Genomic DNA, 144179 nt, shown 5'->3' on the forward strand with positions numbered 1-144179 from the left:
TGATTATTCAAAAGAGGTAAACCGTACTACATACAAATCTATGATTGGAAAAATTTAGTGTGTTGTTCACACAAGACCTGATATTGTATTAGAAGTTGGTCTAGTTGCAAGGTTATCTACAAATCGCAAAGAAAGTTATATTATGGTAGTCAAAAGAATTATGAGGTATCTATAAGGTACTCAAGACTATGGTATATGGTAAAATAAAGGAGGAAACCTTGAGTTGAAAGTATATTGATGCAAATTTGGTTAGAAGCATTAATAATAGAAAAATCACTACTAGAGAAGAATTCTTTCCTAGAAAGAGGCTAGTGCCATGGACTAGTAAGAAGAAGAATTGCATCTCTCAGTCTACAATAGAGGTAAAATATGTTGTTGTATTCGTTAATTGTTCCAACACAATCTAGATCAAGCAACTATTGTCAAGAATAAAGGAAGAAATCAAGGACCCAATGGTTATCTACTATGATAACACAAGTGCAATCAACATATCCAAAAATCTAGTGATGCACTCTAAGACAAAATACATTGCAAGAAAGTATCATTATCAGAGAGAATTAGTTTAAGATAAAGAGGTTAGATTGGAATATGTGAACACGAAGGAGGAAGTTGTTGACATATTTACCAAACCATTACCTAAGGATGAATTTTTGTATCTTAGAGGGAAGTTCACTAGTTAGAACTGGACATTAGACTAAAGGTAATGATGCTCACTAGAGTACAGAATAATGATGTATCTGTTGGCCTAGTTTTTTCATCCTTTATAAAAAATTTCCACCCTATACTAAAAAACCGTAGCTCTATTTTTTTTTAAATGTGAAATTTGTTAAAACCCTAGATGAAATCTTTCAAATTTCATAAACCCTTCTTTTTGTGCCCTAGTTTTTCAAATTTTTGGGAAGTAAGTTTTATAAAAATTTTGTGGGAAGACTGTAACCCTAAGGTTTTATTTTTACCCTTTTTCTCATCTTTATTTTGGTCACCTTTTTCTAGAATTCAAAACCCTTTATTATAAATCTAGCCTTAACTATGGTTTCATACTTGATATTGCCTTAATAGTTTGCAAAATATTTGAATCATTGTAGTTAACATTTGTCCACTATTGATCTTTGGAAGATCAATAATGAGAACATGCCCATAAGATGAAGTTGTTCAAAGTTTATGGAATGCGGGGCACCTTTGTGCCATGGAGCATTTCATGACATTAACTCATTTACTATGCCGCAAAGGCCTAAAGTTGTTAGAACTTTTTAGAGCTATCAGTGATTGTCAAAGCATGTTCAAATATCTGGCAATTTCATTGGTAGGGTTGAGCAGTGGGGTTTCTTTTGTTGTTATATTGGTGACCTTTTTATATTTGCAAGATCAGTAGTGGGCGTATAACTGCTATATGAAGCTGCTCAAAGTTTAAGAGAAGTGGTAAAGCACCCTAGTGATACGTGTCTTTAGTAATGTCATGAAGGATGTTAATATAGTTCAAAAGACATAAGATATGTGCATTGTTGATCTTGGGAAGATCAATGGAGGGTGCTTTAGTACAATAGAAACATGATGTAAAGAAGGTAAAGTGTATAAAAACATTGATCTTTGGAAGATCAATGAAGGGAACTTCACCATAATATGAAAGTAAAGGAACTTTAACCAAAGTAGTAAAGTGTCTGCTCACCATCTAGACAAGTAGGACTAGTTGCTAAGAAATTTGCTTCGTTGCACTAGCATTGACAAGTGTGGTGATATGGAGAATGTTAAATGGTGGGACATTTCATGTGTTGCTAAGCTAGAAAATGATTGAGCCATGGGCCCATAGTTTTTTTGATAGCCTTGATTATAAAGTTGTAAGGATTTTTTGTGATAGTTGATCTTCTTAAGATCGATGATTTGTGCTTCATCACTTCATGAAAGTGCTCAGACTTTACAAAATGTGGGAATGTGCCTGCTTGACATGTGGTGAATCTTTGAAAATGTTAATTCAGCTTTTCTAATTTCAAATCAAGTTGTTTGATGCTTTGTGATCAATAGTGGAAATTTAAAATTCATGGTACAATGTAAGATTTGACTATTAAAGCATTAAACCTTATCAATGTCAACTCATGTAAGACTTAATGCTATAATAAGATCCTAAATTCTCCATTGTTGAGTAAAAAAAACCTCAAAATTCCTACAAAATGAAGAGTTCTAGAGTTAGGGAAATAATTTTCAAGGTTACCATCAAGTTGCAAAGTGATTCATAGAGGTTGAAAAGGAAGAAAAGGTGGGTAGGTTGTTTGAACTTCTGAGAATTGAGAAATTGTGATCGTATTAGAGTAAATTGCAAAAAATGCCTCCTCATTAGGACTTTTTTGGCAAGGTAGATTACTTGAAAAGGGCAGTTCATGATGAATTTTTGGAACAAATGCCACTATCAAAGAATAAATTGGCCAGGGGAGAGAATTGATTCCGAAGAACCCTAGGTTACTAGTTAGCAAGGGTTTTTATGACAAAGCAATTTGGTTGAGGGATGTGGAAGGATCTACAGGAGGTTTATAAATTTTTAGGAAATGGTTTGTACAAGAGAAACTAGATACTCCAATAAGCAATGTTTGGGAATTCAACATAGGTAAATTTATTATTCCTAGAGTCTTCTTTGATGATGACCTACTCGTAGATATGGCCAAGAAATATGATCCAATTACTAGGATTGTAAAGAACCATGTAGGGCATAACCTTTTTAGGGTTTCACCTGAACTAATTAGGGAAGTATTCAAGCTGAACCCCAATCATGTTGTTCATGAAAAGATTGACATGGAAGACCTCCAAGCTAGATATGATGTATAAAGGGTATATCTAAAGGGAGGGCCATTGCAGAAACACTTTGTTAAGATTGGATCATTTCCTTTAGTCACACAAAACACCCCTAGCACTTATTTAAAATGTATTTTAATCCTAGGGCATAGGTCTTATATTTCTCTCTTTGCAAAATATTTGGTATGGATGAGCAAGATAACATCCCAAGCTCTATTGTCCTTATCATTACTTAAATTCTTCAATATGGAATGAGCTAAATTCTTGACTTTGCTACCTTCTTGGCTAAAGAAATTCATAATGGAATGATTGGAATAGCTCAGGCTAAATTTTACAAGCATTTCTACTAGTACTCAATGTTAATGTATATCTATTTATATAAAGGAGTTACCTTCTTCTCTAAAGAAATGAAATTGGAATTGGAAAGAGATGGAGAAAGACTCCTAGTTTAGTGATGGAGTCTAGATATGACATGGGAGGTCATTGATAAGACCTAAAGAATATGCCAAAGGGTTGTTGGTTAGTCATAATTGGGGATATATCATCCCATATGTTGTCTCTATTATCTTTAGAATTTATGGTTTTCTTGGAAAACCCCATGTGTTTCCATACTAGGTGCCTTTGAAGGTAGGAAGTGTAAAGTTGTTGTGGAAAATTGAATCAATTAAGGAGAGAGATTTACTTGGTAAATTTAAAGGTACTTTGTTTCCAATGATTACACTCATTCATCATTTTGTGTTCATTAAAAAGGGATGGAGAAACCTAGGGAAATTCTTTGATAAATATTAGATGACCTAGTCCCATGCTCATTGTTTTAATTTAGAGGGATTCTATGACCTCCTCGAAGAATGGAGTAAGGCTAAGGTTTAGATACAACTTGTATATTTTTCTGAGGACATAATCAAAAATTAGTTCTCATTGCAAGAACAAGAGGTTAGAAAAGAATAATGGATAGTCTATATTAAAGTCTTAGATTCTAAAAATGATTTTGAGCCAAAATATGATCCCTTGGTTGATAACAAATATTGGGGGATGAAAATAGATATGTTGATGAATAATTTTTCTATACTCATGTAAACTTTGAATGAGAAATAGGAGATCATAACAAAGGCATACCTAGACAAGGATCTTGAAGTGGAAAGGAGGTTAGCTAGCAGGATGGTTATGACCCCAGACCAATATATGCTACAAAGAAAGGTAGAGTATGTAGTGGCTTAGAACATACAATATTGTAAGAATTTGGTATAGATCTGATACCATGTAAGAATTTTCCTTAGGGAAAAATTCACCCAAGATCAAGGAGCACAAGCACAAGCACATAGTCGACCAAGAGTATGATCAATATGAAAATGCTTTCTATTATCAGAAGCATGTAAGCATATAAGCATGTGCATACACACTAAGAGAGCCTTTACATAAAGACCTCTAAGATGCATCTAGAATGTGTCTAGAAAGAACTAGGAGATAAGCATAAAAACTAAGCACATATCCTCCACAATAAGATGATAAGCACGATGAGGTGTCTAGAATGTTGTAGACACCATGTGCTACAATAATGTGCTAACTCCTAAGTGTAGAAAACATGTGCATAATTAGAGTGCAAACTCTTGTTCTGTCAACATGACAACTCACAAGAGTATGCATACTCCTAGGTGAGTAATAAATAAATAATAAAATATATGCATTAACCTAGGTAAACTTAGTAAGTGTAAGTAGTAAATAATTATTTACACCAACACCCCCCCTTAAGTGAAACTTAGGAGAATGTCATTAAGCTTACATAATCTAGGATGAAATTCAAGATGGGTCCCAGCTACTAGGCCATGTTAGGTACCCATGTACATAATGAAAATGCAATCTCTCATAAAGTGGAGAAAGAGGAAAAACCACATGGGAAAAACCCTTCCCCAAAAAGAGAGATTAAAAACACACACAATGTATCAATGGATGGAGTAATCAAGACCCCCCTATTATGAAATATATCAAATATATACAATAGAGAAATGGGAGAAGGACAAAACCCCGAAGAGGAAAAAATACCTCCCAAAAAGGGAGAAGAAGGAGACAAGGTAGTCCCCCCCCAAAGGTAGTGTGTTGATCAATGAGAAATGCTCCAATGTAGAAGCTGATCCATGACCATTGTATAATGTTCCTCCCCTTTGGAAGAAACAATGGCAAAGGTATAGGTGAGATGCTTCCCGTATGTGTGGAAAGAATCTTGATGATGAAAGGTGTCTCTGAAACCTGTTCAAGTGTCCCTATGTCAATGTTGATGGTTGTTCCCTCCAAGACTGCTAAAAAAAACATGTACACATTAAGAAAGGATCCATGTAGAACCTATATCAAAGAACCAACAGTCTCCTAAAATGATAAAGAGATGTCCTACAACTACTGTACATAAGTATCCATAATCATATCAGGCTATAAAGATTGAACATGTAGAGAATGGACATGAGGGTTAGAGTGGGCCCTCACAACAACTATAGAAGGATTGTCCTTATCAAAGAGAAGCTAAATATCATCAAAGAAGTCCTCTAAATTTTTTGTGTGCGACTTGAAAAACAAACCTAAACTGTTAGTTAAGAAGTCATCACTTGAGGCTAGAATTGGAAGACTAGTGTACCTTATTGTGTTGAAGTACGTGAATCTGTCACTATGACAATACATGAAGAATTCACCTCAAAGAGAAGATGAATATCATCAATAGTGTCTTCCACATCTTCAATGTGAGACTCTACAAATAGGCCTGCAAGGGTGGGAAGGAAGGAAGTCGCATGAAGGTAATTTAGGAAGACATAGAATTTCCTACTGCACTAAATCCAAAGCATCTGTGGTTGGAACTAAATTAGTAGAATCAATAGGATAATCAAGAGGTGAGATCTCAACTATAGTTGAAGGTACCATAACTGGAGTGATTGGATGTAGAATGTCCTTTGGAAATGGAGGAACACATGGATCTCCATATGCTTCCCAAAGAGCCATCCCATTATCATGAGGAAAACTTTCCATAAGAAGAGGAGCAAAGGATTCCTTACTCATATTGTTATACATAAAGTCAAGAAGTTTAGAAAGATATTTGAACAAAGGTGGTATCTTTGAGCAAAGAGAATGAATCACTTCTTGATGTTCCCTTAGATGATCAAGCATCAAAGCTCTCCATTTCTAATAGTTCCTTGGTGTCAACTTTGGTCTTATACTAGACTGATATATGTGACAAGCCTCCATGAGATCAATGAATGTATGCACCCCCCAAAATATAGAAATAATCAATCAACCCCCCTAATGTATGATTTGGTACTTAGTGCAATAGCCACATGCCAATTTAGGGCCTATTTTTGAAAGCAATATTTTTGACCATAGAAACTATAATCTAATTGTAGATCTAGAAACTAGAAAAAAAAAATGCACTTTTCAAAAAAAATAGAACCTGTTTTGGAGTCTAGATGAGCCCATACCAAGAATTTGAAGTGGCAAAAATCAAGATTTGTGACTTGCTGAAAAATTCAAAAATAGAGATATCAAACCACCTACACCAATGTGTAGATCACAAAATTCTCCCCCAAAATAAAATAAATTTCTCACAAAAAGGAGTCCATATGAGGAAGATATTGCTATTTGAAAATCACTACTGTAATTATTTTTCTTGAATCATCATCGCACCTCCAAAAATCAAAAGGCTCTAAATTTTGCCTCAGATGTCTGATTTGGATGAAACAAAATCTGATTTGGGGGTTTTTTGACCTTCTGAATATGATGCAAATATTTAGTGTGCACTAGCAAGCTTTAATCTTGACCTAAAAAATATCTCTCTTATAGGCATGATGGCCAATTTTTCTAGGAAAATAATGCAAATTTGAAAAAAATTGTAGAGAGGCAGATATAAAAATTAAATGTATAGATCTGAAATGATCATACCAATTTAACAAATTGAGCCTTGGGGTTGCCAGTTTTCTGGTTTGAAAAAAACAAATTTGCCTTAATTTTGACTATTTCCCAACATAGGAGAATTTATAGTCAATTCACCAAATCAATGCACCAAAAATGGTGGTGAGCTCCACTTTGGCTCTAGATGCTCCCAATTTCTAAAAATTCTCTTGATCTTTGGATCGAAGGTGTTGAAGCAAAAATGGTCTTGAACAACTATGTGTAAAGAATCTCCCTAAGCTTTGAGACCATTTAAGAATTTGGTATAGCTCTGATACCATGTAAGAGTTTTCCTTAGGGAAAAAGTCACCCAGGATCAAGGAGCACAAGCACAAGCACATAGTAGACTAAGAGTATGATCAATATGAAAATACTTTCTATTATCATAAGCATATAAGCATATAAGCATGTACATACACACTAGGAGATCCTGTATATAAAGGCCTTTAAGATGCATCTAGAATGTGTCTAGAAAGAACTAGGAGATAAGCATGACAGCTAAGCACATATCCTCCACAATAAGAGGATAAGTACGATGAGGTGTATAGAATGTTGTAGACATCATGTGCTCAAATAATGTGCTAACTCCTAAGTGTAGACAACATGTGCATAATTAGAGTGCAAACTCATGTATTGTCAACATGACAACTCACACGAGTATGCATACTCCTAGGTGAGTAATAAATAAATAATAAAATATATGCATTAACCTAAGTAAACTTAAGTAAGTGTAAATAGTAAATACTTATTTACACCAAAAAATATGTTCCTCCATATAAGAGGCCAAGATCTAAAAGCCCTCTTGATGACAATGCCCCTAAAATGAAGAGAATAGAACAAAGATTGTCTTCTCATGTAGAAGAATATTCACCCACCCAAACTTCACTCAAAATAGATGATGAAGCATCTCTGAGGGAATGGCCAATGCAAATTGGAGGGGAAGGGGACATTATGATTATGACTGTTGATATTGAAGGAGTACTTGAAGAGCCTCTTGTGCCATCTTTTCATCTTACTATTGCCAACTATAGAGGTAAGAAAATAGACCTTGTGATTACACATTCTTCCAAGAAATTCATTTATGATGAAAACTTTGTAAATTCTAGAGCCTTTGTACAATTTTTGTGGACATGAAATATTGATAATTTTGAGGCTAAGTTTAAATCAATAAATGAAAATAAACCAAATAGGTTGGATTCTAAAATGGAAGATGAAGTTATAGCTAACTTCATGGAAGAGTTTACACAACTAACCCCTAAAGGGGGAAGGCAACTTTTGAAGGTCTTGGGGGTTTTAATTTTACCTAAGTGGGACATAGCTAATGCTATGATTTTTATTATGTCAAGAAGGAAAATGATATTAAGTTTAAAACTAAGGAGGAAATCATACAGGCGCATAAAGGTTTAAAGTACGAAAATGATCACCAAGCATTGGTGATATGGTCTATTAAGAAGAGAGACAAAACAAGGCTACAAGAAGTCTTAAGTTCTAAGAAAACTGGTAGCCTCATTATTTATAGAGTAGATGATGTAGATAGTGAAAAGGTATCTAAGATGACTAGGTAGGTGATGGACTTTGGGGTTGTAGTGGCTAAAAAGAATAAAGGTAAATTCATTGAATTAAATACCAAGTTTGAAGAAATATTAAAGGCATATCAAGAGAGAGGGAAAAGGATACATTAGCTACAAACTCAAGTGGCTCAGATGGACAAACAATTAGGAAAGAGAAAAGTGGATGAGTCAAGTAGGCCTTGAGTTACCTATCCTTGCCCCCCAGTTGTACCATTCAAGTCAACTCCTATCATAGAGCTACCTAATACCCCAAAGAGGCTAGAGTTTTATACTATTGAGGAATTTGAAGAAGAAAAGAATAAACTTTGGAACCTACATATAGAATTCAATGATTTATATGAAGATAAAATCAGGAAAACAATCTTATATCTAGTAGATAAGATTGAATGGCCAACATTTTATGATCAATTGATGAAAATAATAAACATGTGGGAAGAAATAAAAGGTGGTGAAGAGGCTTTAAGCCCATAATGAATAAATGGAGTGGTAGGGATAAAGATATCACCCTTTTGTCTATCTCAATTATTAGTCTATCCTATGAACAAATAGAAAAAAAAACTTTTAATATGACCAATGATTTCTCTAATTTTGATGAAAAGAGTTCTAGTACAAAAAAGGATAATAATTTGTCTCTCCAAATATTTAAATGATAAATTTGAGCTCTTTCCCTATGCACTTAAAAAGATAGATAAAATAAAAGAAAAGGAAGAATGGGGAAAAGAATTAGATGATCTATTGTGTCAAAGAATGAATGGAGTCATATGTGAAAAGGGACATTTGTTATGGGCAATAACAAATGAGGAATTTTTTTAAATTCAATTATTCTATAATTCCATCAGGGAATAATTTTTTGAAATCAATAAATAGGGGATCAGGTGATAAAAAAGAAATGAGAGGTTTTAAGTTTTGATTGGCCTAATGACACAATTTTCAATAAATGGATGGAGGATTTTGTGCACTCTAAATAGATAGTGATCGGAGAAACTAATGAAGAAGAAATGGACCAAGATGTGATGTAAATAACTAACACATTAGTTCAAATAGAAGAAGACAAAAAAGAACAATCATCTGTAGTGGTAAGCATAATGGTTCAAAATGATGACATGGTAACTGAAGAATGCTATATAACTATTATTTTAACAACACATGATGATGTGGATGGGGAGCCTAAAGTAGAAGTGAAATTATGAAAATTGAAGCTAAATCCATCTCAATCAGTTCCATTGGCTATATCCTCTGAGGAGTTGCAAGAACAATAAATCCAATCATCAACATCTTATCAACAAAGAAATGCAATAAAGATGAAACAAAAGTGGTCCCTACAAAAGAATATTCATGATGTAAACCATTCTATTCCACCAAAAAAATTGTCTTTTATGACAGTAACAACATAAATATCTTTCTACCTCAAGGATAGTTGTCAATATCTTCCATGTCTGAAGCTTGTTGCATCTCACAATATAAAAGTGAGATTCCAGGGCTAGAAGAGGGGTCTAACTGATAGTATAATTTGAGTTTTATCAAGCTTTGTTTGGTCCAATTTTCCTTATATCAACTCTTTGATGTATTTATCTACAAAAATTTTGAGAATACATTGATGGTACAGGATTATAGTGTCTTTTCTTGAATTATTTTTAGTTCTATTACAATGTCATATTACTTTCAAAGAAAATTAATATAGAGATGAACTATTCCCACATTTTCTCTCTAAATCTTGTCTCCATTTTTTTTTAGGCAAAAAGTGGCAAGCCATTGTAATATTTTATTAATCTAATTCAAGAGGTCAACTAGGAAAGAATCAATGAAGAAAACCTAGCATCATCCCTTATATATACATAGTTTTTACATAATATTGAAAAAGAACATAATTACAAATGGGTGTATCAACTACTGCCCAAAGGTATTCCCTCAGTGATCAAAAATTGATTAATAGCACATCCAAATTTTCTATCAAAATTTGATAATTAGCACATGTCAAGTTGTCGATAACATTTTGAACCAATAAAAAATTAACATTCAAAATCATACTCCCAAGTTCATTCTTCAATATCATCATACCCATGAAGAAACTTACTATCAAAATTAGGCAACCCATCCCAAACAACACCACTATCACATGTTGAAGCAACTTGCAGACCACCTCGATTGACAATTGAATCATTCTAGCCCCTACTACAATTAGTAACAGGTCCCCAACTCGAACACACCACCTTAGATAGATTAGGAGACCAAATCGAATCAGCACGAGGAGTCATATGTGAGGTGAAAATTGGTTCAAACATTGAATTTCAAGCATTTATTTCACCAAGTTGGAGATTGACATTACCCAAATTCGGCACCTAAGGATGAACCAAATTTGAAACCCTCTGCAAATCTATGAGAGCATATCCCACCTTCTTTATTTTCTCTTCAAATTGAAAACCTAGAACCTAGGAAGCAACTTGCAATACATTTTTCATATGAATGAAGCTATGATTTTCTATTGATTTCTTAATGTCTTCAAACAAAACATAACATTCATGCTTGACCAATAACTGAGAATAGGAAAATAAACCACCCACTAATGCCAAACTACTCCAAAGATCATATTGTTGCATAGCAATAGACAATTTATTATTAGCAATTAAAATGCCCCAAATTACCTTTTGAGCCAATGATTAAATTAGTAGAGGGGATTTGATAAGGTCCATTGCATTTGACAAGAATATGGAGACAAGATGTGATGGATAGAAGAATTGAAGTGTTGTAGGAAACAAAGTTTCTTCACCTATAACATGTCGAATGGATCACCTCATAGTAGGAGAATGAACTATGAACATTAGATCTAGAACTGCATCACTAATCTCGACTGGCAAAACACCTTCATCTGGGCTCGGTGGGATCAAAATCCAAAAAAAAATCAGTAGGATAGCATGGTGTTGTTTATGACATAATTCATAGGGTGTAGTGATATCCATCCCCCTCAACATCATACTATAAAGGTTGTGAAAATAGAGAATGTTGGAATAAATGTTGCAAAATGAAGCCAAAGGGAGAATCAAATATGCAAACCATGAAAACTCTATTTGAAGAAACTAGATAAGAAAATATTTTCCATAAAACAACATGTGAATTACCAAGCAAACCATCCTTCAATATTGCTAAACTATGTACTATCCAAACTCTTCCATACTTACTCAAATTTGTTGCACTAAGTAGGGATGATTCGCAACACATAACATAAATACATAGTGTACAACCTAAATGAAGGCACTAATGCAAATGCAAGCCAACAATCTTATCAACCTGATTTAATATTTTGAGGACATCATATTTTTTTACCAAAGATGTAGGATGAAGTGATGAAATTAATAGCCCATCACACCCCATATTAGATAGATAATCAGCAATTTGATTCCCTTCTCTAAATGTATGTGAAATGCAAACATCTTGACATTCATCTAATAGTCTCCAAATTTGATTAAGAATATACTTTAATTTCCATGAGAAAGTTCTCCTATGTATACAAGCTTCTATAATGACAAAAGAATCTCCTTCAATACATAGAGAATGAAAATTTCCTTGTTTGGCTAGTATGAGACCAGCTAGGAGAGCTTGGGCCTCTGCTATATTGTTTGTACCAATGAGCAAAGAGGAGGCTATAATTGCCACAATATCTCCATTAGAATCTCTGATGCACACACCCAAACCAGAATTACCAGGATTTCCTCTAGATGCACCATCAAAATTTTGTTTCCAATAACCTATATCTAGAGGTCTCCAAAATATTTTCTTATGGGATAAGGAAGAAGAAGATGCATAATTAATTTTCCAACCATCCAGAATGAATAGTTGTTTCCAATTTTGAATCACTTGAGAGTCCCAAGAAGTAACAACAAGATTGAATTTTGAATTTCTCAAGTCTGTGTTTGTCACCTCTGAGATTGTTCTTTCAATTCCCTTCTTAACATTTCATAAAGTGCAACACTCTTTTCTAAAAATGTGTCATACTCCTCCCATCAAATAGTCTAGACAACCAATGCCAGAATACATATCCAAAGATTTGCAAATAGAGATTTAGGATAAATAACTAGCCAAGTTTGAAAAAGATCCCAAAGGTTATTCTGGAGAGGAGTGTTGTAATTTAATTTGTTGAGAACAAAACTCCAGAATTGATAGGAAAATGAACATGAAACAAAGAGATGATCCACTAATTCTTCACACTCATTACAAAAAATGTAGTTGAAAGAAGAGGCAATGTGTATTCTATTCAATCTATCACTAGTCAAGATCCTATGTTTTAGTGCAAGCAAAGAAAATAAGCATGCCTTTGGAAGCACAATATTGTTCCAACAAAATGAGAATGTTGTACTAGAAACTTTATGTGAATCATTTTGTTGCAAGATTTTATAGCCCTATTTTACTGAGTACTGACCATCCTTAGCTAGAGCTCAAAAAATCTTATCATTAGATCTAGAGAAGAAGACTTGCCTGGAGGCCAAAATATCTTTGAATTGAGCAATCTCCAAAGATGACAAAGGTAATACATCCAGGTTCTTCCAAGACACCGCCCCTAAAAATTTACAAACATTTGCAACAAACTAATTGAGTTGAGTACCCCAATGAAATTCTAACACCTCAATAATAATGGGAGAGACTGAGCTATTTAAAAGAGGGTTATGACCATTCCAAGAGTCCCTCCAAAAATTAACTCTACAACCATTGTTAACTTCCCAAGAAACATATTTAACCACAATATCTCATGAAGCTATCATGAAATCCCAAATAACTGAGGCCTTTGCTGGATCTAAAATAGATAAAATTTTGGATGGATCATTATTGTCCAAATATTTTTGTTGCATAATTTTGCACCAAGTGGATTGAGGCTTGTTATACATTTTCCAAATTAATTTCCCACAAAAAGTTTCATTTCATTTGGTTAAATCATGCACAGTTCCCCCCCCCCCCCCCCAACTTGTTGCTGTTGGCATTAAGTTACTATTGCCATTAGTAAAAAAACTTATCCATATCAGTATAACTATCAAGCTAAGCACTTAATTCTCTACTCTCACCCAGCATTCCAATGTTAACCAAGCTTTGAAGAGTTTAGCAGTTTACACCGAGTAGATAGTGGCTACCAAGAAAATATAGGCAATATAAAGATCAACAATGTTTATCAAGCTTCAAAATGTCTATCGAGCAGTAAGCTTGTGTCATGCAGATTTTGTGTAAATCGAGCATTGGAAGAATTATTTTTTTTTGATTGAAGCAAGGTAAACTTAGTATCTACCAAGTGACACTACATCTACCAAGTCACCAGTGGTCACTAAGTTCAAAACTACATCGATTGATTAGTATGGATCGAGCCTTCACTTCTACCAAGTGCATGATGATGCCAAGCAATGCAGTGAATGCCATGTATTAGAACGTCACCAAGTCAATTGTGAACTCGAGTTATTTTCTATATGGCCGACTTTGTAATGTATTTGTTCACTTATATTTTGGCCAACCTTGTAGTTTTTTAAATTTGAAAGGTATATATGTAAGGTGTATTGTAAGATATCACATGTATGAAGAAATAGCAAAGTAATGAGAAGTATATGCAAAAGATTATCAGCAGTAGTTCAAGGAACACATCAAGGTCAATACAGAGGTAGAAAAGTTATATCTATCACATAAGGTGATTAGTGCATGAAGGATCTTATCAAAAATCAATTGTAAGTAGATCCACTACTTCATCTTAATAGGTGAATCAGTTTTATAAATCCTCTAACAAGGTAGACTTAACAGTCTTTGTACAAATCTCTTAACTGAGTGCATACTTTATTGTATGTTTGTAAATCCTCTAACAAGGTGGACCTAGAAATCCTTTGTGCTCCTAACTATGTAGATCACCAGAAGTGGTCAATGTAGGCCTTAACAAGCCAACTTTATGCTGTAGTATTGAAGTTTTGTGGGTATCATCCCCACCCCAGTTTTACTTTCTATTTGGAAGGTTTCTGGGTCACCAAAATATTGTGTTCTTTTGTGTGATGAATTTTTTAACTTTTAGTATTAAGGCATATAGTAGCATAGATTGGTTTGTGACAAATTCTAAAGAAGAATTTAAAGTTACTGATTCACCCCTCCCCTCTCAGTAAATTATCATATATTGAATATTTCCAACAATTGTTATCAGAACTTTGTGGTTCTTAGGATAAAATTTTGACAACTTGAGCAAAGATCTAAGGATAAATGGAGATATTCAGACTTGATAAGGAAATTGAAAATGAAAAGCTCGATCTAGAGGTGGCCATAGCTCAACTCAAAGAAGTAAAGGAGCATCTTTCCCAATCCTTGAAAAGAAGGAAGGAACTTGTAAGACAAATGGATGGCCATCAGTATGTTGAAGAGAAGATTGAAGAATTTTTCCCATCAAGTAGTTCAGATGAAGCTAATGAAGAAATCAAAGAACTCCTAGCAAAGAAGCTCTATGCAAGAAGAAGTAAGGAAACTTAAAAGAGACCTAAAATCAAATCAATTAGGCTATGTGAAATTTTAGAACAAAGGAATACAGCAAATGAAGACTTGGGGGCAAGGAAAAATGAAGAATAGAATCATACCAATCAGCATGAAGACCTCATTGATCAAATCACTGAAGCAAATGAAGAAATTAGGATTCTCAAAACACAGAATGAAAGAATAAGAAGTGATCTAAATTATGAAAGGGAAATTAATGAAAGAAAACTAAGATGTGAAAAGTAAATCATTGAAAAATTGAAGAATGACCTAAATGTTGAAAAACAAATCAATGAAAGAATGTTGAAATCACAAAAGACATGAATCAATTGAATCAGCAAAATGAGCACAATCTTCATAGGCAAAAAGGTAAAGTAGGACTAGGATACAATGAAGAACAAGGTGAATCTTCCAAGAAAGTTACAAAAAGGAATCTAAAACCCTCATGCAATCATTGTGGGAAAATAGGTCATACATCAAACAAAAGTTGGAGCAATGGAAAAGGAAAATTCAATGGAAAGTGCTATAACTACAATCAGCATGGTCACAAAGCCAATGAATTCAAGGAGAAAACAAAATTTGAAGGTAAATGTCACAAATGCAAAAATCATGGTCACAAGGCATCTCAATACAGATCCAAATCATTCAATCCAGCTTAACAATTAGTAAAGGCAATATTTGGATGGGACTAAAATATCTGGCGTAGATGTCATTATTGTGGAGAATATGGACACACTAGCATAAATTGTGCAAGGTATCACATAAGAAAGAAAGATACTACTATAAGGTGTCACACATGCATTGAACTCGGTCATATGGCTAAAAACTGCATGAATATAGGCAAAGTTGAAGATGAAAAGAAAGCAAGGGTTGACAATATAAGGAAACAAATGAGGCAGCAATGGATTCCTAAATCTACTAAGGATACAAGCTCGAATCATGGTATTGAAGTCACTCCAGAAGTGGGTGACTCCATCCCCTCAAACTAAATTCCTAAGAATGAGTTGGAGTTGTACTCAGCAAGAAAATCATAAGTAGTTCCAAGAAATATGAGGGATGCAAATGATCCAATTAGTATTCCAGATACACTAGGAATCATAGAAAGGTTGTCCTTCATCGACCTACATCAGACTCCATTGAGGTAAGTTGGTTGTAGACCTTACCAAGCAAGGTCAGGAGTAAAGGAAATATGGTTTGTTTTTCAAGTCGATACTCTTGCTGAGTTAGGTCAGTGGATGATAGTCTTTCATGCGCTAGGTCATAATGGCGCCGAGCATTTATGAAAATTTCTCAACAAAAGGGGCAATTTCAACTTCATTTTTCATCACGTCCATAGCATTCGTAGAGCAGAGCGATTTGAAAGAGCATTATAGTGTTTTTGAGCAATTCAGTAGCAAGATCTTCATGAATTTCATCATCTACTGAGTAGCAATGGTGTCTACCAATGGAAGCAACAGTAAACCAAAGAAGGGTTTTTAAATGTTGGTTAAGGGTGTCGAATGGAAAGCACCAAACTTCAAAATCATTTTGGCCATTGCTGGGTCACTTGATCCATATGGAGCCCAGTCACAAATCCCACCCAAAGTACTCCTAATTAATGACATACAAACTCACTTTAAATGTTTTGTTCAAGAATTAGGGACACTTGAAATGGATACTTCCCTAGCTGAAATGTGTGTTGACAAAGTTTTGAAACCCAAGCATAAACATTTGGAAGTTAAAGGATTAACTCATATCCCTCACATGCCTCAAAATTTCCAAGTGAAGTTGATAAGATACATATTGAGTCAATTTCATAATGGTCAATTATGGTTGGAGCAACCCATTCTAATTACAAAGAAGATGATACACAAGGTTACGAGTCTACCAATACTAAGCAAAGCCAAATCAACAAAAAACCTAGGTCAAGAGGAACTACAGAAGAAAACCCTAGCTGAATGGGATGGTAGAGGTTTGAAACTAAACAATGTCACTAACATAGAGCTTAGGCTTGGCATCCATATCATTGCACATAAAATCTATAGCTCAAGTTAGTCAAAAAACATTCCTTGTGAGGTAGTTGACCTAGCATACGAGGTTATAAAGAAGAGACCTTGAATTTGATTTGTCAGATGTACTTCTGGAGCAATTGAACAAAAACATTGAAAGTGTGAAGACTTCCAAGAATAGTTCCTTCAAGTTTAGTTCATTGCTTACCTGTTTATTCTTTTATGTTCAAAAATTCTTTCCATCTAAGGGCATAGTCATATGGAGAAAAGAAACCCCTATTCTTTATCAAATAAATGAATTTATTGAAGAAATGGGTGAAAATTTTGAAAGGGTGTTGGATAATTATTTTGAGGCATTCAAAGAGAAAATGAATAATAGATTTTTTAATCCCACCCAAGCTTGTGGAAGGCTACAAGGATGACATATGCTTCATGGAAGACTATGATAGAGTGTACATTCAAGTAGCCATACCAAGAGTGGCATGGGTAAAACCATTGCCTTATGGAATTAACATTAATGAAGCTAGAGACATCATTGAGGCTTTAGTAATGAGCTAGCCAATCCAAATCTTCTTGCATTTGGAACTTATGAGGAAGCCAAAAAGAGGATAGAACTCAGTATCAAGATTCCTCAAGCTATCAATAGAGGCAAGAAGAGGATTGAAAAATTGAAGAAAGATGAAGGTCCTCTAATGCTTACTGAGGGAAAGGGTGAGGATGAAGAAGAGGAATATGATGAAGGTGAAGAAGAAGAATTAGAGAAAGAGGAACCAGCAAGGAAGAAAGGTAGAATGATTATCACTAAACCTCAGAAGAAACCTACTACAGTATTCTCTAGGAGAGGTAGGAAAGGTAAAAGTGAACCAGTACTCATTCACTCTCCACCTACATTTGAGGAGAGGATGAAATAGCTAAGATTTGGAGCAGGAATATGTAAAATAGCTAAGAGTTGGAGCAGGAATATGTAACTTCAAAGTTCTCAAATATGAGACTCAGACTCCAACTGAGTAGAAAGAGATTGAGGACTTAGTAATGGAGAAGATGGGCATTTGGAAATACTCCCCTACTTAGATGCAACCTCAAATCCTTGTAGATCTTTTTGCCAAAATTCAAGTCATATGGGAGAACACGATGCAAACTGTAAAAGACATCTTTGAACAACATATAAGACAATTAGTACCCAATCTGACTAATGTTGAAGTAAAGAAGGTAATGAAATAGCATGAAGATAGAATGATTCTAAAGCTTAACTCATGTTTTATATTAATGAATAATATAGAATTAGTGGTTAAGCATGTCTCAAACATTTGGAGAGATGTATATCATCTCAACAAGCCATCAAAAGAAATTGTTATAATTAAAGATGATGATAATGATGATGATGACAACACTTCTTCCATCACAGTTACTGAAGGTGAATTGCATGCTCTAATGGACGAGAAAGAAGAAGATGAGAAGGAAGAAGAGTAGGAGGAAGTAGAAGAAATGGATGAAGAAGCAGAAGAAGAAGAAGAAGAAAAGGATGAAGATGATCCAGTTAGAATTGTAGTAGAAGCTATTGCATCTCTTCCTCACACTCCACCACATACTGTTACATCTATGGAGATAGCTTCTACTAGTGAAATTGTGAGCACAATAGTAACATCAATTTCTCAATATTCACTAGTCACCTCCCAACTCCAAGTCTCTGCAATGGAAGTATCAAGCACTTCATCTACTAAGTTGACTGCTACCTATTTAGCTACTGAACTAGCTCCCTTTGCTTTTGCATCTTTACTTTTTGCATCAGTAAGTTTTAAAATTTTGTCTTCATCAATTCTAGTAAGCTCTATAGTTTTGTTTTCATCTAAATTGTCTACATCTACTTCAATTCTAGTTAGTTTAGACACTTCTATGAGTATTCTACCAAGTGTGGCACCATTTTTGGGAAGTGTTCCAATATTTGGTCTAGTTAGTACTTCTATTGGCATTCAATCCTTAAGCCCTATTCCATTTTTCACTACTAGCCCTTCTATCTCTACTATTGTGTCTGCTCCAAAAGTCAAACCAGTCATCATTAAAGTAAAACCAAGGCAACCATTGAAACTTCAGATCGCTAGAAAGGAAATTGAAGAAGACATTGACTTAGACATAGAGATAATAATACCTAAGATTGACAATGAGACTACTACTATTGAAGAAATGAGATTAGCTAGTCATCTCATAGAGAAGAAAGCTATGCAGAAGTAGCTAAGGTCTGAAAGGGATAAGGAGTACAGATAATTGAAAATGCCAAGAATATAATTACAGATGCTATAGGTATTGAAGTGGATTCCACTCAACATATTTTGATTTAGTTAGAAGAGGTTGTACAAAAATATAATGAATCCTTTGCACAAGAGAAGCTAATTGAAAAGGCTGAAAGGAAGTTTGATACCAAGGTGCTAGAGCATATTTCTCAACAAATCACAATCAAACAAGTGGAATTATCCACATTTTTGGGAAATTTTGAAAATTCCTTTAATAATGCAACATCACCTCTTGCAAAACGTTGTGATATGTCTAGTTTTACCAATGAAATAAAGGAGAAGCTAAATAAGATTGATGCTGACATGAAATCTAGTGCATCAAAGTTGCAGGCTGACCTCACTTCCAGCTCCTTTCATCACACCAAGGTGAAATATCTAGCAGAAGTGCAAGCAGAACTTGTAAAAGAAGAAGCAAGAATAAGAGAAACCTTGATTGATATTCAGAACATGATCTTGCCAATAATGGATACAATGTAGAAACATATTGCTCATTGCAAGAAATTGGTTCAAGACATTGGTTCACCCTCATTATTAAGGTACATCAATAATTTCTCTCTCATTTTGGTGTAACTATATAGATTGTACATGTAGCCCTTTGGCATTATTGTCTAAAAGGGGGAGAGATATCAATATAAACAAAAAGGAAATTATGTATATAAGGAGAGATATCAATATAAGTGAAAAGGGGAGATAGTACTCAATAGAGTTAGCATGTATATGTGTATAGCTATGTACATAAGTATCTTTGTATATACATTATAATTCATCAAGGAGATATATGTAGAAATGTATATGTAGCAGCTTTACAAAGATCAATTTTGAAAAACCAAAACTTAGTGAGTCAGTTTATGTACATATGTTTTGTCTTATAAGTGTTTTGTCACTAATGCCAAAGGGGGAGATTTTTGGCATTAAGTTAATATTTCCATTAGTGACAACACTTATCCATATCAGTATAACTATCAAGCTCAACGGATGAAGGGCCACACCACCTGTAGCAACTCACAACCAAGATCACAACAAGATGGAGACAAAGAGATGACAAAATGCTTCATAAAGCATCCATTAATACTTGAAATTCATTGTACTATTCTCCAAATGAAAGGACTCCAAATTCTTACAATATAAGAGAGATTGCTCACTAAGAGCTTCTACAAGAAATTACATTCAAAGAGCTTCTACAAGAAGAGCCTATCCTTTAAGAGGTTATACTCGAAGAGCTTCTACAAGAAATTACATTCAAAGAGCTTCTACTTCCCCAAATTCTACTATTCAAAGAGCTTGATTACAAATGAACATAAGCCTTCCTTAAATAGGCACTTACCACCCAATGCATGATTTATCCACAACATTCTAGAATATCCACAACCTTCTACAATATCCACAACCTTCTAGAATTTCCACCTAAATACAACTAAGCACCACCATGTGGCCCAATTAGAAAATTATATTTGCTTTATGGATCACAACAAATATTAAATTCATGATTTAAGGAACTTTCCACAAACTTCTTAAGATGCCACCTACACACCTCGATTAATGGAATAACAAATATTTTTATTATTTTTCTTTTTATGCGACCTATGCACCTTGAAAATAAAAATTCCTCTTTTCTCCTTTTTTCCTATTTTTCAATTTTTTATTATTTTCTTTCTATTTTCATCACTTTCTCTCTCCTCCACAATTTTTTTTTATCTCTTTTTTTTTTTTTAAATAATAAATTTTTGCAAGATGCTCTTGCATCAGACTCCCCTAGTAGATAGAAAAGTGTGTCCCACACTTTGACGCCAAAAGAAAGATATACAACTATCTTCATCTTCACCACAAGCTTCCACCTCAACAGGGACAAGAAAACCAACATGTAAATCTTCCACATTTATTTTTTCTAATGCATGATGCTCTTTCATCCGACTCCCATGGTAGGAAAAATTTTGTGAATATGGATTCACAAAATGAAGTAGCCAATGTTGACATTTTTTTTTTCTCTTCCTCCAACACATAGCTGCAACAAGTATCCGATGCCAATATATTTCCTTCCTTATTCTTGTCCAACACCTAGTTGGAACAACTATCTGTTGCTCAAATTTCTCTTTTGCAATGAACTTTGTCCAAGTATAAATCTCATCCTCATTCAATCTTGTTGAATTAATCACACCTGTAATAAACCTAGCAACACCATACCAATCTTCCTTTGCATGCCACACATGACTAACAAGATCCTCATGCAAACCACTATCAATATCTTTCAAACTCACCCCAAATTCAGCATCATATAATTCATAAAAATTTACCTCTTTGACATAGTCATCTTTGCTTGCCTATTTCATGTCATCAAAAATGCATGTAACTACTTCACTTACTTGATCTCCAACTAAGGTAGTATATGTTTCTTCCATTGCTGCAATCTTCAAATCATCTTGATCTACTTCAGGTTCTTAAATCTTTTCATCTTCATGCTCTTCCTCTTCTTGTTCATCTTCTTCAACTTTAGGTTGACAAATAATTTCCTCTTCCTCCTCTTGCTCTTCTTTTGGACCACATGTCTGATACTCCACTAGATCTTCTTTCCTTTCTGCATCCAAGGAATTATCAACATCCCTTTTTTGGTGATGTGCTCTTTGTTTTTGCAACTTGGCTTCTAATTCATTCACCTGCTTCTGCAAATCACCTATCAATGCCTCTTGATTCTTGCCCTAATTTTCTCTAGTCGAGGAATCCTCAGAATCCATCCAATCACAAAATTCATCTTCTTCTTTCTCTTCTCCATACCTAAGTCTTTAGAAGACAAATCTAGTGCAACACAAGAACCTTTTTCAAACTACCTCACAGTCGGAAATCTGTCTACACAATCAAGAACTTCTTGACAAACTTCACTGATGCAGGAGCATCCAGAGGTATAAGGGAAATCCTATGTTACCCAAAAAAATGTACTTAGACTTAGTTTTTATTTCATGTGTTTTCATTTCTAGATACCCATTTGGGTCAAATAAAGGTTCCAACTCTCACAGTTCCACTATTAGTGTTCTGGGCTAGAGTTTTTAATCACCTTGGGATACATGTAAATGCCAAAAAAAATAGGAGTATGTAATTGAGCCATCATTTTGGTGAACTATAAGGTTTAAATTGGTCAGATGATTGTAATTATAATTTAGAGCATTCCAAAAAAAGAATCAGGTCAAAAGGCCCTACGGTTTGAAAGTTATTGTAGTTTTTCAATTTCTGGAGACCTCCTAAGAATGCTTCAAAGTCAAGTTAGGGGCATTAAATGACCTCAACCAAGGCCAAAAAATGGGGGATGAGAAAATATGGTCCATAGGGCTATAGAGTGCTTTGAGATCTTTCCAAAAATGTAAACGGTTCGTCAATCGAAGCTATGGTTCAAAAGTTATGCCTCCCAGAAGTTTGGTTACCATTTCTCAATTTTTCTAGATTTGCACTGACTTCTAATGCAGCTTCTGGAGCCTTCTACTTGGTCAGTGGATGCCAACTAGCACTTTCTAGAATGTATTCATAATCCTTAACCCTCCAGGGTCTATTTAAGAACATTTCTGGCATTGCAAAAGGCAGTTCGAAGTGGAGTTTGAGAGAAGGTACTGGGAGAAGAAATTATCTCCAGTTTTATGCTATTGTAAGCCCATAGGGCCTATTTTGGAGTCTATTCCTCTGCACTAAGTGTACTAGCATATTTTTACAGTTAATAAATTTTCCCTTTCCCGTTGTGTCCATTATGTGCTTGGATTGTGTCCCCATTATTCACCCAACTCAAGGTCCTGGTGCAAACTGCCTCATGTTCGGCAATCTTTTTGCAAACTCAGGAACTCCTGCTCTGAAACCACTGATGAAGGTACACACTCTACTACCAATAACAAAGGTATGCTCTAATACCACTGATGAAGGGAAACATGACTCGTACGAACTCACAACCAAGATCACAACAAGATGGAGACAAAGAGATGACAAAATGCTTCATAAAGTATCGATTAATACTTGAAATTCATTACACTACTCTCCAAATGAAAGGACTCCAAATTATTACAATATCAACACTTAATTCTCTACTCTCACTGAGCATTCTAGTATTAACCAAGCTTTGAATAGTTCAATAGTTTACACCGAGAAAATAGTGGCTACCAAGTAAATATAGCAATATGAAGATCAATAATGTCTACCAAGCTTCACAATGTCTACCAAGAACTAAGCTTGTGTCATGCAAATTCTGTGTAAACTGAGCATTGGAAGAATTAGTGTTTACCCAGTGAAGCAAGGTAAACTCAATATCTACTAAGTGACACTACATCTACCAAGTCACCAGTGGTCACTGAGTTCAGAACTACATCGAGTGATTAGTATGGACTAAGCCTTCACTTCTACCAAGTGCATGACGATGCTGAGTAATTTAGTGAACATCATGTATCAAAAGGTCACCAAGTCAGTTCAGTGAACCCGAGTTATTTACTGTTGGGCTGACTTTATAATGTATTTGTTCACTTATATTTTGATTGACCTTGCAATTTTGTAAATTTGAAAGGTATATATGTAAGGTGTATTTTTAGATATCACATGTATGAAGAAATAGAAAAGTAATGAGAAGTATATGTGAAAGATTATCAATAGCAATTCAAGGAACACAACAAGGTCAATACAGAGGCAAAAAAGTTATATTTATCACATAAGGTGATCAGTGCATAAAGGATCTTATCAGCAATCAGTTGTAAGTAGATCCACTACTTCATCTTAACAGGTGAATCAATTTTCTAAATCCTCTAACAAGGTAGACTTAACAGTCTTTGTACAAATCTCTTAACTAAGTGCATACTTGATTGTATTTTTTTAAATCCTCTGGCAAGGTGGACCTAGCTGTCCTTTGTGCTCCTAACAAGGTAGATCACCAAAAGTTGTCAATGTAAGCCTTAACAGGCCAACTTTATGCTATAGTATTGAAGTTTTGTGGGTATCATCCCAACCCTAGTTTTACTTTCTATTTGGAAGGTTTTTGGGTCACCAAAATATTATGTTCTTTTTGTGTGATGAATGTTTTAACTTTTAGTATTAATGCATACAGTAGCATAGATTGGTTTGTGACTAATTCAAAAGAAGAATTTAAAGTTATTGATTCACCACTCCCCTATCAGAAACTTATCATATATTGAATATTTCTAACAATTGGATATTTGACATATCTTGTAAGGAAAAAAGTGGAATTTTTCTAGAATTATCCATATTGCTTGTCTAAAGGAATCCCTTAATCATTTTTTGAATTTGAAGTAAAAATTTGGGGGGAGTTTTAAGAACCACAATATAATAATTGGGAATTGCTGCTAGGACTGATTTAATCAACAAGAATCTACCAGCCAAAGACAACCATCGAACTTTCCAAGCCACAATTCTGCTCTGAATACGCTGAATGGCTGAGGACCAATATGAAGATTTGTTTGAGCCCATAAAAAAAGGAATTCCAAAATATATGGAAGGTAAGAAATCCATTGTAAAATGCAAAAATTTATTGATGTTATCAACAATCATTTTCTTTGTGTTGAAGAAATAGATTTTTGATTTATGTGCATTAATTGCTTGACCTGACACAGCTAAATAAATGCTGAGAACATGTTTAATTTGTCAAGCCTCTTGAACATTTGACAATCCAAATAAAAGTGTTTCATCCACAAATAATGAATGAGTGGTAGAAATATTTGTACCCAAAATATGAACACCTTACCACTTTTTGATCTCATGTCAATGTGTAATGGTCCTACTAAACACTTAAGCCATAGTGATGAACATAATTGGAGATAATGGATCTCCCTTATTGACCCCACATGTAGAGGAGAAAAAACCTACTACCTTACCATTTATTAACACTAAGAACCAAGCACCTAAGATACAAGACTTAATTCACTTGCACCAATGTTTAGAAAAGCTCATTTTATAAAGCACTTGAAGCAAAAAATTCCAACAAACCTTATCTTAAGCTTTCATCACATCAAGTTTTATTACAAAATTTGACACCTAGTTTAAATTTATTGAGTGTATAACCTCATGTGCAACCAAAGATCCTTTCATAGTTTCTCTGTCTAGAATAAATCCACCTTGTTCCAATGAAATGATGTGAGGAATAAGATGCTACAAATGCAAATATATAGCCTTAGTTATAATCTTATAGGATAGATTACAGAGTGAGATTGGCCTTAAATCCAAATGTTTGAGGATATTTGATCTTGTGAATAATTGAGATTTTTGTAGTCTTAAAATACTTGAGCATGCTCTTACTCTTCTTAGATTCTTCAACGACTGCTAGTAAATCCCATCCAGTGATATCCCAACAGCTTTGGTAAAATAGGGTAGAGAAACCATCCAGGCAAGGAGCCTTATCTGGAGGGAAGTAAAATACCACCTTATGAATTTCTTAGATGGTGAAAGGTGCCATCAACATGTAATTATCTTGAGATGAGATCATTTTTGGTATAGAATCAAGAATCTTGTTAACTTGTAAGGCAAAAGGAGAAGGTGAAATGTCAGGTGCAAGGAGATTCTTAAAATATTTAACCTCTTCATGCCTAATGAGATTTTTAGTTTTAATAGGGTTTCTTGAAATAACATCTTTGATTTGAAAAATCAAGTTTTTGACTCTCTTTTGTTTAGCTGATACATGAAAAAAATTGTGTTTCTATCACCATCTTGGAGCCATAATTCTCTAGACTTTTGTCCCCAATAATTTTCCTCTCTCACACACAATTCATCCCATTCTCATTGGAGATTCTTTTCTAATATATATGTATCTTTGTTCATATCATTTTGAATGATATGATTATATACTTCTTCTAGCTGTTGTTTGACTACTACTTTTGAGAAAACACATTTTTGAACACCTACTAATTCCAAATTTTGATTTGAGACTTCACATATTTCAATTTCATGGAAAATTGATGCATTCTAAATCCATCCACAAAAGGGGCCTCATTACACCAATGCTGAACATTTTTCAAAAATTGTGGATGTTGAAGCCACATTCTTTCAAACTTAAAGGAAGAATGAAAATGGCTCTCTATGTGTTTATCTAATTGAATAATATTTAAAGATATAAGAAAATGATCCAAACCTGGAAGTGAAAGAATATCTAAAGGAATATCCAAGCAGATCAATTTCTAGTCATGAGATAGAAGAAACCTGTCAAGACGAGCAGCAATATGAGCAAACCTAGATCTTTTGTTTGTCCATGTAAAAGATCTATTTCTTGGATGAATATCCATGAGATTATTGTTATCAACAAAGCAATTAAAATCTTGTAGAGTTTTAGGAGGTGGAATGATACCCTTAATTTTCTCTTCCTGAGATAACAAAGCATTGAAGTCACCTCCAATAATAACTTTTTGAGGATCTTGAACCTGGACAGAATGAGTAATATTTTCTCATAAATTTTCTTTGTCCTATGAAGAAGAAGGCCCATAAACTAGGATGAAAGAGATATCAAATGTGGAAACATACAACATCTAACAATTGTTATCTTTCTCAATGAGTTGTACAATAATTATAAGAGGATTCCATAGAATTGCAAGCCCCCTTGAAGCTCCTATTCCAGGAACATGAAAAGACATCCATTTTTTCCATTTTGCTATAGTTTTGTCAAAATTATCCTGAGATAATTTAGTCTCCTAAAGCATAATAATGTTAGCTTGCATAGAATCAATCACTTTTTTAATTCTATACCTTTTATCAAAGGCATTGATGGCTCTGAAATTCCATGAGTTAATTTTCATTGTGGACAAGGAGAACACCTTGTTCTCCTTATCGATCTTTTAGAAACTATAAAACTATTATCCAATGTGGTATGTATTCCTACTACAATTTTAGTCCTTGTCTTAGAACCCTTTGGCATGCCTCTAGTCTTAGGAGTTTTGGGGTTGAAGGATGCTTTTGATGGAGCTTGCAAGATTGATAAGGGTTGAATCTTAAAAGTATCTTGACATCCACTAAAAGATACACAATCTTGTGAAATTTGTAATTGGTCCTACTAACAATAGAAGCCTTGAGGAATCAAATCAACATATTTTTGAACTTGCTAATAGATACTTGATTCCAATCCCAAAGAGTCTTCCAGAGTTAAGACTTCACCCTCAAACAAACTATTGACTTGAGCCCCTTGAAGAGAATTTCTTTTATTGATAGAGGTATGACCCAGAATCAATCTATTCCAAAATTGAAATTCTTTAAGAAGATTATCAATCATAGGAGAAATATATTCCTCATCTAGCATACCTTCTTCTCTAGAAATTCCAAAAATAATTGATGTGGCAATTTCTAATATAATTTTATCTCCAAAATGACTCAATATTGCAGAAGAGGGATGAAAAGATAAAAGTTGAAAATGCCATTTAGATAAGGAAAAACTCTTATTTTGAAAGATAATAGATTGTGATGAATTTGGAACCAAAAATTGATAATGCTTAGGTGAGACAGTGAATCTTGGAATCACATCTGGAACAAAATCCAAGGCAGGAACTAGTGCATCCAACATAGGTAATTTTGAACAATTAAAATTTTGTTGTAAAATTGCCATAATCCAATAAATAAAATGCACAAAGTTAATCATCTTACAATTTTTCTTATCCAAATCTCTATGCAAAAAATTATTCTTTTGAGTAAATGTAGAAAGGTCTTGCTTGTCCATTTTACTTGTAAATCCTTGATCAAATTTTTTGAAGTAAATTGCACATTTTGTTTATAAAATTTCCTCCAAGAATAATTCTTTGGATCAGAACAATGATCTAAGCATATTGCTATATCATCCATATCACCTATTTGGTACATGGTATTGAAATGACCAGATTATCTTGGAACTTATTAATTACACTTGCATCCTGAAGCTTAACTGATTGAGACCAATTACCCCATTGAGACATGAGATTTATAGAAGTAAGAAAATATTTGTACATATCAATCAAAAAAAAGCCTCTGACTTCCAATTGTAGGTATTCAAAGGGAATGAGGTCATGTTTTAGGAAAATGCCCAATTTATTAGCTATAATTTCTTTTATCTTTGGATCACAATATTCAAATGAAAAATGAGGGAAAGAGGCCCAATGTGGGAACAACTAGATAAATGTATCAAAAGGTTTAAATTTTGGTACCCACATCATAGTAAATAAACCAACTCCTTGAAAAAACCAACATTTTCGTTTATGAACAACATCTCTCTCTTCCTTAGTTGCAAATAGGGCAATAAGAAACTTAGATTCCAAACCAGTGTAGAAAATATCCTTAAGGCCATACCAAGAAGAAAACTGCAACATGAAGATGAAGAGAACTTACCAATGAGAGTTGATTGACAAAGAATATCAATTGAATACTGCAACATATGATAGGGGAAACTGACATGCAATTGATTTGAATCATGCTTAAAATTTTGTGGCAACTGGGTAGCACTACTATGATCTTTTTCCACCAAACCTATTTTGAAATGAAGGGGGCTTGTGTGGAAACATTTGGTAGAGCCTTAGGCCCACTTTTAACCATCTATTTTTGAGTATGTAATGGTCAAGCAAAAGGAGCCACCCCACAAATATTAAAAATGGGTTGTTTATGAATAGGCTTATGAGTAATTTTTCTCTTTACCCTAGTTCGATTCTTGCTTTTGGATTTAAGCTCCCTATCAACTGGCTTCAGTGAATCACAACATAATTTTTGATAAGTCATAGTTTCCCGCACAGGCATATTTTGAACTGCATTTTCCTACCCAAATTTTTTTGATTCTAAGATCAATGTAGATTAGTAGCTTGAGAAGAAAACTCACCTTTTTTATATGTAGATGATTCCTTCTAGTAATTTGGTGCTACAGAATGTTTAGTACTTTGAGATTTAAATTTCAAATCCAACCTTTTGTCATGAAAATGTGGATTGAGGAAGAAAGGTTTTGTTGGTTGAACAATTGCCTTACCTTTAAAAATTGATTTATCATTGCCATTCTCTAACCCTCCAAAATTCACATTGTGAAACAGGGATATTTGGAAAGGGAAATCTTGGGCAGATTTGACTAACTGAACAATTGGTGTTGAGGAAAAGATATAGGTTAGATCATGATCTTGAGCTAGCTGCACTATTGGTGTGCTAGAAAAAATAGAGGAAATGTCAGGAAAGTCACTTTCTTGTTGCTTGCCCTTGTTATGTTGATGAAATTTTTCCCTATGCAGTCTAGGATCCTGATGGAAACCTAACAAGTTACACTTATCTTGATGATCTGGCTATTGGTTAGAGAAACCCATACCTAGTATCGATTCTAGCTTTGCCCCTCTCATAGAAAAACCTGTACCTAATATTGATTATGGCTTCACTATTCTCATTGTGCGTCTTTGTTGCATCCCCATCCTCCTTGTAAATTAATACATATCTTTTCTCCATTATTATCATATGGTTATCTTGAAATTGTATGAGCAAAGCTTGTCCAATTGAATGTGGCTAAGGTAGGTTGTATATTAGCTCATTATTGATTTTAATTCAATGAATTAATTAAATGCTTCAATGAATATGATATGATCTGTAGGGAGTAAAAGGATATGTGTAAGAACAAGTTTTTAGTGAGAATTGTTGATAAAGTTGATTGTAATGCAGTCAATTAGGTCAAAGAATTAGATCGACTCTAGATCCTAATGGATGAGGCACTAATCAACTACTTTTGTTAGAATATGGAAAGATCATAGATAGATGTCAAGGAAACACCTAAAAATCAATATCAATTTTACTTTTAATGTTTGAAGAATGTCAAAGCTGGTCAACACTTGTTTACATTTAACCTATGAGTCTTAGTTAGCTGCTATTGCCTAAAATTATCTATAGATCTAAGATGAATTGTGACCAATCTACTACTAGGGATGAATATTGTTAAAATTTCATGGAATGAGTGAAATATGAATGTATTATCAGCTTGTGAATCTTTTATCTCTCAAGTGCACCCGCCTTGGTTTTGTAGAGCCAAAAGAGTAGAAAATCTTTCATGATCTTGTTGAAGTTAGCTCTAGATTTGAAGAACATATAGTTGTTTATAGGAAGTAGCTAATCCTTAGGTTATTGTGATTTTCATCATCTTGGTATTAAGTATTTTGTTTCTTAGTAGTGTAAAAACACCAACAGTATCAACCAAATTGCATTGAAGATGTATCAAGTTGATGCAAAGAAGTTAGAGCTCACTACATATGAATCAATACATAAGGTACATTATAAACTCATTTTTTCAATTCTTTGGCATTTAATTTCAAAGAGGGAGAGATTGAATATGTCATATTCATATCAAAAGAAAAGAGGGAGAGCTTGATCAAATGGGGTCTGAAGTTAAGATATCAGAGGGAGAATCTCAAAGAGAGTTCTCATGATGAAGAATTAGAATGTGACTAAGGATATTATTAAATATTATAAATAATTTTGATTGCTCTAAGTTTCATTTTCTTATTACATTTTATGTTGCCATCAATGCCAAAGAGGGAGAGTGTTGAAAATAATATTGAATTGTATATTGTCATTGATGTTACACTCTAATCAAGCATTGCCAATAGAAACCAAGATCAAAAGACTCTAGCATCAATCAAGAAAATTTTTAGAAGAAGCCAAGTTTAGTGATCAAGTGCAAGAAAATTTAGTGTGATAATTGAAGGATTCGTGTGTAAACTATGTCAGGTCAATTACCAAAGGGGTTCAGTGTAAGCCAAGTAATGTCAATTACCAAGGAACTTGGTGGTAACCAAGTTACCTAGTTTCAGTATCAACCAACTTACAATAGAATGTTTTTGTTTATTATTTTCTTTATGTAAGCTAACTTTGTAGATGTTAATTATTTATTTGTAAGGGTATTCAATCCAACTTGACATTAGGATATCTGATTAGGAGTAGAACATTCAAAGAGCTAGAAAGATTATTCTCATTAGGGAGGATATAGAGGATAAGCCAAAAGATCAATCTAATTCTACAAATCAATTGCTTCATTAATCAAGTCAATCATTGTTACTCTCTTAAAACTATAGTAGTGAAGAAATATCTTTAAAAAGTTAACTTAACAGTCATTTCTTATAAATCCTCTTGTTGGCTCTTGATTTAATAGATTTAAAAATAACCAAGAAATCTGACCAATACATCTTAGGCTAGAAAATTCCTATGATGGATGCACTTGATTGCAAAACTTGGTCCAACTATAAGGCATAACTCCTTCTTCACTTCAAGATTTGCAACACCTAGGTGGGTTAAACTTGAGGTTCTAATATATGGTACCAATGCAAATAAACATAAAATCTAAACCTATTAATAGAAAATGAAACCCTTATATCTTCTAATACTTATGCAATATCATAGGAATGAAATAGCTACAAATCATAACCTATGAACCCATAAGCTAAGTGAGGGTTAATTCCTTTTAGCCCACTACAAAACATGAAAAACTAAATTGATTTGATTAAAATGATTTGTACAAATGACCTCCATCTCGGCCTAGATCTAATTTAGTGATTAGTGCCTTATCCATTGCAACATAGAGTCACTACCAGTAGGATGACCTAACTTGATTTCATTACAATTAAGTTTATCAACTAAAATCCCTAACTCCATTCTTACAAGCATTCCTCCATACACCTAAAAATTCTATCAAATCATTGAAGTGTATACTTAACTCATTGAATTAAAAGCAACAATAGATCTGATACACAACTCATCCAAGTTGTCTTAAATTAAATGAACCATATTTATTCAATCACAAAGTTAACAACATATGAAGAATTAGGAGACAAAATAACAGAACACAGATAATTCATTGTAAATCTCCTTTTGTATTTATCCTTGGAAAGATTGAACACATTAACTAGTAACACTAAATGAAACCTAGGATATATTACATGATCTATCATCAACTTTCATTATCTCAGAGAAATAGTACATGAAAACCTAGAAAATTGCACAAGAATGGATGTGTGGCCTTTACAGCTAGAGCTCTAGTCAATAGATAGAAAATAAAACTAACCCACAACCTAGTCTCACAATAAAAACTAGAACCCCTTTATTGGTCCCTCAAATAGTGAGAAAATTTCAAAAATTTAGACCCTTACAAATGAGAGGAGGAGAGAATATATAAACAAGAAGAAGTTTTTTATCAGATTTGATGATGCCATGTGTCCACTTGAAACTCTTCCTACTACTACTGTTGAAATGTATCTCTTCTTTCTTGGTGGTTGAGAATCAAATCTCATCACAGCCAAATAATTATTTTACAAAAATATCTCCTTAGAGTGATGAGAAAAACTACTTTATTAGAAAATATCAAATAATTAGGAGCCTTTAATTTAGTTCTATTTTTCTTTGTCTTCTCATGATCATGAAATTCTCAACTACCTCTACAATTTCCTTCAAGATATTTTCTTTTTCTTTGGTAGTCATTTAGAATCTAATTTTATATTATTTTTCACCATATTCCCTCTCAACTGGAAAATCTGATCCTTACTCAAATACTGCACTTGCAAATCAAATTATTCACTCATTCTATTCGATGCCACATGAAACCATGCCCAATTCTTGCATTTTTTATCAAATATATCTGTCACCCTAGGTAAAAAACCAGTTGACTTTCCACATGGCACAAAGGTTCTTGCCCACATTAAATAAACTTTGAGCAAATTTATCTTGTGGGCATGCACTCATCATTGATATGACCTAGATTAGATGATGAACATTTTATGATTATTTAATTCTAACTATGGTGGGTCCTCCTATCTTTTCTTTGGTCATCATGTCACATGCACTAAAAGTTGAGCAAGTTCCTATAGTGACATGACACCTACCATTGATCTAGGGGAGATCTAACAGTACCAATTTCTCAACATCTTTTCTGAGTGTGAATCCACGTGGCTTATGACACAATACCAACTTTGACATGTTAGTAGGGCTCTTTATGATAAGTGGTCTCTATAACATTATTTTTTAATTAGGTCCCACCACATTATAATTTCATGGGGGTCTCCATGTTGCTACCAGTGAAGTTCTCACAAGTTCTGGTGGTGACATAGCAACCACCATGACTCTATAGATATCTAGTGTCATGAAAAGAAAAAATAACATATTCTTTCTCTAGCACCTCCTTTATTGCTCCTACCACTTTTGACATCCCATCATGTTAACATGGCTCAAAATTTATAGTGCTAGTATTTACTTTTGGACCCACCATGTTTCTCTTTTGTGGGAGGTTGCAATGTCGTGACCAGTTAAAATTTTGCAATTCTCAGTGGCAACATATCAACCACCATTTATCTAAAAAGATTTGATAGCATAGGAAAAGCACATTAAAACCATAATAAATATCAACTATGTCCTACAGGTAGTACTTTCTTGGTCACCATGTCACGTGCTATAAAATGAATGCAACTTTCTATATTGACAAAGTGACCACCATAGATCTTAGAAAGATCTAAAGGTAAAAAAAAATTTGGGATATTATGAGGCAAAAAGGAAAACTCTTTAAAAGGTTCCCAAAAAATATACATTTTCAAAAATGATTTTTCCCGCTCATTTTATAAGATAAAGGCATATGACCAAAAAGGGCTTTCTTAGGCCATAGATTTTTTTTTGATTAGGGTTTTTCTTAGGGTTAACCAATTTTGATAAGAAAAAACCCTAACTTGCATATAAGAACCATGAACTCATAGAAAGACATACTTAGAAAAATGTGACCAACACCTCTAACAAGGTAGCACTTCTAGATTGAAGTGTGTTAAGACCTTTGACAATGCCACTCCTAACAAGGTGATTTAAATCCTTTAAGAGGGTACACCTAATAGTGTGTTTTGTAACCTTTAATAGGGTTGGCTCCTAACCAAGCTCATTTCATAAGAGTGAAAAGTTATAACTAGTTGTTGTTGGAATTCTTTTAGATTAACTAAGAGGGGGGTGAATCAGTTAATCAAGGTCCAAGTGTCAAATAAAACTTTTCTCAATTTAGTGAACCCATATAACATTCTTAACCATGCATGCATTTATTGTGTGTTAACCAAAAATGATATGTTACTATTAAACTAACATGCAAAAATGTAAAGCATAAAACATAACACATCCATCAATACACTTGACATAATGGTTTAACATGGAAACCCAATTTGGGAAAAACCACAAGTAACATGCTACTCATTTTTCACTCTTCTGAAGTGATGCCCTGTTAAAGGCTAACCTTATTAAAGGTTACAACACATGCTATTAAATGTGACCCAGTTAAGGGATTTCAATCACCCTATTAAAAGTCAGCCTTATTAGAGGACTTTAGATCATTCACTTGGAATGCCACCCTATTAAAGGATTTTCCAATTACTATTAATTCAACCCTTCTCCAAAGGATTTACCCTAATCTGATACAATTGTTAGAGAGTAGCAGTAGAGTTTGATCTGATACAACTTACAATCTTACTTCTAGATTACAGATCAGTATTTAGTCCTCAACTCTGCTTGGCTTCCAATCTTTACAATTCTGACAACTTGTTCATCCTTCAAGAATTTATCCTCTTTAAAGCCTTCATGTTTGGTTCGCCATTGTAGACTTCTCCTCTTATGTCACTTGATGAAGCAAACCCTTCTTGCTTTTCCTTTGTCATATTTTTGCATCCAAAAACTCTCTGACCTCTCACCAACCTTCCTTCATGACCAGGCATCCCTAGATATAAGGAATTAGAAATCTTTTTCCCACTCATTATCCATCTCAAAAATTATGTTTTTCAATGGATTAGGTAGGATATAATGTATCTACCCCATATCTTGTCTTCTCTAGAAACTTCTCCTAGAGTCCATTTGAATTTGCCTCCAAAACATTTTAAATAAGATTCTATGCCTCCAACTCATCAATCTATCTTCCTCCTGATTCACAAGTTCCAAGAAAACAAATTTTTTGGTTTTCATTTGGTGAATCTTCAATCTTATTCATAATGTAGTAGCTCAGCATTAACAATTTACTAATGCTCAACACATATTGTGTTACTCGACATCTACTATAAAATCACTCAACATCAACTAGATTTTATTGGTGCTCGACACATAGTGAAAATCACTCAACATGTACTAACTTTCTTGACACCTATTAGTTTGTTCGGCATCCACTAAAAATTGCTTTCACTTGGCTCCAACTAAATTTTCACTTGGCTTGCACTATCTTTACTCGGCACCTTTTATCAACTTGGTCAAGCTTGGCAATTGAACTTTGTCCAACCTTTTTCTTCTAAACTTTCTAAGTGTAGCCAAAAATTTTGTAACCCCAAGTAGATCATCAATACATCATGTTGTCACTATCTTAACTGATTCTTGCAATTCAATACATAATCATAACTCAACCTTTCCTCTAGGTACTTTTGTTACATCTTCTTCATCAATCAACTAAGTGATAGTGCTTGAAACATATAAGAAATTATCTTACCAACATATAGTAGGTTTCACATCAGTGACAAAACAATGATTGAAAAGACTTTTTACAACAATTTTCTAACTCAAATGATCTTTTTAATCATATATCAATAGTTGCATTGGTGGTTTTCCCAATTTGGGTTTCAACATTAAATCTTGGTGTCTCATGTGTTCATGTTATTTTCTTAGCACTTTATCTTTCTACAACTAAGTTACTTAGGTTAATACACATTAATATCTCAAGATTTCTTTGTTAACCAAGTTACAGTGAATATCTATTTCTAACTGAGTTGTGCAAGGATTTGAGTTAATAAGAAGTTTGTATTGACATCTAAGGGATTTGGAATTGTTTTAGTGGTAACTGATTCACCTCTCCCCTCTTAGTTACTCCTCTTATATTTCCAACACATAGTGGAGATGAATCCTCCTAAGATAGAGAAGAAGAAAAAAGACATGATGGAAAGTCTAGAGAGAATATTTGTTGAAGATGTTGAACAAGAACTACCATTGCAGATCAACAAGGGTGAATGTGGAGATATGTCTAGTAATGAAGAAGAAGGCAATGAAGAAGAAGAATTTAAGGAAAAGGAAAAGATATAGTGTTTTTCAAGTGATGCAAAGTGTTAGAAATAAAATATGGTTTTACCTAAAGTTGGGATGTTGAAAAAATGTTTGAGGAAATTACTTGAGATACCTATACACAGTGTAAACACATATGCATGAAACTTTAGTGTAGAGTGCAAATAGACTAATGACGAACTAGACTACACCCAAGATATCATCATCAGAATGTAATTTGTACGAGTGTCTTGTGTTTCCCTAACTACAAGTGCTAAAATAGCTCTTAGACCAGCATCTTAGTGATAGTTCTAGAATGGGAGTATGATAAAAATGTAGATCTACAAGAATACATGCAAGATCTATGACTATAATGCAGATTATATACTATCAAAATGGATATGCAACAAGCTAACATGAAATAAATGATGCTAAATAACATAATAGCAACACTAAAATGCTATGAACTTGCTAAAATTATAATGCTAAAATGATGAATCAAAATGTGCCTATAGTGTGGATGCCTAAAACTTGGGTCCCTTGCCTCTTGGGTTTCCCTCCTATTTATAGGATTTCAAAAGGGGTTGGGGTAAGAATAAATATTTTCACCTTTGATTGATGGGTGAAAGTGAAACTAAAAATATCTCATAAGAGACTAGGAGGAAGAGTCCAATAGACTTGATTTTTAGGATAATTGAGGATATTTTTAATTCTTTTAAAATGAAAAAGTGAGATTTTTGATTTTGTGAGGATAAATGATTTCTTTGATTTAATAAATGTCTTATTTATTCTCAACACTTTTTCCTTTTCTTCCTCCTTTTTGAATTTCATTTTATTAATTTGAATTATTTTTCTCTTCTTTTAAAGTTGATTTAGGTCTTGTCGATTTGGTAGATGATTAATGACCTGATGTGATTTTTTATTTGAAATTTTTTTGTGTTTCTTCTGATCTTCTCTTTAATTTGCACTAATTGATTGGAATTGTGTGATTTGGGTCTTTGCCAATTTTTGGGTGTCTACAAATGCCCCTCTTTGAGCTAATATGTGAAGCATATTAGTTCAAAGACTGTCTTAGTTTTCTGATTTTAGGTCAACTTCTTTTGATTGGATGTCTTGTTCAATGATATTGTGACATTTCACCATTGTCATGGTGTCTGTCTGTTGATGGTTTGATGTTTGAAATTTGATGATTTAATTATTTTATTGTTGTTAATTTGATTGCGGTGTTGATTTGGTATTGTGATATTTGCTTGGATACCCTAGTTTTGGTAGACTTGATGTTTATATTTTTTGGCTAGGGTAGGACATTTTTTATTTTTGAAAAATAATTAATGCCCTAGTTTGAATGCCCTAGTTTGATATGGATATATTGCCCCCTCAGAAATGAAATTGGAAAAAAAAAATGAAAGTGCGAAAATTAAAGAGGTTCCAATTTTATTTCTAAAATATTGGATATTTGACAAAAAAATGATTAGATTGGTTTGATACAATACCCAATTCATGAGAGTGAGAAAAAAGAGTCCAATGATGAGTAAATGGGGTGAAAAGGTGATAAATGCTCCTTAGGGGGGTTAAATAGGTCAAAAAGACCTTTTACCCTTATCATTTTCACTCTCCCCTTTTGCATTTGGTGACTTGGAGCTTTGATTCAATGAGGATGGTGGTCCCTTTATGAGAATATAAATTTGAGAGAGGTCATTGGTATGAGCATCCAACAGACTACGGTGCCCTGGTAAATCATCAAGATCCACCTTTTTTTTGAGATTTTTGCATTTGTACCTATGTCTTTAGATTTTTGTGTGAATTTTCATGATAAATGTGGTATTTTTAGCCTTTTAGCACATTTACCTTATCATTTAGCACATTTGAATTCCTTTAGTGCATTTGAGTAATATTTTAGCACATGCATAGGGTGAATCAGCACATATAAAACCCTAGGTATTTGGAAAATTAGTACACATAGTAAACAAATAGTGCATATAAGTAGTTTCATGGCACATTTAAATGTTTGAGTGTATCTACCCTATCTTGTAGCGCATATGCCTAAGTTTGTCATGCTTATGAGGTGAAAAGTGCCTATGCACTATTAAATAATGCATATGCTCATTTAATTAGTGCTTAGGCAGGTTGTAGTGCTTCCGATGTGGGAAATAATGCTTTTGAAAGTTATAATAGCACATATGCCTATTTTAACACATTTGATTGATTAGGTAGTGCATATGTCTTATGAAATAGTGCATATGATTGTTGAAGTGTGAAAACTGAGTGTAAGACCTTCGTTGAGCATAGGATAACACAAAAAAATGAGTAAACAATAGTGATTAGGTAGTCGTCAAGTGATATTGTAGGATCAATCTAATGATAGATAGGTGATGCCCTAGCTTAGGATACAAAGTAGGGAAACAAAACAAGTTTGACTCAAGATAGAACCAGTAGCTAAGTAGCTAGATATAAATATGAGACTAATGTCTAATGATCACTTTGTGATGAAAACTGACAGTTTTCTTTGTCTGATGAAAAATAGGTGTGTGGGCGAAAGCTCATGGCATGAGGACTATATCTGTGGCCCTTAGAGGTAGTAGGCCACTTGATAGGCACATACCACTAGGTAATAGAAAGATGTGGGTTGACATATTTGTTATAGATCCCCTAGTTCTGAGTGAATAGGGGATTGTTGATAGTTATGGTTGAGAGATGGCACTCGAACCACAACACATTTCATTTGCCAATGGGGGAGATGATAGTGACTCTCGAGGATGTATATAGGATATTTCAAATCTTGATAGTAGGGGATTTGGTTTATTATGATTAGAATACTAATGGTGCTACTTTTTTAGATTTTTTTGGGGATGACAGTATAAGTGATGATAGTGTGTCATGGTTTTAGATGTTGTAGTATGAGGCATTGTTGGTAGTTTTAGCTAGTTTGATAGGGGGATTTTTGTTACCTGACCACCAAGGGAAAGGGTGTCTAGTTGGATGGGGCTGAATAATATAGGATATGATCAATGATCCATGAAGATTTGCATGGGACAATTACATTTTGGCCCACTTATATCATGATTTACATCAGGTTGTGTATTCTAATGTGTCATCGTTGTCAATAGGGATTATTTTGTTACAGATGTGGACATGGGAGCATTTTCCTATTACTCATCTAGTGAGTGTGTGATAGCAATCTCAGGGTATGCCATTCATGTATACCTACTCCGGTATGATCATGTAGCCCCATTTGGGCAAGACAAAGTATTGGTGATGGATTTCAGATGACATTGATGAGGTCATGTGGAGACCTTATAGGTTCACAGGGCCATTGGAAGAGGATGAAAATGAGATGGTGTATTTCTTTAGTCTAAGGTATTTTCTTGGTCAGGTTCCATCCATGATAGAGCAGTTTTGTTTCAGGAGGGTGGTGAGATAGTTTGCTCGATGACAGGGCATGTTATAGGGGACAACACATTATGCTTGGGTATAGTCATAGAGGGAAGTGTAGGGGCTGACATTAGAATATGAGGTCTATCTAGAGGTCTTCTTGTATATGATAGACACATCACAACCATGGGCCTTGCGAGATGGGGTGGTAGATGTATGGATGGAGGGAGATTATGCATGGTAGTTTCAGAGGCATTCCTTCCCTAGATATACAGATCTGGCTGAGCCTATTCTGGGGATTGATGAGCCATTGAGAGGGGGAATGGATGATGATGATGAGGGTGGTCTAGGGAGAGGCAAATGGAGATGGCAGGCTAGAGGCAGGGTGAGAGGTGTGGTTAGACCATGGGGGAGGTGAGGTTGAGTAGCCATGGAACTACCACAGAAGGGAGTGGCACGAGGCCTAGTGCAAGGACTAGTAGGTGTAGGGAGGGTTGGAGGGATCTAAGGCTGAGGTGGGGTGTGGGTGAGAGGAGGGATGGTTGGTTAGCAGGACAGAGGGGTAGAATTGGCTAGAGCAGAGAATGTGAGGGATAAGTTGCTAGAGGATGTGTAATTTGTCTGGTGATAGAGGCCATAGGTGCAGGCTCCAATCAAAGATCCACCAGGTGCATAGCCATAGGGATAGCAGAAAGTGTTACTAGAGGCACAACCATAGGTATAGTAGTCACTAATACTAGAGGCATAGCTGCCACTAAAGAGGCCAGGGGGTGTGACAAATTTGGAGACTCAGATGGGTGAATTGTTGAGAACCCTACAAAAATTTATAGTTATGATGACACTAGGGCTGCCACCACCACCAAGGATAGATGGGGCATTAATGAGTCAGATTGTTGTGATTGGATAGGTTGCAACATTGACAGATGTGATAGAGTAGGTTCCCTGAGAGGGGATAAGGGCCCTTAGTGAGCAAGGACCATCAGATTAGGCACCTACTCACGGTTGAGTATATATTATGTGGTGTGATTGTATCCCTCATTATGTATGATTATTCTTTTGATGTGCATTTGAAATTTACGTTGATGTACTTGTGGATGTTCATATGGATAGATATTTGTGACTTATTGATGTTCATGTTATGTGATCATTTGGATTTTCTTTTTGGTGCAGTTTATCTGATATTCATGCGGATTTTGGCCTTTAGATGTATTATTTGATTGTTATTTTTTTCTTTATGAGATATTCAAGCTTATTTGATGTTTAGATGTGTGCACTTGTTATATCATGGGCTTATGTATGCATGTGATGGTTTGAATTGATGACTATGGCAGTAGTGGATGCAGATGTGTATATATATGTGAATGATTAATGTAGCATGGTGTAGGGATAATGATTTTAGAATAGATGATATGTCCCTAATGATGTAATGAAAAGGTGATTTGATACTATGAATGTAATGACATTAAATGATATGTGGTAAAAATAAAATGTGATGTAATGAAATTGGTCATAATGGAATGAAATAGAATGGAATATAATAAAACATAACATGATGTAATGTGATGTAATAAAATATAATATAATAATGCATAACACAATGTAATGTGATGTAATAAAATGGTTTGTAATGTAATGGAATGGAATGAATTGTGAAAAATGAATCTTAATAAGATGAATGGGGTGGTAATGTAATGAAAATGTGATAAAAATGTGATGAAATGTGGAAAAGAAACTATATGTGATGAAACATAATGAGAGGCAATGGAATGAAATGGAATGAAATGGAATGAAATGAAATGAAATGAAATAGGTAATGAAATGAAGTAAAACAAAATAGGTAATAAAATTTATAATGAAGGAAATGATATGTAATGACATGATAGGTAATGAAATGAAATGAAATGTAATAGATAATGAAATGGAATGAAATGTCTAATGAATGAAATGATATGTGATGACATGAAATGAAATGTAGTAGGTAATGGAATGGAACGAAATGTAATAGGCAATGAAATGGGTAATGAAATGAAATGAAATATCTAATGCAGGAAATGCTATGTAAGCTATGTAATGAAATGATAGGTAATGAAATGATTAGGTCTAATGTAATGAAATGAAATGGACTTGGTAAGTGACTGAGAAATGTGATGAAAGGGCGAGGAAATGAAAATAATACAATATAATGAGAGGAAATATGATATGAGATATGATAAAATAGGATTGTATGGAATGGAATAAAATGTAATGTAATGTAATGATAGTAAATGAAGTGAAATTTGTCGTGATGTAATGCAATGTAATGTAATGGTATGAAAATGGAATGAATATGGAAATAAAAAATGTAAATGAATGAATGTGTGGCAAAGTGTCATGGAATGGAACATGATGAAATGAGAAATATGAAAAAACTAAAAATGTGAAGATGGGATGAAATGATATGATATGATATGATAAATGAAAAATAGCATAAAAGGTATCATGACCAATAAATGTGAATGAAAGTGAAAAATGGAAGGAAATGAAACTGGATGAGATTCAAAAGTGATGAGATGGGACATCAACTTTTGAGATTCAAAAGCCACAAGATGAAAGAGATGAAATGCATGAAATAAAGGTAATGTGATGATGAACATCAAATGCAAGTCACAGATGTAGGAAAATAGGGGAAGCTAAATAAAATAAAATGAACTATGGTATGGGATGAAATGAAATGGAAGGGAATGGTATCTGAGATAGTGAATAATGATAGACGAAAAAGAAAGGAAATGGGATATGATGAAATGAGATTCAAAAAGACATGTAATGCAAGAGAGGGTGAGGTGTGATGAGGAATTAAATTTGATACAAGGAAATAGTGACTAGAACTGTTTGAGATTCAAAAGCCACGTAATGCAATAGGTGGGATGAAAATAAGATGGTGATGTGAGATAATGAAATGTAATGCATGGTGGAAATATTGTGAGGAGACAAAGTCCATGATAGTTGAGCACTAAAAGCTTGTCTGGATATTGATGTTGGTGACTGTTATTGGATAACTAGTTATGATTTTGTTGGGTGATATCATGAAGGTCATCTAGTGTAGTCCTGACTTATGTGCCAACCATTTGTTTTCAAGGAACCCAAGATGAAAATGCAAACTAGATGAATGCAACTAATTTTCATCATAGAGCATGTGATAAAAAGTGAATAAATACAACTACCAATAGCTCAGCTATAGTGATATGAATATGATGTCACACCAAGACATACTAGTAGAGATGAATAGTGTACATGAAAATATGATAACTACTAGAAAATAGAAACTATAGCTGTAGAAGAATAAAACTAGTTACACAAATAATCACATGTCAAATAAAAGTCCTCACCTAAGATAGCACACAAAATTGGTTGAGGTACACATGGCTTTCCAAATGAGAGGAGGCACTTATAAGTGGACACCAATAAAGAGTGAAACCCAAGGATCACTGGAGTTAAACAGTGAAAGACCAATAAAAATATCATGACTTCACCCTAGTACCTCTAGTCAAGCACATCATCAAGGTACTAAAATCACATGATAGCATAGAAAACCATTATTTGTAGACCAGATGTGCTTCTAGTTGTGCATAATAGTATCAAGTTTGTTTAGTTCCACCAGGGAGAAACTCTTGTACTAGGCAGATAAGAAAACATGGGATGTGTCAATGGTGATTTAGTAGTAGATTCTGTTGGGCAATGCATGTCAACAGGAATTAGGGTGGCTAAATGTTAAATCCAAGGGTCAAGTGTATCGAGTACTAGTGTGGTAAGCTGTAGAGAGAAAATACATGGAAGGCTAGTAAAGAACCAGTCTCAAGTGAGTGATGGCTCTAAGTAAGCAAATAATAAGGGAATATAGAACAAGGTGAGGTGAATTATGGAATGCAATTTTGGATATGTTGAGAAGTTATAGGAATCATACAAGTGAAAGTATGTTAGGCTCACCAAATCAGTTACAACAAGAGGGTAATGCTAGCTAGGGAGGGTGGATGAGGCAGGGGTGAAGAGTAAAGCATGTTCAAAGAACCTCTAAGGAGCTAGTGGATTAGACAAAACTCCAAGTGTTAATTTTGGGGCTTCGTGAGGTGAGTCAGGTAGGGCAAGGGTCACTGCAACCCAAAGAGGTGGGGATTAGGGTAGAGGAAATGCACTTGTCATCTTTAATGATGTTGTCAGGGACTACAGTGCAATAGGCATTGTAAGTGATATTGGATGATGAGCTGATGATGTAGGTGGAGAATATTCCCCCTAGGATGACGAAGAGTGTGTCAAGAGTGGAGGAGGAGGTGGGGGAGATAAAATCTCCTAAAAATTCCATGGGAGAAGCTTCAAAGGATGTGGGAGGCATTGGTGGGGGTGAAGTAGTGAGTGAACCATGTTAGTTAATTAATCTCGGGACACTTGGACAAGGGACAACAAAAGGGGGAATGAGTGGTGCAAATGTGGATGAGCCATGACTAGAGGTGGGAGGTGGAGGTTAATCAGTACCTGGCATGGAGGAATAATGGAAATTTTTAGCTCTAGAGAGGGTTTAAGTAGAGAATTGAGAATAGGAGGTTACATTTTTGTTGGGATTAATGGAGAAGGTGCAGGAAGATGGGGCACAAATGGAGGCGAGATGTCTACAAGTGGTGGTGTAGGCAAAGTGGACATAGATGCAGTCACTAGAAATGGAACTACACATGGAACATGCATTAGTGGAGGGAAGTGATGTAGGAATGCAAGTGGAGTGGTCACAGGCTCAGCAGTTGTAGGAGTCACTAAAGATGGTGGAAGTGGGTTTAGAGAGTGTGCAAAATAAATTGGTATTACTATAGTCATAGTTAGAGTCATTTAGGGAGGAGATTGGAAAAGAAAACTCCCTAGCATTGAAGTTGTAAGAGTAGTTAGCATTAAGTGAGGGGAAGGTGAGACAATTGCAGCAACATTTGGGCGAGGAAAAAGTAGATATAGAGCACTAGTGAATGGTGACTGATCAAATGTAGTAGGAGCAAGATGTGGCCCAACAAGAGATCACTACACTGGGAGTGAACAAGTTGGTGGAGAATGTGTTCATGGAAATGCACTAGATAGAAAAGGTACTTAGGGAAACCACTTATTGCATGGGACGTTATTATCAAGCATTCCTGAATAAAGACAGGTGAGAGACACAGTTCATAGATAGGAGATTTACATAGCTATTGAAAGCACAATTATGTAGGGAGATTTCCAATTCCCATGGATGTGGTGTGGGTATGTAGGGGGTTGACACCATGGGCTTCTTCATCTAGAGCTAGGTTAGAAGAGACACCATTGATTGGACACCCTATTTTTTCACCTCCTCCAGGAGGCTAGAATGATTAATCTACTAGACACTATTTGAATGTAATGTTGTCATTATATATTTGTTTCTGGATTTGATTGTGTAGAGATTTTTACCATCAACGTTTCGAATCACACTACATGATCCATCATCAAGATGAAAATAGAGCAAGAGATTTCATTTTGTTTTACATCTCTTGCTCTATTTTCATCCTAATGATGGATCATGTAGTGTGATTCGAAAGGTTGATGGTAAAAATCTCTACACAATCAAATCCAGAAACAAATATATTATGCAATGGATTGTGGAAATCTGATCTCTTTAATTAATGTTGTCATTGCCATTGGAGGAGAATAAAAAGCTTTTGCTTGTTGTTGTGGCAATCAAAGGGACAACAGATGTTGACTGTAATGCAATATCATGTCTATTTTTGGTATTTTTCAGAATATATTTGGATGTTTTTGCATTTTGTGGAATATATAAATTTTTTTGGATTTTAGATAGGTATTTGAAAGTTTTTGCATTTTTTGAAAAATATTCGAATGATTTTAATCTCTATAAAAGTAGGAAGAATATGATGTGTCGAGTAAGGACAACTATTACTGGTGGGCGTGAATGACTGTGTAGGCTCATAATGGAGGAGGAATACAAATTTATGCAATATATGGGGATCTAAAATGTGTAAGGCATAATTCTACATATAGTAATAGCCATTACAGAAAATTATAAGGCCAATGTTGGGATATTCCTCTAGGTATGTGTTGAGACAGAGATTCGTGAGGCCTATAAAAAGGAGTTTGGTCCTAAAAAGGTGCTAGGGGGGTCTAAAAAGGACACTTGGGCCTTGAAGAGGGCACTTTAAGAGCCTAAAAAAGGTGTTTTGGACCTAAAAACGTGCTTTGGGCCTAAAAATGCATAGGAGTGGCCTAAAAAGGTGCTAGGGGGGTTCGAAAAGGACACTTGGGCCTTGGAAAAGGCACTTTAAGGGCTTGAAAAGGTGCTTTGGGCCTAAAAAGGCACTAGAGGGACTAAGAATGGCATTTGGGGCCTAAAAAGGCACTGGAGGGGTCCAAAAAGGACACTTGGGCCTTGAAAAAGGTGCTTTAAGGGCCTGAAAAAGGTGCTTTGGTCCTAAAAAGGCATTGGAGGGGCCTAAGAAAGGCATTTGGGGGGTCCAAAAAGGACACTTGGGCCTAAAAAGGCGCTTGACAGTCCAAAAAGGAGAGTTGGGCTTTAAAAGGTGCTTGAGGGGTCCAAAAAGGATACTTGGGCCTTCAAAAATGTGCTTTGGGCCTAAAAAGGGTTTTTAGGCCTAGGAAGGCACTTAAGGGGCCTAAAAAAGGCATTTGGGCCTAAGAGGCACTTGAGGGGCCTAAAAAAAGCACTTTGGGCCTGAAAAGGTGTTAAACAGGGAGCCAAGCTTTCACATTTACACTTACTTATCATGTGCCCCCATTTGAGTGAGGATGAAAGAGTCTAATGGATATCTGGGCTTTTGAGATAGCATTGATATATTTGTTGAAGGGGACTAGACTAGTCATGGCCACTGCAACATAAATAAGACTAATGATTCATTGGGAATTGTTGGTTGTGACAAGAGGAAGGAAATGGGGGCACCTCTTGCACTATCCGCATTGTGCCAGATTTTCCAAAGTCCAACAAAATGTTTTAGGACATTACTACGCTGCTTCTTAGTATCAGTGAGGCATGTTGATTTCAAATATTTTATGTCTTGTTGTATAGCCTAATTGAGCTAAAGTGAGGTAGGAATTGACTGAAATTTTGGGGTGTTGTTAATTTTTTGAGCATTTCTGACTATGTTCAGTAATTATGACTCCATTTTGAATGCCTTTGGTGAAATTCTTTTTTTTTTGATAATTTTGGACAAGTTTTAATTTGTTTTTTTTAATAATTTTTGGCAATTTTTGAATTTTTTTAGTAATTTTTGGCAATTTTGGAAAATTTTTTAGTAAATTTAGGGAATTTTGAAATTTTTTTGGTAATTTTTGGCAAATTTTGAATTTTTTTGGTAATTTAGGCAATTTTTGAATTTTTTTTGGTAATTTTTGCCAATTTTTGAATTTTTTTTTTTTAATTTAGGCAATTTTTTTTTTTGGTAATTTTATGCAATTTTTGAATTTTTTTGGTAATTTTAGGCAATTTTTGAATTTTTTGGTAATTTTAGGCAATTTTCAAATTTTTTGGTAATTTTAGGTAATTTATGAATTTTTTGGTAATTTTTGGCAATTTTTGAATGTTTTTGGTAGTGGAATGAGGATGTGAGTGGGATTTGTTGGAATACGGAGGTAACCAAGGCCATGCGAGGCACCTAAAGAGGCAAGGAGACCAAAATGGGCCAAAAGGTAGGAACATAGGTGTGGATGGCTACATTTGGGACGCGGGGGGATAATAAAAGGAGTTTGAGACATCAAACAGGTCGAATAGGGGCTAAAATAAGCATTGGTGATCATTGGTCAAGGTGGATAGCTGAGATGTGCATTGATTTTCATACAATTCATGTCTATGGTATCTCAATCCATAATCTGACTCCCTATTTTGTTGAATTTGTTGTGCTCCCTATTGTTGCTATCATATTGGCTGTCTCTATTGTTGTGAACTACATCTGATGCCAAATAATCATAGAACTGTCACCCCCAAGTGTTCCTCAATTGGGTATGTGTGAAATTAATTTAATTGTGTTGGATGAGCCTCAAACAAGCAAAATTTGTCTAAAGGCAGTTGTTTGTGGGTTGTCTTAACTATTTTTCAGCATTGAAGGACTTGTTGTTTTTAGGGAAGTCCAAAGGTGTTGTATCTTGTCCCTTTTCAACCGAAGGGTGACATTCATACTTCTTTTGTACCATTTTGTTTTGAGTGTGTTTTTTTTTTTTTTGGTATTTTTGATGTGTTTCTCAAGGCTCTAAAAATTAAATTTCTTGAGATGAATGCTATTGATGGGTTTTACTAAGTTTGTGCCATCACAATCTAAAAGTTTGTAAGTATCAGTCCCAAAGGACTCCATGATAATGTAAGGACCAGTCCAATTGGCTTCCCACTTTCCTTTCTTTTTTCTAGCCACTTAATTCTTAAGGTTTTCTTGGAGCACTAGGTCACCAATCTGAAAAACATGGGGTTTGACCTTTTCGTTGTAATATCTTAATAACCTATTTTGATACACTTTGAGGTGTTCATGTGTTGTACATTGATGTTCGTCTAACAATTCTAGCTACTCTAGATGGGCCACTCTGTAATCCTCATCTGATAGGACGTCCCAGAGAGTAACTCTCAAGGATGGGATCTCAACTTCTAAAGAAAGAATAGCTTCATAGCCATAAACCAAGGAGTAGGGTGTCATACTTGTAGGGGTTCTGACACTCATCCTGTAGGCCCAAAGGGCAAGGTTCAACTGTAAGTGCCAATATCTACCAATATCATTGATGGTTCTTTTGAGGATTTTAATAATGGTTTTGTTGGCAGCCTCTACTTGGCCATTGCCTTGGGGATAATAAATTGATGAGGAGTGGTGTATAATGTGAAAATTTTCACATAATTCATCAATTATTTGATTTTTAAAGTATAGGGCATTGTCCATGAGGATGGCATGAGGTATGCCAAACTGACAAATTATTAGTTTAGAATGAAGGAAGAGATTTGTTTTCTCATAGAGTTGGCAAGTGGTGTCACTTCGACCCACTTGGTGAAGTATTCTATGGCGGTAATCCATTTATGTCTGCTAGAGGATGGTAGAAGGATGGCTCTAATTAAATCAAAGCCCCACTGATAAAAAGACCATGGTGTGGCTAAAGGGTTGAGCTCTTGGGCTAGTGCATGAACAAGGTTGCCATGGATTTGACATTTTTTGCAAGTTTTGACATACTCGATAGAATCCTTTTCCATGGTTGGCCAAAAATAGCCCATCCTAAGTATCTTCTTTGCTAGTGTGAACCCTATAGAGTGTGACTTACAAATCCCTACATGGACTTCTTGTAGAGTGACTTGAGACTCGTTCTTTTTGAGATATCTAAACAAAGTATTGTCAAGACCTTTCCTAAATAGTGTGTCAACCACCATAGAGTAATGTGAGGTTTGTCAAATGAAATTTCATTTTTGTTATGTGAGAGGTTAGACAAAATGGTATTATCATGGAGGTATGTGATGATGGGGTTATACCAAAGGGAATTGGGAGTGTCCATATGGAAAATTATAAGGGAATCAAGTTGAATAAATTCGGGTTGAACCACCTCTTCTACTAGGAACTCATACTGCTCATGCTACTCTAGGAGCTAGAGTAAGGAGGCCAAGGTGGCCATAGCATCTACTACTTTGTTCTTCTCTCTAGGAATTTGTTCAAAAGTAATATGAATGAAACATACCTTGAGTGTTTCAACCATTTGTTTGTAAGGCAATAACTTTTCATCTTTGGTCTAATAAGTGTCGGTGACTTGATTGATGATCAACTAGGAGTCTCCATAAGCCTCTAGTACTATAAGTTTCCATTCTAAAGCTATCTTGAGACCCAAGACCAAAGCTTCATATTCAGCCATGTTGTTGGTGCAGGGGAAAGTAGTTTATAAGACTTATGGTTGGTAACACCTAGTGGCATGATAAACAAGATACTAACACCCAATTCATGGTGTCTATAGGAACCATCAAAATAAAATTTCCACATGACTAGCTCTATCTAAAGAATTTGCATATCTAGGAAATCTGCTAGGATAGGATTTGAACTCTCTATAGGTGCATCTGCCAATTGATCAACAATGGCCTATCCTTTGATTTCCCTCCTATCAACATACTCAATGTCAAACTTGTTGAGGATCATCACCCATTTAGCCAATCGACTAGTTAATGTTGTTTTGTTGAGAAGATATTTGAGGGGGTAAAGTTTGGATATGAGCTTGGCTTTATGTGTTAGAATGTAGTGACGTAGCTTTTGGGAAGCAAAAACTATGGCTAGAAAATCCTTTTACATAAAAGAGTAATTGATCTCATAATTGACCAAGGTATGACTGATGTAATAGATAGCCTATTCTTTTTCTTGGTCATTTTCTTGCACCAAGAGGGCTTTGATTGATTTATCTGTTACATAAATGTAAAATAACAAAGGTTTGTGTGGTACAAGAGGTACCAACATGGTAAAATTCATCAAGTAGGTTTTGAGTAAGTCAAAAGCCTTCTAGCACTAGACATCCCACTTAAAATTTATATCTTTGTGTAGCAAGTGTGTAAAAGGTATACACTTTTCCATCAACTGAGAAATGAATCAATGAACTAATTGAAGCCTTCCTTGAAGAGAGTGTAACTGACTCAGGTCCATTGGAGGTGGCATACTAATTATGGCTTGTACCTTTTCGAGGTCAACTTCTATCCCTTTGGCCAAGACAATGTATCCCAAGAGGTTGCCTAATTTGATGCCAAAAGTGCATTTCTTGGGATTGAGTGTAACTTTGAATGCTTCTAGGTGGGTGAATATCTTGGCAAGTATGGGAAGATGTTCTTCACAAATATGGGATTTGGTGAGGATGTCATCCACATAATCTTCCATAAGGATATGCATCATATCATGAAAGATAGTGATCATGGCCCATTGATAGGTAGTCCCAACATTCTTTATCCCAAAGGGCATTACATTCCAACAAAACATGCCCCATGCGAAAGTAAAAGGTATTATCTCTTGATCTTTGGGTGCTATCCTGATCTAATTATACCCTAAAAACCCATCCATGAGTGAAAACATGGAATGACCCACTATTAGATCGAAAATAGTGTCAATGTTGGGAAGGGGGAAATCATCTTTGGGGCATGTTTTGTTTAAGTCTTGGAAATCAATGAAGATTCCTATGTTGCCATTCTTCTTTAATATGGGAACAATGTTGGATATCCATGATGCATACACGAAGGGCCAAATGAAATTGGTGCTAATTAACTTTTCTAACTTTGATTTAACTAACAAAGCTATATACGGATGCATCTTTCTAAGCTTTTGTTTTAATGGCTTGGCCTCTAGAGAAATGTTGAGATGATGGAGGATTAAATTTGAGTCTAAGTGGGGCATGTCTATATAAGACCATGAAAAGTTTATCTATCTTTCCTCAAAGAAGTAAATTAATGTCTTTCTTTCCCCTATGCTTAAGTATTGTGCCAAATAAATGACCCTTGGTTCTTGCTCTGTGCCGATGTTGATTGGTTATGTTGGTTCAATCAAAACAGAAGATCTTTTCTTGGAGTGTTCGAGTAAAGTATCAATCACCCCATCTGTGAGTGTCACAGTTGGGTTTTCACCTTGGGATGCATCACTTCTATTTGTTTCCATTTTTTTCTTGAGCTTAGCCACAACTTGGTAGTGAACATTGAGGTTGTGGAATGTTGGACCTGTTCTAGTGTGACTAAGGTAATTGATACCAGAGTTGACTATATGCATTTTTTCTATTATTTGTTGATGAGATGGTTCAACCATGTTAAGTTAGATGAAGATTTCACAATTAGTGTCAAAATGATGGATATGATGAGTCTCAATTGTATCCTAGTTAATGAGTTTAGGATGGACAAGGGGGAGTGACTCATAATATGGAAAGGGTTTGGCAGGGTTTAAAGACATGATTTCATTGAATGGCTCATACATTGTATTAGTTAGATCTATGACATAAACTTCTTCTAGAGTGTCAGGAAAAGTAGAGCTTGTGAGAGGCTCATAGTAGTCATCTTCAACTTCTACTAGAAAGAAGTTAGGAAATAGAGTTTGAAATTGAAATCCTTCAACATGTTCATCATCTTCTAAGTTGCTCTCTTGTACCCTGATTCCTTGTGAAATGGGTCTCAGACTAGATGTTGTTCCTTGTGTAGACAAATTGTTAGGTGTGGGTATGTGAACTACATCACATTCTTTATCATGAAGAGACTCCTCGAATAACGACTCAAATTCCCATTTAGTGGAATCATCATCATCTTCATTATTAGAGGTGTGTATAAATGGTTTTTTCATGGGATATGAACCTGAGAGGGATAGATTCACATTTATGATGTCAATTGTTTTCTTGCTATAACCATCCTTTTCTTTAGGTACCCATGCTGGGTGGAAGAGGAGGAATCACTATGCTTAGGACAAGCTTCAAAATAGGCTTGTGTTTTATCTTTTTCATCATATCCTACCCCCATTTTGGACTTGTTTGACCTGAATTGTGCCATTAGAGGTTCAATGATGCTTATCCCTTTCCCTAAAGGACCATCCCCCATGTATCCCATCTTTTTGATTAGGTCAAACCCTTTTTTGTGTAGGTGGGGGGAGATGTCAATGTTTTGTTGAATAACTTTTGCTACTCAGTTTGGAGGTGTGCTACTTGTTTTGATAAAATGTGCATGATAAGGCTTGGTGGATGATAATTTTCCATGAGATCTTAGAGTAAGCATGGGATCAAATAGGGAGACTAAGTACTTGCCCAACCCTTTTCAATGCAATTTACACTTTCTATCAAATTCTTTCATCAATCTATCTATTTCTTCATAGTGTGATTGTTTAGGGTCTTTACATGATGATGGTGAAAGAATAAAATGACTCAAACAGCCCACTTTCTCTTTACCTTAGTTGATGTTGATGAGTGGTTATTGTTTTGGTTAGTAGAGCATGAAGTGTTTGTAGTTGTGTATTGGTTGATGTCATCTATTGGTGTGCCAATTTCTTCCCTATTGTGAGGGACAAGGGAATTACAATATTGGGCAAAGTATTGATCTCTTGGTATGGTCACCTCTTGACCCATGTAAGGAAATTTAAGACACTAATGATAATTGGAAGGAATGGCCTACATGTTATGAATTCATGGTCTTCCCAACATGATGTTATAAGTTAATTGTAGGTCTAAGACTTGAAAAACAGTCTCTTTCACAATTGGTCCCACTCTGATTGGCAAAATAACCATGCCTTTGCAGGATCTTTCCTCATCATCATAAGCTTTGATGGTAATTTACTTTCTAGGGTCAACAACATCTTCTATATACCCTAGGGCTTTTACTAAATTGAATGTGCAAATATTGAGGCCTGCTCCACCATCAACCAATCTCCTCTTAACTCTTTTTCTATGGATAACGACTTCAATATGCAAAGAAGAGTTTTGTGGCTAGATGACAAACATGTCATCTTGGGCTGAAAAAGATATATAGTGAGGGGTTACTAGGTTGTTGACCATGCTCTAAAATCTACTCACATCTAGGTTAGTCAATACTAACGCTTTGGTGAGTATTTTTTTATGGTCTAAGGAAATCTATAATAGTTTTAAAATGGAGATATGGGTTAGAGTCTTAAGTAATTGGTTGACTAGATTGTACTTGGGCAAGGAGGAGCTTGTAGCTACATGATCAGGATTTTTCATGGGTCTTGGTAGGATAAATTTAGCAGCTTGGCCTCAAGTAATGGAATTTGAGGATTGATTTTTTTTTTAATCTTTAACTATGATGACATTTATAGTGTCATCAAAGCCAAAAATCATGTTAATGGTATTATCATAATGATGCACATAATTAACCTTAGTGTGAGGGGGTGCATCCTTATTGGCTTTGGAAGATTCACCCTTTTCATGACTCATGAAGGGGTTCTTGAAGGCCATATGGTATTCATTATTGATAAGGTTGTTTACTTCAATGACCCCATCATTGATTAATTTTTGGTTTGCCCCCTTAAGGACAAAATTATTGTTTGTTAAATGTCCCTCATTTTGATGGTAGTTGAAAATGTGCTTTTCATTCCACCATTTTGGTTTGACTTGGGGTTCATAGGGTTTGGCCTCAGGAAGTACAATGAGCTCATCAACCAAGAGGGTTTGCAAGGAACTCTCTTAAGACACCCTTATTGGAGTATACACCTTGGATATATCGAAAGATTGGTATCTATGGGGAGGAGGAGCATGATTGTAGGCAACATGTCGATTGGTCATCGAGGGGGTTTCCACATTGCATCAATAAAATGAGTGATCATTGTCTTGTTGGGGTGTGTTTGGGTTGGTGTTTTTGACAATAGGATATGATTGGTTTAGATGGGATTGGGTTTGAGTTTTAACATGGTTGGCTTCGACCATCCCATCATTAATGGTGTTCTTGTTGTTGTTTTTCCACCATGACTTTTGTTTATCCATGGTCTGATCAGAGGAATTATAAGTTTGCATGGAGTTATTTGAAAAGCCCTTACCATCTTTTGATAGTTTAATTATTTCATTATTTAGTAAGGTCTCTTCTACCTTAATAGCATTCTCTAAGGTAGTTTTGAAATCTTTAGGCCCTTAGAGTTGGATCTAGTAAATCATCAGTTTGGAGAGACTATTAATGAAGATGTCAGTCTTCTCTTTGTCAAGTATGTCTTTATGATACTTAATGAACATGTGTCTCCACAATTGTAAGAAAATTTTGAATGACTCAATGGGAAGTTACATGAAACAAATAAATAATACATCAGTCGGCTACAAACATTACATGAAACAAATAAACTATATTTCTTAAAACAATGAAATCCTTCATTGACTAACCCTGCTCAATAAACATTGCTCCAAAAATGATTTCCACTATTAACCAAGTGAAGCTCAATAAACATAGAGAACTCTAAAAAAATGCTTTGGAGATTGAGTGAACTCAGTAAGAACTGATTTTCCTTCACTGATCTTATAGCTCGGTAGAAACTAACTTTATTTTATAACCTTTAGAGCTCGGTTAACACTAACTTCTATCACAGAATCCTTTGATGCCTAAGTGAGCTCCGTAGAAACTAACTTTATTTTGTTACTTTCAAAAACACTCAGTAGACTCTATAATTCACTTTTTTGACCTTCTAAACTCAGTAGACTCTTCCTTTTGCTTTGCTAACCAACTAAGCTAGGTAGACTCTGTCTGATAACTGATATGACATTTGTGTAACATCAAAGACAACACACAATTGAGAAATTGTATCCAAAAATCTCCCTCTTTGGCATTAATGGCAACACAACATGTCATAGTAGAATGAAATTTGAAGACAAGTCTTTTCAAAATATTTCTCCCTCTTATATTATATTCTACAAGTTTCTCAAATACAATAATCTCCCTCTATGAGGAAATACATAAACAACAAACTCTCCACAAACAAATTCAAATTTTAGAAAGATATGATAGTATACTCTCCCTCTTTAACAACACATGCCAAAGACAACACAAACCAAATGAAGAAAAAAGTACCTTATGTAATGATTCATATGCAATGTTTCCATGATTATTCTACATGAACTGAAAGATCTTCAACTTGATACCTATTGATGCATCACTAAAAATTCAGTTTAGTGAGCTTTAGATAGGGGAATGACCCCTAATTTACCTCTTAGATACGAGAATGCATTCTTAGGTAAAGGCTTGGTGAATATTTCAGAATTTTTTTCCTTTGTATGGACATATTCTAATCTAATCTCCTTATCCTACACCAATTCTTTGACAAAATGATATTTTATTGAAATGTGCTTGGTTTTATAATGCATCACTAGATTTTTAGATATGTTCATTGCACTTGTATTGTCACAAAACATAACAACTAGTTTTTTGATTCCCACCTTCATGCCTTCCAATAATTGCTTGAACCAAACAATAGTAGAATAGTTTACTGTTGCTGAAACATACTCTACTTTAGTTGTAGATTGGAATGTACAATTTTTCTTTTTGCTTGTCCAAAAAACCAACCTCTTTCCAAGAAATAAAGATCCTCCACTTGTAATTTTTCTATCATCAATGTTTCCTACCTAATCTACATTAGTAAACACTTTCAAATTCATATTACATCCAAATTTGTACCACAATCCATAATCTTTAGTGCCTTTCAAGTATCTCATGATCCTTTTGATTGCCATCATGTGATTTTCTCTTGGTTTTGCTGAAAATATTACTACAATACCAACTACAAGAGCAATATCTAGCCTTGTATGAACCACATACTACAACTTTCCAATCATAGATCTATACAATATCTGATCTACCTTCTTTGATTCATCATCCTTAGTAAGTTTTAGTCCAGTACACATAGGAGTCCCAACTAGTTTACAGTCTTCCATACCAAACTTTTTTGGTATCTCCTTGATGTATTTAGACTGAGTGATGTAGATGTCATTCTTACTCTACTGAATTTGAATACCAACAAAAAATTTGATCTCACCAAACATAGACATCTCAAATTCCTTGTTCATTTTCTCTAAAAATTCTTTGCAAAGATCATCACTTCCTATGAACAAAGTATCATCCATAAATATTTCTGCCAAAATAATCTTATTATCGAGTCCTTCCTTGACATATAAACTATTTTTATCATTAGTTCTCTAAAAACCAATCTGAATAATATAGTTATGCAATCTTTCATACCATGCTCTAGGGGCTTGTTTTAGACCATACAATGCTTTGTGTAATTTTCAAACCATGTCCTAGTTGTGTGGATCAACAAACATTTAGGCTACTCAATGTAGACTTCTTCTTCTAGTATACCATTGAGAAATGATGACTTAACATCCATTTGATAAACCTTAAATCCTTTGTATGCAACATATGCAAGTAGGGATCTGACACCTTCCAATCTTGCAATAGGAGCAAAAGTCTCTCCATAGTCTATTCCTTCTTCTTGAGAGTATCCTTTGCACACCAGTCTAGCTTTGTTCCTTAACACCTTACCATCTTCATTCAACTTATTTTTGAATACCCACTTAGTTGCAATCACATTTTTATCTTTAGGCTTGGGTACAAGAGTCCATGTTTTATTTTTCTCTATTTTCTCTATCTCTTCATTCATAGTCTCAAACCAAATTTCATTTTGTAATGCATCTTTGACACTTCTAGGTTCAAAATAAGCAAGTAAACAAGTACCTTTCAACTTATTTCTTGTCATCGTACCTTCAGATTTATCTCCAATGATCTAATCTGATTTATGATGTCTCATGACATACTTAGCTAATACACGTTCCTTGCCTTTTGAATGAATTGTATTGTCCTCCTCTTGCACTTCAACTTTAGGTTCTGGTTATTCTATCTATAGCTCAGGTCCTTTAGACTTGATAGGCATTGGCTCAATAGCATCAGAATGTGACTCAGTTTCTTTCAACTCGGTTTGAACTTCCTGTAGCTTGGTTACTAAAGACTCAAGAGTTCTAGGGGATGATACCTATCTTTTGATTCCCCTTTCAATGCAAAATTTATTGAGCTCATGGGAGATGAATTCATCACCTCTTTCTAACCTCAAACATTTTAGTCTTTTGCTTGTTTCTTTTTCTACTCTAGCCAGGTACCACTTGAACTTCTCAAAAGCTTCTGATTTCTCTCTTAGGTACATGACAATCATCATTCTAGAGTAATCATCAACAAAAAGAATGAAAAAAATTTCTCCAGTATAGCTTTCAATTCCAATAGGTCCACACAAATCAGTATGCACAATTTCTAAACTTTTTCAGACTGATAGTTCTTAATTTTGAAGCTAGTTTTTTCCATCTTACCAATCTAACAATTCTTGCATAGACCAACCTCTGGTTTCTTTATACTAGGAATGCCTCTTACCTTTCTGAATTTTCTTATTTTCACAAGGTTATCAAAGTTCACATGACACAACCTTCTATGCCATAACCAACTTTCTTCAACTTGAGCAATAAAGCATGAACTTTCACCTAGTTCAAGATAGAAAAAGTTACCTTTTGTTTGAATGCCTGATCCAATCAACTTTCCTTTTTCATCTATCAGTCTTGCCTTACCATGCATGAATTCCACTTCAAATCCATTATTGAGTAGCTATGCCACACTTAATAGATTGTGTTTTAGTCCTTCTGCCCAATATGCACTATCACAGACAAGCTCTTTAGTTAGTGAGATTCTTCCTCTTCCTTTTATGCAACAAGGTTCATTATTACCAAACCTCACACTACCACCATCATAGTCTTCAAAATGTTCAATCTTAGTTTTATCACTAGTCTTATGATGAGAGCAACCACTATCTATAATCCATGTCTCATTTTTGCACACATGAGAGATAAATGCCATTTTATCTTCCTCCTCATTATTAGATTCATCTTTCATAGCAATGTAAACAATTTCATCTTCTTCTTCATCAAAATAATTAGAATCCTTAGCCACGAAACATGTTTTCTTAACTTTTTCATTCAATGATTTGAAGTGTTTCTTGCCATTGTACTTGTGACCTTTCTTCTCATCCTTGTTTTGCTTATTTGGGCACCTAGCACCAATATGTCCAATTTCTCCACATAAAAAACAAATTAGAGGAACCTTACCTTTATATTTCCTTCTGCCTCTAGAATATTTCCTTCCAAGTAGACCTTCAACCACCTCAAGATCACTATCTAAACTCTATTTAGATTCTCCTTCACTTTCTAACTGGGAATCCTTTAGATTCAATGTTCTTGTAAGTTGGAACATAGTTATCATAGTTATCTAGCTCAAATGCAATCAATCTTCCAACTGGCCTCTAAATTTATCTTATGATTTGCTTCACATCTTCTTTCTTTAATTTTAGAAACTCTAATTGCATAAATAGGAAGTAATTTTCTAAGAACTTTACTTACAATTGTTTCCTCCTTAATGTCTCCTCCAGAAGCCTTGATTGCACTGACAACTACTTTGACTCTTTCAACATACTTGGCAATGTTTTCATCCTCTCTCATCTTCATCTGATCAAATTTTCCTCTTAGACTTTCTACTTTGGATTTTTCCACATTATCAACACCTCCATAGATTTCTTTTAGCTTTTTCCACATTTCAAAGGTAGTTTTGCAGTTCTTGACATCATCAAATTCTTCATAGCTTAGGGCAGATGCAATGTCTATCACCATGGTGTTATGAGTCTTCTTCTCAGCAATGTCATTAGCAAATAATGTGCCAAAAGGAGTCACATATGCTTCATCCAAATATTTCAATCCTGTATCTCCAATGGAAGCTAGATGGAGTCTCATGAGACCTTGCCATGCTAAAAATTTATCCATGTTAAGCCTTGGAATTTTCCTCTTGTAATACATCATGATCTTTAGCTTAGATCCTTGAAATCTTTCCTATAAGCACCAAAAGCTGTGATACCAATTTTTGGTATTATAGATGGAGTAACTAAGAGGTGGGGTGAATCAGTTACCACAAAAAAAAATCCACAGATCCCTTAGATGTATTAAATAACTAGTTACTACTATCACTCAGTAACCACATAGAAAAATGTTGTAGCTCGGTAGATGAATTGTATAATAAGTTATTACTAATATTTAAGCATTCACAATTATTAACAAGCATGCAAAAGTAAATAACATGAACACAAGAGACTCCAGATTTAACATGGAAACCCAATATGAGAAAAATCACCAAGTAACTAGCTACCAATATTCACTCTTCTTAAGTGAGCCCTATTAGGAGCCAAACCTTTTAAAGGTTACAAAACACACTATTAGGTGTGACCCTGTTAGAGGATTTAAACACCCTGCTAGGAGTGGCCTTGCTAGAGGACGAACAATTCAGTAGAATTGTCCACCTTATTAGAGGATTTACAAAATGGCTGCTAAACCTACTTTTTTTGAGGGATTTAGAATTCACTACTAAAATTGTGAGAAAGTAATAATGAGTGACCTAAATGAGATGCAAATGAACTTTGCTGATACAAATCTATGTTCTACTTCAATAGATCCTCACTAATCAAATACAACTCTGTTGCTCCTCAAGGATATCTGATCCTTCTTCAAAATTTTCTCACACTTCCTCTTCACAATCAACTTACTTGCATGCTCCTTCATTACAATTAGAATCCACAACTTGACCTTTTATTCATACATTAAAAATTGTCAAGTCAGCTTATTTACAAGTTACATCTATCAATAAACAATACATCAATCAGCTATAGACATTACATGAAAAAAATAAACTATATTTCGCAAAACAATGAAATCCTTCATTGGCCAACCCTGCTCGGTAAATACTACTCTATAAATGATTTCTAGTGTTAACCAAGTGAAGCTTGGTAAACACAAAGAACTCTACAAAAATCCTTTGGAGACCGAGTGAACTTAGTAAGAACTGATTTTCCTTCGCTGACCTTGTGAGCTTAGTAGAAACTAACTTCCCTTTGTTAACCTTCAGAGCTCAGTTAACACTAACTTCTATCACAAAATCCTTCGACACCCTAGTGAGCTTGGTAGAAACTGACTTTATAGTGTAGCTTCAAGAAATGCTTGATAGGCTCTGTAATTCACTTTGCTGACCTTCTAAACTTGGTAGACTTTGTATTTTTCTTTGCTGACCAACTAAGCTCGGTATACTTTTTTTGATAACTAATATGATATTTATGTAATATCAAAGACAACACACAATTGAACAATTGTATACAATAGTAACAAGCTAGATGGAACAAGGCATTTTCCAATGTTGATGAGTTTCACTTTCGCAAAGTTAGGTAAGGGATGGATGTGTGTCTTCAAACATTTCTTGCTTGATGTGTGAAATGAAGCGATGATAACTATTGGGTTGATAATGATGTTTGTAGCTCTGTTTATTTCAAGAAGATATTTTTGGTCAAATATGGGATTTCTCAAACTTCGTAAAATACCAACAAGGAAAAGGGTATCCAAATTTGTTGGTTTTTCATGATTATTATGCACACAGATGGCCTCTATTTGATGTTTTTTTTAGATGCATCATAGGATTGGTCCGATGCACTATTTAATTAATCATATGCATTGTTTAAATGCTCAGATGCGCTATTTGAATTGTCATATGCATCATTTAATGGTATAGATGCATTATTCTACTAGGAAAATATGATGTTTCAAGGCTCAAGTGTGTTATTTGATAGGAATATGCATTATAATAGAGATCATAAGCATTTTAGGAGTGTTCAAAAGTGTTTTTTTATGTAGTATATGTGCTACTTTCAAGATTATTCAAAAATGTTCTCATTTTTGGACCTTGTTTCTCAATACCAATTTGAGGTTTGTCTTTCTGGAAGGATTGTAATCTGCACTAGTGTTTGTTATTTAGTTTCAAAACATTTTCAAGAACAATAGCAGTAAAACCAAAAATAAATGTAAAGCTACACACGCCTAGAAAATGGAAGAAAATGGCTTCTTGACAAGGTTATCTAAAGTCAGTGACTAGTGGGTCTTACTATTTAACCAACTATGTTCGGATTTACCTCTCTTGTGATAGAGAGCTTCCAACCAATGCTAAGGAGGTTTGGCACAATCGCTTGTGGGACTAATTGAGGAAGGCTATATTCCAAATAAGGGTGGCTTATATTTGATTGGGAATACAAGATTGGGAGGAAATCCCTCTCACTGGCCCTACTAAGGCAACTCAAGAGGTAGCCTTTCTATGGCTAGATAATCCTACCTATTGAAAAGTGGGAAATGGAAGTCACAAACAGGTTTGGGAATCTAATCACTCGATAAGAGTGAGAGCATATCCCTACTATTTAGGCTCCCCAAACACAACAGACACAAAGGTTTAATCATTGGCCCTTATACTACTGAAAAAAAAGGGGTTCCTACTAATGCTATGTGTGGGTTCTTTACTTGTTTAATTGTAACCGATCTTTATAGAAGATTAGGCATTCTAAACAACTCAAAGAAGTTGAGAGCATAGGCCTACTTCTATTTTGGATCAATGAGATCGAACACTTCTATTAAGCTATGTTTGGAACTTTGAAATGTTGCACTTTATATTGACAAGAGCCAAGGTCCACTTACCTAATTCAGATTTGGCAAAGGCTAGGCTCTTTTAGGAGGGTCTTCATTCTTGTTGCATGTTGTCTACAATCTAGCAGCTCTTCTTTAACTCAGAAGGGACTTGTTGTTGGAAATCTGATTGAAAACTCATTGTTGAAGATTAGAGAGGCAAATTTTGGAAAGAAGGAAAAGAATTTTTTCAATCATTGTTTTTTCATTGATGTCAAACCTACTACTTGTAGGAATGACATTTTCTTGTATGATCCAAGTACTATCACTTAGTTGATTGATGCAGAGGATTTGATCAACAAGATGTGACAAAAGAACCTAAGGGAAAGGTTGAGTTATGATGTTGTAATGAAGTGCAAGGATTAGTTAAGACACTGGTTAACTAATGTATTGATGACATACTCAGGGATACAGAGCTTGGTCACACATAGAAACATTGGAAGAAGAAGTTATAACAAGGTTGATTGCAAAGCTTAAACTAAGATCATTAGTGTATGCTAAGCAAGTTAGTTGAAGCCAAGAAAAATTCCTAGTTGGAATCGAGTAAAAGGAAATACTAGTGTGTGTTGAGTGAAGATCAAGTGCTCAGCATCAAAAAATTCTTAGTTGGTGCCAAGTGATCTTCAGGTGACAAGCATCAAGAAAAACAGAGTTGATGTCAAGCACCAGTATTTCAATAGTGTCAAGCTGCTACATTATTTCAAGTGAAGAAGAATAGCCAAATTTGAGCTAACATAGTGGTTACATTGAATTTTATGAACAATTTGGTAGATAAGGATGATGAGCTGGTGGCACAAAATCTGATGTAAACCATTTTAAGGTAAATTCTAAAGGATTATTCAAGAAGTTTCTAGAGGAAATAAAATATGGGTTAGATGCAATGAATCCTACCTAATCCATATGAATTAAAAATAAAGAATGAAAGAATCGAGTGAGAAAGGAACTCCAAGACTTTTATTTAATGATTCATAGACCAAGAAGCAAAGAGCTACATATACTGTTGCTACTGAAGAGCCAAGTCTGCAAAGTGGTTGAAAGGGTGTCAATGGGGAGTGGCATCTAGGAGAAGAAAGAGCATAGAGGCTCTACTTCTACAAGCGATCATGAAGAGATGATTGCACTAGTACAATTAGTATGGAGACTCAAGGAAACTAAGCTTGAAATGATGGAAAGCTATCAGAATTGCAGAGATTGAAGGCCAAGCAAGGGTATGGGCTAAGAAGTGATCTGAGATCTGTAAGATAAGTTGTATGTTGTAGTCGGGTCAAGATTTTTCTAATACTCTCTAGCAATCATATTAGATCTAAAAATCCTATGGACTTAGGTTGGCCTAATAGCCATTTTTAAATCCTTTAATAGGGTGGCATTCCAAGTGAATTTTCTAAAGTCATCTAATCAAGCCCACTTCTAACAGGGTGGTAAATCCTCTAAGGTCACATTTAATAGTGTGTTGTAAGCCTTTAACAGGGTAGGCCTTTCATAGGGCATCACTTCATAACAGTGAGAATTGAGTAGCATGTTACTGGTGGTTTTTCCCAAATTGGGTTTCCACATAAATCATTGTGTTATGTGTTGATTTCTTATGTGTTATGCTTGCATATTGGTTTACAGTAATTTTTTGATTAGATAACTCAAAGCTTAGATGAATGAATGGTTGAATGGGCTCACTATACTTAGTGAAAAGTTTGAATAGGACATTTGGACCTTGAATAACTAATACACCCCCCTCCCCTCTTAGTTATTCTAAAACATTTCTAGCAATTGGTATCAAAGACTTCTGCTGATTTAGTTTCAAGGTACTAGAAGTAGGAAGATTAAGATTTCCAAGAGACAAGTTCCCAAGCTCGACAAAGACAACTTTGTTGCATGGCAGAGTCTAATGAAATTGCACCTTGGATCAATAGGTGACTATGCACAAACTTCAATTGGAACAGAACATGTAACTTCAACAAGACCTCTTATTGCAGATGATTTGAACAAAAAGAAGGAGCACAATCAAGCAATGCTAGAGATTGCCTCTGCACTTAATTATGCAGAATATGATAACATCAAAGATTATGATACTGCATTCAAGATGTGGAAAATGTTATCAAAAAGCTATGGAGGAGATCAAAATGTTAGAGAGAAAAAAGAGAAAGCATAAGAGGAAAGTTTGATGATATGAAAATTGAGGAAAGTGGAAATGTTGCCCAGTATGCTACAAGAATGAAAGAATTAGTAAGTGCAATAAGAAGTCTAGATGGTTAATTAGAATAAGGAATTGCAATCAGAAAATACTTAAGAGCTCTTCTGCCTACCTATGCTATTAAAGTATCAGCCATCCAAGAGCTAAGGTGTGTATAAGGGAACACACTAACCTTTGAAGGAATAGTGGGAAGACTTACTACATTTGAGCTATCCAATTTCAATAACTACAGACCTGAGAACCTTAAATCTTCTTTCAAGGCCAAGATGATAATAAAAGACACTGAGGATAAAATGTCAAGCAAGAAGAGAAGAAAAGAAAAACATGCATCTAGTTATAGTAGCATAGATGAGGAAGAAGTGGAACAATTAGAAACACTACTGGCTAGGAGATTCCATAGAGGTAAAGGAATTCAAAGGTAAGCTCCCTATTATATGTTTCAATTGCAATGAAGTAGGTCATATTGCTGCAAGATGTACATAGAAGAAGAGCTATAAAGAAGGAAACAAGCACAAGAACAAGAGAGAAGATGATAGAAAGGATTACAAAGAGAAAGGAAAGAGATGTTACATTGTTGAAGATTCTGATGAGAATAATGATGAAGTAGTCTATGCAGCCATGAAGGATGAATTAGATGAAGATGAAGCAATAGCATTGGTTACTTGTGTGAACAAGAATGACAAGTGGATCATTGACAGTGGATGCTCACATTACATGATAGGAGATACAAGTAAGTTCATTACCTTTACTCAATATGATGAAAATAGTATTAGATTCGGTAATGATGCTCCATGCCAAATCAAAAGAAAAGGCTCTATTAAACTTACAAAGAAAATTTCATGTGATAATGCATACTATGTTGAAGGATTGAACTACAACTTGTTAAGTGTATCACAGTTAGGCAATGTAGGTTGCAAAGTTGAATTTGGAAACAAAACTACTAAGATCTATGACACTGATGAAAATCTGATAGGAAAAGGTGAACAAACTAGGATTAATCTATTTTAACTAGATATGGAGGATACAAAATGTCTTGTTGTTAAACTTGATGATGTGTGGTTGTGAGATAAAAGGTTGTGTCATGTTAACCTTGATAATTTGATCAGCATTGGTAAGAAAAAGAAAGTCAGAGGGTTGCCCAAGTTGAAAAAACCTGAAAACACAATGTGCAAACAATGTCAACTAGGGAAGATGACTAAGTCTAGTTTCGAAAGAAAAACATACACTTCTAATGAAGTACTAGAACTAGTCCATACAGACTTATGTGGTCCAATAGAAGTACAAAGCTACCTAGGAGATAAATACATAATGTTATTTGTAGATGAATATTCTAGGATGATGACTACTATGTTTATTAAGCAAAAATTTGATGAATTTCAAATGCTTAAGTGGTATTTGGCTAGAGTTGAGAAGGAAATATGAAAGAACCTAAAATGCCTAAGGTTAGACAGAGAAGGTGAGTTTACATCAAAAGAATTTGAAATATTTTGCAATGACAAAGGCATCAAAAGGAAAAAAATAGCACCAAGAACTCCACCATAGAATGGTATTGCTAAAAGGAGGAATAGGTCAGTGATTGATTGTGCTAGAACCTTGATGATGGAGAAAAATGTTGCACTCAAATACTAGAGGGAAGCTATAAGTACTGCAATCTACACACTAAATAGAGTTCAAGTTAGGAAAGGTACAAATGCAACACCTTTTGAATTATGGTATGGTCACTCACCTAATGTTAAACATTTCAAAGTTTTTGGATGTAAATGCTATATTCTTAAAGATACTAGAAATGGAAAGTTTGATGCAAAGAGTGATGAAGGCATATTTCTTGGTTACTCCACTAGAAGCAAAGCATATAAGTGTTTGAATACCAACACTAACAAGATTGTGGAGAGTGCAAATGTAAATTTTCATGAGCATGAAAAAGTCCAAATTGATGAGTCCAAGCAATCAAAGGATTATAGATCCTTTGTATACTTCTATGAAGGAATGACTATTGAAGACAGTGTTGCAAATCAACAAAAAACTTCAATATATGTCGAGTCTCAGCATGTGAATGTTGAGCTGTAGAATGTAGAAAATGCACATTTTGATTCTAAAAATAGTATTCATTATAGGAATGATGAATTACCAGATGAAGAAGAACAAAATGACTCTAAAGCTGAAGGGTCAAACATGGAAAGAAGGATAGAACCAAGATTAGCCAAGTATGTGAAAAGACATCACCCTACAGAAAAAATCATTGGTGACAAGGATGCCAGATCAATGACAAGGAATAGACTAAAAAATGAATCATGTCTACTAAGAAAGGTTGAACCTAAAATAGTGAAAGATGCACTATAAGATGATGACTGGTACAAATCCATAGAAGAAGAGATAGATCAGACTGAGAAGAATAAAACATGGTCTCTAGTTCCTAGACCAGCTGATAACAATGTGATTGGTACCAAATGGGTGTTTAGAAACAAACTTGATGAGAATGGTGAGATAACAAGAAATAAAGCTAGACTGGTTTGCAAAGGCTATGCACAAGAAGAAGGATTGGATTATGGGGAAACATTTTCCCCTATTACAAGAATGGAAGGAGAAAGAACACTACTTGCATATAAAGGTTTCAAAGTTTACCAAATGGATGTTAAGTCTACTTTTCTGAATGGTATATTGTAAGAGGAAGTCTACATAGAACAACTAGAGGGATTTGTAGATGAGAAGAACACAAACATGGTCTGCAAACTGCATAAAGCACTTTATGGATTAAAGCAAGTGCCTGGAGCATGGTATGAGAGACTGCACAAATATCTTGTGAAGATTAGATTTGAGAAAAAAAATGACAACAACAACTTGTACATCAAAGTTGAAGGAGGTAAAGACATTTTGATATCAAAAATCTTTGTTGATGATATAATAGTTGGAGGAAAAGATTGTTTATGCAAAGATTTTGCTGATCAAATGAAGCATGAATTTGAGATGTCAATGTTTTGAGAAATCAAATTCTTTGTTGGATTAAAAGTACATCAATTGAAGCATGGTATATTTTTGATCCAATCTAAATACATCAAGAAGGTACTCAAGACATTTGGATTTGAAGAATAAAAACTAGTTAGCACACCAATGGTAACAGGCCATAAGCTATCCAAGAATGATGAATCTACTAAAGTAAATCAAAAATTGTATAGATCAATGATTGGAAAGTTGTAATATGTTTTAAATAGTAGACTAAACATTTCATTAGCTTTTGGAATAGTGGCGAGGTTTTTTGTAAATCCAAGAGAAAAACACTTAATGGCAGTGAAGAGAATACTAAGATCCCTAAAAGGAACTAATGACTTTGGTTTGTACTACAAGAGGAGTGAGAAATTTGAAATGAGAGCCTACACTATTTCAAATTGGGGAGGTAACATTGATGATAGAAAAATCACCAGTGGAGGAGCACTTTTCTTAGGAAAAAGGTTGATTACATCGACTAGCAAAAAGAAAAGTTGCACCTAACAATACACTATTGAAGGTAAATATGTGGCAGCTGCTATAAACTACACCAATATTGTATGGATCAAAAATTTGCTACAATGTATGAAGGAAGAAATAACTGAGCCTGTAATACTTTATTATGATAATACAAGTGCTATTAACATATCAAAGAATCTAGTAATGCATGCCAAAACAAAGCATATTGCAATCAAGTATCACTATGTAAGAGAGTTGGTGGAAGACAAATAAGTGAAGATGGAATATGTTAGCTCAAAGGAATAGATTTTTGACATCTTCACAAAGGCACTACCTAAAGATGCTTTTGATTATCTTAGAGGTAAGTGAAGGGTGACGCCCCTGGCTAAGGCTACTTGAAGCACAAGCAAGTATGCCCTACATCAAGTAAGCTAATTATTGAAGACCTTACACATTAATGCAGAGGATGTTTACTTTGGGATTTATGCCTAAAGTAGTAGATGTGATAAAATTCCAAATCAGTCACAAGCAAGGTGATAGAGGGAGACATTGACTGAACCTGCAAAAGCTACACCTACATACTAAGATTCTTATATGTCTTTGGCATTGTTGTCAAAGAGGGAGAAGATATTTGAAATTGATCAACAAGTGTGTAAGATAAGCAATCAGAAGATAGAAGGAGAAACTGACAGAAATAATTAGAGGTTGATCAAAACAGCAAAAGGTGAGCAATATAGAGAGAGAAAGACAAAGACAAAGGAGGATACAATAGCAAAGAGGGAGAAGCAGAAATGATGCAAACAAAATCTTAAAAGGAGATGTGAAGCTAAAATTTAATTTTTTGGCATTTGACTTACTATTCCAACCTAGTTAGCCTTTGGTTGAATAGTTTAGTCTGATGGTTGATTAGTTTGGTTTGCCATCAATGCCAAAGAGGGAGATTGTTGACAATTTTATTAAAAAGCTCATTGTTGAAGATCAGAGAGGGAGATTGTTGAAAAGAAGGAAGAGAATGTTTTCAATTATTGTTTTATGATCGATGTCAAACATGCTACTTGTAGGAATGACATTTACTTATATGATCAGAGTACTATCACTTAGTTGATTGATGAAGAGGATTTGATCAACAAGATGTGACAAGAGAGCCTAAGGGAACAGTTGAGTTACGATGTTGTAGTGAAGTGCAAGGATCAATTAAAACATTGGGTAAATAATGTATTGATGACATACTCAAGGATACAGAGGTTGGTCACACTTAGAAATATTGGAGGAAGAAGTTATAACAAGGTTGGTTGCAAATCATAAAATAAGATCATTAGTGGATGCCAAGAAAGTTAGTTGAAGCCAATAAAATTCCTAGTTGGAGCCAAGTAACAGGAAATACTAGTGTGTGCCAAGTGAAGATCAAGTGTCGAGCATCAAAAAATTCATAGTTTTTGCCGAGTGATCTTCAAGTGCCAAGCATCAAGAAAAACACAGTGTATGTCGAGCAACATAGTATGTGTCGAGCACTAGTATTTTAATAGTGTTGAGTTGCTACATTATTTCAATTGATGAAGATTTTCCAAATCTAAGCAGACATAATGGTTACATTGAATTTTATGAACAAGTTGGTAGATAAGGATGATGAGCTAGTGGCACAGAATCTTATGTAAACTATTTTTAGCCAAATTCTAAAGGATTATTCAAGAAGTTTCTAGAGGAAATAAAATATGGGTTAGATGCAATGAATCCTACCTAATCAATGCAAATTGAAAATAAAGAATGAAAGAATCAAGTGGGAAAAGGAACTCCAAGACTTCTATTTAAGGAGTCATAGACCAAGAAGCAAAGAGCTACTAATATTGTTGTTGTTGAAGAGCCAAGTCTACAAAGTAGTTGAAAGGGTTGTCAAGGGGGAGACATCTAGGAGAAGGAAGAGCATAGAGGCTCTTCTTCTATGAGTGATCATGAAGATATGATTGCACTAGTACATTGAGTATGGAGACTCAAGGAGACTAAGCTTGAAAGGAGGGAAAGCTATCAGAATTGTAGAGATTAAAGGCCAGGCAAGGGTATGAATTAAGAAGTGATCTAAGATCTGCAAGATAAGTTGTATGTTGTAGTCAGGTCAAAATTTTTCTAATACTCTCTAGAAATTGTGTTAGATCTAAAAATCCTATGGACTTAGGTTGGCCTAATAGCCATTTGTAAATACTTTAACAGGGTGGCATTCCAAGTGAATATTTTAAAGTCCTCTAACTAGGCCCACTTCTAATAGGGTGGTTAAATCATCTAACAAGGTCACATTTAACAATGTGTTGTAAGCCTTTAATAGGGCAGGCCTTTCATAGGGTATCACTTTAGAAGAGTGAGAATTGAGAAGCATCTTACTAGTGATTTTTCCCAAATTTGGTTTCCATGTAAATCACTTATGTCTTGATTTTTTATGTGTTATGCTTGCATATTGATTTATAGTAAGTTGTTGATTAGATAAGTCAAAGCTTAGATGAATGAATGGTTGAATGGGCTCACTAAACTTAGTGAAAAGTTTGAATAGGACATTTGGGCCTTGACTAATTGATTCAACCCCCCACCCCCCCCACCCAGCCCCCTCTCTCAGTTATTCTAAAACATTTCTAACACTTGTAAGAAAATGGTATTTAGATCTGGAAGTTAGATTCAAGAAACTATAAATTTTACCAAATGTGCTATAGAATTACTCATATGCATTAGATGAAGCCTTATATGCATTATTTAATCTAGAAAATGCACTATAATAAAACATTGTAAGATGCTTCATATCTACTTCAAAAATTATCAAATGCATTATAGAAAAATGTAAATGTGTCACAAAAGACTTCAAAAGCACTGTAGAAAGATGTAAATGCATTATAACGCAATTTAAATGCACTGTAGAAAGATAAAATGCGTTAAAACAGAGTTTAGAAGTATTAGAATATCTCTCAGAAGTGTTAAAATAGAGCTCAAAAGTGTCAAAATATTTAGATATGGCCCTTATATGTTTGGGGAAAACTTTGAGACATTGTTCTCACTAATATGAGGCCTCTCAAACATTGTAGAACTTGTATTTGATCAGATCTACACAAGAGAATAGCAAGAAACATAGATCTATACTAGAAATAAAAGATTAGGCTGAAAAATTTGACAAATAGAGAGGCTTTTAGTTCAAGCCCCATGTTGGGCGCCAATTTACACACGATGTGAATACATATTCATGAAACTTTAGTCTAGAATGCAAATAGACTAATGACAAACTAGACTAGACCTAATATATCATTGTCAAAATGTAATCTCTATGAGCATCTCATGTTTCCCTAACTACAGATGCTAAAATAGCTCTCAGACCAGCATCTTAGTGATAGTTCTAGAATGGGAGTATGCTAAAAATGCAGATCTAATGCATGCAAGATCTATGATTGTAATGCAACTTATATGCTATCAAAATGGATATGCAACAAGCTAACATGCAATAAATGATGCTAAATAAAATAACAACAATACTAAAATGCTATGAACTTACTAAAATGATAATGCTAAAATGATGAATCAAAATGTGTCTATAGTGTAGATGCCTAAAACTTGGGTCCCTTGCCTCGTGGGTTTCCCTCCTATTTATAGGATTTTGGAGGGGGTTGGGGTAAGAATCAAGATTTTCACCTTTGATTAATGGGTGAAAGTAAAACTAAAAATATCTCATAAGAGACCACAAGGAAGATTCCAATAGACTTGGTTTTGAGGATAATTGAGGATATTTTTAATTGTTTTAAAATGAAAAAGAGACATTTTCAATTTTGTCAGGATAAATGATTTCAGTGATTTAATAAATGTCTTATTTATTCTCAACAATTTGTCTTTTTCTTCCTCCTTTTTTAATTTCATTTTACGAATTTGAATTTTTATTCTCCTCTTTTAAAGTTGATTTAGGTCTTGTCGATTTGGTAGATGATTAATTACTTGATGTGATTTTTTATTTGAAAGTATGTTGTGTTTCTTCTGATTTTCTCTTTAATTTTCATTGATTGATCAAAATTGTGTGATTTAGGTCTTTGTCAATTTTTTCCTGTCTACAATACCAAAGGGTGTAAATGAAAAGGATGGAAGGTCCAACTTCTTGTCTACACTAACAATGGATCACCCTTGACAAGATCCTACAATAACTTTCCTCTGCCAATATTCCAACTATGAACTTCAAAAATTTGCTCTTTTAGGCCTAAAGCCCAATTAGCCCTCCTAACTCAATGTTTCACAAATAACTTGATATTTCTCCAAAAGAATTGACCAAAAAAAGGGATTCTAGTACCCTTTTGGAAGTTCTTAAGGAGTACAAAGTTACAGGCTCCAATCCTACTCCAGCATTCCAAAATGTTCTCAAGACTCACAAACCCAATAGGCCTAATTGGATGTCGTTTCTTAAGGAACTACTCTAGAATGGGTACATGGGATTGGATCAATGGATTTTTTGACCCCAAAATACACTACTTCTTATTAATCTAAACTTTCAAATTTAATTCCTAGTTGCTAAATACATAGGGATATTTAGCCTTGGGAAATGAAGGAAAAATAGCAAACATCACTTCCCTATTCTGTGCTTTTGGAATCTATTTGGATATCATCCTAACGTGATCCCCCAAGTGATGATATAAGTCCACTAGTGGGAAGTCAAGTTAGGGCTCTATCTCTGATGGATAACCTAGATTTAAGGGTTTAACATACCAGTCTTGCAATAAAAATTGTATCATATTCCCTACTCAATGGAATGACTTCAAATAAACTTCTACAGAATTTTAACTCCTTCCCCTATCCAACCATATTATTTTTAGACTTCAAAAACTTCATTATAGAACTTTACCATGGATTTTTACAAAAAATAGAGTTTATTTTATTGATATCAGTAAATCCTTCCATATAATGGTGCTTTCTTTACTAGAGAGAGATGACATACCTTAAATATTGTAAGAATTTGGCTTAGGCTAGAATTCACCCAAGAACTAAGAACTCAAACACAAGCACAAATATAGACCAAAGAGAGAAAGTATGATTAGAATGATGGTATATTCATTCAATATGCCATATGCAAGTACACTAGGAGTGCCTATATATAAAGGCCTCTAGAGAGCTTCTAGGATGCATAGAAGTCAGCAACATGATGAGTCATACAACTAGGCACATGTCCACCAGATATGAGTTATCCTCCATTAAGCATGGAATTAAGTGCAATGATGTGAGGGTAAGCCGTATCACAAAAATTAGTGGTGTAGACAGCATGTGCTAAATTAAGAGTAAAAATAACTATGTTGTCAACACGACAACTCAAAAAAGATCCACAAACTCCCAAGTGTCTCACAAAATAAAATAATAACATAATGCAAAATAATAAAATAATGCATTAACCTAAGTAAACTTAAGTAAGTGTAAATAGTAAATACTTATTTATACCAACACCCCCCCTTAAGTGCAATTTAGGGGAATGCCCTTAAGCTTACGAAATCTAGGATGCAATACATAATGGGTCCCAACTAAGAGGCCATGTTAGGTACCCATCTACATAATGATATGAAATCTCTCATAAAGTGGAGAAAGAGGGAAAACCTCATGGGAAAAACCCTCCCCCAAAAAGAGAGATGAATAGGGATGCATGGATGGAGTAATCATGACCCCCCCTATTACAACATACATCTAGTATATACATAAGAGAATGATGAGAAGAGGAAGAGAGATAGGATAGGCTCCCCCCCCCTACCCCCCCCCCCCCCAAAGAAGAATGCCTTCGAGTGATTTCTCTAATGAAGAAGCTGATCCAAGAATGAAAAATGGTGTTCCTCCCCTTAGGAATAAACAATGCTAAGGGTACAAATGAGATGCTTCTATTGTGCATGGAAAGAATCCCATGGATAACTAATGTCCCTTAAACCTATTCAACTAGCTAAAGAACCTATCTCAAAGAACTGTCTGTCTCTGTAACTAATGAAGAACCCCTCTACAACTGCTAATCATAAGTATATCATGTAGAGAATGAATAAGAGGGTTGGATGGAGCCCTCATGACAACTGAAGAAGGTTCTTCTGCATCAAAAAGAAGAGGCAAATCATCAATATTGTCCCCCAAATCTATCACTAAAGCTATACCTAGAAGATGGATGTACCTTGTTGTGCTAGACCTATCACTATGGTGATATATGCATGTGGACTAAACTAATGTAGTGACCTCTCATTTCAATTCTCAATAGAACTCCATGTGTCTAAATCTATTAAAGTACTATTGCTTGTGTTACTATCAGTTTCCACATGATATCATGTGCAAAGAGGATTAGAGGAAAATCTTGGTGAACTTTCCTCAAAGTGAACATCCTTCTCCACAAAGATATGATGTGTCTCTGGATCCAATTATCTATATTCCTTCACACCATCTTCATAAAAAATGAAAGTACAACGCTGAGATGACTATGCCTTGCATCCCCTCAAATATTTGTTTTCCCATGGAGGACAACCAAAGACTCTGAAGTGTGTCATAATAGGTTTTTTTCTGCACCATGCGTCAAAAGGAGTTTTTCCATCAAAGGCTAGATGAGGACATCAATTAAGAATGCGAGTGCCACTAGAGATTGCTTCAACTTCTAAAGATGGATCTAGAGACTTGGCATGTATCATGCAACTTTTCGTAGACTTAAGAGTGTGGATCCTCAATGCTGCAACATTTGTCTTATGTGGACTAAATGCTAGTGGATTCTAAAGATCAATTCCCTCAAGTTTTCAAAAGTTTGTAAGTCTTCTGTTCACATACATGCTTCCATTGTCCATTCAGATTACTTTAATGGCCTTTCTGGATTTCTTTTCTACATGAGTCTTGAAGTCTAGAAACTTGTCCAATAGTTCATTCTTGTTATGAAGAAAGTAGACCCAAGTGAACCTTGAAAAGTCATCAATGAAGGTAAGTATATATCAACCCTGGCTGACTACAAAAGCTCCTAATAATACCATGTGAACCATCAAGAGAACATCTAGTGCTCTTGAAGACTTCCCCTCTAGATGCATATCCACTAAATCTATTGAACATTCACCCTTAGAAAAGTTGACTTGGGGTAAACCTTTGACCATTCTATATGTGCAAAGTTATTGAAGGTAGTGAAAGTCAAGAAGACCATTCCATTGATGCCATAATTGCATTATTGAATTTGATTGAGATAACAAGGCCTTTGAAGGAAACTTTGGCACAAAATGGGAGAAAGAGTACAAACTTTTGTTATGATTCACTTTCCCCACTACAACCAATGAGTCCTCTTTAAGACTGTGCACTTTTATTGAGTCTAGAAGGAACTCAACTCTATGTCCATCTCTGAGGTGAGTGATTTGGTGGATTGAAAGGAGATTTGAACTTAGATTTGGAACATAGGAAAAACTTAAAACTCTCCATTTTCCATTTCCATGCTTCCTTTCCCTTCAACTTCCATTTTTCTATCATCTTCCATGAAGATGTGTGGTACCTTTGATTGCTTTATTAAAGAAAAATCTTCCTTTGAAGAACCCATATGATATGAGGCACCTAAGTCAAATATCCATTCCTTTGAAGACTTTGAATTAGCTATGAGTGCTTTCCCTTTGCCCTTTGAATCTGAAGAAGATTGTTTCTCCTTGTAAGCATTTGGCAATGGAACATTATGTTTCTTCATGATGTTGGTCAACTCATCAATCTTCTTAAGATAACACTCATGTTCTTCATGACCCATTTTCTTGCAATAAGCACAATTTTTATTCTCCTTATTATTTTCCCCCTTTTTATTGGAATTTGAGGACTTGCCTTGTTGATTGGTTTGTGGTGTTGTCTTTTCAGCATCCTCTGATTTGTTCTTCCATTTCTTTTTCTTACCCTTTCCTTCATTTGAAGACTATCCAACTAAATGTTGAGAACCCTCATTGACCACCAATGCTTTAGACTTAGGTGATTTGAGAATCCCCATTGATTTCAACTTCTTTTCTTTAGTATCCAATAAATCAGCATATTCATCAAAAGTGACTTTCTTGTAGGCAAACCCTAATGTAGTCTTAGAGGTGTTAAAAGAAGATACAAATGTTGAATACTTGGATGGTAGCTTGTTATGTATGAGATAGATTAGTCTATCATCTTTAATAGAACTCCCACAATCAATAAGCTTTGTCCTTAGTTCATTCACCTTGATGATGAAATCCTGTATTAGATCATATGACTTAGGATCTAAGGAGACAAGCTCATCTTCAATTTTGAAAACATTCTCTTTGGACACTTTACCATATAGGCTTTCGAGGGTATCCCAAGCTTCCTTGGATATAGAGCACTTCTTAATTTGATACATGATCATATCATCAATCCCCACAACATATATCACTTAGGGCTTTCCTATCTAGCGCTACCCAAGCTGAAATATCACTTGCTAATACTTCATCACCTGTTGCTTTAGGAAGAGTACCATCTACATATTGTGAAACTCCATTATGCATTAAGTGATACTACATTTTGATGAACCATGTAGCATAGTTATGTGGAGTTAATTTTAGAAACTTAAAGTTGCCCGTAATGTAGAAAATGAAGGAAAAGTGCAAAAAAGAGAGAACACAACACCAAGAACACCCCCCCTTTTCACTAAATCAAGAAACTGCCCCCAAAATAAATGCTTTTGGCACTTTATTAGTAGTGTGATTACAATGGGCCACTTGCCAAGTTTGGCCTTTGTGTACTCTTGATTTTTCTTGTTACAACCTCTTAATAGATTACAAATCTGGAACTTTACAATGTGCTACAATTTTGAAGCATTACAAAGCAAAGAATGGCCCTATTTATGAAAGTGACTTTTTTCCACACAACCCTACAATTTGACTATGGATCTAGAAAGTAGATGAAAAATAATGCATTTTCAAAAAATATGGAACCTATTTTTGACTCCAGATGTGCTTGTACAGAGTGTTTGAAGTTCCAAAATGCAGGATTATGTAGGTACATTGGCCAAAAACACAATTTATGAATAATCTATGAACCAAAACTAGAAAAGAGCTGGATTGCTAAAAAAAAAAGGAAATTCTACCCAATTTCAAAAAAAATGGCAACTAATTTGGAGTTCGTATGTCTGAGTTATGGCCTCTTGAAGTTGGACTACAAAATCAAAAATCAATCTAGAGAGCGATTGCATTAACAATAGATGGGGTTAAATTTGATGTTCATATAGCCATCACAGTAGTTCAAATTTGGCCTAGTATGACAGTTAGACAACCATCTATTTTAAGCTCATGAACAAGATGATGATAGTGCTCCTACCCTTGTGATGACATCAGCACGACATTAGCATAGTATGACTATTATACGAACTATACAAAAAAAGATGATGGGGCAGGGTATGTGGCTTGGATGTGTCTATCTCATGGTGTCTAGCTAGATCCACTAACATGGGCAATTAGCTGATGGGGACTATATGTTCGCTGACTAGATTTACAACTGTGTGTTCATGTGTTTGTTTTACATGGTGGCCTACTCGAGTGAGTTAAGTATCACCATGTGGCACAAGATCCCTACACTTCACATAGGAAATCAAAATGTGTGGGTAGGAGAGATGAAGCCATGTGTCCTCTGCATGAATGAGCAAAAGGTGGCCAAATTTTCAAAGTGGGCACCGAAGAGATGTTAACAATCATCAGGTTTTACAAAAGCATGGCCAAAGGGATTTAAACTTTGTGGGCACTGGTGAATTTCAATAAGGTGACTATATGAACAGCAGGCCAGAATTCAGATTTTGCATTTTTTGGAGTTTTGTTGTGAGTGACAGGAAACTTTGTGGTGTCGGTTCTTATGTGGTTAATCCCACATGCGTGGGAATAATAGTTATAATGCTTTATAAAACATAATGTGTGTGGATGCTAAAACAAATACCAAGCTTTCCCACCAATGGTATTGATGGCCTTATCAGTATGTTGGGTGCCCAACCGATCAAGGGGAAAATTTATAGGTTTCATAGAGTTGTATGGCCCACTTGATTTGTAGAAGCTATGAAATTAAATACCAAAATTCTAAAATTGCATAGCCAAGATCTAACAACCCAGTTCTACAAAAAAAAAAATTCTCTACAATTAGTCCGACTGGGCAGAATAATTTTCCAAAAAATAAAATCCAAAAATAATAATTGCAAAGATAACTAAAAATGCAGATCTAAAATACAAATAATTAGATCAAATTAAATCATACCTGAACTACAAATCAGGGCCTCTGGGTTCTGATTTGCAAAAAAAAAATTCCTCATGATCAACTTTAGCCTAGCATAGGAAAATTTATTGTCGATCTTCACCAAATTGAATTTTTGAACGCAATGGTAAGGTCAAATCTAGTTATAGACCCTCCCAATTTTTGCAGATACTCTAGATTCGAGTCAATGTGCTGAAGCATGAACAGTCTCAAATGACTTTGTGTATAGAATCTCCCTGAGATTTGATACCATGTAAGAATTTGGCTTAGGCTAGAATTCACCTAAGAACTAAGAACTCAAACACAAGCACAACTATAGACTAGAGAGAGAGAGTATAATCAGAATGATGATATATTTATTCAATATGCCATATGCAAGTACACTCAAAGTGCCTATATATAAAGGCCTCTAGAGAGCTTCTAGAATGCATAGAAATGAGCAACATGATAAGTCATACAACTAGGCACATGTCCAGCAAATATGGGTTATCCTCCATTAAGCATGGAATTAAGTGTGATGATGTGAGGATAAGCCTACAATGGTGTATCACACAAATCAGTGGTGTAGACATGTGCTAAATTAGGAGTGCAAATAACTGTGTTGTCAACATGATAATTAGGAGTGAAAATAACTATGTTGTCAACATGAAAACTCAGTGAATGATGCAAACTCTAGTGTTGTAGACACCATGTGCTAAACTAGAGTTTCGTACTTCTGTGTTGTCAACATGACAACTCAAAAAAGATGCACAAACTTCCAAGTGTCTCACAAAATAAAATAATGCAAAATAATAAAATAATGCATTAACCTAAGTAAACTTAAGTAAGTGTAAACAATAAATACTTATTTAAACCAACAAATATCCTTATTCCAATGGATATAAACCACATTTTGGGTTGTTGGAGGTAGTTTTCAAGTTTTGCAACTTCTTGGCTATAAGTTGCTAATTAAAAAACTTTTACAAAAAGTACAATTTTCCCTTATAAATAGAAATATTGACTCCTACACTTCCTATAAACCTAATATAAGAAGAAAAAATAAATAAACTTAGTTATTAGACCATGGTGGCCTTATTTAGTCTAAAGCTAGTAAACACTCTTAACTAAGGGTCATGTAGGACAAATGCAATTAGGATTTATAAAAAATCCTGAAGCAATGCCCTTTACAAGTGACCAAGACCAATATCTAACATGTCTAAACATGATCAAATTATGGTTCTTATCATCTCAGATGCTTGATGTAGACCCTTACTCCTTGTCCTTGCATGGGTGCCTTGCACCATATGCCTCTGGCCAATTGAACTCAAGTCCTTTGAGTTGGAATGGTGGAAAACTTTGCCCCAGTCTCTTCAATCTAACATTTTGTCAGCCAAGTGGCTTCCTCTAAATCTTTTCCCTACCATTTACCAAGTATTCATAATACTCGTGCCTCCTTGTTTATTTGCTTATCCTTTTATCAACAATGCATTCAATGCTTTGTCGGGTGTGGATTGGTAGATCCTTAAGAGTTTCTTGAGTTTCAATTTCACCTTGTCCTACAACACAATCATCAGTACTAATGGATTTATAAGCATAAATATCATAAACATTAAAATGAGTGAAAGAGCAATATCAAATGAAAGATCTATCTTATATTCAATTGGTCCACATTTTTTCAAAACCTTCAAAGGGCCTATCTTATTCATGTGTAACTTTGTGTATCTAGCCTTCAGAAGTCTTTCCTTCTTCAAATGTATCATTACTAAGTCTCCCACCTTGAACTACATATGTCTCCTTGTTTGTATTTCACAGTGGTCTATTATAGTCTTTCCTTAACTTGTTGATGTATCTCCTTCATGACTTTTGCAAAGTCCTCAATGCACCCTTTTATATGATGTTCTGCACTTCTATAAGTTTAAAGACTCCTCTAGGGTGTGTCCCATAGACAATTTGAAAGGGACTATAGCTAGTACTCTTATTTATTGAATCACTATAAGAGAATTCTTCTTGAGGAAATATAGTATCCCATGATGCTCCATATTCTTTGGTTAGGCATTTGAGCAAGTTGCCAAGTGATTTATTTGTGACTTTTGGGCATTCATTTTGCACGAGGTAGATGACAAGAATCCATTGCATAATTCCTATCTTGAAAAAAAAATCTTTTTAAGGATCCACTCCAAGGTTCAATATTTGTCTTATGATGTACCAAAATCCACTTAGTAGAAGATAAATGTGAGTTTTCATGAGGAGGCCTTTGCTAGTTCCAAAAGACCTTTTATCTCGGAAAAGTAAATATGTTCACTGTTTCAAAATATCACACCAAAAGAACAATATTATTTGTTTTTTTTTTTTTTCAATGAATTCAACTCTAACAATGCAGCTACCATGAGGTCCTATTATAACAAGGGGTTAGTAAAGGAAATAACGAAACTAAAAGCAAATAACATGAAATTGAAATGACTTGAAATTGAAATTCTTAAATAGACATAAGCTATAGAACACAACATGCTATGAGTTGAGCCTTCGAATAAATTAGTAGGAAACCAATGAAAATAGGAGCAACACTTCCTAAAATCCATTGATGTAATTTTCAGTGAAAAACTTTAACAAATCGAATGATGTTTCACTCTTCATCAAATTGCAAGGCCACAAAAAGTGCACTCGTGCGAGATGAAAAGTAATGTAGACACAATTGGGTGATCTCTTCTCAAGCTTATTACATTAGCAGAATTCATATATCTATAGAAAACACCAAAACTAAAAGATTGCACAACTAGAAACAACACAATAAACCTTTGGCTCAATCACAATCTCATGAATAAAATTCAAAAAAATATGACACATTCAAGAAAGAATGACTACACTCCAAATGCAAACACCAAAAGCATAATTTTATTGCATAATAATAGTGGCCCTTGTTACATCTTACAATGGGGTATGTATAAGAAATCATCTCCTTAATTTGTGTTGAGAGTGAGAGATATCTTTCATGCAAAAAAATGCTTTTAACAATAAAAATAAACTAAACATATACACAATAACAAGCTAACCGGTGCTTTAGAGGGACTCCATCCATATTTTATTCATTAATTGGATGCATGAGTCCTTTACATGTAAAAAACAAATAAAGTAGGAGGAAGCCATCAATCGAAGTGGAAGTGCATGGAGGCACCAAAAATAGAAGCTAGCCCTTCACTAGGCATGTGTCAGAGTTAACTTGCCATCAAAATGTGCTCTTGATGCATGGAAAGTGTTATTTTTGGAATTGGCAGTCAATTGTTAGTGCACCTCTGAATTGTGGAGCCACAGAGCTACATGAAAATGTGGACCTGTAGACCTGCAGACCTATGGACCTCAGCTAGGTCAAAACTCAAAATTTTACTAAGTGTCAAATTTGAAATTCTAGCATCCGAGTTTTGTTCTTCTTCATCTGAAAGTTATGCTTGGATGCTTGCCCTTGAATTTCTCTATCATCTTAGTAATTTTGGCCACATCTGGAAGATTTAAAGCCTCATACTTATCCTTGACCTTCTGTCTATAGTTGTTCACCTCAATTTGAGTCTCTAGAAAATCTCTGAGTTTGGTGTCCAACTCTAATAGTGCTTCCTCTATTCTAAAGGTTTGTCTAATGTCTTCGTCACTAGATGCTTCCTCTAAAGTCTTCTTGAAATTATCCACTACTACCTCAACTAGAAACAACTTCTCTCATTCTTCATCTTCAAAAATGTCCAAGCATGCATCACTATACAACTTTTCTGCTTCCAAAATTTGCTCTCAGGCTTGGTCCTTGAGCCTATGTATCTCATCATGCAATGATTCCATCACTTTATTTCTATCTGATATCTTCTCTATCCAATCATCTATCATTTCTAGCTCTTCTCTAGTATATACATCACTTAGAATTCAATACCCTTGCCCTTTTATGGCTTGTAGAGTTTGCAAATCTTTGCTCCATGCCCGTACCTCATCCATGATACTGAAGTCCTACCTCAAAATTACCATGATCTTATCACCATTCTCTTGTGTAGCAAGCAAAAACTTCAAACTTCCTATGATTATAGTGAGACTTTTATCCTCAAGGTTGTCTCACCATTCCTGACAAGCTTTCAAAATTGGATTGAGCCATACACCTTCCCCTTCTCTAAGCATGGTATTCAAAGTCTATTCGGGGCATTCAGGATCAAGAGGACCAACAACTTTGGCTAAATATCCCTTTAGGATCTCAAATTGCCTTTTAAGTGTTTTGATTTCAATCTCATCCTATTCCATATGCCTGAGAACTTATTTGACTCCCATAGTCATCATCTGTCAGGATGTATCATGTGTAGTCTTTCCCAACATAATATATTTCACTTCATAGTCCTGAATACTAATAGCTTATGCATCTATACCATTAGGAGGGTGAGCCACTTGTGCAAATAAGTCTTGGTTCCATATGGTAGTGACAAATGAAAATGGCATTGCATCATGTAATGGAGACTTGGGCTTGTTCAAGATCTTTGTAATATCACAAATGTCATCCTCTGAAGCATGGAACTGATGCTTGGCACTTCTCATTATTTCTTTTCAAAACCATCTTGGGATGTGTTTCTCTACAACTTTGGCTCTAGATGATGAATGGGTGTGTTCAACTACCTCCTTCCCTTTCTCACTCTTGTTCAGAGTCTCCTACTATGAGGACTCTTTTTCTATAGTCTCAATCTTTGTAGATCCTATAGTTTGATTCTCAACATCTTGAGAAGGTTGTTGTGCATATTTTAATATCTATACCTCTTTTGATTCCTCATTTGTAACCCTTGGTTCTAGCTACTCTTGTGATGATGGTTCATTTTGACCATGTTCCTCTTCTGAACTTGGAGGTGGGGGAGTTACTAAACCCTTATCTACCACCATGTCCTGTGGTGGAGATGGAGGAGTGAGATCAAGACTCTATGTCTCTAGTGGCATCTACATCTAGTCTTTCTATTGGAGTTCACCTATAGGGGTGTCCATGATCTTACCTCCAATTAATTATGTACCCATGGGCATAAAATCAAAATCTAGGATGGAGAAAACATCGTCACCTTTCTCCCTTTTCTCATGCACCCACCACTGCACTTCATCTTCTAAAGAAGAGAGCTCTACAGCTTCTACTTGGGTGGGTGGTAGGGTACTCATGGCACTCTTTCTTCTTTCCAACTCTATGGCTTTTTCTAACCAAGTTCTTCTTTGTAAGGGCACTTTTTCTTCCTCCTCATCTGATTCTATTTCTTCCTCATTTGTTTCTTCCTTTGGAATGGTTTTGGGAATTGATGGATTAGGCACTAATCTCTTACTAACTCTTTTCCTCTTGTTCATCCTAACCTTGATCCTCTTTTGTCTCTTCGAAACCATAGGAAAAGTAGACTCTTCTTGCACAGGAGGAATAGAGGTGACTAGAATTTCTCCCTATTCTAGTTGGCTTGGAAAAATAGGAGGCAACTGAAGTTCAACCTAGATTTGGGTAGCTCCACCATCCCGGGGCTCTTGTGGACTTGGCTCGCATTGTTGGGAAGATACATGTTCTACAACATGCTCTTTCTAAATCCTTTGAGGAGAGGCTCTCTTCCTCTTTCCCTTTCTCTTTGAAAGGTGATAATATCCCACTGGGCGATCAAGTTGGTAGACTATTTCAAGCTTGATAGGAAATTGGAGTGCAAAGGTAGGAATAGTGACTTTCCTCCCTTTACCCCTTTCTAGGTAAGCATGTTCGTGGAAGATCACTGCATCTAGAACTGGATTGAGTGGAAAAGGCTTCTTAATCCAACTCTTTGTCATTTGAATGACATGTCTCACTTGATGATTGATATCATCTCCTTCCTCTCTATCAACTTTTTCATTCAAAATGGGTCTTTCACCAACTTTATCTGCATTGAATATGGGATCTAGTAGTTCATTGGAGTCTTGTAGCCTTATCTCATCAGGGATGGTCAAATGGAGAAACTTTTCTGCTAGATACAAAGTCATCCTACAATAGTCTTTGATGCAAACATCATATTCATTTGTGGAATTCATCCAATGATCTTCAATGGCATCCTCATGATAGAAATCCTTCCTTGCTAGTTTTTCCACTTTGCCCACATTGTCAAAATATGGCCGACGAGAGTTGTACTCTTCAAGAGGATAGTTCTCCCATTCCCATTCAAATGTTGAAATATCTTGTTTTCTCTTCACCTAATATGCTCCTATGACAAAAGGACAATCCCAACAAGCTCTTTATTGTATTTTGATCCTCTCATAAGCTGACTCAATCTACTGAGATATTTCCATTAGGACCAACTTGTCACTTGGGTACCTCGGGAGTTTCTTCAGATTGATAGATGCACCACCTACCTAAATATATGTAAATGTCCTAAACTGGATAAAATATGCCCCGAGAGCTATGATCTATGCCTTGGCTTCCTCAAAAAATCTCTTCCCATAGTCCCCTTCAATGAATCAAATGATTGCAAACATGAAAGCATCATTCACAATTATGTACTCCTTGCTCTGTGGTGAGAGCTTCTTCTTCACTAACTAATGATAGACTATGTATGGCCAAGCATTAGGGTCCTACATAATGCCTTTCTTGTATAACTTAGGATAGTTTTTTGCCCTTGCTGTAAGTAGGTACACCACATAAGAAGTCATATAGAACTTCTTCTTGTCCTTTACCATCCTCAGCTACTCACACAAGTTTTCACTAAGTGTGGTGGCCCAATCTAGTGGTATCCCTGCATGCCTAATGGTCTCAATGAAGTTGACCATGAATGGATCAAGATGACCTACTACAAGTAAGCCCATGACTCTACTCAAAAGAATCATAGATTATCTGATGTTATCTTTCATATATACCCAATTCATATCCACTTTGCTAATTGTCTTTCCCCGACGTGGCTTCTCAATGAAGTACAAGGAATGTATAATATCAATGGCCTCTTGGTGATGATCTTTATACCATCTTTCAGCTACTTCATAGGAGAGTCAAATGAACTAATCGGCTCGGGGAAGATGGAAGACCTCTTAACCTCCCTTTCATTAGGAATGAATTGCCGAGACAAGGTCATGATCAATTCGGCTGATTGTACAGCCCCTAGATGTGATGCTACATTCACTAATCTAAAATGGATTAGTGCAGAACTTAGGGTTGACCTTTTTGTCACACTATTGCAAACTCTTAGGAATTCTCGCAACTCTATGTGTCCAAGGTTAGTATCTTTGATCTCAATGTACTCATCATGTAATCTTGACTTTGGGGGTACGCCTTGGAACTTGAAAATTACGGGTTTCACTACTAATCTAGATGTGGACGCCATCTAATCATGTTACCTACACATCATGAGAAAGAAAACATCATCAATCATTAGATAGTGAAAAATAAAGAAAAAAAAATGTAAGAAGGGAAAAAAAATTATGTTTATGTTTTTTTTTTTAAATATTTTTTTGGATTTGTCAAAATTTAAAATAACCATTAAACAAAAACAAAATAACACCCTTAAGGGTGCGCATAGAGGCAGAGGCATGCGATGCCCAGCGTGCACACTAAAGTGCATGGGACTAAATGTGCACGCAAGAGAGCACGACACTAAGGGCTCACTGCCTATTCCAAGGGTGTGCTCACACCAAGGGCAAGCATAGAGCAGTGCCAAGGGAAACACGGCACCTAGCACAACACTGAGGGCACACAGTGCCCGACATAACACTGAGGGCGCGTAGCACCCAACACTTGTGCCAAGGGCCATGGTGGGGGAGGGGTTTGCTCACCTTCTCTGCCAGCTCTCCAAAAAGTGGATGAGGAAAAAATGAAATGAGGGGTGGGGGGTAGGAGTAAGGGGTTTTTATACCCCTCCCCTTGTGTGTATTGAATAATACATGCGTTGTGCCCCGTCACACGTGCACACGGGGTTGATTTTTTTTTTTTAAATGTTTTTCATAGGGGTGAACTTTTTTTTTTTTTTTGTAGAATTTTAGAACTTGCGTCTCCATTTTTTAATGTTTTTTGGTGTTTTTCACTTTTTCTATTTTTTGTGTTTTTTTCAAATTTTTTATTTTTTGGGTTTTTTGATTTTGACTCTACAACGCAAACTCCTAAACAAATTTTCTTCTCCCAACTCTTGAAATGTGAGTCTGGGAGTTGAAAAAAAGTAGGGGGTCCCCATTCCTAGTGAGGAATGGGGTGTGTGTGTTGTGGACACCACAATAGTGACCTTAATCTAACCATCAGATTGTGGATTGTATGCTGAAGACATGGCATGATTGGTTCCCAACCTTTTCCACAAAGTTCTCCAAAAATGTCTAATGAACTTAGAGTCTCTATTTAACACAATGGCTAAAGGTAACTTGTGAAGTCTCACAATATCCTTAAAGAACAACCCTACAATACTAGAGGCATCATTATTTGTTTTACGTGGAAAAAAGTATGTCATTTTAGAAAACCTATCTACAAAAACACAAATGTTGTCAAACCCATTCTTGGTCTTGGGAAAACCTAGGAAAAAATCCATGCTCACAGAGTCCCAAGGTTTAGAGGGTATTGGTAGAGGTGTATACAGTCCCACATTAGAGGCTACTCCTTTATCCCATTGGCATACCATGCAACTTTCCATAAATTTCCTAACACGTGTCTACATTTTAGGCTAGTAAGAAAACCTTCTTACTAGTTCAAAAGTCTTATCTAGGCCAAAATGACCTGATAGGATGCCACGGTATTTTTCCTTTGTTATATTCTCCCTCATGGAGCATTTAGGAATATATAACTAATTTCCTTTTTAAAAAAGACCTTCTTCAATGAGAAAATTAGAATATTCCTTGTGATACATGTCCCCAAGTTCTAAACAAATCTCATATGCATTCTTGAAGTCTTCATCCTCTTGATACATGTTTTAAAGTGCTGAAATGTCCACACTCTCTAATTGGACCTCCTGAGTGGTAAGATTTCTCCTACTCAAGGCATCTACTACTTTGTTATCCACTCCTTTCTTATGCTTGATGGTGAAAGTAAATGCCCGCAAGTACTCCACCCATTTTAGATGCTTGTGATTCAACTTTTCCTACCTATTTAAGAAGCTCAAAGCATGGCTATCATTATAAAAACCAAATTCTTTTAGTAAAAGGTAGTCCCTCCATTGCTTAAGTGATTGGACCATGGCATACATATCTAAGTTATAAATTGAGTATTTTTTCTTACCTTCATTTTATTTTTCACTAAAAAAGGCCATAGGCCTACCATCCTGACTTAAAACACTAGCTATGGCTTTGTTACTTGCATCACACTCAATGGTGAACACTTTGTGAAAATCTGGCAATACTACTATGGGTTTTTGGGCCACCTTTGTTTTAAGGTATTCAAAAGATCTATTTGCTTCATCTATCTATACAAATTGATATTTCCTATCCCCTTTGATAGTATTTATTAGTGGGGCACAAACTCCACTAAAATCCCTTATAAATTTCCTATAAAAGCTTGCTAGCCCATGAAAACTTTTAATCTCACCTACGGCCCTTGAAGTAGGCCAGTTTAGAATAGCCTCCACCTTTGAGGATCCATCTTCAAGTGTCCCTTAGAAATGAAAAAACTAATAAATATTAGTTCCTCCTACAAAAACATGAATTTTTCCAAATTTATCTTCAGATGCTCTTCATGTAATCTCTTCAATACCATGTCTAGGTGGATTAAATGCTTGCTCCTATACCTATTAAAAAGTAGGATATCATCCAAGTAGACTACTATAGAGAGGTTTATAAAGAGTTTGATGATTTCATTCATTAGCCTCATGAAGGTATTAGGCAAATTTGAGAGGCTAAAAGGCATGACTACTCATTCAAACAAGCCCTCATTAGTCTTAAAGGTTTTCTTCCATTCATCCCCTTCCCTTACTCTAATCCAATAGTAACCACTCTTTAAGTCAATCTTAGAGAAGTATCTTGCTCCACCTAGGCAATCCATGAGGTCCTCCATTTTGGGCATAAGGAACGTATATCTTATTGTTATCCTATTAATGGCTCTAGAGTCTATACATAGTCCCCATATACCATCCTTTTTGGGAGCCAACGCTACAGGAACTACACAAGGACTTATGCTCTTTCTAATAAATCCTTTTTCTAGTAATCCCTAAATTTGTTTTGTAATCTCAGTGTTTTTTTCTAGAATTAGTTTATAGGAAGCTTTATTCAATAATGTGGTACCTAGGATTAGGTCTATATAGTGGCTTATGCTCCTCTTGGGTGGTAAGGAATTTAATCTCTCATCTTCTACTATTCCTTGGTACTACTACAACAATTCTTGCACTTCTTTAGGTCCTACTTTCCTCAAAAGTTCTTGGCTCTTAGTCCTCAACTTAGGCTCTATCTTTGGTTTTAGCATAATGGAAAAATAGGGTGTGTCCTCAACTATTTTTAAGAATTCCTTCTCTCCTATCAATAAGACATCACTCTTTAAGACTCTTTCCTTCTCATTATCAAGTAAGGGCTTCATTGTATAATTGACCCCATCTTTGGTTAAAGTGTAGACATTTGTCTTTCCTCCATGTTGGGCATCCACATCAAACTGCCAAGGCCTTCCAAGAAGGAGATGGCATGTACCCATACCTACAACTTCACACAAAATTTTGTCTCTATATTCTTCTATTTGGAACTCAACACAACATTATTCATCTACCACAATCTATTGCTCTTTTTTTAATCATGATACTTTATAGGGTGTGGGGTGAGGAATTTCTTTGAATCCAAGTTTCTTAATTATCTCAGTGGATGCTAGGTTTTTAGTAGACCCATTATCTATAATAACTTTTCATACTTTCTCATTTACCCTATAGTTAGTCCTAAATAAAGACTTCCTTTGGTGAAGTTCCTTAATTGGTTATTTCAACAATGTCCTATTAACTATTATGTACTTGCCTTTTTCTAGATCAATAGAGCTTGATTGTGTGGTGTGGTAGGAGGTTGTACTTTGGAATTCATCTTCTTGTACCTCATGTGTCAATTGGACCCTCCTATCACCCCTCTAATTATTTGCACTAACATTTGCCTTGTTTGGACACCTAAAGGATTGGTGACCAACTTGGTTGTAGGGAAAGCACTTCCCTATGAAGAGACCTTATCCTCTACCTCCAAATTTTCCCCTAATATAACCTCTACCACCTCTAGTGTTTCTCCTTAGTGAATTTTCCCTCTCTTGGCCTAGATTATTTGACTCTCCTTAAGTTTTGTTAAAGCTTCTATTCTGAAACCTATCCCTTCCTTTGAAGTTGCTTCCTCTTCCTCCTCTATTGTTTTGATATTCCTTCCTCTTTTGTTTATCCGCAATTTTCAAATCTAATTGAAAACATTTATGAATAGACTTCACAAATCGTAGAGTGAGTTCATCTTGAAAACTATACTTAAGACCATTTCTGTACCTGGAAAACTTTTGTTTCTCACTCTTATGCATTCTTGCCTTTAAAGATAAAGAATGGAATTCTTGAGTATGGATAATTACATCCAGGTCATGTTGATTTAGGTTTTGTAGCTTCTTATGAACCATGATCTCATACTCCTTTGGGATGAATTGCTTCTTGATCTCCTCCTTCATCCTCTTAGAAGTTGATGTGAGAGCCTTATCTTCTTTTTCCCTCTCATTTTGTAGGAAGTTCCACCAACCAAGGGTTGGCCCCTTCAATTTGGACTTGTGTACATGAAATGTGGGCTTTGGATCTTCACACAAACTTCAACATGTTCATTAGCTATGAAACCATCCTAGAATGAATATTGAATTGTTTATCTGAAATAGTTTGACAAATTGACCTATAGCCTTCTATCTAAAAGGATTATGCCTTTGCTCTCAAAACGAGAAGCAAGAAACCAACCCTCTAGAATGAAGGATTTTAAGCTATATGAGAATGTAAATTATACTAGATGAAATGCAATTAAGCTAAGAAAATAAAAGAGCATACTATGCTAAATGGATGCATTTTTGAAATATAAATGATATTATAATGCAAGAAATAAAGCTATGACAATGTGAACAAGATGAGAGAGAATTCCAGCATAAATTTGACACAATTTCCAAAATTATCCTCCTTCATAGTGAGGAATGCAGAGCTTCTTTTATAGAATCCTAGAGATGATCAACAGTCAAGATTAATCGAAATAGACAATCAACATTGAAGAGGAGAGTCAGTCATAAAGGAAACTTCCTCATGAAAAGGGAGTTAATTGGTTGCCTTTGAGTGATAAAAGGAGTTAACTGGCTGCCTTTTGAGTGATAAAAGGAGTTAATGAGTCCTTTTTGAGTGATAAAAGGAGTTAATTGAGTCCTTTTTGAGTGATAAAAGGAATTAATTGATTCCTTTTTGAGTGATAAAAGGAGTTAATCCCTTTTTGAGAATATTTAATTTAATAAAATAGAATATGACCTCATAACTGAATAACTTTAATTAATTGAATATTTAAATTCAATAATTAAGAAGAGGAGATATCTTATTTAATTAAATATATGTAATTCTTTTGTATATTAGCTAAGGAGGTAATTTTAATTTTAATTTAAGTAGAACACTCATAATTATATTAAATTAAGTCAATATGTTTATATAGATAATTTGAGTTGATACTTTAGGAATTAAATAAATAATGTCACTAATGCAGATTAGGGTTTTCTGCATTTGACACCTAGGTCAAGTAGCGATTATTAGAATTAGAATTGCCTAGTAAAATAGGACTTAAGAATAATTGAATAAACCAAAGTTGGTTGATATGGTAATGTGCCAATTTTGGGGTATTACATTTGCCCCTCTTTGAATGAATGTACGAGCAAGACGTTTGATTGAAAGAAATCAAAAGTATGAAGAATAGATCAAGAAATGAGATTGGTTTAGGTTATCTCTAGAATGAAGCTTAACCTTAGGGAATCCAAATAGAACACCTAGATACCAAAGTTGATAGCATAAAGATTGTCAAAATTCATAGAATTGTTCCTAGAAAAAGACTCAACTCTTAGGAGTCAGGGTTTAGACTATCTTGATACCTATTCATTAGAATATGAAAAGATTAAATATGATTCATAGAATTATCCCTAGAACAAGTCTTAATCCTCAAAAAAAGTTAGGATTATCTTTAAATCAAAGCATAATCCTTAGCAAGAATTTGGAATTATCTCTAGAATGGAGCTTAATACCCCAGAGTCCAGATAGTATACCTGAATACTAGTCCACAAAAAATAGTAAGATCCAATCATGATTTGTAGAATCATCCCAAGAATGAGGCTTGATTTTCAAAATTTGGGGTTTAGACCGTCCCAATACCTGTTCATCAAATTCTGACCAGAAATGTTATAAGATGTGATCAATTGATCAAAAGATGACATAGATGCTAGATAGAAGGGAGCGAGATGCCCTAAGTATCAAGATGCCCAAGTAATTAGGACATAAGATTTAGATTGAATTGAAATTCATATTCAATGATGTAATCATCCTGCCCCCTCAGGAGCAAACTTGAAAGATGACACACCAAAAATATGATGCAGTGTAGTATGTGAAGCGATAGTAAAGAAATCTGAGGTTTGGAAGTATATAGAAAGGATCAAAATGATTGGAAGAAATTTTGAAGTCAATTTGAAGTGATTTTGAGGTCTAAAAGACCAATTTTTGCCAAAGTTTGACCAAAGTTGACTTTTTCTAGAATTTTATTGGAAAATTTGAAGAAAGTGTGATTTGAAAATATTCCAAGATTCACAAAGTATCAAAAAAATGGACTACACAAGCATTCAATTACATTGGTCCCAAAATTTTAAAATGCAATTTTGAACTATTTAAGTATGTCAAATTTCGAATTCAAACCTGAAAATGAATTCAAAGAAATCAAATTAACCAAGAGGGTTATTAATCAATCATTTGTGTAGTCATGAAAAAAATATGATACTTTGAAGAAGTCAAGAATTCCTCATCATGAAGGAAGTAAGTAAATATGCAATCCAACCATGTGTCTACGCAATGAAATCTTATGCTAGATGCAATCTTAAACTAGATGCAACTCTAGGTCTAGTTACCAAGCTTTGAAAAATATCATCATTGAGCATAGAGTGAAATTACATATGTCAAACAATTCCCACTGACATTGCAATCATGGAAATATGAATAGGACATATGTTCTAGTTTTGTAGGGATTAAATGTAAGCATTTGAGGCACAAGAAGCCAAAATGACCAAAAAATTTGTCCCTTTTAATGTATCAAGTTAACGTAAGAATCAGAGCATAAATGCTAGGATGACTAGAATGTTTCTTGCATGTAGACACACTAGACACACAATATATCCCTCTTATGCTAAGTAATCAATAAGTCTTCTAGCCGCAACAGCCCTTGCATCCATAACCTGAGACAAAAAAATTCCATATATACTTGTAGTGACCCTTATGTTCACTTAGTAGGACAAGTAACAATATTTATTGTAGCATAAAGAGTTCACTCCAACAAGTAAGTAGAAGGACCAACCTCACTAATTTATCCATATAAAAGGAGTCGAGGTACACACGGCCATCCAATATGAGATGGAGGCTCTTATAGTGGACACCCCATTTATATGTATGCTTTAGATCACTGGAACTAAACTGCAGACAGAAAGAAAAGAAAAGATCATGCCCCCAATCCTTGCTTCTCTAGTCAAAAATGACATCATCAAGTTGCTCGAGGAAACATGATTAAAATAAAAGTAAAAAAAATAAAGAAAATCTCAATACATCCAAAAAAATCATCATTTTGAGTTTGAGCTTCTATGTTATAGGATTGATGTCAAGTGTCAATGTTTAGAACATGTTTGAAAGAAATCTCTTCAGTAGGTTGACAATAGTAGACAGACATCGTTAGAAAAAATGGTGATTGAAGTCAAAGAGGAATCTTTAGTAAGAAGAACCTTGGTAGGAAACTGAGTGACATCAAATAGACACAGTTAGAACAAGTGGTAACTGATGCAAGAGAGATCTTCCATGAAAGGAATCTCAAAAAGTGACAATAGTGATAGTAGGTAGATGTAGTTAGGACAACTAGTGACTAACATGAGAGATAATCTATAAAAAAAATCTCTAAGTGACAATAGCGATAGTAGATAGACATAGTTAGAACAACTAGTGATTGACACGAGAGACATTTCATAAGAGGAATCTCTAAGTGACACTAGAGATAGTAGACAGACACAGTTAGAAGAACTAGTAACTAACACAAGAGACATTCCATAAGAGGAATTTCTAAGTGACACTATCGATAGTAGATAGACATAGTTAGAACAATTAGTGACTGACATGAGAGACATTCCATAAGAGGAATTTCTAAGTGACACTAGTGACAATAGACAAACACAGTTAGAACAACTGTTGACTATCACAAGAGATTTCTATGACACTATAGGGTGTTACCCTCAAGTTATGACAAGATTCAATCCATGGATACATGAACAAAAGTAGCAAACTAAAGTAGGAAAGAAATTGTACATGAGCTTGAAGATGCGTTGTAAGATATAGCATTGGGAACAAGAGGGGTTGTTTACTAGGTTTTCACCTTCTTGGAAAAAAAATTATTTTTGCTACCATGATGTCTATTTCCAAGTTTCCATCAATGGCACTTTTTTTGTTTTTCAATTTTTTTTTTTTTGAATTTTTCTTTTTTATATTTTTATTTTTTCAATTTTTCAAAGGTTTTTTGTATTACCAAGGTGCCTATTGCTAGGTTTTCACCAACATAATGATTTTTTTAGGACTTTTTGCAATTTTTAGAATTTTTTTAGGACCTTTAAGTATATACAAAGAGCTTTTGAGATCAAACCAACTGTAGAACTGCTTTAGGTGGAGAGTGTTGATGGGCTCCTTCAGTGCTTCTCCCTTGGCTATAGAAAGTTGGTAAGTGTATGCCTAAAATGTGGGCACACTTCTATGAGTCATTATATTCAAGATTTCTCAAAAATGAGGTCTTGAATGGTGACTCATTGCTCCCTATTCATGGAGTGCAGGGGTTTGTAATAGAGGCCCTCAGTCTGACCTAGTTTGTGCCCATGTAAGTACACCATGAAACAAGAGATTCATTGATCTAATATGCATGCAAATGGAAATGAAAAACTAATCTAAATGATAACAATGTAGATGTAATCTATGAAAGCAAGATCTAATCTATCAATGCAAGATCTAAGCTAACATGAAAATCAAAGTATGGATCATGATGATGGAAGCCATGCATGCAAGAGAGAATGAGACAAGAAGATAGAAGTTCTCCACAAAAGCTTTAATATTCAAAACTCCTTCTTCAAAAATCACTCTCCAAACCTACAACATAACGATAGCATAATAATGGGTGTCTCAAAAATAAGGAGAGGGCTCTCTTTTATAAAGAAAATTGGATGATCTAGATTGAGAGGAAAAAGATTTAATCAAGGGTGGAGAAATAATGATCCATGTGAAATAAAGATCCACCAATGAGAAAAGTGGAGTGGTTGAGAAGAAAGTGGAGAGAGGATGAAGATAAGTCCCATATTAAGTGTAGATAAAACATTTATTTAATTTTTTATTTGTTTTAACTCCTTTTCATCAAAAAGAGATTTAAGTGGGATATTTTATTTAATTAAAAGGGAGCAAGTTATTTTAATTAAATAGGAAATATTTAATTAAATTAAATAAGGGGTCTTTCTCTTAATTAATTAAATATAGATGAATTATTTAATTAAAAAAGAGGTTTTCTTTTAATTAAATGGAGACTTATTTTATTTAATTAAAAGAGATCAAGTTCTTTTAATTAAATAGGAAATATTTAATTAAATTAAAAGAGAGGTTTTTCTCTTAATTAATTAAATGTGGATGAACTATTTAATTAAAAGAGAGGTTTTCTTTTAATTAAATGGGGACTTATTTTATTTAAGTAAAAGAGAGCAAGTTCTTTTAATTCAATAAGACTTAGGATAAAATGATCAACTTTAGAAATAAAATAAATTGAATTTGATCAAGGAAATTGATTTGAATTGATTTAATAAAATATTGCAAACAATTGATTCAATAAATTTGATAATTGATAAATTAAATAATGGGGCCCATAGTCTAGGTGACCATTTTATGGTGCATACAGTAAGCACTAGATCCAAACACTACAGTGACTATGTATGGTCCAAGCTAGTTAGGTTTGAACTTCCCCTTTTGTACTCATTTTTTTTAATTCTTGGGGTTTTCTCTTGGAACAAGATCACCCAGTTGGAAATCATGTGGCTTAACTATCTTATTGTAACTTCTAGACACACATTGTGATAAGCTCAAAGATTATCACATGCCACTTGCCAACATTCATCTAACAATTCTAGCTCTTGAAGCCAAGATATTCTATACTCTTCATCAATGATAAGGCCCTTCATGGAGATTCTCAAAGTAGGAATCCCAACCTCAATGGGAAGCATAGCATCTACTCCATATACTAAAGCAAGTGGTGTTGTACCTATTGGAGTTTTGATACTTGTTCTGTAAGCCCATAAAGCTAGAAGGTGTCAGTCCCTTCCAGATTTACTAATTGTAAGATGCAAAATCTTAAGGATCACCTTGTTGGATGCTTCCACTTGACCATTACCCTGGGGGTAATAAATAGAAGACCAATGTGTGTGATTCTGAACTTTTTACATAATTCCTTAAGATCCTTGTTTTTAAATTGACCTCCATTATCAATAATAATGGAGGAAGGTACACCATAGCTGTATATGATGTAATTCATAATGAAAAAAGTTACACTTTTTCTATTTTCTATGGAAAGAGGAACTGCCTCTACCCCCTTAGTGAAGTAGTCTATAGTGGTAATGATAAACTTATGTCCATTTGAAGAGGATGGGTGAATCTAACCCGTGAGATCGAAGGCCCATTGTTGAAATGGCCATAGTGTAACAGATGGAATTAGATCTCTAGCTAGAGTATGAATCAAGTTCCCCATGGAGCTGACATTGTTTGTAGAACCTTGCTCCATATTTGGCCAATAGTAACTAGCTCTAATAATTTTATGAGCTACTATCAAGCCATTTGAGTGTGATCCAAAAATACCCTCATGTACATCTATTAATGTGCATTTAGACTCATTGGATTCTAGAAACCTAAGGAATGTTCCATCGAGACCTCTCCTAAACAAGTCATCAACAATAATAACATTTTGTGAAGCATTATGGATAAGGTGACATCTTTTATTCTAGGTTAGATTGTCTAGAATAGAAGTAAGAGTATATGTGGTGGTAGCAAGATTAGACATGTCCTACAATAGAATAGATCATCCTAGATTTGGGAGATTCATAAGCAAGGTAGAGAAATGTTTCCACGAGGAACTCATGTCAGAGATCATTTTTTGGCATCTGTAATAAGGAAGCAAGAGCAGCCATGGCATTAGCTACTTTTTTGTCTGTCCAAGGAATCTTTTGAAAAGTGATATGAGCAAAGTATTTCTTCAAGTCATCCACCATGCATTTATAAGGAATCAATTTCTCATCCTTTGTCTGATACATTGTTGACCTAGTTTATTATAAGTTGTGTATCACCAAAGATGTTTAATTGATCCACTTTCCATTCAACTGTAATCTTCATGCCATTAATAAGAGCTTCATACTCTTCAATATTATTTGTGCAAGGAAATAGAATCTTGTATGCCTTAGGTAGTGAGTACCTCTATGGTGTGATGAACAAGAGTCTAATACCTAATCCCTATTGTGTGAAACCATCAAAGAACACCATCCAAGTTTGATGTGTAATCATTATAATTGATTCATTAGTAAATTCAATGTTGAGTGGAAGAAGACCCTCCATTGGTATTTCTACTAACTGATCAATAATTGCCTGTCCTTTGATAGCCTTTTGTTCAACATACTAAATGTCAAACTCACTTAGTATCATGACCCACTTAGCCAATCTTCCCATTAGAGATGCCTTGTTGAGTAAGTACTTTAGTGGATCAATCTTTGCAACAAGTCAAGTAGTATGAGCAAGCATGTAGTGTCTCAACTTTTGAGAAGTGAAGAAAAATGCCAAGCAAGCTTTCTCAATGATACTATAATTAATTTCATAATAAATTAGTGTGCAACTTAAATAGTGGATAGCTCTTTCCTTGTTATCATTGTCTTCTTGTGCTAGCAAGATACACATAGATGATTTTGTTGCTGAAATATACAAGATAAGAGGCTTCACATGAATAGGAGGCATCAAGATCGGTGGATTAGCAAGGTATTGTTTTATCTATGTTAAGCTCTACTCTCAATCTTGACTCTAGTTGTATTCCACACCTTTATGCATCATCTTTGTAAAAGGTTGTGGCCTATTTTCTAGCTATGAGATGAATCTATGAAAGGATTGAAGTCTTCCTTGTAGACCTCTCATCTGACTTATATTGTGAGGTGGAGGCATTTCCATGATTTCTTGAACTTTCTTTGGATCAACCTCAATTCCTTTTGCAAAAAAAATGTAGCCAAGTAATTTCCCAGACATCACACCAAATGCACATTTCTTGGGATTAAGTCTCACACTAATTTTCTCCATGCAGTCTAGGATAGGTCCTAAATCTTGAAGGTGAGTATTGCATTTTGCACTCTTAACCAGTGTATCATCCACATAGTCCTCCATTTTCTTATGCATCATGTCATGAAAAATCATAGTAACTACCCTTTGATATGTAGCACCAGCATTTTTCAAGCCAATTGGAATCACATTCCAATAGAAAGTTCCCCATGCACAAATGAAAAAAGCCTTTTCCTGATCTTCTAGTGTAATTTTGATCTAATTATAACAAAAAAATCCATCCATGAGTGAGTGTTTCATATCCTCCAATCATATCCACTATCATATCAATGTTGGGGAGTGGAAAATCATCCTTTGGACATGCTAAGTTTAGATCTCAAAAGTTTGTATAGAACCTGTTAGATTTTTCATGCTTAAAGACCAGAATGATGTTTGATATCCATTTAGCATAATCAATAGCTTAGATGAAACCAACTTTCAAAAGCTTTTCTAGTTCAACTTTGACAAGCAATGCAACATGAAGAAGCATTTTTCTAAGTTTTTGTTTGACTAGTTTAGTGCCTAGTGCAATGGACAAGTGATGCATAATGAGATCATGATCTAATCCTGGCATGTCTGAGTAGGTCCACACAAATTTTATCTTTTTCTCTTGGAAGAAGGTGATAAATTCCTCTTTCTCTTATGGAGACAATGACTGTGCAAGATGTATCATGTGAGGATATTCCTCTATTCCCAAGTTGATTAGTTGTGTTGGCTCTATCAACATTGATGATCATTCTTGAAAATGACTAGGAAGTGAATCAAATATCTCATCCATGAGTGCCTCAAAGAGGTTTTCACCCTTGGATACATCATTTATTTTTATTTTTTTTAGGTTCCAACACTGCCACAATGTGGTTTTCACCATTAGACCTTCTATTTTTTTCTTTTTGATTATATGACTGAGATATTTGATGACAACATCAGTCATGTTGACACTTTGTTTTCTGGTGGAAGGAGTTATAGGTTCGATGACGTTTAAGTAACAGACAAGAGTATAGTCATTTTGGAATGTAGAGACTTTGCTAGATGCATTAGAATTCTAGCCTATGAGCTTAGGATAGGTGAGTGAAAGATATGTGGTGGGTTCAAGTGCATTCACAGTATAACTATTAAATGCCTAGAGTGGCTTCATCCATAAGTGTGGTGGAATTCCTTTGAGCATTAATGTCATTAATCAAAGACTCCAGGACACTAGTTGGATAGTACTCATCTAACTTACCCCTAGATGATTTGCCTACTTCAAGAAGGTTTTCATAGACATAAACTTGATCTATGTCTTTACCTATAGTTGCCTCTAAGAGAGGGTTGAATTCATATTTCTTAGAATCTATGCTACATGGTGACAGACTGTAAAATTCTCCAACAGTGATAGGGAAAAACTCTCCTTCATCATTTGGATTTTTTTAGAGATACTCAATGTATAAAGCATCATTAGATTCTTCCTGTTCTTGTTATGTATGATGTGAATTAGTATCATCATCAAATGAAACACTATCACCATCCATGGTGCTGACATGTGGTACAAAATCATTAGGTTCAACAAAGAATTTAGCAAGGTCATTAGGAATGGGATAAGGATAAGTATCCTCATCATCAACATTGTCTTCATGGTCATTAGACTCGGCTTGTGAGTCATTTTCTAATGAATTTTTAGGTTTTGGTACAAATTTGTTGATCCCTAGATGGAAAGGGATCTTCTTGAAGCCTAGACCAAATATATCTCAGTTCCTCCTAACTATCACTTCGACCAGATCAATTAGACCATTTTTATTTCATCCAATAGGACTAGTTCCCTTATAGCCAAAGTGTTTCATGAGTTTAAGACCTGGACCATACTTCTTAAGAGTAATTTCATGAGACTGTTTGGTGAGATCAACTAGAGTTTCCTCTTTGTAGATCCATGCAGTGATAGCTCTATTTTTATCTTCCTCCTCAAGAGGAATAGTAGCTTTGAAAAAAGTACCATTAAACTTAGTTTGAGGTGTCAACACAAAAGGTTTATTTGTTTTAGATGGCCTCCCATAATGACAAGGAGACTCTGGAATAGATGTTAGAGATAGAACTAGTTCTATGTTATATTCACCCATTCCAGTTTCTTTCAACATTAATGACTACTCAATTTTCTTTAGCTTATTATCTTGATTATGTATAAAGTCTCTATTAGTAGGCACAAAGTTTTTAGCAAATTTCAGAATGTTACAAGTATAGCTAGTGCTTGCAGGTATGGTGACTTCAAAGCTGTGAAATGGGAATTTTATGCATTGATGATAAGTGGAAGGCACAGCTTGCATCTCTTGTATCCATGGTCTTCCTAGCAGAATATTGTAAGCTAAGGTAATGTCTAGCACTTGACAAGTGATATCCATTTCAACAGGACCAACCTAGAGAGGTAACACAATAAGACCCAAAGACTTGTTCTCGACTTCATTATATGCTTTATTTTTTATCTTAAGAGGAGGGTCAATAGACTCTTTAGAATATTCTAATTGTCTAAGCATAGCAATAGAGACAATATTTAAACTAGCTCCTTTATTGATAAGCACATGTCAGACATGTTTTTGGTGTATCATAACCTCAATGTGTAGAGGTTGATTATGTGGGTGATTCAGTGAATTGTCATCCTCCTCAGAGAAGGTCATATAGTAAGGTGAAGTCAGATAAGCTACCATAGATTGGAACTTTTCAAGATTAAGATCTTATGGAACATTTGCCTCAATGAGGGCTTTTTCAAGAATTTACCTATGAGCAAGTGAGATTTTGAGTAGTCCAAAGATCATGATTTGAGCATTTTTTTTTGTAACCGATTGAGTATATTGTGACTAGCAAGTTTTATTCCTTTTCCAGATGGACCAGCAAGAGGTTTGTCTTTGTGTTGTTCTAGCTCAAGAGTAGAAGGTCTAGGGCTTTTGAGTTCTAAATTGGCATTAGAATGCATAACAACGTTGGCACAAGTTTGTGATGACTCCCTATCTAATGTCTTGGTAGTAGGACCCCTTAAGACAAATGGTGTCTTAGGCTTGGTTTTGTCATGTTTACCCTTGATGGTGATAACATCACAATACTCAACACCTATTGGTCCAACCATATGGACTATCTCATCATCATTTTTAGAGTATGTATAGTTGACCCTACTGTTAGGTTTTGGTTTCAAGTTTTTTGCTTTTTTGTAGTGAGGGAATGGCTCCTTGAAAGCCTTGTGATCTAAGTTCTTGTTGTGTTCATCCACCACAATGTCACCATCATCGATTTGGTCTTCAATTTTGTGATGCAAGTTGATAAATTTGTTGGTTTTATGACCTTTTTTTGTGTGGTATTTGCAAAATGAAGTTGTATTCCACCATGGTGGTCATCATTGTGGATCATAAGGACAAGAATTGTCCAATGGAGAAATGAGTTTGTTTTGTAACAAGGTCTTTTAAACCATGTCCAAAGGTTCATTAAGAGGTGTAAAATCCTATTAGGGAGTGTAGCTCATGAGTTCCTTGGTTTTTTCTCAGATCTCTTATTATTAGGAGGAGGTTTCTCAACATTCTTGAAACACAGCCTTAGCAGGTTTAGGAGTAATGTTGTCAACAACTCCGTCATGTACAACCTTTCAATTTTTGTTCACATATTTGGACTTGTCTTTATTAGAGGTTGATCCTTGTTTAGTGTCCTTTTGAAGGGTTATTTCACCATTTTTTATCAAGAATTCCTCTATCCGAATAGATTTTGTGACCATGTCTTCAAAGGTACGTGGACCTTGAAGTTGAACTATATACTCAAAATCAGGTAGGAGGTTATCCATAAAGATGTCAAGTTTCTCTGTTTCAAGAATCTTGCATGAATATTTAGCATAAAGTTGTCTCCATCTCTAAAGAAATGTGAGGAAAGGTTCCCCAACTCTCTATTTAAGATTACACAAGTCTCGAATGTTAACTAGATGTTGTATATTGTGAGAGTACTATTGGACAAATAGGTTAGCAATCTCATCAAACATTTTGATACCAGGAGGAAAGTGTGAAAACCACTCCATAACCTGACAACCTGGACTTCTTGGGAATAGATGCATGAGATATGTTTGATTATGCATAAATTCCATAGACAAAACCCAAAATTCTGACAAATGATCTTGGGGATTGGTAGTTCCAAAGTATTTATCATACTTAGGTAACTCAACTCCTCTCGAAAAAGGAGGCATGTCTACACTCTTATCAAAAGGAAATGGACAAAAAGCATGTAGGGTGTATGTCTTTGTAGGTTTATCTTTTTCACACATCATTAGGGCTAACTATTCTTGCATGATTTTGAGTCACTTTTCCAATTTGGAATTCTCAATTTCCTCTTCAAGTGTAATGATCATTTCAACCTCAAAATGATGAGGTAGCTTGGCTCCCTCTTAAGCAAGTTTGAAAAAGTATTTCTCTTTCTCTTCATTAAGCAAGATTTCCATGACCTTTTGGAATTTTTTTTCCTTATAAAACTTTTCAAGGTGTTCAAGGAGTATTTCTACCTCTTCTTCATTCTCATAACTAAAGAGAGGTTCCTTGTGTCATTCATTCCTATGTTGATCCTAGTCTCTACTTTGTTCTCCATGTTCAAGTTCTTTATCAACCATTGTAGGAATGTGATGTGTTTCAATGTATTTTGGTTGAAAAGGTTGTCTAAATAAGACTTTAGTTTTATTGTTTGAAGACATATGACCTTTTCTAGTTTTAGGATCATCTTGATACAAGGGGTTCCTAGTTTGTTGTAAGTTTATGGAGAATGTTCTCTGAACACAAGATAATCTAACAAGTGAGGGGGATTATGAAGATTCCTCACTAGATGAACTAGAGATAGACTATGTATGAAGTGAAGAAAAACCTCTACCATGATTAGTACCCATAGCTCTACCTTTTCTAGGTATTTGGGGATAAAACATGTTTCCAATTCTTGTTGCCACAGTCATAGACAAGGATAAAAAGTGAAAGCTTAAACAGGGACCACATTAGAATGTAATCTCAAAAAGAAAGATAAGTGTATTGTATACTAAGGTATGAATTGTTTGAGTAATGGCTAGAATAACCAAAGATTATGACTATTGTAACATGAAGCATAACTAGCACAAAAGCCCAAGGATAAAGTAAACAAGAGACAAGACTAGTTTGTGTGTAAGTCACAAGCCATTAGCTAAGCAAGAAGCCATTGTTTGGAACTATGTGTAGATAGAGAAGAGGTACAATGTTGTAGCTAATAGACCAAATTTAGAGCATAGGTAGCCCTGAAAGAAAAATTTGATAGTTTATAGGAAAGATTTTGTGTGAGGATTCCAAAGGAACCATGTGAAAAGGAAAAAAAATACAGGCGAAGATTCAGAATAGCAGATTTTGCAATGTTTTCTTGCATGAGGACTTGTACAAAGCAACATGAGGATGTGCTAACTAAAAATAGTAGAGGGTTTTGACAATAGGATTGATCTACAAAATCTCACGCAAAAATTCTCATAGGGATGCACAAAAACCTTTACAGGCCATGTGAAGAAATGCAAAGAAAAAGGTTCTTATGCAAAACTATTGAAAATCGGGTGCGGAAATAGAAACCAAAATGACAAGATACTGAATTTCAAAGAGATTTTTGCAAGTTTTAGATAGTTTTGGATAGATTTTTTGGATTTTTTGACAAATTTCAAACAAGTAGTAAGATCATTTTCAAGTTTGGATAGCATTTTGGTTGTTTTGAACAAAGTAGTTGGTTTTCAGATAAACATAGGAAGCAAGCATTAGTTTCAAACAACACAACCAAGGACAAAGCAACTCAAAGGGGTGGGGGAGTCTTGACCTTTAGTTTGTTTGACAGGTTTAGACAATGTTGAAAGACTCGATAACAAACAAACTTTTATCCCTAAAACAAAAATTGGTAGAGAAGGCAAAACCTTTGTCCCACAACTTATGTACATGTGCGCACCTCACATAGCCATCTCACCCCCTAGATGGTGCCTATTTTTTTGTTGTATTCAAAGGGCTCAATAATATATATGTGAAATGAACACCCTTGTGGCAGGGATCAAGCGCATATACCACCTTCCAATGCCTAGTTGCATGTGTATGGTGAGTTATACAAGAGACATTCTTCCCCCTCCTTGCACAAAGATTATACCTCCTTTTGGAGGTGAACCAAGTAGCAATTAACTAAGAGGTTTTTACTTGTCTTCTATCCATATTAATCCCTGGTGGCTTTGCAAGAAAAGTTAAGGCCAGCAGCCCACACCAGCATCTGTAAGTGAACACACTTAACTAGAAAGACTGGGGCTGACATCGACCAATGTAGTTTACAGAGCCGCTTCTTGATATACGATATCATAATGAAGAAGAGGAAATTAATATGGCTTTGGAGTCTTTCACTCAACAAAGCTTATTTATTAGAGTGAGGTGGAATCTCTTGTGAAAGGAGTGTGCTCACTTGGGTCATTCCTAGAGGTTGGATCACTACAAAGGGCCCTCTAAAGGTTGACTCAAACTGGTGGTTTGGATCTAAGGGTCCAAGTTTTTGATTTCCCTCAAGCAGAAAGAGCATACTCCTTTACCTCATTTCCTTTCCCAAACATGCAATACATGTTAATCATAGAGTTAGTTTAATTGATCCCACCTTGGCCTATTCCAAGACTTTGATCCCCTAAAAGGAAATCATTATCTCTTCATTAAAAGCTTCATTTGGGAGAACCACTAACTTGCTTGCCTCCATGTCATCTTTTAGATGCTTCTAGGTTTTCTGATTTACCCTTGGTCATGACCTCCAATTAGTAAAGAGCATACTCCCTTATTCCCCTATCTTGCACCCTATGAATTTCACAAGCCCTACTTATACTATTTGTGAAAAGCAACAAAATAAGATGCAACATTTAAGTGGGTTTGAAATAAGTCTTCATCATGTGTATCTTTGACAAGTTTCCTGCATTCACACGGTCAGTATAAGTTTTAAATGTTTGGATAAAAGGTGTCTTTGTCAAGCATCCTGCAAACCACTATAAAGCTATTTGAAAACTAGAAATTAGAAATAAAAATGCTTTAGAAAACACCATTAGTCAAATGGAAGCTTAACTATTAGAAAATAAAATTTAATAGAAGCTTAACTATTATGCTGCAGAAAAATAGAAATCCAAAAGATATGCTTTAGAGGAAAACTGTTAGTCCAACATCATTAAAAAATATAATCTAAAAAATTGTGTTGTTGCAGAATTTTGTGTGAAATCTTACATAGACCCACGTGAGGAAATGGAGTGCACCGTGTGAGAAAAAATGTGTTTATGCACTTCTTCAACCGAAAAAGTGTAGAGGAAGATGCGAAATCTTTAGGTCTTCATGTGAAAATAAGATTTCTTGTGCAAAAATTTGGAAACCTGTATGGACAAATGTGATAGAACAATAAAAAAATACAAAAAATAATAGAATGAGGCTAGAAAATTTATTTTTCGAGCCCCACAATTGGTGCCAAAAATGTGTATGTGAAATGTAGGCCTTAGATCCTCACACACACTTCAACAGGATCATTTCTTGCATAACCATCCCAAAATGAACATTGAATTTCTTATCTAAAATAGTTTGACAAATTGACCTATAGCCTTCTAACTAGAAGGATTATGCCTTTGCTCTCAAAATGAGAAGCAGGCAACTAGACCTCTAGAATGAAGGATTTTAAGCTAGATAAGAATGTAAATTATACTAGATGAAATGCAATTAAGCTAAGAAAATAAAAGAGAATACTATGCTAAATGGATGCATATCTAAAATTTAAATGATATTAAAATGCAAGAAATAAAGCTATGACAATGTAAACAAGATGAGTGACAATTCCAGCATAAGTTTGATGTAAATTCCAAAGTTCCTCTCCTTCATAATGAGGAATGGAGAGCTTCTTTTATAGAATCCAAGAGATGATCAATGATCAAAATTAACCAAAATGGATGATCAAGATTAAAGAGAAGAGTCAATCATAAAGAAAACTTCCTCATGAAAAGGGAGTTAATTGGTTGCCTTTGAGTGATAAAAGGAGTCAATTGACTGCCTTTTGAGTGATAAAAGGAGTTAACTGAGTCCTTTTTGAATGATTAAAAGAGTTAACTGGGTCCTTTTTTAGTGATAAAAGGAGTTAACTGATTCCTTTTTGAGTGATAAAAGGAGTTAATCCCTTTTTGAGAATATTTAATTTAATAAAATAGAATATGACCTCATAATTGAATAACTTTAATTAATTGAATAATTAAATTCAATAATTAAGAAGAGGAGATATCTTATTAAATTAAATGTATTTAATTCCTTTGTATATTAACTAAAGAAGTAATTTTAATTTTAATTGAAGTAGAACACTTATAATTAAATTAAATTAAGTCAATAGGTTTATATAGCTAATTTGAGTCGATACTTTAGGAATTAAATAAATAATGTGATTAATGCAGATTAGGGTTTTCTACATTTGACGCCTATGTCAAGTAGCGATTATTAGAATTAGAATTACCTAGTAAAATAAGACTTAAGAATAATTGAATAAACCAAAGTTGGTTAATATTGCAATGTGCCAATTTTGGGGTTTTACATGACTTAGCAATATTAACCTTTTGTTTTTAGGTATGTCATCACATTCAAAGTGATTTTCGAGGGCCTCTAGCTAGTCCATGCACTCCTCTAGTTCCAACTTACCATGGAACATAGATAGGTCTCCATTTTTCTTCTTCCCTACCCTCTCTAGGGCTGCAAGCATAGCCCTTTGATCTTCTGGCATGTGTTTTGGTCTAGGTGGATATTCTTCCTCCACCTCTTCTACCTCTGACTCTCCATTATCTCCTCTCCTTACCTGACCTTTCAACTTGTCCAATTCTCTTCTCATGGCTCTATTCTTATCCCCAACTACTCTACTTTCCACCATTTGCTCCTTTACTATCTTGGCCAACTCCATGTTGGTCACCGTAAAAGGGATCTCCATATACCCTTCTGCACATTTAGACATCTTGTCTTGTATAGACTACTAACTCAAAACCAAAGTGGCTCTAATACCACTTGATGTAGAGTATTAGCAGCAAAAGATGGTTTTACCCAAAGCTAGGATGTTGCACAAATGTTTGAGGAAATTACTTGATATACCAAAAGGTGTAAATGTAAAGAATAGACGTTCCAAATCCTTGTCTACACTGATAATGGATCACCCTTGACAAGATCTACAATTGCTTTCCTCCACTAATCTTCCAACTGTAAACTTCAAAAAATTGCTCTTTAAGCCTAAAGCCCAATCAACCCTCCAAACTTGATCTTTCACAAATAACTTGATATTTCTCCAAAAGACTTGGAAAAAAAATAGGGATTTTATTACCCTTTTGGAAGTTCTTAAGGAATACAAAGTTACAGGCTCCAATCCTACTCCAGCATTCCAAAATGGTCTCAAGACTCACAAACCCAACAAGCCTAATTGGATGTAGTTTCTTAAGGAACAACTCTAGAATGGGTACATAGGATTGAATCACTAATACTAATGGATTCTCTAAACCCAAACTAGACTAGTTTCATCCTTGTTTTGCCAAATCAATACTTCTTATTCATCTAAACCTTCAAATTCAATTCCTAGTTGCTAAATATGTAGGGATATTTATCCAAGGGCAAGGAAGGAAAAATAGAAACCATCACTCTAGTAGTTTTTAATTTTAGAATTTTTTTGGAAATCATCCTAACTTGATCACCTCAAGTGGTCATACAAATCCACTAGTGGGAAATCAAGTTAGGGCTCTATCTCTGATGGATGCCCTAGATTTAAGGGTTTAATAGACCAATCTTACAAAAATGAATGTAACTTTTTCTCTACTTAATGGAATTACTTCAAATAAACTTCTACAGCATGTTAACTCCTTCCCCTATCCAGCCATATCATTTGTAGACTCCAAAAAATTTCATATAGAATCATACCAATAGAAAATACGATGGATTTTTTGGACAAAATAGAGTTTATTTTATTGATATCTATAAATCCTTTCATATAATGGTGCTCTCTTTACTACAAAGAGATAAAATAACCTTAAATGTCCTTCCTCCAATATATATGACCATATTTTGTGCTATTCGAGGTAGCTTCAATTTTGCAACTTCTTGGCTAAAAGTTGCAAATTAACAACTTTTGTAAAAAGTACAATTTTGCCTTATAAATAGAAAAAGTGACTCCTACACTTCCTATAAGCCTAATATAACAAGAAAGCATAAATTAACTTAGTTATTATACCATGGTGGCCTTATTTAATGCAAAACTAGCAAAGACTCCTAAATAAGGGGCATGTAGGACAAATACAATTAGGAATTATAGAACATCCTAAAGAAATGCTCGTTACAAGTGACCAAGTCCAATATCTAACATGTCTAAACATGATCAAATTATGGTTCTTATCATCTTGGATGGTTGATGTAGACCCTTTCTCCTTTTCCTTACATTGGTTCCCTACACCATTGAGTCTGAGACAATCAAAATCACAAAGAAGATCACAAAGCTTGTCCCTACAACATGAAGAGTGATAAGACAAAGGACTAGGGAATCTATTGTAGCAATGACCAAGCCTAATAAATTATTAGTTAAAGTTACCAAGACTTCTCAATGAAACAGATTAAATAAGAGGAAGAATACCACTTAGGAGGTTGAGACGAGAATACCTGCAAAGAAATAGAGGAGAAAGGTTATAATTCCTAAAGATGATGATGAAGATGATGAAAAAAAGAATAATTCAGATGATACAAGTCAATTTATAATTATAGTGCATAAGTCACCCAAGACAATTGATGAATTTTGGGAAATATCAAGGGGAGTACAGGTATGGTAGGATTCAAGTTTATTAAATAGGATAAATTGGATACATCATATAAGGCTAAGATTAAAGAAGCAATAATGGATATTATGGAAAATTTCAAATATATGCCATTGGAATTAGGTTGCCTCATACCTATGAATTGTATTATAATATTGATGAAAGATGGCATTATGCATTATATACTAAGACACAAATCAGAGAAGGCACACTTGCTCATGTTATGCTTGAACTAAGTAGAAAACACATTTCTAAAGGTATGGGTTAGTATAACAACACATTTATTCCAAAGAGAAGAGAATTTTTTATTCTAAATAGAAAAGTGGAAAATGTAGTACAAGAAAGTAAAATCATATGGAAGAAATTCTATGAACTGATGGTTGATGATGAGAATAAGGATGAGGATGAGAAAGTTGAGCCTAAACATGTTGAGTTGGATAATATAGAGGGCATAAATGATGATGTTCAATTCAAAAAAGTGAATGGAAAATTGACACAACTCTAATTGAACATGACTCAGAGGTCAGTGCAGTAAGGGATATGACACAAGGAGAAAATGTAATGGCTAAACTTGAAAGTAAGAGTGAAGGTCATGTGTTGACTAAGCCAGAGAAGGAGGAAGCTTCAACATCCAAATTATTTCATAAAAAAATTTCAAATCCTAATTTTGTGTTAGAATAAGTAAAAGAGTGTCCTAAGATTAATGCACAAGTGAGTGCACAATAGGTAGATTTAGCACCCATTATTTCTACCATTCCTATTGTTTTGATGCAAGAACATTCTACATTTTCTACAAATCTTGCATGTTGGAGGGATTTTGGTTTGAATATGTGGACTCAGTCACCAAAGGAGTGGTGCTTAGTCATTATTAGGTATAGTTTATGCATGGGAGTTCGGCATACTCTAGGTACTTGGCATACACTATGGAGCTTGACATGGTCTTGGAGCTTGGTATGGTCTATGGAGCTTGGCATGGTCTGTGGAACTTGGCAATGTCTGTGGTGCTTGTCATGCACTAGGAGCTTAGAAGTGCTTGTGAATTTACTGGTGTTCAGGTTAGTTTTGTTCACACTCATCTTGGTCTTAGTTTATGTTGGTGCCAATTTTCCTATGAGAATATTTTTGGCATCTAATTTATGTATGGCTATTTAATTTTTGTTATAGCTGACTTGACGCTTAGCATGCATTAAATATAAGGGATTTAATTTAGTTTGTAATGAACTAGGCTGACTTATGTCTTAGCTAGGTATAAGTAAGGGGTTTTGTGGAGTCTTTAGGCAGATGAGAAGGGTATATGTGAACTTTGAAGAGCTAGCAGCTACAACTTGAGAACTAGAGGATTGCGTGGTGGACCTAAGCATACAAGTGTGGACTCTTCTTGGTATTCTTATCCAATTGTGGATTTGGACTAGCTAGGATTGTGTCTATAAGTTAGATCTTATGGGATCTTGCAGAACTAATATTTTAGTTTTTGTTTGTATTTGGCCCTAACTTGAAAGGCCTTATAGTTGGGCATATTTCATGTAATTAGTTATTTTTATGAATAAGGAGTTGTGATTTGGTATCATATATTGCATTATTTTTTCTTGTTATTGTGTTTCCATTGAGTGGTTATTTTGTTGGGGGTTTGGACATATCCTTTTGGGATTCTCCTACCTTGCATTATGTCAGGTGGTATCAGAGTGAAGGTTTTCCTGAGTATGTAGATAGATCACCAAAGATAAGGCAATTTGCACCAAGATCTTGGATTGGACAAGGTTAATCTTGTGAAGTTTGTTGATCTTTTGGATTGTTGGATCTATCACTTTCAGTTTATGAAAATTTTTGAAGACTCCTCCAAGAAGATTGGACCCTAGGGAAATTGATGATCTCAGTAATGTTGTGGAAGAAAGGATCTCAGAAAATATTAGAGTAAAATTAAAATATAAGATTGCATTGATGAAGAGTGACATGATTGCTAAATTTGTGAGTGCTTTAGGTGGTGTACCTAAGCATGTGGGTATTGAAGGTAGTTATGAGGAAGTTGTTGAAGACTTTGAAGTTATTAGATCTAGTGGTTAAGATAGAACTGGTCATGTGGAGAGACCTATTTGAACTAGGGTTGGTTAGCTTGCTAGACCAAGATCTCAATTGAAGCTAAAGCATACGATGGAAGTTTTTAATTTCTCAAGTACTTTTACTCTTGAAGACCTAATTGATTTGATTAGTGAATTCAAATACCACTTTGAGCTTGAGGATATTGATAATTCACTTAGAGTGAGGTTGGAAAAAACTAAGTTGAAAGGACATATTGCTCTTTGGTAGAAATAACTACAAAGAGATAGAGAAGAAGAAGGTGAAATGAAGATCACTAGATGGAGGTTAATGGTGACTAAGTTGAAAGCTAAGCTCATTCCTGCTGATTATTAACTTGACTTTTTGAAGAGATTATAGAATCTAAACTAGAAAGATATGACTATGAAGTATTATACTAAGGAATTCTACAAGTTGACTATTATTTCTAGTCATAGAGAATTGTCAAAGGAAAAGGTAGTTTAGTATATTAATGGTTTGAGATTCAATATTTCGGATGAGGTTGGTATGCTAAATATTTCTTCAGTTGAGGATGCTTATCAGTATGCTCTGAAGGAAGAAGATAAGTTGAAGATGAAAAGCCAAGGTAATGCTAGAGGGAAGGAGAAGCAAGATACCTTAGCATAGGCTAGACTGTGTGCAAAAGGTGAACCAAAACATGTCGATCAGAAAAAGAGGATAGGTGGAGGTGGGTTTGGTGGTAATTGTTTCAAATGTGGTCAAGAAGGGCATAGATCTTTTGAATATCCACATGGTAGGACAATTATTGTTGTGAATGAGGTTGCAGTCCAGGACAGTCAGCCTAAGAAAGAAGAGATTTTTTTATCTAGACAAGTACTAGTTAATTAGAAGACATTAGATTCTAGTCAGAGGACTAGTTTTTCCAGGACTTTTTGTAAGTTTGGTGGTAAATTCTCCAAGGTGATTATAGATGTGGTAGTATTAATAACCTTGTTGTTGAGGAAATGGTTTAGAAACTTGGTTTGAAGAGAGTGAGACATGCTTATCCTTATAAGATTGGTTGGTTGCAAGGTGCACATGTTTTGGATGTGAGGAACAAATGTCTTGTTGATTTCTAGATTAGGCAGTATAAGGATCAAGTGTTGTGTGATATTGTGGACATGAATAGTTGTCATGTGTTGCTTGGTAGACCTTGGCAGTATGATTGCAGAGTTGTGCATGATTGTTTAAGGAATGTTTTTACTATTGAGAAAGGTGGCAAGAATTTTTCCTTGATTTTTTAAAAAAATGAAGAGTTTGGTGGGAGGAACCTGAGTATTGGCAGCCAAGTTGAGTTGGCATGTTTTGAGAAGTTTGGAGATCAGCATGGAATTAGACCTATAGCACAATGAGGATGGATGTGAAGAAGTAGAAGAAGAACAAGGGAAAGAGTTTACAAGTTGAAGACCTAGAGGATATGTATGTGAATAACTAGTTCTATATTTATGTGTTGAATCCCAAAAGTTTTTCTTCCAAGTACTAGAACATCTTTTCAAACTTGGGATGTCTGATGCAAGAACATCCTAGGAATTCTAGAATTCATACATGTTGGAGGGATTATGGTTTGTAGATGTGGACTTGGTCATCAAAGGAGTGGTGCTTGGTTACTATTGGGCATAGTTTATGCCTAGGAGCTCAGCATACTCTGGGACCTTGGCATACACTATGGAGTTCAGCATGGTCTTGGAGTTTGGTATGGTCTATGGAGCTTGGCATGGTCTGTGGAACTTGGAAAGGTTTAGGAGCTTGGCAATGTCTATGGTGCTCAACATGCACTAGAGCTTGATAGTTCTTGTGAATTTACTAGTACTCAACTTGGTTTTTCTGATGCTTGTCTTGGTCTTGGTTTCTTTTGGTATCGAGTTGTCTATGCGCCAGCTCTTGGCATTTAACTTCTATATTTAATGTGTGTTGTAGCTGACTTGTGGCTCAATGTAAATTTAACATAAGGGTTTTACTTTAGTTAATAATGAACTAGGCCAACTTATGGCTTGCTTGGGGATAAGTAAGGAATTTTGTGGAGTCTTTAGGTAGATGAGAAGGTTGGCCATCCATCTTGGAGAAGAGAATGAAGGGTAGATGCTAACTTTGAAGAGCTAGTAGTTATGGCTTGAGAACTAGAGGATTACTTGGTGGACCTAAGGGTAAAATTTTAGATTCTTCTTGGTATTCTTATCCTATTATGGATCTAGACTAGCTGGGATTGGGATTGTAAGTTAGATCTTGTAGGATCTTGCAGAATTGATATTGTAATTGTTGTTTGTATTTGGCCCTAACTCAAAAGGCCTTATAGTCAAGGATATTGCATATAATCAATTATTTTTATGAATAAAGAGTTGTGATTTGGAAAAAAAGCTTGCATTAGTGTTGTTTGTTGTTATGTTTCATCTATGTGGTTATTTTGTTGGGGGTTTGGACACCTCCTTTAAGGATTCTCCTACCTTGCACTGTGTCATGTTTCTTGATCAAAATTTTATTCAAGGTGATGTTAATGAGAGTCAAGACGAGTAATAGAGTCATCCGACTAATGAAGGTGTAAACACCCAAATGTAAGAATAGAAGGATGATGCCAAAGAGGAAAATGATAATGTAAATACAAAGGGTGAGAAAAATGAAAAGAGTAAAGATGATACAATAGATCAATCTCCTAACAGTGAAAGACCAAGTGCCTTAGGATTGTTGTAAGAAGGAAATAAAGAGAGATTTTGAGCCTCAAAAGGCCAAGGAGACATGAGAGGAGACAAAAGGCCAAATTTGAAGTTCTTATACAAGGACAACAATAATCAGTGTTGAGTTCCAATACTCCAGATTCTAAAGGAAAGAGATTGAAGACGAAGATGAAGTAGACCTCACAAACTATGAAGAGCAAGCCTATTACTCTTGATAAAGAGACTTTGATTCCTAATTAGGACACATCTAAATTAAGTGTTGAAAAAATGAGAGCACTTGGTGACTTTCTAGACATGAAGGCAAAGAAAGAAGAGATGAGAAAAGAGCATCAAAAAAGACATGTATTATATGATATTAAAGATACATTTCTTGAGATTTTTAATGTTGAAAACTTAGATATAAAGTCCCTCATCATTGAAAAATTGATCAAGATTGTTGAGAAGCTTAATGACCTTGACATAGATACAAAATTAAAATTCATGTAGTGGACAGAAAGAAAGCATGAGAACATAGTATTGGAGAAAGTGGCAACTGACATTGTCATTAACAAGGTTGAACCCTCCACTCTCATGATGCAGGAACATCTTGGGTTTCCTTGTAATTATGCACTTTTGGTCTTTTTGCTAGTAGCTACCGATTTCTTAATGGATGCCAAGTCATTCTTAGTTTTTGTTGAGTTCCTTTAGTTGTTAAGTGAATTCCTTTGGATGTCGAGCTCATGTGGGTGTTGAGTGCCAATATTTTAGGAGTCTTTGTTTGTTGAGTTGTCCATGTCTAGTTCTAGTTTGGGCTAACTTTATTAGGTAATTAATATTTGCAAAGAGCCAATTTTTGGCCTTTCTATGTTCTAGAATCTTCTATAAGCCATTTTGACAAGTATTTAAGAAAGTCCAAGGTTAAGTTTTAGATGTAGTTAGAGATAGGAAATAGAAGTTGGAGATAAAATTGCAAAAAGAAGATATGTGTCTGGAAGTGCAAATTTGAAAATTGTCATTTGTATTGGCTACAACATAGAAGGCTTTACAGCTGGGCATGTATGCTGAATATTTGATGAAATAATAAAGATATCGTGTTCTCTCTCCTCGGTACTTTATTTTGTTGTGTTTCCCATTGTGTTGACTCTTGTAGGTTGATCTAGACAGCTGGGAGTGCCCTAGGCCCTAGTTGTTCACATCCTTACCTATGTTAGGTGGTATTAGAGCTTGAGTTTCATCCTTCCTTGATTGGATTGTGTAGAACCCTAAGTGAATTTGGGTTGTAGGGTGATAGATCTACATATTTGACCTATAACTTGGAGAGGGTTAAAATCTTGTAGGAACTAGATTTGTGAAGATGGTTCATGGTAGAGGGAATAATGTTGATAATGCCATATTGGATCAATTGAGACAAATTATAGCCAGATTAGATGTTGTGGAGATAGCCCAGAGGAAAGGAGCACATCTTGATGATGTAAGTGATGATGAAGTAGTAGCCGCAAACCCTAATCCAAAACATGAAGAAGATCAAGATGAAGAAAGATTGTTGAGAGTATTGTCTAGAGCTAATGCAAAGCCTATTGTGGAAGTTGTTCCTTATGATGTGAAATTGGACACCAATGTTGTATTGGATTGGATCTCTAATATGGAGAAGTTTTTTGAGTATGAAAACACTCTTGATAATAGAAAGGTGAAGATTGCAGTTACAAGATTGAAAGGTCATGCCTCGCATTTGTAAATTGATAGACAAAGCATACGAAAGGAAAAGATTAGAACTTGGATGAAGATGGTGAACAAGATAAAGAAAAAATTCCTTCCTAATGATTACAAAGTTAGCTTATTGAGAAAGATGCAAAATATGAGACAAAGAGACATGAGTGTGAAGGAGTATACTAAGGAATTTTATAGATTAGACATCAAATTTGGACTATGGATGATGATGTTGAGAAAATTGTAAGATACATAAATGGATTGAGATCTACAATTCAAGATGAAATAAGTTTTGTGAAGTTGGAAAGTGTGGAAGAAGCATATCAATATGCCTTGAAATCTAAGGAGATCTTGACAAAGAAACATGAACAAAGAAAAAGAGGTAGAGGTGGTAGATTTTGTCAAAGTAAATAATTAATTATATATTCTATTACTTAAGCTTACTTAGGTAAATGCATGTAGTTAAAAGTGTAGACACCTAAAAAAAAATTAGAAAATAAAGTATTTTTATTTTCTGAAAAAGTCCCTGATGACATCATCATTTATTAATTATTTATTTATTTATTTTATTTATTTATTTTTATGCCATTAAATCCCTTTATCTTAATTAAAAATATTTAATTAAGGAATCCCTCCCAAAAATGTTTAAATCTTATTTTAACATTATTTCCTTATTTATTAATTATTTAATTAACAAATTGACCAAAAATCCTAAAATAAATTATTTATTTATTTTTTGTCCAAAACTTGGCCAATTTCCTTAAGACCACTAACCTCTTCTAAAATCTTCTAATCCTTCTTTAATTTTGATTAAAGGCTAATCCCATCATTTCCTACCCTAATCCCAACTCAAAATATTTAATTAAGATTAAATATTAATCCTCATGTTTATTAAAAAAGTTTTAATAAATATCTCCTCAACCCAAACCCTTGAAATAAATAAAACTTTATTTATTTCATAAAAATCTAATTTATCCTCATCCTAAGAAGTTCTAGACTCTTCTAGAAAGTCTTCATCCTCATCCTAGGAAGTTCTAGACTATTCTAGAAAGTCTTTATCCTCATCCAAAGTCTAGACTCTTCTAGAAGATGTCTTCCCTAAACATGGGTTAAGACTTACTAACTCAAGCCAAAGTTAACAAATATCTCCTCCTTCACCCACCCTCATTAAATGCCATCCACTTGCCTATCCCTAAGCTAATCCTAAACCATTCTAATCCATCCTCTAATCATTTGCACACTCCTAAGCAAGCTTAAAACCTTCCTAATCAAGCCCAAGTTGAAATTCCTCTCATCTCCCTCAAAATATCCCAACCATAAAACTTTATGAAGCCCACTAGGCCATAAATGACTCTTCCAAGCCCTTTCATTGCTCTTACAAGCCATTATGAGGGTCTTTATGAAGATTTTATCCCTTTAGCCTCCTTTGTTGACTCATCCTTCCACTTTCCTCCATCCTCTCACCTTGTGACATGTGTCACTCCCTGATTGGCTGTAAGGAAGTACAATCCGTGTGCTCTCCTCTCATGCAATTTGATCCCTCCATGAGCTTTTCCCCATCCTTGCATCTTAGCCCTCAATCCCTCAAGCCTCTTGCTTATAAATTGGATCCTTCCCCTTTGCAAAAGAACACAATCCATAAAGTAAAGTCATAATTTCATTTTAAGAAGCCATTTTACATCAAAACCATACACTCACACCCAAATTCCAACTCCATTTGAAGCCCTTTTCAAAGCATAAGCTTGAGCATACATCCTATCTATTTAGACAAAGCCACTCAACAAGAGAGCTTCTCATTGAGAGAGCCCATTAATGGCTCATATTCTCAATTGAGAGCTCATCTTAGTCTATCTTGAAGTTTATGAATTTTTTTTAGTTTGTAGAAGCTTTATTCAAATTTGGTTTCTATTAGCATACTAACATTGCTCATATACAAAAAGTTGTAGTGATGAGTTGTTGACAAATTGAGATTTTGTTCCCTTTTAGCATGTTCCACCTTTTTGTGAAAATGTGATTGGTTGTCAACCTTATCTTCTACCACCTTCTAGCTTGTTCTACAAACTTCCTTGAGGCTTTTATAAGCGGTCTCTCTCTCATTGTAAATTCATTCATTCACATAGCAATTTTAATTTTTCTATTGTGAAATATTTTCTCTTGCATTGTTTGCTTCAAGCTCTTGCTCCTTCAATTTCTCTTCAACAAGCTATTTGCATGCAGGTGATCTTGGCACACTCTGGAGTTAGATTTCATCAACTCCTACATGGTATCAAAGCCTCCTTGCTACTTCTTATATGAAGGATTTTTAAAGCCGCGATTCAGAGACACAAACTCGAGTTTGTTTGTGATTTTTTCATCAATCGGGAGGAAGAACATTTTTTAGTATTTGGAGAAAAAGGAGAAAGAGGGTTTGACATAACAAATCTAACATTTTTTTGGCTTTTTTCTTTGTTTTTTGGAGGTGTGATGGTGGCAATTCAGAAAAAAATAACTATAGAGGTGATTTTTAAACAATGATATCTCCCTCATACAAACTCGTTTTTCAGAGCAATTTTTTTTGTTTTGGGGTAAAATTTCATGATCTACACATTGGTGTAGGAAGTTTGACATCTCTATTTCTAAAAAAAAATTGCAACTAGAAAATCTCATTTTTTTGCACATTTAAAGGCTTCATTCGGGCGCATATAGACACATATTTCAATGTTTTTTTTTTTTTTAAAGTGCATGATTTATTGTCTACTTTCTAGATCTAGAATTAGTTTGGAGTAATATTGAGCTCCTATTTTTGGTGTTGAAGTAGATGCTTCTGTTTCCTCCTTCTCTGCATCTAGAATCCAGGTTCTTTTTCAATTTTTTTTGCTTTCCATAGTTATTTTTTTGTGGTATTTGAGGGATATCATTATCAGTTGTGGGGGGGGAATTTTTTTTCTAGAATTTAATTTAGAATAAGACCCTTCTACTTCCATCTTCTTCTCTCTCAATGGCGGATCCATCTGTGACTCATCTCACGCCACACAACTATCACACCTAGAAGGCACAAATGACTAGGCTTCTCATGTCAAGGGGCTTATGGTCATGTCTAGATGAGAATCAACTTGTTCTTACATGCAAATTTGAAGATTGTCATTTGTATTGGTTGTAACCTAGAAAGACTTATAGCTGGGCATGTATATTGAATATTTGATGAAATAATAAAGATATCTTGTTCTCTCTCCTTGGTGTTGTATTTTGTTGTGTTTCACACTGTGTTGACTCTTGCAAGTTGATCTAGATAGATAGGTGTGCCCTAGGCCCTAGTTTTTCACATCCTTACCTGCATTAGATGGTATTAGAGCTTGAGTTTCATCCTTCCTAGATTGGATTGCGTAGAACCCTAAGTGAATTTGGGTTGTAGGGTGATAGATCTACATATTTGACCTATAACTTGCAAAGGGTTACAATCTTGTAGAAACTAGATTTGTGAAGATGGTCCATGGTAGAGGGAATAATGTTGATAATGCCATATTGGATCAATTGAGACAAATTGCAGCCAAATTAGATGTTGTGGAGATAGCCCACAGGAGATGAGCACATCTTGATGATGTAAGTGATGATGAAGTAGTAGCAACAAACCCTAATCCAAAACATGAAGAAGATCAAGATGAAGAAAGATTGTTGAGAGTATTGTCTAGAGCTAATGCAAATCCTATTGTGGAAGTTGTTCCTTATGATGTGAAATTGGACACCAATGTTGTATTGGATTGGACCTCTAATATGGAGAATTTTTTTGAGTATGAAAACACTCTTGATAACAGAAAGGTGAAGATTGTAGTTACAAGATTGAAAGGTCATCCCTCACTGTGGTGGGAGCATTTGTAAATTGATAGAAAAAGGATAGGAAAGGAAAAGATCATAACTTGGGTGAAGATGGTGAACAAGATAAAGAACAAATTCCTTCCTACTAATTACCAAGTTAGCTTGTTGAGAAATATGCAAAATATGAGACAAAGAGACATGAGTGTGAAGGAGTATACTAAGGAATCTTATAGATTAGACATCAGATTTGGACTATGGATGATGATTTTGAGAAAATTGCAAGATACATAAATGGATTGAGATATACAATTCAAGATGAAATAAGTTTTGTGAAGTTGGAAAGTGTGGAAGAAGCATATCAATATGCCTTGAAAGCTAAGGAGATCTTGACAAAGAAACATGAACAAAGACAAAGAGGTAGAGGTGGTAGATTCTATTAGAGTAAATAACTAATTATCTATTCTATTACTTAAGCTTACTTAGGTAAATGCATGTAGTTAATAGTTGTAGTGATGAGTTGTTAACAAATTGGGAGTCTGTTCCCTTCTAGCATGTTTCACCTTCTTGTGGAAGTGTGATTAGTTGTCAACCTTATCTTCTACCACCTTCCAGCTTGTTCTACAAGCTTCCTTGAGGCCTTTATAAACGGTGTCTCTCTCATTGTAAATTCATTCATTCACACAGCAATTTCAATTTTCCTATTGTGAAATATTTTCTCTTGCATTGTTTGCTTCAAGCTCTTGCTCCATCAATTTCACTTCAACAAGCTATTTGCATGCAAGTGATCTTAGCACACTATGGAGTTGGATTTCATCAACTCCTACATGGTATTAGAGCCTCCCTATTACTTCTTGTCTGAAGGATTTTTGAAGCTGGGATTCGGAGACACAAACTCGAGTTTGTTTGCGATTTTTTCATCAATCAGGAGGAAGAATATTTTTTAGTATTTGGTGAAAAAAGAGAAAGAGGGTTTGACATAACAAATCTAACATTTTTTGGGCTTTTTTCTTTATTTTTTGGAGGTGTGATGGTGGCAATTCAGAAAAAATAACTATAGAGGTGATTTTCAAACAATGATATCTCCCTCATACAGACTCGTTTTTCCAAGCAATTTTTTTTGTTTTGGGGTAGAATTTCATGATCTACACATTGGTGTAGGAAGTTTGACATCTCTATTTCTAAAAAAAATTGCAACTAGAAAATCTCATTTTTTTGCACATTTAAAGGCTTCATTCGGGCTCATATAGACACATATTTCAATGTTTTTTTTTTTTAAGTGCATGATTTATTGTCTACTTTCTAGATCTAGAATTAGTTTGGAGTAATATTGAGCTCCTATTTTTTGTGTTGAAGTAGATGCTTCTGTTTCCTCCTTCTCTGCATCCAGAATCTAGGTTCTTTTTCATTTTTTCTTGCTTTCCATAGTTGTTTTTTTGTGGTGTCTGAGGGATATCTTTATCAGTTGTGGGGGGACATTTTCTTCTCTATAATTTAATTTAGAATAAGACCCTTCTACTTCCATCTTCTTCTCTCTCAATGGCATATCCATTTGTGACCCATCTCACGCCACACAACTATCACACCTGGAAGGCACAAATGACTAGGCTTCTCATGTCAAGGGGCTTATGGTCATGTCTGGATGAGAATCAACTTGTTCTTACATGCAAATTTGAAGATTGTCATTTGTATTGGTTGTAACCTAGAAAGACTTATAGCTGGGCATGTATATTGAATATTTGATGAAATAATAAAGATATCTTGTTCTCTCTCCTTGGTGTTGTATTTTGTTGTGTTTCACACTGTGTTGACTCTTGCAAGTTGATCTAGATAGATAGGTGTGCCCTAGGCCCTAGTTTTTCACATCCTTACCTGCATTAGATGGTATTAGAGCTTGAGTTTCATCCTTCCTAGATTGGATTGCGTAGAACCCTAAGTGAATTTGGGTTGTAGGGTGATAGATCTACATATTTGACCTATAACTTGCAAAGGGTTACAATCTTGTAGAAACTAGATTTGTGAAGATGGTCCATGGTAGAGGGAATAATGTTGATAATGCCATATTGGATCAATTGAGACAAATTGCAGCCAAATTAGATGTTGTGGAGATAGCCCACAGGAGATGAGCACATCTTGATGATGTAAGTGATGATGAAGTAGTAGCAACAAACCCTAATCCAAAACATGAAGAAGATCAAGATGAAGAAAGATTGTTGAGAGTATTTTCTAGAGCTAATGCAAAGCCTATTGTGGAAGTTGTTCCTTATGATGTGAAATTGGACACCAATGTTGTATTGGATTGGACCTCTAATATGGAGAATTTTTTTGAGTATGAAAACACTCTTGATAACAGAAAGGTGAAGATTGTAGTTACAAGATTGAAAGGTCATCCCTCACTGTGGTGGGAGCATTTGTAAATTGATAGAAAAAGGATAGGAAAGGAAAAGATCATAACTTGGGTGAAGATGGTGAACAAGATAAAGAACAAATTCCTTCCTACTAATTACCAAGTTAGCTTGTTGAGAAATATGCAAAATATGAGACAAAGAGACATGAGTGTGAAGGAGTATACTAAGGAATCTTATAGATTAGACATCAAATTTGGACTATGGATGATGATTTTGAGAAAATTGCAAGATACATAAATGGATTGAGATATACAATTCAAGATGAAATAAGTTTTGTGAAGTTGGAAAGTGTGGAAGAAGCATATCAATATGCCTTGAAAGCTAAGGAGATCTTGACAAAGAAACATGAACAAAGACAAAGAGGTAGAGGTGGTAGATTCTATTAGAGTAAATAACTAATTATCTATTCTATTACTTAAGCTTACTTAGGTAAATGCATGTAGTTAATAGTTGTAGTGATGAGTTGTTAACAAATTGGGAGTCTGTTCCCTTCTAGCATGTTTCACCTTCTTGTGGAAGTGTGATTAGTTGTCAACCTTATCTTCTACCACCTTCCAGCTTGTTCTACAAGCTTCCTTGAGGCCTTTATAAACGGTGTCTCTCTCATTGTAAATTCATTCATTCACACAGCAATTTCAATTTTCCTATTGTGAAATATTTTCTCTTGCATTGTTTGCTTCAAGCTCTTGCTCCATCAATTTCACTTCAACAAGCTATTTGCATGCAAGTGATCTTAGCACACTATGGAGTTGGATTTCATCAACTCCTACATGGTATTAGAGCCTCCCTATTACTTCTTGTCTGAAGGATTTTTGAAGCTGGGATTCGGAGACACAAACTCGAGTTTGTTTGTGATTTTTTCATCAATCAGGAGGAAGAATATTTTTTAGTATTTGGTGAAAAAAGAGAAAGAGGGTTTGACATAACAAATCTAACATTTTTTGGGCTTTTTTCTTTATTTTTTGGAGGTGTGATGGTGGCAATTCAGAAAAAATAACTATAGAGGTGATTTTCAAACAATGATATCTCCCTCATACAGACTCGTTTTTCCAAGCAATTTTTTTTGTTTTGGGGTAGAATTTCATGATCTACACATTGGTGTAGGAAGTTTGACATCTCTATTTCTAAAAAAAATTGCAACTAGAAAATCTCATTTTTTTGCACATTTAAAGGCTTCATTCGGGCTCATATAGACACATATTTCAATGTTTTTTTTTTTTAAGTGCATGATTTATTGTCTACTTTCTAGATCTAGAATTAGTTTGGAGTAATATTGAGCTCCTATTTTTTGTGTTGAAGTAGATGCTTCTGTTTCCTCCTTCTCTGCATCCAGAATCTAGGTTCTTTTTCATTTTTTCTTGCTTTCCATAGTTGTTTTTTTGTGGTGTCTGAGGGATATCTTTATCAGTTGTGGGGGGACATTTTCTTCTCTATAATTTAATTTAGAATAAGACCCTTCTACTTCCATCTTCTTCTCTCTCAATGGCATATCCATTTGTGACCCATCTCACGCCACACAACTATCACACCTGGAAGGCACAAATGACTAGGCTTCTCATGTCAAGGGGCTTATGGTCATGTCTGGATGAGAATCAACTTGTTCTTACATGCAAATTTGAAGATTGTCATTTGTATTGGTTGTAACCTAGAAAGACTTATAGCTGGGCATGTATATTGAATATTTGATGAAATAATAAAGATATCTTGTTCTCTCTCCTTGGTGTTGTATTTTGTTGTGTTTCACACTGTGTTGACTCTTGCAAGTTGATCTAGATAGATAGGTGTGCCCTAGGCCCTAGTTTTTCACATCCTTACCTGCGTTAGATGGTATTAGAGCTTGAGTTTCATCCTTCCTAGATTGGATTGCGTAGAACCCTACTTGAGTTTCATCCTTCCTAGATTGGATTGCGTAGAACCCTAAGTGAATTTGGGTTGTAGGGTGATAGATCTACATATTTGACCTATAACTTGCAAAGGGTTACAATCTTGTAGAAACTAGATTTGTGAAGATGGTCCATGGTAGAGGGAATAATGTTGATAATGCCATATTGGATCAATTGACACAAATTGCAGCCAAATTAGATGTTGTGGAAAAAGCCCAAAGGAGAGGAGCACATCTTGATGATGTAAGTGATGATGAAGCAGTAGCAGCAAACCCTAATCCAAAACATGAAGAAGATCAAGATGATTTTTGAGAGTATTGTCTTGAGCTAATGCAAAGCCTATTGTGGAAGTTGTTCCTTATGATGGGAAATTGGACACCAATGTTGTATTGGATTGGACCTCTAATATGGAGAAGTTTTTTGAGTATGAAAACACTCTTGATAATAGAAAGGTGAAGATTGCAGTTACAAGATTGAAAGGTCATGCCTTACTATGGTGGGAGCATTTGTAAATTGATAGAAAAAGATCAGAACTTGGGTGAATATGGTGAACAAGATAAAGAAAAAATTCCTTCCTACTGATTACCAAGTTAGCTTGTTGAGAAATATGCAAAATATGAGACAAAGAGACATGAGTGTGAAGGAGTATACTAAGAAATTTTATAGATTAGACATCAGATCTGGACTATGGATGATGATTTTGAAAAAATTGCAAGATACATAAATGGATTGAGATCTACAATTCAAGATGAAATAAGTTTTGTGAAGTTGGAAAGTGTGGAAGAAGCATATCAATATGCTTTGAAAGGTAAGGAGATCTTGACAAAGAAACATGAAAAAAGACAAAGAGGTAGAGGTGGTAGATTCTGTTAGAGTAAATAATTAATTATTTATTCTATTACTTAAGCTTACTTAGGTAAATGCATGTAGTTAATAGTTGTAGTGATGAGTTGTTGACAAATTGGGAGTTTGCTCCCTTATAGCATGTTCCACCTTTTTGTGGAAGTGTGATTAGTTGTCAACCTTATCTTCTACCACCTTCCAGCTTGTTCTACAAGCTTCCTTGAGGCCTTTATAAGTGGTCTCTCTCTCATTGTAAATTCATTCATTCACATAGCAATTTCAATTTTCCTATTGTGAAATATTTTCTCTTGCATTGTTTGCTTCCAGCTCTTGCTCCTTCAATTTCACTTCAACAAGCTATTTGCATGCAGGTGATCTTGGCACGCTATGGAGTTGGATTTCATCAACTCCTACATGGTATCAAAGCCTCCCTACTACTTCTTGTATGAAGGATTTTTGAAGCCGCGATTCGGAGACACAAACTCGAGTTTGTTTGTGATTTTTTCATCAATCAGGAGGAAGAACATTTTTTAGTATTTGGAGAAAAAGGAGAAAGAGGGTTTGACATAAAAAATCTAACATTTTTTGGGCTTTTTTCTTTATTTTTTGGAGGTGCAATGGTGGCAATTCAGAAAAAATAACTATAGAGGTGATTTTCAAACAATGATATCTCCCTCATATAGACTCGTTTTTCCAAGCAATTTTTTTTGTTTTGGGCTAGAATTTCATGATCTACACATTGGTGTAGGATGTTTGACATTTCTATTTCTAAAAAAAAAATGCAACTAGAAAATCTCATTTTTTGCACCTTTAAAGGCTTTATTCAAGCTCATATAGACACATATTTCAATGTTTTTTTTTTTTTAAGTGCATGATTTATCATCTACTTTCTAGATCTACGATTAGTTTGGAGAAGTATTGAGCTCCTATTTTTGGTGTTGAAGTAGAGGCTTCTATTTCCTCCTTCTCTACATCCAGGAATCTAGGTTCTTTTTTAGTTTTTCTTGCTTTCTATAGTTGTTTTTTTGTGGTATTTGAGGGATATCATTATTAGTTGTGAGTGGACTTTTTTTTTCTATAATTTAATTCAGAATAAGACCCTTCTTCCATCTTCTTCTCTCTCAATGGCAGATCCATCTTTGACCCATCTCATGCCACACAACTATCACACCTAGAAGGCACAAATGACTAGGCTTCTCATGTCAAGGAGCTTATGGTCATGTCTAGATGAGAATCAAATTTTTCTTACATGCCCTTTTAAGGTTCTTCAACACAAGAATAAAATGGATGAGGCCATGAGATTGATTGCACTGAAAATCTCAGATAGTCTTCTGTTTCACTTAGATGATTTGACCACTCCAACGACTATTTGGATAAAATTTTAGTCTTTGTTTGGCACAATGAATGAGTTCCAGGCACTTCATCTTGATGCAAAGTGGACTTCTTTGACACCTAACAACTTTCCCACCATTGAGGACTTCTTGATGAAGTTCAAATATTTCCGTACACTTTTGTAGGGATGTGAGAAAACCAAGATAGATGATGAGTATATCTTTTTGATACTCTCAAAGTTGAGAGGCCAATATCAGATCTTCTCTTCTACTTTCTAGTCCACTATGGATGCCTTGGGTGATAGACACAAGATGCCTTCATTTTAGATATTTTATGATTAGTTAACTTGTGAATAGTCTAAAATCAATGAGATGGATTCACTTTTAGGTTCACAATCGAAGACATTTCTTGTTAATGATATACAGGAGCAAAAGTTGAAGTAGATATCAGATCCCTCTTCTACTAATTCATCATCTTCTTCTAAGAAAGAGAAAAAGAAGACTAAGACTCCTACTTGTTCCTATTTTTGGAAAGGATCTCATGATGAGGCACATTATTTTCAAAAGAGGTTTGATGGCTGTGAGAAACAGATTGTAAGTTTGCAAGCTCTTCTTCAGAAGAGCACTATTCCTTCTCCATCCTCTTCTACCTAATAGGGTCTTCCTTTTAGTCTTATTCCATATCTTCATCCTCTACATCAGATTTTGGAAAAGGTCATGCATTACAGGCATCCATTGCATCCCCTTCCTAGGTCCCTTGGATATTGGATTCAAGTGCTTTTCACCATATGACATCTTCTCACGATGTGTTCTCTACTCTTGAGGCATCTCCCATTCCTCATATTTACATGGGGAAAAAAACTACCCTACCAATTTGTGGGAAAGGTTTAGTTAGCATTCAGGATGGCAGCTTCAATGATGTATTGTACGTTCCATCTCTATCTGCAAACCTTCTCTCAATTTCTTAGATTAAATGCAGTGGATTAGGGAAGATAGTTGAGTTCACTGTAGATTCAGTCTTCATTTAGGATTGTGTAATAGGAGGTCTTATTGCTCTAGGGGTAGTTTATTCTTCCACTCCTTTCTACACCTTCTCGCACTTTGGTCCACCATCTTCATTTGGAGCACACTACTTCTCTTTCATAGGAGCATCATGTGGTGCAATCAAGATACTTGAACCTTTGTATTGTCCTTAAGATCCCTATTTTGATTGCGACACCACATCTAGTTGAGGACTTTTCTCCTCAGTAGGATTCTTCTTCTTTTGCTCTGCTTGATCCTCTAGCTCCATTCATTAAGCCTCTAGCTGCACCTGTTGTGGATTCTACAGTGGACATTCATGACAATATCATCACACCTACGTTGGGGATTCCCTTTCAGGATCCTCATATTTTCTCCTTTGAGCATCTAATAGGCCTTCTAGTTTTCCCTCTCATTCAAGGGTTCCCTTGGTTTGGTCCATTGTTTACTCCACATTGGAGTTTCATTGGTTCGATTCTTTCTTCAAGGGCTCCATTATTCTTGGGGGGTTTAGCAACTTTTCCATCTCTCATGAGGGGGCTAGTTGTACTTATAGTTTTGAGAGAGTCTCTTGAAACATTTTCAGTGGAAGTTGTCCTTGGGGGGTCTTGTTGAGGCCTTTCTTCCTACCTTCATTTTTTCAGCATGTTTTTTACCTCTTTTTGGGGGAGGGTTTTTCCCATGAGGTTTTCCCTCTTTCCCCATTTTCAAAGGTTGCATTTCTTTGCACTGTACATGGGTACCTAACATGGCCTCATTGCTAGGACCCATTCTGCATTTCATCTTAGTTTTGTGAGCTTAAGGCATTCCCCTAAGTTTCCCTTAAGGGGGGTGTTAGAGTAAATAATTAATTATTTATTAATTATTTTTTCTATGACTTAAGCTTACTTAGGTAAATGGATGTAGTTAATAGTTATAGTGATGAATTATTGACAACACGGGAGTTTGTTCCCTTCTAGCATGTTCCACCTTTTTTTTGAAAGTGTGCTTAGTTGTCAATCTTATCTTCTACCACCTTCCAGCTTGTTCTACAAGCTTCCTTGAGGCTTTTATTAGTGTTCTCTCTCTCTCATTGTAAATTCATTCATTCACATAGCAGTTTCAATTTTCTTATTGTGAAATATTTTCTCTTGCATTGTTTTCTTCAGGCTCTTGCTCCTTTAGTTTCTCTTCAACAAGCTATTTGCATGCAGGTGATCTTGGTGCACTGTGGAGTTGGATTTCATCAACTCCTATGGAGAAGGTGGTAGATTTGATAATTTTGTGCAAGACAAGGGTAAATATGAATGGAAGAATGATGAAAAAGGAAAGACCAAGTGGAAAGGTGGTGATTCTTATTGAGGAAGAGGTAATTCTTATTCTAGAGGTGGATTTCATGGTAATTATTTTAGATTTGATAAGGAGGGACATAGATCTTTTGAATGTAGATCCTCTAAAAGTAGCTAAGGTAACAAAAATGTTGTGATTCAAGGATAAGATGGGGGTTCACCAAGTGAACCTAAGGTTTGAAAAAATATGATGGTGAGAAGAACCTTATGTAATAAGGGTAGTGATGAGGAACCTATTTTAAGGAGAAGTCTTTTCAAGACAAGATGTAAGATGGCTGAAAAATGCTACAAAGTGATCATCGACAAAGGAAGTTCTACAAGTCTCGCATCAGAGGAGCTAGTTACAAAGTTGTAATTGTAGAGGCTAAAGCATCCTAATCTTTATCATGTTTCATGAATCAAAGATGAGCATAAGATATTGGTAAGTGAGCAATGCCTTGTGAAATTAAAAATTGGACATTACTTTGATGAAGTTTTGTGTGATATTATGCCCATGGATTGTTGTCATATTTTGTTGGGTAGACCTTGGAAATATGATAGATATGTTGTACATGATGGAAGATTGAATCAATATACTATTTGGGTAAATGGGAAGAAACAAACATTGTTGCCTTTGATTGAAATTCCAAATGAGGTCAGTTGTACTACAATAAAAGTTTGCATGGTTAATGGAAAGCAATTTAAAAAGGAAGTAAAGAAGAATCAAGTTTGTTTTGCTATAGTTCCTAGAGGACCAAGTGTTGGTAGTAATGGTCAAGTAGCAAAAACTAGTAATGATTGAGTGATGGCAGATAGTGATAGCCAAGTACCAATAGAAATTGCTGATTTACTAAATGAATATAAAGATGTTGTTGATGATATTCCTGATGGTTTACCTCTAGTAAGAAGCATAAGTCATTATATGGATATGATTCCTAGAGCTAGTTTGCCAAGCAAAGCACCATATAGATTGACACCTATAGAGAATGAAGAACTCAACAAACAAGTGCATGAATTATTGGAGAAAGGTTTGATCAAAGAAAGTTTGAGTCCATGTGTTGTACTTACTATATTAGCACCCAAAAAGAATGGAGAATGGAGAATGTGTATTGATTCCAAAGCCATTAACAAGATAATAGTGAAATATAGGTTTCCTATTCCGAGGATGGATGACATAATGGATTGTTTGAGTGGAGTAAATTATTTTACCAAGATTTATTTAAAGAGTGGCTATCATCAAATTAGAATCAGAGAAGGTGATAAATGGACAACTGCTTTCAAGACAAAAGATGGTTCGTATGAATGGTCGGTTATGCCTTTTGATTTGACTAATGCACCTAGTACATTCATGAGGTTGATGAATGAAGTTCTAAAAATATTTTTGGGTAAGTTTGTAATTGTTTATTTGGATGATATTTTGATATTTAGTAAGACTAAGGAAGAACATCTTGAGCATATTAGACAAGTATTGCAGAGGTTGAAAGAGGAAAAGTTGTTGATTAATCTAAAAAAGTGTTCTTTTATGCAAAAGGAGATTGTGTATTTGGGATTTGTGGTTTTAGCTGATGGATTGAAGATGGATCCTGAGAAGGTTAACATAAATTTGGAATGGCCTACACCTGAGAATGTGGGTGAGGTAAGATTATTTCATTGTTTGGCTAGTTTTTATAGATAGTTTATAAAGAATTTTAGTGTTGTTTGTAGTGCTATGACTGAGACAATGAGGGGAGATAAAAAAGAATTCAAGTGGACACATGGAGCTGATAAGAGTTTTGAGACTTTGAAACAAAAGGTTGTTGAATTAATTGTATTGGCTTTACTTGATTTCAACAAAGTATTTCAAGTTGAATGTGATGCAAGTGGTAATGCAATAGGAGTTGTATTAAGTCAAGAAGGTGAACCCGTTACTTTCTTTAGTGAAAATTTGAATGATGCTAAAAGGAAGTACTCTATGTATGGTCAAGAATTTTATGCCATTGTTCAAGCATTGAAGAAATGGAGACATTATTTGATTCCTAAGGAGTTTTTGTTGTATACTGATCATAAAGCTTTACAATACTTGGGAAGTCAACATAAATTAAATCAAAGACATATGAAGTGGGTTGAGTATTTGTAGAGTTATACATTTGTCACTAAGCATAACAGTGGAGTTAATAAAAGAGTTGTTGATGCATTGAGTAGGAGATGTTCCTTGCTGATAGAAATGAAGGTTGAAGTTCTTGGTTTTGATTAAATAAAAGAATTGTATGATGTTGATCTTGATTTCTCTGAGACATGGTGAGTGCAAAGGACCAAATCTAACAGATCACATAAGTAAGTATGATGAGTATTTCATTCAAGAAGGTATGTTGTTCAAAGGCATTCAATTGTGTATTCCTAGAAGTTCTATTAGGTTGAATCTGGTTAGGGAAAAGCATAGTTTTGGATTGGCTGGACATTTTGGAATTGATAAGACATTGAGTTTGCTAAGAGAGAAGTATTATTGGCCACAAATGTATAAGTTTTTTTAGAAATTTGTAAAGAGTTCTGGAGTTTTTCAAGTTGGAAAAGGAATGAGTCAAAATACTGGTTTGTATACACCTATTACTATTCCTAAGAAACCTTGGAGTGATATCAGTATGGATTTTGTTCTTGGATTACCTAAGATAGTGAAGGGGTATGATTCCATATTTTTTATGGTAGATAAATTTTCTAAAATGGATTACCATGTAGGAAGACATCAGATGCCAAGCATGTTGCTAAACTTTTTTTAAAGAGATTGTGAGATTGCATGGATTACCAAGAAGTATTATTTTTTATAAAGATAGTAAGTTTGTTGGTTATTTTTGGAAGACTTTGTTGAAGAATATGGGTACTGAATTGAAGTTTAGTTCTACATTTCATTCACAGACTTATGGATAGATAGAGGTTGTGAACAGAAGCTTGGGTGATTTTCTAAGATGTTTGGTTGGGAATAAGCCAAGTAATTGGGAAATGGTATTGGCACAAGCTAAATTTGCATATAATAATTATGTGAATAGGAGTACAAGGAAGACACCTTTTGAGATTGTTACTAGATTGTAGCCTAGAGGACTATCAAATTTGAGAGATGTTGTTGGTGAAGACAAGAGAAGTGTTCTAGGGGAAGCATTTTCTGATTTTATGGAGTCTTTGCATAAGGAAGTGAAGTTGAGGTTGGAGCAAAGTAATCAAAAGTATAAAGAGAATGCTGATAAGTCTAGAAAACATCATGATTTTGAAGTTGGTGATGAGGTAATGGTTCATTTGAAGAAGGGAATATTTCCTATTGGAACATATAGTAAGTTGAAGATGAAGGAGTTTGGGTCTTGTAAGATCTTGAAGAAATTTGACAATGGTAATGCATATGAAGTTGAGTTACCTAAAGACATGGATATATCTCCTATGTTCAATGTTACTAATTTATACAAGTATCATGAGTAAGATGATGAAGTTTCTATACTTGATGATTAGCCTAAGAACCAGATTGAAGAAGTTGAACATATATTGGATCAAATAGTTGGTAAGAGTACAAGATGAAAAGATTACTATGAGTATTTAGTGAAGTGGAAGAATAGACCTATTGAAGATGCTACATGGATTTTTCAATCTAAGTTTGATTTAGCATGGGTTGTGACACTTGTATGATTTAGGAGAATCATTTTCTCCAAACCTGGTTGTTTGATGCAGGAGCATCCTAGGTTTCCTTGTAATTCTACGCTTTTAGTCTTTCTACCAGTAGATGTCAAGTTCTTAGTGAATACCAAACGTTCAATTGATGCTGAGTCATTCCTTTGATTGCCAAGTTCTTGTGGTTGTCGAGTGAACTCTTTGGATGTCGTGTCATTCTTAGTTTTTGTCGAGTTACTTTGGTTACCAAGTGAATTCCTTTGGATGCCAAGCTCATGTGGGTGTCGAGTGCCAATTTTTTGGAAGTCTTCATTTGCTGAATTTTCTATGTCTAGTTCCAGTTTGGGCCGACTTTACTTGCATTTAATTTCTATTAGGTAATTAATATTTTCAAAGAGCCGACTTGTGGCCTTTCTATGTTCTAGAATCTTCTGTAAGACATTTTGGAAAGTATTTAAGGAAGTCTAAGGTTAAGTTTTAGATGTAGTTAGAGATAGGAAATAGAAGTTGGAGATCAAATTGTGAAAAGAAGATATGTGTTTGGAAGTGTGAATTTGAAGATTGTCATTTGTATTGGCTGCAACCCAGAAGGCCTTACAGCTAGGCACGTATGTTGAGTATTTGATGAAATAATAAAGATATCTTGTTCTCTCTCCTTGGTGTTGTATTTTGTTGCATTTTCCACTATGTTGACTATTACAGGTTGATCTAGATAGATAGGTGTGCCCTAGGCCCTAGTTGTTCACATCCTTACTTGTGTCATCTTATTATTGATTTGGAACAGTAAGTGAATAATGAAAACATATTATTTTCAAAAAACATAATTTCCCAAGCTTTAGAAAAGAAATAAGGGCAAGATAGAAAAATAATAATGAAAATCTATATAACTATGGTAAAGATCTAAACTTGGATCCCACTTCTAGTTCAGTATATTTCTCAAAGATAAGATTTTTGGAAGGTAAGCAAATAGAGTTATTGCATGAGGAGTACAACATCATATTAAAGGTCACTTCTATACAAGCAATGTTATTACCTTTTAGAGGTGATGAAAATGCATTTCCATGTTTGTAATGACCTTATACATAGTCTAAAATTATATATATAAGATAATATGATGGATCTCACAGCCAGAATAGAGATAGAAAGATGAGTTCTTGACACACTCAAGATGTCATGCCCTAATTTTACAAGGAAAAAAAAAACCAAATTTTTTTTTTAAAGTGTACTATAGATTCTATGCATAGATCTATCTTATTGAATGAAGACTAGTCAATGTACATCTTCACAAAATTAGGATATGCTAAAGTTAGTTGATGAAACGAAAATAGGTCCAGTCAAACTTTGGGTTTGAAGTTGGCTATGAGGGATCACCTAGTGGTCAAACAAAGTTTGCAATTCTAAGTTATAAGGATGCCTTGGTTGTAATCCTTCTCACCTCCTATTCTCTTAATTAAGACACTCTACAAATACAAGTGGAATTTCAATTTTTTTTAAAAAAAATTAATGTAGAGGGAGTGGATTCTAAGGCTTGTGAATGTGGTGATGCTTAAACATTATGATTAAAAGTGTCCTTCCACTTACACACCTATATACATCTTCCTTTTTACATCTAGTGTCCTAGACATATATAAACCCTTACTGAACGATTAATCTATTGTTCTATTTCCTCTTTGGCCATTTTAGTAGTTTACAATTTAGGTGTTACTAACGAATTTATTTATCTAGTTATTATTAATCCTTCCATTTTACTTAATTAATTACACCCCCAAACAATTCCACTAATCTCTGTTAATAACGATTTACCTTTACATATCCTATCAAATGAAATAATAATAATAAATTTCATCCTTCATTATACCATGAATTAATTTTAGAATGTAATCATCATTATTATTATTAATATTAATATTATTTAAGATTTAATTAGTATTATTATTTTAAAGTATATTATTATTATTTAAAAGTTTATTATTATTATTATAAAAAAGAACCTTTCAACTACACATGTCACATCTAACCAACCAACCTCCAACTACTGATACTATTCCACTCACTATTAAATGCTATTATATTTATTTATCTTTGTAATGAAGAAGGAACACTAAATATCCCATAACAACTTAATAAATTTAATTTCCTAATTACCCACCTAAATTCCTTAACCCACATGTCACATGCATAATCCTGATTTCAACTTAAACTTAAAACAAATTCTCCCTCCCCCCCCCCCCACCTTAAGTCTAGACACCAACCTCCTAAGACATGACAAGTGTCCATCTTAGGTTTCCTAACATCTACCCATAGGAGAGACATTATGATAGAACTAAAGTCAAGGTGGAAACTTCAAGGCAAATTGACTTGACATTTCATGCAAAGCTTTCCCCATTTTTCCAAGTCTAAGTTACTCTCTTTTTTTTGGCATGGAAGGTGGGATAAGACCCAAGGTGTACACTTTTGCTTCCTCTTCCAAAAAATGCCTAGAAGTGGGAGTTGACACATGTCAACATCAATCTGACTCCATCATTGTTTTATAAATCCAAAGAGTGGCTAGGACATGATGCCTAGTGGGGATCACACTTTATCTTTGCTTTATCTTTGCATGGGGTTTAAAGTGACACCTAGGTGAATGGGCCCACCATTAGTGGAGATTGGAATAAATTTTCATTCTTTTTTTTATTTGGCCTTAGTTTGGTTTTTTTTTTTTTTTTGACATGTTTTATTTATAGATATAATTAGTGCAAATTAATTTTAAGGATCACCACTACCCACGTGAACAAACTTGGAGATGGAGTGTTTAGTACTTCCTACAGTGAGTGGACATAAGTATAGGAGTCTAGTTATGTCCTCAGGATCTCATTGATTTCCATTATATATTTTTTGTTTTTTAATTTTCTATTGCTCATAAAGTGATTATTTAATTTTTTTCTTATGACAAGATTTTGAGCATATTCTCCCAAATATTTAAATTGAATATAATAGGGAAGGGTTATTTTGTCATTCTTCACACATTTTCCAAAGAGGAAATGTGGACCTATAGCAAGTCTATCAAGATTTTGTCCAAGTGTTTACTAATTCTTTTTCTTGTGTTTGTTTATCCTATCATTAAATTTTGGTCAATATATTCGTTGATAGGATTGTATTGTCTTCTTAGAAAATTTGATTGAACTTTGAAAACTAATGAATAAATGACTATGCATATACAATGAACTATAAGACATGGTGATTTACTTTTAAGTTATGAAATGCATAGCATATAACTTTGCAATGAAACATGTATATTTTGAATTGACCAACTCTACCCAAAATATTCTTCACATATCATTTATGAAATATATCTATCAACTAATTTACAAATTTCATGAGTAGAAGTTCTAATACATGAATTCACTTTTATAATACATCAAATCTCGCAATGACTATTGCTTTACAATTAAATCTCATATGTAACTTCACAATCTATTCCTTCCACAACTCCAGATGATAAATAATGATACAAATCTCTTTTACAATAGAAAGAAAACACAAGGAACTTGGAAGATCATAATATAATTCTCTTTTACGTCAAAATGAAATAACAATGGGATTTGACGACCACAATACATTTGGGGTGACATAATACATGGATTTCTCTTTACACCTTTAATCTTCCAACATTTCCAAAGGTGAAACCCTACATCTTCAATAATCTATCTTCACAAAACCTGCACATGCATACAAACTAGGAACCATGGAGGCTCACCTCCCATCCTAGGCTTCTATGAAGCCACCCACCGAGCTAGGGGAAACAAGGCTCAATGGGGATACATTCAAACAACATCACAAAAATAAGAACCAACATGAATATCATAGTTTAACAACACATTTACCATCCCCAACCAAGGCTTGCACAATAATTCACAAATAGAATTATAAACATTGGCTGAAGGTGGGCTCTCCAAAGAGGATATTGTCATATCCTTATGCGATAACAAATCTTGCAATTAAAATATACCCAATAAGGCTTTCCAAGAAACACATGCCATCCAAGGCTATCAATATTCACATGCCTCAACAAGGCTGCCCATACTTGCTCCTTCCACATATATTCAATTATACGTCCCATAGAATAATAGAAAAGCCTACGGCTTCCAATGGAGCCCATACTCCATGAAAACTATCCCCTCTCCAAGAGAAGGATTTCTCAACTTCAATGTTGAGCCCAACTAACACCTTCACCCTAGGCTTCTCTTCCCTCCCAAGGGTGACTAAAGCCTTCACACCCAACACAACATTCAATCCACCACAACAAAATCAAGAAACCAAATCAAATACAAGTAAATCCAACATGATCATTTACATACACAACAACTACTACATACACCATATGCAAACATCTAAATCTTACAAGAACACTCTTCCAATTTCCATTCTTCAACTTTCATGAGATGAGAGAAAACATGGCATGAAGCACTGACATCCTTTCAAGCTATTGTTATGGAAATGGTGATGAAGAGCTTCCTTCTTTTTTTCCAAGTCCCTTCCTCCAAACTGTAAGTGTCTCTACAATTAGAGAGTGAGTGAACAACCACTAATTTTGGCACAAGCTCCATAAAAATCCCTCCACTTCCATTCCCACCTATCCCTATTACACCCTTGTACCTTTCTACCAATAGGAACTTATCGAAGTGAAGGGGTGAGGAAAGAAATCATTTGACACTCTAATTTTCGAATTGGCTTGAAAATGACAAGTTTAGAGTGTCTCCTAAGTCCCCGAGGTGCACTTATGGTTATATTTAGTCCCCCAACCTATACTACTAACATGGGGGTGACTTATTTTCACCAAAATAACACTTGGGAACCACTTTTAGGCTCTCTAAAGTTCCTATCAAATTTTAATTTGAATTCTATGATGAAGGTGACTCATCCTAACACTCTCCAAGGTGGGTTAACTTAATTTCATAATTAGGATTAAATTTAGGTTAAGTGACTTCATGCCCAAAAACCCTATATGACATGTCATTTACACATAGACAACACAAGTGTCAAATGACACAGACACATTAAAACACTTTACAAATCACAATGACGTGTCTCTAATTAATCATGATCTTTAAACTTATAACACCCATGCACAATCACATTACAAAATAAACACAATACAACGAGGTTTTGAATCTTCCAAAGATTCACCTTGGCTTTACCGTGTTCACATAGGTTTGAATCTTGTTTCCTCGAATAATTTCCATGGTTCAACTTTCCTGTACACTCAACATAAACATCAGTAGCCCAATGAAATAATATAAAAATGCATACAGATAAGTGCAGAATATTCTAATATCACATAATTTGCATTAACATATACAATTAACTTTCATCTAATCATTTCCATAAAATATTCAAAAGATTGAAATATCAAATATGTGTATAAACAATTATCTTTATTAACATAACCAATTATCATTCTAGATATTATCACAACTCTTCCTAACATAACAATGAAACTCTAAAGTCCTCTTTGCTAAATCATGAAAATATATAAAATTGATCTTAGCATATATGTCCTAAGTGAAAATCATTAATGTGTAGACTAGCTAACAAGTATCCTTCCAAACCAACTACCCATAGTGATATTTCTAATAACATCCTTTCTCTTCTTTTCTTTTTTAAAATCTCATTACAAGGTGTGTGTGTGTGTCTGTGTGTGTGTGTGTGTGTGTGTGTGTGTGTGTGTGTGTGTGTGTGTGTGTGTGTGTGTGTGTGTTTCCTAGGGTTAGTTCCTCAAGCCATTAGAATGTTTCCATAATTATGTCATCATAATTCAAAACCAATCTATGAATGCAAACATATGTTTTGTTGTCATTATATTCATTGTTATTTCTTATGAAAGTGAATGTTAGTTCATCTTTCCTAATTGTCTTATAGATCATTCCTAGAATTCCTTGACCAAGTTCCCAGCTGAAACATAATGAGTCTCATTTTCACGTGATCTTATCTGTTCAACCTAATATTATTGAATGGGTATTACACTTATAATAAACTAAATATGCATTAATCTCTAATAGGATCTCATAAATCATTATTAGTAAAAGAATTTCATTCATGACCTAATTAACTCCTTATCACATTCATTTCATCAAATCTATAATAGGGCACTAGTGTGGGCCTTACATCCTCCCCCCTAGCTATTGACTTCCTCCTAGAAGTCTTCTATAAATAGGGACACAACTCTCATATGTAGGACTTACTTGATTTGACATAAGCGTCCCACTTCGGGACCTTGCCTTAAGATCACCCCTCATTCCTCACAGTTTACATATATTTGAGATTTAACTATATAGACTACAAAATATCATCCCATAGCTCATAAATGGATAATTCTTCTTAAAATAGGTTATCTCACCACTTTATTTAATTGGGTACCATTCCAAGTCAGTGTACCATCAGTACCTAATGAAGGTAATTGTGCATAACCTCTTCCTAGATAGGTAGGGTAATTTTCCATTATATCTAGGATGTCCAGGCTCCTTGTGGCATCCCCAATCTCTTGATGGGTTAAGGATGGATTACCATGAATAGTGTGTTCAATAGCATATTGAAATTATACTTCTTGAGTTTTTTGCGTAGTCTCATTGCTTTTATCGACTTGTTTAATTGGTGCCAATTCCAATTATCGATCGATAGTACTTGTCCACCTATCTCCTCCTATGTTGTACCTTAGTTGGCATACTTACTAGATTTCCTTCCTCTCACTTGGATACTCTTATTTTAAGGTTTCTTTTCTTTGTTGGCAGCTTGCGATCTTATATACTATGTCTCATTTGGGTAACTATTTGTTTACCAATGTTATCATATTCTCCATTAGTTCTTATCTACTAACTTTACTCCTCATTAGTTTTTGAGTCATTCACTCATCTTAGCACTAACAAGGCCTATGATGATAATCCAAGATCAACTTATCAGTGAAGGATTGATAACTTTCGTAAAAACTCCAAGAATTCATTTGTTTTTGTTTAATATCAAGATCTACTTACAAGTTCTCAATCATAGACACTTGGTGGTTTTTGTGTTCTTTACAGGCTTATCACACTCTGTACCTTTACCTAAAGTCCTTAGGATGGTGTGAAATTGGGGTATATTCATTTGAGAGTCAAAGTATTTCCATGTTTATAGGGTTGAGTGAAATCATATCTCATGATGAATGAAAGGGTGATATTCTAATTTCCTCATGATGGTTATCAAGAATATTCCCTAATATGACCGACTTATAAGTATAATACAACACTCTCACAAAAAAATGCCTCAAAAATAATTTAAATCAAAATAAAATCACCAATTAAACATAAGTGTGGCCACAATGGTAAATCTTTCGTTAAAACAAGTCATGTCCCGAGGAAAAGGGGACCATACCAAGAAATCATCATAAATGGTCATTCCACAAAATTACCAAAAAAATTTAAAAATCAACAAAAACAACAACAATTCAAATTCTCAAAAGCATTACAGTTGTACCTGGGTCTTCCTGATGGAAAGAAGAGGAAGGGTTGTCCTAGAGTTACATGGTAAATCAATGGTATGAAAAAATGGTTCCCTTGTATTTCCAGTCCTTCCCAAGAATAGGTCAAGAGAGTGTTCCACACCCTATTGCTTATGGTTTTTCGAGTCTTAGAAATTCATTCTTCAATTGCCTATGTTTCGTTACCTACCTAGCCATTACTGTCAAGAATTGTCATATGTAGTCTAGGGCTAGGGTTTCCACCCAAATTACACTGGTGACCCTTAGATAAGTATAAGATTATGATTCATGTCACTTACCTTTAAATATAATAAGTCGCTATTAGAAAGATCACATGTTCCTTGAAGCATCATTCGATGTATTGATAACTTTAAAGAAGGATTCTACCATCCGATCTCATGATAGACTAGAATTCCTTAAGGTATTTATTGATATAATGAGAACTATTTAGTCTTTGTTCATCTTCCATTACTTCAAGCTATAGTGAAAACTGAGCAAGAAGTCAATGCCCGTGCAACAATTCATCACCGAGTTGCAAAGTGTTGTTGAGTAACAAAAATGTTTGAGCAAAATTTGGCTTGTAAGTTCCATTGATCGACATTGAAAAACCTTAATGTTTCCACATATTACCCTAGCTGGTAAGTGTATATGATCATGTTTCTCATCCAATTATAATGGTGTTGCAAGTGGTGAAGGGTTCTCTTTTGTTCTGGAAGTATATACTATAATGAAATTGATGTACCATGTTATACCTGATGCTATGTGTCTCGATGTGTGTGGTTCTTTCTATTATTTGTATAGTGTTCCTTATCATCCCCCTACATGTTCAATAGGAGGCTTATCTTTATTAGGCTTCACTTCCAATGGCATTCTTCATGTGTGGTTTCTATCAATTAAACTATAGGGCTTGTATCAAGATAATCAAGGCATAAGATATTACCTTATTGTATAACATATTAATCCTTGCACCATTATACTACATCATGGTAATTTCCTGTCACAATTCTATAAGTTGTCATTCTTATCATTCTCATTTACCCTAATCAAGAGCATTTTCCCCGAAGGACCAAAGTCCACATTTTATAAGAGTTTTTAAGTTCTTACCAATACCTAAACATCATCAAGATGAGCTACCACCCATTCAAACCTGAATGTTGGTATGGTTTAAGAAGAAATATTTTCACATGTGCTGAGATCTGGAATCATTAAGTCTCACAGCTATCGAGAGGGAGTTACATAGAGATCCTTTTAAATTTTAACTTCCACAAAGTTGAGATAATATCCTATCATATCTTAATCCATAGTAGTTTTAAATTGCTACCACAACTAATTAGTGTTATCTGTTTAGGGTGTTCTATTCCTTTTCCCAATAAGCAATAATATTTATTATGAGTCAATATCCTAGGAAGCCTATCTCCTTTGCAATATGGTATTATGATATTATGATAACTTACAATTGTACATTCATTTGTGGGCTCATTAACACCTAGTGTTGTATAACCTAGGGCTCTAAGACAAGATTGTCATGCCCTAATTTTACAAGGAAAAAAACAACCAATTTTTTTTCTTTAAGTGCACTGTAGATTCTATGCATAGATCTATGTTATTGAATGAAGACTAGTCAATGTACATCTTCACAAAATTAGGATATGCTAAAGTTAGTTGATGAAATGAAAACAACTCCAGTCGAACTTTGGGTTTCAAATTGGCTATGAGGGATCACCTGGTGGTTAAACAAAGTTTGTAATACTAAGTTATAAGGATGCCTTGGTTGTAACCCTTCTAACCTCCTATTCTCTTAATTAAGACACTCCGCAAATATGAGCGGAATTTTAATTTATTTTTTTTTAAAATTAATGTAGAGGGAGTGGATTCTAGGGCTTGTGAACGTGGTGATTCTTAAACATTATGATTAAAAGTGTCCTTCCACTTACATGCCTATATACATCTTCCTTTTTCCATCTAGTGTCCTATACATATATACACCCTTACTAAACAATTAATCTATTGTTCTATTTCCTCTTTGGCCATTTTAATAGTTTACAATTTAGGTGTTACTAACTAATTTATTTATCTAGTTATTATTAATCCTTCCATTGTACTTAATTACACCCTCAAACAATTCAACTAACCTCTATTAATAATGATTTACCTTTGAATATCCTATCAAATGAAATAATAATAATAAATTTCATCCTTCATTTTACCATGACTTAATTTTAGAAACCAATCATCATTAATATTATTATTATTTAAGATATTATTATTATTATTTCAAATTTAATTATTATTATTTAAAAGTTAATTCTTATTATTATTTTACAAAAGAACCTTTCAACTACACATTTCACATCTAACCAACCAACCTCCAACTACTACTAATACTATTCCACTCACCATTACATGCTACTATATTTATTTATGTAATGAAGAAGGAACACTAAATATCCCATAACAACTTAATAAATTTAATTTTCTAATTACCCACCTAAATTCCTTAACCCACATGTCACATGCATAATCCTGATTTCAACCTTAACTTAAAACAAATTCCCGCCCCCCAACTTAAGTGTAGACACCAAACTCCTAAGACATGACAAGCGTCCATCTTAGGCTTCCTAACATCGACCCCTAGGAGAGACATTATGACAGCACTAAAGTCAAGGTGGCAGCTTCAAGGAAAATCGACTTGACATTTTATGCAAAGCTTGCCCCATTTTTCCAAGTCTAAGTTGCTCTCTTTTTCGGCAAGGCGTATACTTTTGGGGCATCAATCTAACCCCATCATTGTTTTATAAGTCCAAAGTGTGGCTAGGACATGATGCCTAGTGGGGACCACACTTTATCTTTGCTTTTTGTTTGCATGGAGTTTAAAGTGACGCCTAGGTGGATGGGCTCACCATTATTAGAGATTGGCATAAATTTTCATTATTTTTTTAGTTTAGCCTTAGTTTGGTTGTTTTTTTTTTTTAATATGTTTTTTTATATATATACTTAGTGGTAAATTAATTTTAAGGATCACAACTACCCACCTGAACAAACTTGGAGATGGAGTGTTTAGTACTTCCTAGAGTGAGTGGACATAATTCCAGGAGTCTAGTTAAGTTCTTAGGATCTCATTGATTTTCATTATATATTTTTTTGTTTTTATTATTTTATATTGCTCATAAAATGGTTATTTAATTATTTTCTTATGACAAGATTTTGAGCATATTCTTTCAAATATTTTAATTGACTGTAATAGGGAAGGGTTATTTTGTCATTCCTCATACATTTTCTACAGAGGAAATGTGGACCTATAGCAAGTCTATCAAGATTTTGTCCAAGTGTTTACTAATTCTTTTCTTGTGTTTGTTTATCATATCATTGAATTTTGGTGAATATATTTGTTGATAGGATGGTATTGTCTTCTTAGAAAATTTGATTGAACTTTGAAAACCAATGAATAAATGACTATGCATATACAATGAACTATAAAACATGGTTATTTACTTTCAAATTATGAAATGAATAGCATACAACTTTGCAATGAAATATGTATATTCTGAATTGACCAACTCTACACAAAATATTCTTCACATATCATTTATGAAATATATCTATCAATTAATTTACAAATTTCATGAGAAGAAGTTCTAATACATGAATTCCTTTATATAATACATCAAATCTTGTAGTGGACATTCCTTTACAATAAAATCTCACATTTAACTTCACAATCTATTCCTTCCACAACTCCAAATGATAAATAATGATACAAATCTCTTTTACAATAGAAAGAAAACACAAGGAACTTGGAAGATCACAATACAATTCTTTTTCACATCAAAATGAAATAGCAATGGGACTTGATGACCACAATACATTTGGGGTGACATAAGACATGGATTTCTCTTTCACCTTTGATTTTCCAACATTGGAAAGGGTGAAATCCTACAACCTCAATTGAATCCATCTTCACAAAACTTGCACATGCACACAAAATAGGAAACATGGAGGTTCACCTCCCATCCTAGGCTTCTATGAAGCCACCCACTGAGCTAGGGGAAACAAGGCTCAATCGGGATACATTCAAACAACATCACAATAACAAGAACCAACATGAATACCAGAGTTTAACAACACATTTACCATCCCCAACCAAGGCTTGCACAATGATTCACAAATGGAATCATAAACATTGGGTGAAGGTGGGCTCTCCAAAGAGGAGATTTCCATATCCTTATGCATTAACAAATCTTGTAATTGCAATATGCCTAATAAGGCTTTCCAAGAAACACATGCCATCCAAGGCTATCAATATTCACATGCCTCAGCAAAGCTACCCATACTTGCTTTTTCCACATATCTTCACTTATACCTCCCATAGAACAATATAAAGGCATATGGCTTCCAATGGAGCCCATACTCCATGAAAACTATCACCTCTCCAAGAGAATGATTTCTCAACTTCAATGTTGAGCCCAACTAACTCCTTCACCCCAGGCTTCTCTTCCCTTGAAAGGGTGAGTGAAGCCTTCACACCCAACACAATATTCAATCCACCACAACAAAATCAAGAAACCAAATCAAATACAAGTAAATCCAACATGTTCATTTACATACACAACTACTACTACATACACCAAATGCAAACACATATACATTACAAGAACACTCTTCCAATTTCCATTCTTCAAATTTCATGAGATGAGTGAAAACATGGCATGAAGCACTAACATTTTTTCAAGCTATGGTTATGGAAATGGTTATGAAGAGCTTCCTTCTTTTCTTCCAAGTCCCTTCCTCCAAACCCTAAGTGTCTCTACAATTAGAGAGTGGATAAACAACCACTAAGTTTTGCACAAATTCCCTAAAAAGCCCTCTACTTCCATCCCCACCTACCTCTCTTACACCCTTGTACCTTTCTACCAATAGGAACTTACCCAAGTGAAGGGGTGAGGAAAGAAGTCATGTGACACTCTAATTTTCCAATTGGCTTGAAAATGACTATTTTAGAGGGTCTTCTAAGTCCCCTAGGCCCACTTATGGTTATATTTAGTCCCCCAACCTATACTACTAACATAGGGGTGACTTAGTTTCACCAAAATAACACTTGGGAACCACTTTTAGGCTCTCTAAAGTTGTTATCAAATTTTCATTTGAATTCCATCATGAAGGTGACTCATCCTAACACTCTCCAAGGTGGGTTAACTTAATTTCATAATGGGGATTAAATTTACGTTAAGTGACTTCATGCCCAAAAACCCTATGTGACATGTCATTTACACATAGACAACACAATTGCCAAATGACACACACACATTAAAACACTTTACACACCACAATGACATGTCTCTAATTAATCATGATCTTTAAACTTATAACACCCATCCATAATCACATTATAAAATAAACACAATACAACGAGGTTTTCAATCTTCCAAAGATTCACCTTGGCTTTACTGTGTTCACATAGGTTTGAACCTTGTTTCCTCAAATAATTTCCATGGATTAACTTTCCTACACACTCAACTTAAACATCAGTAGCCCAATGAAACAATATAAAAAATACATATAGATAAGTGTAGAATAATCCAATATCACATGATTCGCATTAGCATATACAATTAACTTTCATCTAATCATTTCCATAAAATATTCAAAACATTGAAATATCAAATATGTGTATCAACAGTTATTTTTATTAACATAACCAATTATCATTCTGAATATTATCACAACTCTTTCTAACATAACAACGAAACTCTAAAGTCCTCTTTGCTAAATCATGAAAACATATAAAATGGATCTTAGCATATATGTCCTAAGTGAAAATCACTAATGTGCAAACTAGCTAACTAGTATCCTTCCAAACTAGCTATCCATAGTGATATTTCTAATAATGTGCTTTCTCTTTCTTTTCTTTTTTAAATCTCGTCATGACGTGTGTGTGTGTGTGTGTGTGTGTGTGTGTGTGTGTGTGTGTCCTAGGGTTAGAACCTTAGGCCATTGTAATGTTTCTATAATTATGTCATCATAATTTAAAACTAATCTATGAATGCAATCATATGTTTTGTTGTCGTTATATTCATTGCTATTTCTTATGAGAGTGAATGTTAGTTCATCTTTCCTAATTGTCTTATGGATCATTCCTAGAATTCCTTGACCAAGTTCCCAGCTGGAACATAATGAGTCTCATTTTAATGTGATCTTATCTATTCAACCTAATATTATTGAATGGGTATTACACTTATAATAACCTAAATCTGCATTAGTCTCTAATAGGATCTCATAAATAATTAGTAGTAAAATAATGTCATTCATGACCTAAATAAGTCCTAATCACATTCATTTCATCAGATCTATAATAGGGTACTAATGTGGGCCTTACACGAAAGAAATTGGTATAAAACAATGGCTATTGTCTTGAGATTGCAGCACCCATTTTTGAATGAATTTGGTATAATTCCTCATCCAAAATTAATGTCACTACTCAATATAAGTGACAAAACAAGGGGGGAATGTTTATATCATCAGGTATGAGATTATAAGGAGGAAATATTTATTGATCACAAGGGGGC

Source organism: Cupressus sempervirens, chromosome 11 (assembly GCF_028749045.1).
Source record: "Cupressus sempervirens isolate cs-2001-9-10 chromosome 11, ASM2874904v1, whole genome shotgun sequence".
NCBI classification, from domain to species: Eukaryota; Viridiplantae; Streptophyta; class Pinopsida; order Cupressales; family Cupressaceae; genus Cupressus; species Cupressus sempervirens.